General features: G+C 43.4%; 2 protein-coding genes across 2 annotated transcripts in view; both read left to right on the forward strand.

Annotated features, from left to right (window-relative positions):
• Positions 1 to 18834: 18834 nt before the first annotated feature.
• Positions 18835 to 110126, forward strand: LOC147881732 (uncharacterized). Its single transcript, XM_087402011.1, has 14 exons — positions 18835 to 19265; positions 45430 to 45516; positions 56795 to 56872; positions 57116 to 57259; positions 72375 to 72452; positions 86732 to 86809; positions 87124 to 87177; positions 87354 to 87457; positions 87603 to 87681; positions 87903 to 87974; positions 92698 to 92790; positions 108948 to 109196; positions 109329 to 109406; positions 109523 to 110126. The coding sequence occupies exons 1-14, from the start codon at positions 19122 to 19124 to the stop codon at positions 109952 to 109954; spliced, it is 1770 nt and encodes a 589-aa protein (XP_087258137.1). The 5' UTR covers positions 18835 to 19121; the 3' UTR covers positions 109955 to 110126.
• Positions 110127 to 143962: 33836 nt separating this feature from the next.
• LOC147881733 (Ribosomal L29 family protein) overlaps positions 143963 to 144179 on the forward strand; it is a 5999-nt gene continuing 5782 nt past the window's right edge. The window contains exon 1 of the mRNA XM_087401848.1: positions 143963 to 144103. Within this exon, the coding sequence (XP_087257974.1) occupies positions 144059 to 144103 (45 nt within the window). The 5' untranslated portion in view covers positions 143963 to 144058. The remainder of the gene's footprint in view (positions 144104 to 144179) is intronic.

Here is a 144179-nt window from a genome sequence, read left to right on the forward strand (position 1 = left end):
AGAAGATCTCATCATTGGTCTCTCTTATCTTCTCAACAACCCAATCCTTCACTGCCTCCATAGCTGTATCCTCAACATAATTACATGCGAAGAAGAAGTTTAAGCAATCACAAATTGTTTCTTTATAATTTCTCTGAGAGGCTCTTATTGTTCTCTCAGCATCCGCATCAAATCGCCCATGACGAGAGCTGCGATAACGCAGGTTACTTAAGAAGTCTAATAGATCTTGTCATGCTTTTATCATACGTCTTAGAAGTCTTTCACTGTCTGCTATCTTGAGAGTCTCCTCCCTCTTTGCGTGCCTTTGTGTAGCAAATTCCTCTCTCTCCATGTGTGTCAAAGGAGAACCTTGTCGAATTCTGGCCTCTCTCTGTGCTCCTTGTTCAGCAATCCATTCTTTGAGATTGTTAATTCCGAACTCCACGTCTTCAACAATGCCAAGGACATCCATGGGTAGGGAGATGATAAAGAAAGGGAGATGGACTACGATGCAAGAAAGAAGAGAGTGTCTACGGAAGAACTAGGATAGAAGAATACTTGGTTATCAGGATGGATGAAAGAAGACTCTGAGAGTGTTTGCGGAAGGACTAGGATAGAAGAATACAAGAAGAATACAAGTTAATGAGAAGCACTAGGATGGATGAAAGAAGAGAGTGTTTGTGGAAGAACTAGGATAGAAGAATAATTGGTTATCACGATGGATGAAAGAAAACTCTGAGAGTGTTTGCGGAAGGACTAGGATAGAAGAATACAAGTTACTCAGAAGGACTAGGATGTAAGAAATAAGAGAGTGTTTGTGGAAGGACTAGGATGGAAGAATACAAGTGCACTAAGGCACGATGTGTTCACTACGATAAGGATAAGGGTTGGAATAAAGTGAGTGGCACGATGTGTTCACTATGATAAGGGTTGGAATAAAGCGAGTGGAGATTGAATGCTCTACTTTAAGTGAGTGGAGATGATAAGGATAAGGGTTGGAATAAAGTGAGAGAAGCATTGCAAATGCTCTACTTTAAGTGAGTGGAGACTGTCCAACTGAATAAAATTCTCATCACACAAGGATTTATTTCCAAATAATCACATCATCACACATTCATATCATAAAATTGTGTGCATGAAGAAATATATTACAAATATTACATCATCACATATTCATATCAAAATTCTCATCACACAAGGATTAATTTCCAAATAATCACATCATCACACATTCATATCATAAAATTGTGTGCATGAAATAAATATATTACAAATATTACATCATCACATATTCATATCAAAATTCTCATCACACAAGGATTTATTTCCAAATAATCACATCATCACACATTCATATCATAAAATTGTGCGCATAAAGAAATTATATAAATATCATGATTATGCCACTTAAGTAATAAGTCACAAATTGGTGTATAATCAACAAAAACTACAAACACAACATCATACATGCATCACAACTCTTGTGATGCTTCTAGTAGAGACTGTGGCAACTCTTCGGATGCTTCCAATGGAGGCTGTGGTGCTGTAGATGTACACTCAGTCTCTACTTCTTCTGTAGTATGTAGTACTTTCGGAGTAGACTCAGTATCCTCTTCCTTAAATGCAAGCGGAGGCGGTGGCAACTCTTCTGATGCTTCCAGTGGAGGTTGTGGTGCTGTAGGTGTACATTGGGTCTCTACTTCTTCTGTAGTGTGCAGTGCTTTCATAGTAGACTCAGTCTCCTCTTCCTTAAAGGGAAGCTCTGGTATTGCTTCAGTTGCACGTTGTATTCTAATGGCAGCAATTAGGTCTCGAATGATTTCAGCCCTAAACAATTGTATATCCTCCTCTAAATATTTGAGCTCCAAAGAGTCTTTCGATGAGATCTGTGGCTTAAGTGAGAAAATTTCTTTGAAAATCAACATGCAGTTGTAGGCAACTCTCCACCCACAACTATGCCCATCTTCCTGCTCTACTACTAAATGCTTTTGGAAGTCTACCGAGTCTTTGTACTGTCCTGTTTCTCTGATAGCAGATACCAACTTCTCAATCGACCTGCTCATCGTGACATATTAAAAAAAGTTAGTGTATCTATCACATAAGGTACATAATATAGAAGTAACAATAGATTAATAGAGTACTTACATTTGCACTGAGCCATGAAAGCCTGCAATCGAGTTAACAAACCAACAATAGTTGTCTTCAAGGTTCCAAACCACCAGACTCCAATGTTCCCTACATGAATAATTAAGAACCATTATTATTTAACACAATGTTGCTAGTATAAGATGAAAATAAAGGTTGCCATGATACTTGCATCTCATGATATGCCATAAATAGGACTCGCACGCCATGTAAATGTAAAGGCTGTAATAATTTACAAACATCGGCTATTGTCTTTCTGCTATCGCTAAGTATAGGAGAAAGGAGGGAATCCAACATATACACACGATTTTGTACGACTCTACCAAATCGTGAGATAACTATACTGCACCAACAAATAAATGAATATTAGCTTATTAGATTTAATCAAAATAAATGAATATTAGCTTATTAGCTTATTAGATTCAATCAAAATATTGAATTATCAAGTAGAGAAAAAGTTTATATCAAACCTGAGAATGGCCATCATAACGTTGTTATTGACCTCATTTGAAGCTCTAGAGAGAATTGAAATCTCCTCTCCCCCAAATTCAAGATACTGAGGTCTATGTTGAATCATAACCCTAACATTAAAAGAGCTTCTCAATTCTTTTAATGAAGCCATGTTTGTAGAGTTGAGGTCATCTATCCTCTTTGACTCTTTGATGGCATTCATTTCGCAATCAATGATTGCTCGAATGGTACATGTTATAAATGCATAGAGATGCAAATCCGTATATGTTGATAGTGTGGTGTCATTTTGCATCTCAAAAATTTGACCAAGTACCAAAAAGCAATTGTAGCCCACCCTCCATCCACAATTATAGATGTGGCTATTATCTTGATGTGATACCTGACATGTTATATACTCTATTTGTTGTGCCAAGTCACATTGCGGCATTACTATGTCGATAGCATCTACTAATTTTCGAGCTGATCGCATATTAGACTGGTGGGATCACGATTCTAACACGTATTAACTAAGGCGATGGGTTAGACGGCGATCAAAAGTTAGGTCGTGGGGACAGAGGTAGTCAATAGAGCAAGCGAGAAAAAGCGAGCAGGCCCAATGAAGCGACCGAGTTTTTTTACAATTCCTCCGATGAGAACAAATTTGAAACTAAACTTACTATAGCAAGATGTTGTCATTATAAGCATACCAATAATCAGACTTACAATCCACCCTATCTTTCACTTGAAGAACATAAACTAATTACCAAACTCATAACATAGATGACTATTGAAATACCACCACCTGCAAAATGCACTACACCAAAACTTTCCAAATGTGTCCATGGTTCACCACAACAATTATCAGTCTATGAACAAAATGGTGTTTTAAACCATATTCTAATCCCCCTGACATTCATCATCAAGAAAGTAGTTGCGCGCACGTGGTATATCTAATTTGCACTCATCATATCTCTTCTCGGCTATCATGAATCTTGCCATTTTTTCTGCATAGCATGGTAACAAACTACAACAAAACATACATTTCAAAGGAAAGTAAGTCAAAGTGGAACAATGAAAATAATTTCCAATAAGAAGAACTTGCCATCCTTATGGGTTATATAAAAGACAATTCGCTACCAACAAAAAGCAGAAAAACTCAATTGCTAGATCAAGGCCTTACAAACACTATCCAAAGCATCAAAATTTGTACTTTCTCACTATCTACCATATTATAAAGATGCTAAATAACACTTTCAAAGTCCTCAATTTTAGCATTCAAAATATATAACAAAAATCCTCAGGGCCAGTAGCATACTACTCATCAAAGGGGTTTGTGACAGGTTCCACTCTCTCTCCTTCCCCCTCTCCATCATGCTTTGACCTGATCCGTTTTCTAGAATGATCTGCCACAAGTGGCTCAACAATGCTAGCCACAATACCATTGTTTGAATCAAATGAAAAACAAGGCCTGCCAATGGCCTAACAAGCACGCATAAGAGGGGCTATACCACAACCCATCTCTAGAACCAGCCCTCCAAGAACACAGAGAAGAGACATAATGCAACCTACAAAAAAACTACTCCTCTCTAGTCCACCTTGTGCTAGCTGAGAAGACATCGGCACGATTGTCCTTAAAGAGGGAGGTATGTGATGAGCCCAGACATCTTCACGTGGATCAATCAAAAGCTATTGGAAAAGTGGAAAGCTCTCCTCCCAAAAAACTGTTGGATTCTTCTTTGTTGTACGTATTAGAGCAAATACTGAAGATTGCATCTGAAAACCACATGGAGAAAAACATGTATAGTATATTGACTTCAACTATCAAGCATTATAGCATGAAAGATGGCAAACATAGCATGCATAGGACTTATCCTTCCAAACATATCATGCATAGGACTAACGAGGAGACATTTGTCAAAGACACTTTTATCATGGAATGCAAACATAGAATGCATGGAATGGTAGCTTACCTTAACACTTTTATCATGTTCTCTACAAAATCCATATGGAAACTTGTCATGAATGATCACACGTCTGACAACCTCCAAGCCCTGGACATATGCAAACCGTTCCATCCAACCATTACATTGTCCTGCAAGCAATTAATTTTATTAAAAACTAGTAGAATGGAAACACAAAATGTGAAATGTCAATTGTGGTATTGTGCCTTACCTGCCAAAGGACAGATGCATGCCAACCAACCACTATCAGACAAAGAAGCTGATGCAACTGCAAGCCCATGCCGCACATGGTCCTCGAGCAAGACATTCCAAGTAGGAGTGGATCCTCTCTCATCAAGTGGATAGCCAGATGGAAAATCGAGCAATATAAAATCTGAAGCCCACTTCACCTTCTTACACATCCTCTTGTAGTCCTGATCTCGACTAGCCACTGTAGTAAAAAACTCATGCAAAATAGCATACTTATCATTTCTTTTAGAGTTAGCAAAGTCTTTGCCCATTGCAATGTAATCTCCAACTGTACAAGCAAACAAAGGTGTGATGCCACATGCCAAGGAAATGTCAGGTGACTGTGATCGATGGAACATGTATTGCTTCACAAGTCCCGAGATTGATTCTCCACCTATATGCAAAAGCAAATCAATTACAAGTAAAACTAGTGTTAAAGGAACAACTACATATGCAGAACACAACAACACCCTTACCTGCACTCTCTATGTGATCCATTTCATGCCGCGTAGGACTAGATGGTCCCTCATCTAGAAAGAGAACAATCATAAACTTATTAATGCAATGTCAAAACAAATTGGAGACAACATCAACAAACAATCATATTGTATCTTCCTTACCTTTTTCTGTAGGATGTTCTTGTTTCTCTTTCTCTTTCTTATCTCTCCTTGAGCTTCCCTCCACTTTGTCCTTACTTGCCTCATTGGCTTTTTGTGAAGCATAAGTATTGTACAAGTCTCTTTCTTGCACCAGTACTTGTCCTTTAGGGAAATCTATCCACCAGGGACAATGTGTTAATTCTCATTGAGAGAGACAGTGCATGCCCGATGGATACATGCATGTAGCATGACCAATCTCCACCCAACTCTTACACAAATTTGGAATGTCAGAGATCCTTTTCTCTATTGCCAAGTGGGAGAGATATCTATCAACCAAGAAACAAAAAAAAATTGGATGTCCCAAACCATCAAAAGGTCAAGAAATCAAGTAGAAAAACCATCAATGATCATTGTAATTACATGAATCAATAGCACAAACATAGACAAATGAAAAATGAACCTTCAAATGAATTGACAACATACCTATAAACCACCCTATGGGCAGCCATGTCCAACTCAGATAGTCCATCTCCTTTTTTCCCACCCTTGCTCTCCATCTTTGTTTCCTTTGATCTTAGCACCACAAACATAAGTTTTCTCCCCTCCAGTTTTATATCCTCCATGTATTGCTGCAATGTGTAATCCTTAGGGGTATCCAAAGGCATGCCCATTGTTGTGATCGCCCTCAAATCTTCAAGCACTTTCAATGACTGTCTCTCCACCTTCTCCAAAAATCTCTCTCTACTAATCCACCTAAACAGTAAAAGTTGATGCAATTTTATAATAAAAAAATAAGAGTCATGCCATTGACAAGATCACATTTGTAGAATGTGCCACTTGAACTTTTCTACCTTTTTTTCCTGTCATCCTGAAAAGACAAAAAACAAGGCATTTTTCCAATCATAGTTCTCAAAACCTTTTCAATAAAAACCAAAACTAAAAACAAATACATGTATCTACCAATGCAATTAATTTCCAGTTTAGGGAACATTAACCCACTTGTGTCCTAAAAGAAAAAGGTTCATCTCCAATGCACATAATATATCAACTTGCAGTGGTATCTATACACTTGGATATATGGAATTGCAGTGGTAAATATGCACTTCTATGCCTACCCCTTACCCTCATGAAAAGACACCTTGAGATGCGAAAAAGGACAGCGCATTAAGGCGCTATCCTTTTTGGCATCTCAAGCTGTCTTTTCATGAAGGCTTTTCTACTCAATCCTCCATGTATCAATACTTTCTTTCATACTCACAAAAGGTTGCTTCGATCATTTCATCTTTTGTCTACAAGTATGCTTTGGTGTATAGGTCTAATGGTCTTTGGAATGCTATTGGACTCTTGGAGGGATAGGTCACATGGTCTTTTGAATGCTATGCAAGGAAGGGACAATTGGACTGCTCGAGGGACCAAAATAGGTAGCGCGTTGATGTGCTGCCTCTTTTACTACCCCCGACAGTCCAAGTTCCCCTCCCTTGCATCTGATTTGCACAACAACTCGCTCCTCAATCGAGTTGTTGTGTGAATCAAAAACTCACAAGAAAGAAAAATGATATTTTTAAATGGGGTGGAATCCAGCTCTTGCTGCACCATACCTTTTGACTCGTGGGGATAGGAAATGTTTGGGAACACAAATTTCACCGACTTTTGTTTGGTGATTTTTGGTGATTTTTGAGTTTTTATGCCAGCTTTGAGTGTTTGTGGATGCTATGCACTACCTAAACCACCTATACTAAACAAAAAAGAGCAAAAAACATCAACTTTGGGTGCATGAATGAAAGATTTCTACAAGTTGGGTTGTTGACCCTCAAGAACCATTTTGAAATTGAGCTTCCATCTCCATTTTTTAGTGTTTTTGTTGGGATTTTCTATCCCACACACCTTAGCAACCTTAAACTACCTTTCTATCACTTCAAAACACTAAGAAACATAAAAACAAGCTCCACAAGCTCATAAATGCTTTCCAATAGAAAATGACAGTTTTCATCTCTTTATCAGCCAAACTCACACTTCGTCACTCCTTCCTCTCCTACAACTCCACTAACAAGGCTCCAAGTTAAGCTTGAAGCAATGAGCAATGGGTAAATGATGAGAGAAGGCAAATGCAATGCAAAAGCATACCTTGAACTCCTCGGCAGTGCTGCCAAAGATGTGTAGTCTCAACGATGACTCACATGTCGTGGGGATCTTGAAGGAACGTTGATGGAGCCTCCACTCCAACCTACTCCTTGTGAGAAAAATGCAAGGCATGAGCCATCCACATGTGTCACTCAAGCAGCTCTCGGATTGTTGCAATGTGTTTCCACAAGAGAAAGAGGGAAGGGGAAGAAGGGAGAAGAGAGGGGAGAAGGGAAGAAGAGAGGGGAGAAGGGATGGAGAAGGAGCAGGGAAGGAGAGAGTAAAGGGGGATGGCGTGGCAATTACAAAGGCACTACAAGGGAAACAAGAGAACACCCAAAGACACTCTTGGAAGAGAAGATGGAGCTTCCAAACTTGTGCATACAATAATGAATACCAAAGTCAAACATTTGGCCTTTTATACAAGTCACCTTTTGAAGGGAGGGCCAACCCTTTTCCTTTTTGCGCTCTCCCTTTCTTTACATTCACAAGGCTCTTGGGCCCGTAGGGTGCCAAGGCATTTTCACTACCCTTTCCTTCTCTCTTCTACTGTTACCACTCTTTGTGTGTTGAAAATAGCTCTTGTGTTAACCATATAAGAGCGCTTGGAACAATCCTAGAATTAGGAGATGCTTCTACTAGGATGTTTGGGACAAGCCTAGCATTAGGAGGTGCTCCTAATCGGGTCCCAAATAGGGCTTGTATTAACCTTGCCCATCCAAGTCCTAAGCCATCTAAGGCTCAAAACCCATCTATGAGGCTCAAAACCTAGAGTGGCGAGGCCGATCTTGCACCATTTGTGGCTCAAACCCCGTAAAGCCTGTAACATCTTGAGCCATTTGTGGCTCAAACCTTGTAATCCTGTAATTATACTCCCTCCATGGCTATGACCGTTGAAGTAAATAATGAAGCCTAATCACCTCTAATCACTCATTACCATGCATTCTGTGACTGCAAAAGAGAGTCACACAAGTTTTGGTGGGTGCAAAACACCCTAATCTTCTATGTCATCCATATATATGCATGTGTTTGAGTATTGTACATAATCAGGGTAAAGGTATAGTGGCCTTTAACCCCCACACACAAAGAAAACCCTTAATGCTCAAAAAACTTTGCATTGGTATCAGAGCATGTTGAATTGGGCATAATGAGAGAGTCTATTTGTGCATTGAGAGGCGTGGCCTAAGTTTTGTAGTGTCTACATGCAATCAAGTGTTTTGTTGAAAATCTTTGCTAAGGTGAAGGCTAAATAGAAGTAGGTGATGCTGTAGTTGATGGGGAGTTAACATTGCATTTTATTGCTATATTTTCGTTTAGTGATGTCAACATAGGAAGATTATTGGGTTGTAATAATTTGATGAAGGAGGAGGATGATGTGACTTGTACATAATTATATCTAAAAGGAAAATATAGATAGGGCTAGGAAGATATTGCAATAGTTGGTGGTGGCATAGGTCTAAGGATAGTAGCCACTGCTATTTTTATTTTGTTGCATCAACATCAAATGATTATAGGATCAAGCTAGAAAAATAACAACCTTGTTCTAAGGTTTATTAGAAGTAATCAAGCAATGAGATGTCTTCTTAAATTGATGATCAAAGAAAAGAGATGAAGAAACCAAAGACAATGCCACAACAGAACAAAGTTGGGAACTTTGTAAAAATAGCTAGATCATAGATTATTTACAACCACCCCCACCTCTCTCTCTCTCTTCATTGCAAAAAATTTAAAAATTTCCCAATCCTTTCTTTTCTCAAGTAGAGATCCATCCATGTAAAAATTTGGGAAAGAATCTCAAGGATCAAGGTTGAAAGGATTAACTTCAAAGGTCAAAATCAAAAGCCTTGACTTTGGATGGCAAGATTGAGGTGCGAGCATACGTTCATATATCAAAAGAGGAGCGATTTGAATTCCAAGATGCTGCATTTTTCTTTCTAGATAAGGATTTTGCTTTATTGGTTTCAAAAAAACTCATTCCTGAGAGAGAAAGGTCCAATATAAAAAGGGAGGGAAGATCGAGGAAAGGAAAATAAATTCTCAAAGTAGATACGTATGAGGAATTTATGGATTTTGATGAAGCAGGTTATGATGACTATGGAATTCCTCATTCAAATTTCAAAACTGGAAAACCATGCTCTTAATTTAAAGACTCATAGGAGTCAATTAATGGTTCATTAAAAGCTCTAACTACTTTTTTCAAATTACTAGATTTTGAAGCTGTAACTCATGTTGAAATATTGCCAACTCTTCCCTTCGCATGACACCCTCAGCATCAACATCCCCTTCTTTTCCCTTTTTTTCCTTTTTTTCCTTTTTCCCTTCTTTCCCTCTTTACCTTTTTTGCCCTCTCTCTCTCTACCCCCCCATCTCTCACAAATTTTGACAACTCTATTCCCACAGCCATCGCCTTTCTACTCATAGCTTCCATACTGTCGCCATAGCTCCTATCCCCACAACTTGTCACCTTATGATATCCCCATGACCGTAGGGATACCAAAAACTATAAAAGGCCACCCTATCCCCCCCAAGTCATTACCTTAGCAAAAATAGAAAAACTCTGTCAAAATTTTGCCATATCTTCCTCAGCCCTCTGCCCCCTTCCAGCCTGCATTCCAGCCACCATTAATGTCCTCAACCTCATCCTCCTCCACCGACTCTCTTCTCATGCAAGTGCCTTCCTTTTTCCCCATGGATCTTGACAACAAATTCTTCGAATTCAAGACAGAACTCGGCCTCCACCCACCAAATCCACAGCCCATTGGAACCTATGAATCCTAAAGTACACCCTCACAGACAATCCAAATGCCCTCTGACATCCTGGCAGAGGAACTGCAAATAGAGGAGGAAATCTCGACACAACATGCCTCCCAGGATCCATTAGCACTGGCTGTGACCACCCCCTCAAAGACATCCAAGAAGCATACCCCAGCTACCAAATAGGGGGGGTACAAGATTATGAGGTTCGAGACGCACTCGTTGCTCATAGAAGCCTGGCTACAGCAAGTCAACAGCTGTGCAATCCACTCCAAATATGCCTATGAGGGTCATGATTATACCCTCCACTACCACAATGCAACCACATACCAATTCCTCAAGGAGCTAGAGGTACAAGACTTCCTAGCTCTAATAGGCATAGGCATTGTAGTGCATCGACCATACCTTGTGCAAACTTCCAACTTACTAAGATTCACTAAAAGGAGCATATACAACCTATTTGAATGCTCTTTGTATTTAAGTTGGGTTGTTAAAAGCCACAGCCATGGAGAATGGTGACGGATCCGATCATATGGGTTTTGAGCCGCAAATGGCTCAACACCAAGTTGGCCCAATGGGGTTTGAGCAACAAATGGCTCAACATTGACCTAGTCCTATGGGTTTTGAGCCTGAAATGGCTTAGGACAGCCTCGCGCCGAGATTATCCAAATTGGTAAGGATAACACAAGAGCCATTTCGATCCCGTATATGGATAACACAAGAGCCATTTGAAGACAAGAGGAGGTTGAGAGAATGCCTTGGCACCATATGGGCCCAAGTGGTTGTAACAAAAGAGAAACAAGAGAGAGTGGTATAAGGAAAAAGGTTGGCCCTCCCTTCAAAAGGTGACTTGTATAAAAGGCCAAATGGTTGGCTTTGGTCTTCATTGTTGTATGCACAAGTTTGGAATACAAGGTCCCTCTTCTCTTTCAAGAGTGTCTTTGGGTGTTCTCTTGTTTCCTTTGTAGTGCCTTTGTGTTTGGCACTCCATCCCCCTTCGGTCTTCCCTTCCCCTCTCCCTCTCCCTCTCCCTCTCCCTCTCCCTCCTTCTCCCATCTCCCCTTCTCCCTCCCTTCTCCCCTCTCCCTCAACTTCTTGGACCACCTCCACAAACCCAAAAAGACAAACTGAATAGACTTCTTCTACCAAGAAATCATAGGAGATGCTTTGTTTTGGCTAGAAGGTGATTCTAGTACAAGTAAATTGTTCTTGTCAGAGTTGGAAACCTTTGAAACATATGGTTGCAATACAAGCATTGCCCCAGCCCAAACTAGTGGTGGCCAAAAATCTAGAGGCACAAATTCAACTGTATGACAAGGGTTTGGGGTTTTCCAGGGTTGATGTAGATAGCCACTCACCAATGATGGAAAATATTGAGTCACTATAGGTAACCACACTCTTTTCTCTATGGTACTTTAAAGCTCTTGAGAGCAACACTTTTAAGCCCTTACATAACTTGGAAGTGCTTCCAATAAAATGTATGGGATTTTAAACACTTGAAAATGCTTTCCAACACACACACAAAATTTCTTTTAAGTGTTGGAAAGCACACTCAGGAAATAGAACCTCATGGAAACACATTGCAACAATCTGGGAGTTAGGCTCCATCGGCATTCCTTCAAGATCGCCATGACATGTGAGTCACCGTAGAGACTACACATCTTTGACGTTGTTGCCGGGGAGTTGAGGGTATGATTTTGCATTGCACTTGATTTCTCTCATCATTTACCCATTGCTCATTGTTTCAAGTTTAGCTTTTGGAGCTTTGATAGTGGAGTTGTAGGAGAGGAATGAGTGAAGAAGTGTGTGTTTGGATGGACTAGACCTAGAGAAGGAGGAAAATAGCTGCAAGGAGGATATGCTTCAGTGGTGGGTGTATTACTTGGAGTTGGCACAGACGGTGAATATTAATTTCCTTGGCTATTGTTTTTCCTACAGCAGGATGAAGAGGACCCCCAGCAAAATGAGGAGCTACTATGGGCATATAAGTCTTCATTTGCTTGTTGGAAAGCATTTTTGATCGTGTGAAGCTTGTTTTTTATGTTTTTTAGTGTTTTGAATTGATAGGCGTGATAGTAAACTCCAACAGAAACAACCAAAAATGAAGATTGAAGCTCAAATACAAAGTGGTTTTTGAGTTTTGACGGTCCCACACGTAGAAATCTCTCATTTGTGCACCAAAAGTTGTTGATTTTGGCTTTTTTTTGCTTAGTATATTAGTTTAGGTAGTGTATAGCACCCATAAACACTCAAAGTTGGAACAAAGACTCAAAAATCACCAGAAATCACCAAACAAAGGTCGACAAAATTCGTATTCTCAGACATCTCCTATCCCCACAAGTCATCAACTTAGCGCTATCCCCACGACCCGTCTCCTTAGCACTATCCCTATTGTCAAACATGCATTGACTCATCGGCTTAGCTCCTATCCCCATGACTTGACAACTATCTGCTATCTAACCCGTCGCCTTAATTAATACGTGTTAGAATCTGCTATCCCGCTAGTCTGACAGGCGTTGACCCATGGCCTTGAGCCTATGCCCATGACCCGTCTGCTTGTTGTCAACCCTATGACCATTGCCAGACTCACATCCCTCTGAGGCAGCTAACCCACCAACTATTGCTTTAAGTCTATCTCTACACCCATCGGCTTACAACTAACCCTCCGACTGTCGCCATATTCACATCCCATCGACCTAATCATCCTGTCGCCTATTGCTTTAGCACTGACCCCATGACCATGGGCATACCATCCTCACCCCAACCCATAGACATGTGTCAATAGTCTATCCCTACACTCGTTGCCATACGCCTATCCCTACACCTGTTGCCTTAGAGCTAAACCTACAACCGTGGGGATAGCTTTGGGAGCAAACTCACCAAAAATACATAACTTAATTTGAGGCAGAGTGTACCTCTACAAAGATATTATACATGCAATTAAGGTATGGAAGAAATTTGTCCAAGGAACTCGAGCCCGAGGACAATGTTGCGGACTACTCTCAACCCACTTTTTGCCATAGTTCGAGATTGCCTCCAATCGGGCTCCATTCCCAACTCTCACAATGTTAGGGCCTCGATGTGAGAACTCCTCTAGCTCCGACGAGACAAAGAGCTTGATCGAGGAAATGCAAGACCCCGCAGGCTTTTGAAGCCCCCTACACCAGCTTAGCTCCACCTAATTCTCTTGCCCCTTCTGTAGCCTCCAGGTTAAGAGGTACGATATCCAACATGTTTGGATGGTTGGGTCGAACGGATTCAACAGATATGGAGAGCCCTTTTTCTTGACTATAGAAAGGGGAGGCCAGCAACAACCAGCCCCTAAGCTACAGGTAGGGACTGAGGCCGCATTTGTGGACTCGGGACCCACAGTCTTTACATGGCACTGTGACTTGAAACACTTGGATGATGAAGGCCCATGGATGGGGACTTCGTAGGACAAAACCCTGGCCGAGGAAATGCATGAGACTTCCAAGGGGGAAACTCTTATGAACTTCCAACCTTTTAGGTGCCCCCGACATTCTTTAGTTACGTGGTCCCACAAGTTTAACATTATTGTCCAATGCAAGGAACCTCCGTGCAAATGCCTAGTGATGCTCCCATATTCCTCATTGACATAATTTCGGAATGGGCAGCCGCAATAGGCCACTACCTGGCAAACGGGTTGCCTTTGGACAAAGCCCTCAAGCAGGATAGAGCCCGCAAACTCATCAAGGACGCAGCACCATATCAACTAATTGCATGCCAACCATACCATATGGGCAAGGATGACATATGTGCAAACACAAATATATTGACGTGCTCAAAGAAGCCCACATTCCGAGATAGCAAGCAATCACTTCGTCGCCACTGACGTTATGGCTCATAAAGTGTTGCATACAGGCCTCTGGTGGCCAACTCTATTCAGAGATGCAGTTGAGTTTATCAAGTGATGTGATCCCTGCCAAATAGTGCAAATTCCACATAAGGTGGACATGATACCCCTAACAGGAATATTAACCAATCGGCCCTTTGAGAAATGGTCCATAGATTTTATTGGCCCAATAAGCCCAGTAGTTAAAGGAATAGGGGCCATACACATTATACTGGCCACTTATTATTTTACCAAATGGGTGGACCAAAGAGCCACAAGAAAAGCCAATGTGTGATCCATAACTAAGTTTTTATATGAACAAGTCATCACACGGTTTGAATGCGCCTTAGAATTGGTTAGTGATCAAGGAACTCATTTCCTCAATGAAACTATAGCAATCCTGACTAGCGAATTCATGACCATACATAGGAAGTCGATGCCATACTACCCCAGGGCAAATGGCCTAGCTAAGAGCTTGAACAAAACATGTTGCAAGATTATACTGCACCATTGAAGCCAGTCATACCAACTAGGAGCACAAGCTCATCGCAGCATTGTGGGTTGCAGACCGCCGCCGCCTTCCTTCCTTGTCACCTCGACATGAAGCTACTCGGGGAATTCCTCCAGGCCTACAACTCGAATACCAACATCGACATCCTCCACGATGCAGCATGCACCCCCCACTTCTACCACCTCAATGTAGACGTGGTGTGTGTTGCCTTCGGCCTCCCCGTCATTGCAAAGAAGTTCTACCAAAAGAAGAAACTGCACAAAGCCCTTGGCCAGATATGCAACTATGACCAAAAGAAGAGCAAGGGCCACATCCATTTCTCCAAAATCATGAAGCCGAAGTTGGAGAAATCGGCATGCGTGCTCATGGTGGCTGACCCAAGTCAAGCATATAGACCACCACCAATCAATTATGCCCAACATCTTGCAAGATTGGTAGCACCATATGTGACCAATTGGGTGGCCTACTTCTACACCCAAATGCGAGAGACCTCAAGACACATGGTGAGGTCCTAGTCAACCCCATGTTGTATATGTTGGTGCTTTACTACATGTTGGGGCAACAACCATTGATTGGATATGGGATGGCTGAGAAAGCAGCCATAGGACCTGTTCCAACAGAAGAAGAGGAGACAGTGGCCATATCCAAACTACCAAGAATAGATTCGAGCGCCACCCCCTCTAGCTATCCTGTTCAACCACCCTTGACAGCCAGCTGCGTGGCCAATACAAAGACCGCTAGGTGCAGGAATTCCTAAGAAGGCAGCACCATCTCAAGCATTCCGCTCCGCCCTTTAAGGGCAAGGCCACCACCCAGGACCCGATTTCCTTGGGGACCGCCCAACCCCAAAAGACTGCCTCCTTCATCACTAGATCCTCTTCGTCCCCATGGGCTGGGCTCACAGAAGCTCTCCAATTTTGCAACGCACCGCAGTACCAGACCTCGAGAGGCTACAACACCATGTTAGTAGAGCAACCCTCCCAAGCTGATCAGATGGAGCTCCAGATGTTGCTGGATGCGATGTCCCAGCTCCTACCGTAGGTGGTGTGAATTTTTTTGTAGAGGAGGCAAGAGCACGCCTCCCAGCTATCACCCTCTCTCCTTCGAGCACAACTTAGCACGTGTGACAGCCACGCACTTATGGTCACGGCATAAGCTACCGAGAAAACCGCCCGCCCTCGACAGAGCAGAGGAATATGGAGCCAAGGTTGAAGAGCTGGAAGTCTCCCTCGCCAAGCTCAAGGATGAGCTTTTTGTCGGTGAATCCCTAGTCCAAACCCTCATGGTCTAGTTGGATAAGGCAGACTCCTGCCTTCGTGCCACAGAGGAACGCAGGGCACAAGCCGATGAATGTCAAGCTAGGCACAAGAAGGGGTCTGACAGATAGGTCCAAACCCTCTAGGATCTCCTAGCACAGGAGCGCACCCTCACCGTCACCATGCAGGTAGAGAACGAGAGCCTGCGCACCTCTGGCCACCCAAAGGAATTGACATTGGAAGATAGGGAGCAACAAGAGTTCCAAATGTAACTGTAGGTCTCCGCACAACTCACCACTTACACTCTCGCCCCACGCACCATCCCCCAAACACTCCAAATGCACTTCGATGCACTCTGCACATAGAACCTAATCTTCCACATAGATCTCACCACCCCTCTTCTGCCCAATACACTCCAAACCATCCTCTGCCGTAATCTCACCGACCACCACTACCGCCCCCTCCTCGCCATGTCTTATTTCTCCCTCGACCTTTAGCCCACTAGTCTCTCCCTCCTCCCTCCTTCCAATCTTTAGACCCTCACTGCCCACCCCATCCTGCTAAACTTCCAGGTGTGGTGCCGAGTCATCACGGAGTCCGGTGGAGAGGTAGCTCGCAGCTAGGTCATGGTAGAGGACCCACTTGAGTGCACTAAACTATAACTTTATGTTCATTTACTGGAAGAAATCGAGGTTGTTTTGAATCCCCTTCGAACCCATCCCCCTCCCTCCCACCCCTTTCACAACCGCACACAATCCCTCCAATTTGCAAGCCCATGCACCTTGACCCTTGTCCCTTGTGAACCCTGTCTTGAAAGCATAACATTAATCCATCCGAAGCAAGCAACATAGTCATACCAAACCTTCGATGTACATAATTTGTAGAAGAGTTTGATTGAGTGAGAAGGCTCACCAATGTTTGCAATGGAAGGGGTAGCTCTAGACTCTACTTGAAATTGATATAGGATGTGTATGTTGGGGTCTCTCCTTCTCCAATGATGCCTCTTTTGTCATGTAGGGATAAGGCAACATTTGTCTTATGGAGCAAGGTCCAATAGTGGTGGAGTAGGAAGCAATTATTTGGTGTCTCGAGGGAGGAATAGTAGTGGAGGAGAGGGATTATGCATGTTTGAGGGTGAGATTGTGGGGAAGGAGAGTCCACTTGCACATGCATGGGGCCAATAAGTTGGCCCCAACTTATGCTTGATATCAAGGGGGTGAATGGAAAAATGTCCCATCAAGCTTATGGTGCTGAGTAGCACCAAATATGACTTCCAAAATGTGCTAAATATGTCCCCCCCAATTGAAACGAATTCAAAAATGTATTAATTAGTGAAAAAGGAAAGAGGGGAGGGGTAAAGACGAGAGTGATTAATAACAACATACCTCTATTTATGAGGGCCCCCCGCTCTCCCTCTTATTTATTATGAGGGCAAGATTTTAGAACCCTTTATTATACTTCTTTCACAACATCTTCATGCATCCCAAGTGTCTCTTTTAATATAGTTCTTCCCACTAGCCTACATGAAAGCGTTAGTCTCTTTGCATGAGTTTTTGAAGCCATCCCTTTTACTTCAGCTAAATTGGGCTACCACCTTGAAATTTTGAGATTAATGACCTTTAGAATATTATAAGTTATTGGAAAATTTTATTGTTATATTTATATGATCTACTTTACATTCTAAATGGGGGCTTAGTGACTGTGCCACCTTTTTGAAAGCAAGGCCGTAGTGGTGACTTCAATATAAATACCTCTCAAAGAACACCACAATCAACAAATCTACAAACCATGATGGACTACTTTCGCTTCAACTTACAATTCAAAGAACCAACAACTTACGGCTCTCATTTAGATCAATGATGGAGCAACCGTGACAACCCCAACAAACAAGCAGGTACCTCATTCACGTATATTGGACAAACCATTCCATTGCATACATTTGCACATAATAACACGTACACTTATAGTAACGTTCCAAAAGATAGGGCCTTGATCCCCACTTTGTTTAATTGGCTCTTATGATGAAAATTTGGCCCAATTCTCACGATCTCGATGACGCTCGTCCGATTTGTCGTGGCTGTCCTCCACCATCAATCAACATTCACTCCTTGGGACCAAGTGATGAGAACACAGTTTATGATGGGACTTTAGCCAAATTCTCGTGATTGATGCCACCTGTCCAATTTGCCATGGCCCTCCTTTACCGTCGATGAGCATTCTGCCCTTTGTCATCACTTGGACCTCACTGGGCTGAACGCATGGACCCGGCATGTGTCAAGTAAGGCCAGATGATGGATATACTCCTCGGGACCAAGTGATGAGAACAGTGTTGATGATGGTTGGTCAAAATTATTGCAATTGATGCGACGCACCCGATCTGCAGTGGCCCTCGTTTACCGCCCTCGATCAGCATTCGCCGCTTTGTCATGACTTGGACCTCAGGGAGAACGCATGGGTGCGACAACGCATGGATATGACAAATGTCAAGTGTCACGTGAAGGTGAGGGAGGTGATGGATACATGAAATGGATATACATAAATGATGGATGTGGGGAGTCGCGACTCTCCCGCCCATGGAAACCAAAACCAAAAGCCAAGACAAATCCAACCGAAAGAGAAGGGAACTTCACCTGTTTGTCTATCGCCCTTCACCCGAACTTCGCCTGATTTCCATCCAAAATTTGCCCCAAGCGCGCAATTCTGTCTCAGGAACAGCCCAAATATAGCTGCTATCGCGTCGTTTCGAATCCGAACGCATTGTGCTGGGCAGACATCCATTGCGATTTCGAGTAACGTCCTGATGAGAGGAAGCGCGTGAGACGTTGTAGTTTTGAGACCGGCACTATCGCATTTCCTCTGGAAACGACCGAGCAGCGTCCCGAATTCCAATCGTCATTGGTTTGCATGCACCAGCGCCGATCGGCTATCCGGATTCTGTCGTCGGTCAGAAAGCAACGATCTTTCTACAAGCACTAGCGACGCAACGACTTGGAATGGTACGATTCAACTGCCGCTCTCCGCCTCATTGTGGGTTTGGTATGCATTGTATCATACTACAGGGCTTTCAGAGTCATGCCAAAAGTGAAGGGTCGTCGATATACCACTCTCCTCACAATATCATATTTACAATGAGCTGGGTTTAAAGGACAGGCAGTGAGAGCTTCAAGATAGGATAAATTCTATCCACTTGGATGAAAGTACAGGAAACAACGCCATAGAAGGACTCAGCAGCGAATTGAAGCTGGAAAAGCGTAGCTTTATGAAATGGGTCAGAAAGACATGGACAGGAGTGGTATATCGGAGGTGATCAGAGGAAAGCTCTATTTTGCCGTTTTGCACAGGCCGGAGGATCTCAAAGCATCGTGGCTACCGGGGCCAGCCATTTGCTTTAGCATTGACAATGAACTGGTGCGCTTCTAGACTCGACTGCTTTTGCTCACTAAGCTTAATCTTTTGTTCCTGAGAGGAACTTTCATTTGCCTGTTTGTGTTCCGCCTTTGGCTGGTTTTAGTATGATGGGTTTTGAAATGTTGAGCATGCTTCCAGCGTTGGGAACATGACTGAGAGCTTCGTGAACCCACTTTTAAGGGCTATGAACGTTAGCCTTAACGAAACTTTCAAAGCTTGCGTATCTTCTTTTCGTTTGCTATTTTAAAGCTTGAAACTAGAAATCTGGCTACGAGTTAAGGGAAGAAAGGAAAAAAGCTTACTAGCACTTTCTGAGATTCACAGCTTCTATGAACCAAAACAGTACATGGACGTCACGCAAGAAGTGCCCACCGGAGTGCTCACTCTATCTATCCACTTATGTCAAATTGAAATCGAATCATGAAATTACAAAGTATCTTGTGGGGGTGCGGCGACTTAAGGTGGAATGCTAAATACCACAAGGCATTCTCAAGGAAGATACGGTGTTCAACATTCACTTGTTCCCAAATGTATGGTCTGGTTGGCACGAAGAGTTGAAGTAATGAGAGGCCAGAAGGCTTCATTTCCTTCCTTCCAAGAGAAAACTGTAAGCACAATGCCATGCAAAAAGATTGCTAGTACACATTGATGAAGCTCATACAACTTAGGGACGTGTGGCATGGGGAAGCCTCATCTTGCTTAGCGCTTAGTCATTGTAGTCGTTCTAAGGCCTCAGGCAATAGAAATCCCCTATGTGTGGTCAACATGGATAGCATAACACATTGTTTGGCAGAGACACATTGCCCCTATGATGACGAGTGCAAAGCGCTTAGGCAATGCTGGCGCTTTGAGACCAACCCAGGACACCCCACTTAGAATCAGACTTGGAAAGAGTATCGATGTTTAGTGCGATGGAAGAAACGACACCTTCTTGCCTGCCATGAACAAAAGCTTTTATGTGTACTTTACAGTAGTAATTCCAACAAATATTGGATGAAGCTGTTGGAGAAGAAATCACCATGTCCTCTCAAGGACCCCAGCCTCTAGAAAGCTTACGTGGATACATCTATGATGTTCCTAACCAATCCAATGCCCGACCCCGCCCCACCACATCCTCACTCTTCACCAAAAGCCACATGAAGGATGGTAAAGCCAAGGATCAGGATGGCCTCAAGCAAAACTCCTAACCCACGGCTGGGAGGTCCTCGCTCCAATCCTAGCCAAGCTGTTCAATGAAGCTTTTGCACAAGCCTTCCAAGCTCTTGGACCACAAACACCATCATAACCATTCACAAGGCAGGGGATCCCATCAACTATTGGACTATCATGGTTGGCCATCTAATGACCAAGGTATATGGGTCTACTCTTGAGATACACATTAGCAAGCAAGTTGAGAGCACGGTGTTGCACACGATGGGACATGCAAGTTTTAGATGGGTCGCTCACACTAGACCACATCAGATTTTGGAAATAGAGAGTTTACTTCTATGAGGGCCATGACATAAAGGTCACCTTGGGTAAAACCAAGGTTATGAGCTTCAACATTAACGAGGCTCGGCTCCAATGGGGAGGCCTTCACACTTGTAGAGGAGCCAGTGGTGATATTTAGGTCTTATGTATAGTTGGGCTGCAGTTCCATAGGTCTCGAGTTTACCATGAAACCGGCAGCATAGGCACAATTGATCAGAGGACATGCCTCCTTGTAAGACTAGATACTATATCCAAGCACATTTCTAGAATGTGAGCACGACGCCATTGATCTTTGATTGCCTTGTTTGACCGATGACTATATACAAGCACTTTTTGGGCGGTCATTCTTAATGTTGGGAATGAGTGGGAGAGAAGAGATGCATCATGACAAGAGTTGAGAGCACAAGAAGAATCCCCAAGTGTGTTCTATTGATTGTGAGAGAGAAGCCTCTCATTTATAGAGTGGGAGAGAGGGTGTCCTAGGTCATAGGCACCTCTCCTACATCAAAGGCAATCAGCCCTACACCATAGGGACTTCCTAAATCATTGGCACCTCCTAGAGGGCGCCTTCTACTGCATCATCACTTGTGTCATGGTTCTAGATAGTACTAAGTGTACTTTAGTAGTAAGTACTAAGTCTTAGTACTAAGTGTGCTTCACTACACACACACACACTTTTTTTTTTAGTGAAAACTTTTGATTGATTATAACACACTTTTTTTTTTGGGTGAAATCTTTGATTGATTATATTATATGAGTAGCAATCTCAAAAAAAGGTGCTACAATTACATCAACTGAAAATTTCAGTATATGCCAAAAAGACCTCATGATCTATGCAGCGGGTCTGCAAGCAATCAAAGAAAGATTGCTGCAGAGAACGCCTAAAAAAGCCAAACAGAGAGAAAGTAGGATCACCAAAGACTTTACAATTCCTATATGTCCATAAAGTCCATAGTGCCCAATAGCGAACCCAAACAAAGAAAAGATGAAACTCCGGTCTGGATGGATGAAACCCAAATAGCTAGAAGAACTTCCCAAACGGAACAGATGGGAATCTCGCTCGCAGGTGCTGTCGAAGCAGATCAAAAAACTCGTGAGAGCACGGACAATGCCAAAACAAGTGAGGCACAGTCTCCGAAGAAGCAGAACATCTATGGAAAAGTGCAGGAGCAATGTGTCGATGAGCTAATAGCTGTCCAGATGGAAACACTCCCAAAAGAACTCGCCAAAAGAAAACATGTTGCCGAAGCGGCACTTTATAGGCCCAAAGTTGCTGTAATCTTTTCCTCCACTTGGTTAGGCGATGCATTCGCCAAACAGAATCACACGAGAAGAGGACCCTGGAGAAGTCAAAGTTCAATCTTCCAGTCGGTCCTGGAGTTCCAAAGGAGGAATCAGAACAAAGGGTGAAAGCATAGAAGTAATTTGTCGCCACAAAGGATGATAATGAGAGCCCAATCCATATGTAGTGGCTGCTGGAGAAAAGGGGAGCACAGTATCAGCATCATCTATAACATCAGCAACTGAGGTGATGCCTTTAAACGAGACAAAGTAGGAACGTCGAGGTTCCTATAAAGCCAAGGGAGGCTGAAAGACTTTCGACCAGTGAATGCTTTCAGCTCTCAAAGAATTCCCAAGCAAAGATTGCCGTCCATTCCATTCCAGATGAGAAAGAACATGCTTCCAGTCAAGAAGTAAGCGGGAGACAAAAGGGCATCCAGGCAAAGTGCCATCAGTGCAGCCAAAAAAGAAATCCCAGTGATCGAGTCGCCAATGACCAAACGCAGAAATACTGATATGAGTGACCAGAGTCCTAATCATAAGAGCCCAAGGCTGATCACCTTGCAGAAATTGCAGCAACATTTCCCCCTGTGGGCAAGAATATGCACATGAATATCCGTGATGTTCAATCCACCATGCATCTTGGGAGAACAAATGTGATGCATCGAAAGCAGCCTGAGACTTTTTCTGCCATGTTTGGATCGCCAGAAGAGTTCCATAAAGACAGACATGAAAGATGTAAGATCTGCCTTAGTGAACATGATCAATGGCAAGTAAAATTGAATATATGCCATAAGGATGGACTGCACTATTCGAAGACGAACGTGCAAAGGCCAGGTTGCCAGTTTCCAATACTCAAGCTTTTTCCGAAGCTTAGCCAAAACCCAATCAGTTTGTTGTCGGCGAGTGAGTTCCAACCCCAAAGCGTAACCAAGATGACGAACAAACTGAGTGGGTGGAATGATATCCCCGGGCCATCATAGACTATGCCAGTCTTTGGAATGCAAAGGGAGCAGCTTAGACTTCTGAAAATTAACATGAAGACCAGCTGCCAAACCATAAATAGAGAGGGCCTGCATCAAGGCACCAAGATCATGGGGCGTATTCTTCGGGGTAAAGAAAGAATCATCAGCATAAGCTTGAGCAACCATGCTGCGATTAGCATCCAATTCCAAGCCATGATGTGATCCTGTAGCCACAAGATGATCAATATATTGCAGCATAGGATGAGTAGCAATGGCATACAGTAAAGCATTGAGAGGGCATCCTTGGCGGACCGAACAACGAAGAGTCCACTCATCAGAGATATCCCCAAAGATAAGGCAAGCCGCATTGCTATCTCTGTAAAGCCAGTAAATAACCTGCTGCATTTTTTGTCCAAACCCCAAAGCTCGCATAGTTTGCGAGATGAAATCCCATTGAACTGTGTCAAAGGCTTTTGCAATATCTACCTGCAAGAGTAGAACATCCTGCTGCGTGTATTTGGCATATTCAATCCCAATATAAGCATTGGCAATGTTATCTGTGATATGGCGACGTGGAACAAAGCCATATTGGGAGGGATGCAACCCATCATGCAAATAACCTTTAATTCGATCAACCACCATTTTGGCAATGATCTTGTAAATGACTGGCATGAGCATGATTGGCCTCTAGTCACCCAGTGAATCACATAGCTGCTTTTTTGGAATCAGCTTGAGAAGACCCTTTTTCCATGACAAAGGCATGTGCTGATTTTGCCATGCTGTATTTACCATGTGCAGCAAGGTGAATTTAAGAAGATCCCAGAATGCAAGAAAAAATTCAACAGTGAGACCATCCCATCCTGGAGATTTCCATCCGCCACAGGATCTCAGTGCATCAGACAATTCCCTTTCAGTGAAGGGATGTTCAAGTTCCAAAGCCTGAGCATCAGACAGAATTGGATGAATATGTTGCAAAAGAAGCTGACCTGCAGACACGACCCGCGGAGAAAGAGTATCCAGATGCCCAAAATGAGTGGAGAAGTGCTGCACGCATAAATCAGCAAGCTCTGAACGAGATGTTGACCAAGAACCATCAGGCATCCGGATCCGACAGATATTGGCAGCCTGTCTTTGTAGTGTAAACTCTTAAAAAATTGCTTGGAAGAACAGCCTTATCCAAAAATGCCCGTTGTCTGGATCGAGTTTCCCATTTAGCAAGCTTTCTGCGATCATTAGATTGAAGAGAGAATTGAGCCTGACATAAGAGCATGCTTTCCTCTGAAGACAAAGGGCGAAGATGAGCAAGCTCAGTCAAACTCTGACATGTAAATTTGGCATGTGCTACATTCTCCCTTGTGGCTTGCATATAAGATTTGCCATAATCTCGAATAACTGCTTGCATCCGAGCAACAAAAGCTTGCCAGACATAATCCAAACCAATGCGTATTTGGTGAGAGAGAGGCTGAATAGCGTCAGAGACCAAGGCTTTAAAGTCAGCATGCTCCAGATAACTATTATTAATCAGCAAAAGCCTTCGGGAAGGCAATCTGTCAGTGGGAAATTCATGTAAGGAATGTTGGAAAGGTCACCTCCCCATCTGTAAGCCCCCAAATGAGGAGAGCGTGGGGGAGGGAGACCTAGGGCAGGATGTGCCCCAAAAGAAGAGAGGCGGGTACCTGGGTGATCTGCAGGAGCATAAGGCAGAGCAGAGGACAGCAGTAGGGACCCAAGAGAAGAGACCACGGATGACGTCAGCAACAGTACGGAATAGTACAGAGCTGAGGCGCACATGTGGCAGATGAGGAGAACAAGGAAAACATGCGCTGACATGGCAGGTCAGGAGCGCAGGTGTACGGGGCTGCATGGGGCCTGGTAGAGCAGCAAATGGGGCTGCCAGTGGGCAGTGGCATGCCTTATATTGGCTGGGCCCCTGCCTTGATTGGAGGGCCAAAAGCCCCAGAAGTGTGGGCCAAAGGGCCCTAGTTTTGTGAGCCCTTAAAGGGCTGTTTTGGGGCAGACTGGTCGTCCCAAACAGACCAGCCAGTGGGCCCATTTAGGGCTGGCTGGTCGGTTATTTCAAGGGGCCCTTGGGGCCTATAAAAGCAGAGGCCACAGGCCTCATTTCACATCCAGCAAGTCAGCAAACAGAGGAGCAGCAGAAGCCTGATCTTTGGGCCTACATCCAGGAGGCAAAGCAGGGCCAGAGTTGCTGCAGACTGAGCTCACTTGGAGCTGAACCTAGGCTGTCTACTAGGGCAGCAAGGTGCTGAGATCTTTGGACGGAAAGTCTACTTACGCTCGAGGTGGAGCATGCGGGCTCGAGTCTAGAGATAGCCAATAGATAGGAGAAAGACCTTGTGGTAAGATCAGAGGACCACACCATTGGTGGGACTTTGGATCTATCTCTCTTGTATTGTGTCCATAGTTTTGGACGGAAATATATATTTTGGTGGTTTCTCTATCTGGCTGGTTCATTGTCTATTGATGAGTTTGCACACCTATTTTATGCACATAAGTAAAGAAGTTTGTGATTCCACACCCACACCGCACACTGTGTGAGCTCTTGGGCATTACTATAAGTCTTCCGCTGTGTGTACCCTCTGTTGGGTCATTTCTAACATGGTATCAGAGCCCAAGTAGGAGGCTCACAGGTGTGGGATCCTGAAGGCAGGGACCTTGCTGAAGGACGACCCTGATTTAGAAGCTCTAGGGAATCGACTTCCACGACTGGAGGATTGTGCCCTTGCGAGAAGGAGGGTGACTCAGGTTCAGTCAGGTGCGTTTAAAGTTTGCAGTCCAGGTGATCTGGAGATGTACTTTTGTTGCAGACCTTGCCAAAGGAAGGACGGGTTGAAACTGACCCTCAGAGCATGGTGGCTGGAAGACTCCAGGTTGTTCACTCATTATGAGGGGGACAACTGGAAGATCGTGGAGGCTAGGTTGCTCGAATTCGAAGGCAGGAATGTGACGGAAGGGGGTGGTGCTAGGAGGTGCTATTAGAGATGGACATGTGTACCAGGATGGTGTGCGGAAGCGGAACCGGACCTGGTGGAGTAGGAGCCACTAGATGAAAAGCAAGGAAAAGATTTCGACATCGAAAAGTTCCAGAGGACTACGACCAGGGAGTTATTGGAGCATCTTCATCGACGTGTTGGCATTGGGCCTGGATGTGTCGGTGAGAGGGGGTGTTGGAAAGGTCACCTCCCCATCTGTAAGCCCCCAAATGTGGAGAGCATGGGGGAGGGAGACCTATGGCAGGATGTGCCCCAAAAGAAGAGAGGCGGGTACCTGGGTGATCTGCAGGAGCATAAGGCGGAGCAGAGGACAGCAGTAGGGACCCAAGAGAAGAGACCACGGATGACATCAGCAACAGTACGGAATAGTACAGAGCTGAGGCGCACATGTGGCAGATGAGGAGAACAAGGAAAACATGCGCTGACATGGCAGGTCAGGAGCGCAGGTGTACGGGGCTGCATGGGGCCTGGTAGAGCAGCAAATGGGGCTGCCAGTGGGCAGTGGCATGCCTTATATAGGCTGGGCCCCTGCCTTGATTGGAGGGCCAAAAGCCCCAGAAGTGTGGGCCAAAGGGCCCTAGTTTTGTGAGCCCTTAAAGGGCTGTTTTGGGGCAGACTGGTCGGCCCAAACAGACCAGCCAGTCGGCCCATTTAGGGCTGGCTGGTCGGTTATTTCAAGGGGCCCTTGGGGCCTATAAAAGGAGAGGCCACAGGCCTCATTTCACATCCAGCAAGTCAGCAAACAGAGGAGCAGCAGAAGCCTGATCTTTGGGCCTACATCCAGGAGGCAAAGCAGGGCCAGAGTTGCTGCAGACTGAGCTCACTTGGAGCTGAGCCTAGGCTGTCTACTAGGGCAGCAAGGTGCTGAGATCTTTGGACGGAAAGTCTACTTACGCTCGAGGTGGAGCACGCGGGCTCGAGTCTAGAGATAGCCAACAGATAGGAGAAAGACCTTGTGGTAAGATCAGAGGACCACACCATTGGTAGGACTCTGGATCTATCTCTCTTGTATTGTGTCCATAGTTTTGGACGGAAATATATATTTTGGTGGTGTCTCTATCTAGCTTGTTCATTGTCTATTGATGAGTTTGCACACCTATTTTATGCACATAAGTAAAGAAGTTTGTGATTCCACACCCACACCGCACACTGTGTGAGCTCCTAGGCATTACTATAAGTCTTCCACTGCGTGTACCCTCTGTTGGGTCATTTCTAACAAGGAAAGCCTCAACCAAAGAGGAGCATGATCCGAATGTGTGAAAGCATGATCAACCCAAATTTGACAAGTAAAGGCATCACAATGTTGTGGATCAATCTGATACCATCTATCCAAGCGTGCCCGATAAGAAGATTGAGCATTATGCTGAAAGGTATAACCCGGAAGCATGGGCTGTAATTCCTTCCAGAGATCAACGAGGCGCAACTGAAGCAAAAAATCAGACCATGCCTATGTTTCAGAAGCCAACATATGAGTGTGGCCTGAGGTGTTGTCACCCCATTGAGGGGCATTATTAAAGTCACCACAAATGAAGGCATGTTGTCGCCATGGATAAGTATGCATGGCAGCCTAGATCAAAGCTCTATCAGGAGAAGACTGGGGGGCATAAACCGATGCAAATTCACAAATTTCCCCTTGAACAAGGCATTGAACAATAATCCATCTACCATGGCGATCATTGAGAGCCACAACAGGTTGAAGGTCGTGCTTTACCAAAAAAGCCACACCAAAAAAGGAGTGCTCTCCAGCATAGAAGATATCATAACCAGCAAAATGGCCTATTTGACCAGCATACATATGCTGATTATGCTCTTGCAAAGCAATTATATCAGGCTGCAATTGCCTGATATACATCCAGACCAGTTTCCATTTGCGACCATCACACATTTCCTGTACATTGAGAGTAACACACCCTGGAATTGAAATCAAATCCAAGAAATTAGGTCTTGCGCTCGACGGCATTCTGTGTTACAATAGAAATGGGTCGAATTCATAGATCCTTTCGAGGGGACTGAAAATCTTCTTCAGATGATCAAGCATATTTACAGTTATGGGACAGGTATGTACAACAACTAACGGGCTGTCTACGTTTGCATTTCCACCTCAATGTCCGGGCCTGTGCCCTGGGATGAAGCATCAGCTTGAGGAGAGGACAAAAGTGCAGCAACTTCTTCTTCAGGAAACAAGGTCCGTTTTGCAGTCACAGCAGCCCAGGTCAAGCCAACACCAGAGTTTTCAGCAGGTGTTTTCCCATGAGAGGATGCACCACTCCAAGTCCGAGAAGGCAAAGGTCGCCTGGGGGAGATCACTTTGCGAGGAGTTTGCCATCCATCAGTCAAAAAAATTTCCCCCTTTCCTTGAGGTGGAGAGGACAAAGGCACAGGAAAAGAAGCATTACCATGTGAGACAGCCGGGGCTTTGCCTTTGTCTTGAACAGAGAAAAACTGTTTGACCCCTTTGTTTTTGACCACAGAAGAGGCATTTGCATTCTTATTCAAAGGCTGAACCATTTTAGCTTGCACTTGCATCCGTGGAGCTCGCGAAGGGCATTGTGAAGCCATGTGTCCAAATTGCTTGCATTCAAAGCAAGCACTTGCAAACAGCCCCCACTTGAGCTTGTAAAAGGCACTCCCCATGGAAACATTATTCACAGTAACCGAGTATGAAGCTGGAGTAGGATGATCTGTATCCCACAAAATGCAGAAGCGATTCGAATTTTCATTGGGTCGCGGTGGACATACCACCTTACCGAGGGAAGCTGCAATTTTAGGTAGAAGAGAAGACAAGCATTGAGAAAAATCCACAACTTCTACCCAAACAGGGCAACGATGCCGAATCAATGTCTGATAATCCTGGGTGGGAGACCAGGGTAGAACATGGACCATCTGCTGGCCATAGAAAAGAGGAGAGTGCTCCAGCAAAACCTGACGGTGCTCCTCATCAGCCATGATGATCTCAAAAAAGCCCCTCGCTGCATAATGAACTTTTTTGACATAAGAACCACCCAGGGTTCGAGTCAACCAATTCCCAACATCTGCAGCAGCAGGCATCCGTCCTGGGAAGAAAATTATAATGGCATGCTTTGCATACTCCTTAACTGGATCAAATATATCATCCACTTCCACCATAATGCCAGTGGTGGGAAGTGGATCTTTCCAACCTTTACGGGTGTCTTCAAACCCTTCATGCATAACCTCATAAACAAGCTGAGCCTCAGCACAGTCATGAAGGGAATCATCTGAATCCATCACCTGTTTTTGTTTCTTGTTGGAAATCGACTTGTCTTTGTGAAAGGTTTTCTCATAGGAATAATCCGCCATTCGAGTTAAGGAAAAAACTTGGAAGTAGCAACGCTTTACAAGGAGGAAAGCACAGCAGGTACAAAACTGTATGGTTTTTTCCTGGTTGTACGGACAAAATCGTACGGATTTTTAATAGTACGATTTTTTTTTTCTGACAGGCAAACTGTATGGACTTCCTCGACTGTACGGACAAAACTGTACAAACTGTACGGAATTTTATGATTGTACGAACAAAATCGTATGGGTTTTTTTTCCCCTGACAAGCAAACTGTACGGACTTCCCCGACTGTATGGACAAAATCGTACGGGTTTTATGATTGTACGGACAAAATCGTACGGGTTTTTGACAGTAATTTTTTTTTTCCTGACAAGCAAACTGTATGGACTTCCCCGACTGTATGGACTGTACGGATTTTTCCGACTGTACAGACAAAATCGTATGGATTTTTGACAGTACGATTTTTTTTCCCGAATTTTTTGACAGAGCGTATGGATAGAAAACGAACGTCAAAAGGAACCTCGAGGGTGTCAAACTGAGGGAGAATTAAGTAGCTGTAGCGTGGGAGCACGAGGGCTAGCACGGAATCTCACTCTCTCTCCATTACCAACGCTCACACACCTCTCTCACACACTGTACACACCTCTCTCTCTCACACCAATTATAACACACACACACACACACACACATTTAAAAAAAAAGTGAAATCTTATATTTTTGTGTGAGAAACCTCAAAAGAGGTAAAAACCCACCAATAAGTACAAGGAAAAAATTTACAAGTAAAGCCTCGGAGCAAAAGTCATGAGGCAGCCAAGTAAAAAGTTACATATCAAGCTGGAGGAGGATCAAACATAGCATCCTCCAGCTTCAAATTATTGCTCTGTAAAAATTGATGGAGTGACCACACCATCAATAAAAACAAGCTATTTTTTGCCCTTGTGATTCTTCTTGATATAGGATGGTACCCGAAATTTCTGAATCACAAGGTCAAAAAACTGTTGTAACATGGGATGAAAAGATTCCAGTAAAAAAGGCACTTCCGCATCCCGAACAAAAGAAGACTCTGGCACATGCATTAGAGGCAAAGGAGCTAGATCAACATCTGTATCCTTCGATGAAAGAGTTGCATCTGATAAAGCAGGACTCAGCATTTCAGCTTCACTTCGAGGATCAACGTGAGAAAGAGCATGTGCAGCATCCTGTATGATCTCCTCTGCAAGGGGCACATCCATATCTAGAGGAGGAGGCTGATGATGCTCGGATCCTGAACTTCTTCAGAAAGAAAAAGATTAATCTGTGATTTTTCTACCTTCCTCCAGTAATGCTTCGGAGCAGTAAAAGAAGGCTTATCCAGTAAAGCCTTAGCAGATACCGGAGGAGAAGGAAGAGTAAACTTTACAGTTGAAGAAGGAGCAGGAGGAGTGGTCATGGAAGCCGAAGGGCAAGCACGTGCAAAATGACCAACCTGCCGGCACCGATAACATGCTGTAGGAAAAGAGGCAAAATGCAGCCTGATGCGCATCGGATGAGCAAATCCCAAATCAAGATCCAGAGTAGAGGGCACGGGCTGCATCATATCCCATAAAATACAAAGGTAATAGCTCCTCCTCCTCCTCCATCCTATTGTGTCCTGGAGCTGACTCAAAAACATAGAAATCTGTGACTCGCCGCTTTGTCTGGTCAGCCTTTGTATCTTGTGGTTTGATCGCCTCCTACTGCTCTCTAATACGTTGTAGCAAGGTCTCCTTGTGTCGACGCATCTCAAGCAGATAGAGCCCAATGCAGACTTGGTCATGGAAGTTGATCAATCGTGATAGTGGGTCGAAGCCACTCCCATTCTTGTAGAGACAGTGGTATCGTCCTCAAATCTCGTAGTGGGTTGGGCAGACGCACAGAGAGTGCTCCTCTGTCTCAATCACTCCCAGTGTGCATAGCATGCAGATCCGCTGCTCTACCGGTATTTGTGCTGCTCTCCTTGTCTCAATCCTAAGCTAATGGGATGAAACCTTTCATATGCCCAATAGCGATCCTCAATGCGTGTGAGACTCCTTTGTCCTTGAGATACTGGGGGTTTGATGATGAATCCCTCCTCTGAGATGCTCAAGAAGTGGTCGCGGTAGAACGGGGTGTTGATGGGGAGCTCCTAATCTCCCCCCAAGTCCGAGGTGTGGAGTAGGAGGAGATCTAGCTGTATGATACAGTTAATCTGATCTTGTGGAATGGACTCGAGGGGTGCATCCATATTGTACTAAAAGGGAGGAAGCCTATCCATCTGAATCCCGTGTTCAGCAAACCATGTGTATATACGTGCATATCATGTGTCCGCCCCATGCTCAACTAATATTTTGGATGACTCCAGGGCCAGCCTCGGTAGTCTCCAATGGGGTAGGTCCCAAACTCTATGAATGAATGTCACTGCCTTGAAGATGGCATCAGTCTGTAGTTGTGTCAAGATGGCGAGCTCTGCATGTACTATCTCATGAGGGACAGAGAGCTTGCTCCGAATCATCCTAGATCCCATAGTCACATGTAGCTGCTCAAATCCTCCACTGTGGTATCGGTAGATCACAACCCCAGAAGGGTGTTGCATACATGGCAGTCGGTTGCACTAGCGTATCGAAGAGCCAGCACTTCGTCGGTGAATCTTGAAAGTGTGCCTGGAAAGCACTGTCTCTCCAATCATGCCAAAGCACCCCGTCCCCGTGTGAGTCGTGCATGGGCTGCATGTGTCATAGTGAAAAGGGGTCCTGGGAAGACTGCTCCCAAATATGTGTAGGACTGCACTATCTCCACTGGTTCATCTCGATAGGTGAAACTGAGTCGACGAAGCATTGCGTGTGAGGTCTTGAAGACCATAACCTTGGTCTTCCCAAGGTTGACTGATAGGTCTCTCTCTGTGCAAAACACCTCTAGGGCCTCTAGATGTCTTTGCAGCCCCTTCGCTGAGGGTGAGATAAGGGCTATGTCATCAGCGTATAGCAATATTTGTATCATGAGATTGGCCAGTGGTGATCCTTCGCCTCCTAGGCAAGGAAGTGATCTCATCAATGTAAAGCCCAAAAAGGTCGGTGAGAGGGGGCAGCCCTACTTCACTCCGATCGTACTCTTGGCCCAATCCGCCGGGGGTACGAACTCTGCCTCTGACTGACTCATATAGGCTCATCACTCCCCATATGAGTATCTTTGGGATTTGCAGCTCCTGTAGTCTCCTGATCATGCGGGAGTCCTGGGACAGTAAGCCTTCCGAAAGTCTACAAAGCATGTGTAGACCTTCTAGTGTCTAGATCTCTCCTCCTCAATGATAGCCCTTAGAGTGAAGATGTGATCTAGGGTAGAATGATGTCTCTGGAATCCTGCCTATCCTAGTACCCACTACCCTCGAGCCTCTGTATGACTGCTGAGCTCCCTCTCTAAAACTGGTCCATAAATCTTGGCCAAAGTGTGGCCAATCATGAGGGTATGGTAGTTGCTAGTCTCCATAGGGTCCTTGGCTTTGTGTATGGGCACAATAGTGGTGGTGCTTCAAGCAAGTGGGAAGCCGTGACAGCCCGAGAGAGAGAGAGAGAGAGAGAGAGAGAGAGAGAGAGAGAGAGAGAGAAAGAAAGAAAGAAAGAAAGTGTATTATTGTCCACTAAAGGCCAAAATGGGCCCATGGGAAAGAGAGAGAGAGAGAGAAAGAAATTTTATTAAAGTCTTCAGGAGACCGTGAAGGTCTATGAGACTAAAGTTAACTAGTACAATGAGCATAACGGTGGCGATCTCAAAACGGTCCGGCCAACCGTTTCTTCAAAAAAGTTATGAAGGACGGTGTGTCTAGTCCTGGTGCAAAAAATGTGTATCTATCTCCAGATGATACAAAAAATGGCACAAAAAAATGGAGCAGAAGGGGGGAGATACAAATATATATATATATATATATATATATATGCATGTTGTGATTGTCAGAGGCCAATCATAGAGGGCCTGTCAAATGGGAGGTCGAAAAAACCCTGTGATGGATGATTGGCCTCTGACGTCACGCTGCCTAGTCGAGCTCGGTCGTCGGGGGCGGCGGGAGGCCCTATGTTGAAGAACGAGAGCGACGGTGACCTTGGTAGGGCGTGCTGAGAGCATAGAAGGGATGTCATGGACGCAGATGTGTGAGTCTGTCCGCTGGCATAGCTGTCGTGGCTCTGGCTCTCGCCCACGTCCGCGTCGTCGGTTAGACTGAGGAGAGGTATCCTGTGACTGGAAGAAATCAGTGATGGGTCGCTGAGTGTCCTCACGCTGTGTGGGCTGCGCATGCTGTCGTGCTGGGAGAGATGCATCTCGGTGGCGGGTCATCTCATGTAAGAAAGCGGCTAGGCACCGCTGGTCCGGGAACTACAGCATGCGTGTGAGGGGGCCAAATCCGTCGCGGAATAGGCAGTGGTACCAGCCTCGGATGGCATAATAGATAGGGCATCTGAAAGCAAAGTGCTCCTCCGACTCGATCTCCTGCAGGTCGCAAAGTGGGCAGATGCGGCCCTCTCGTGGGATACCCTCTGCGCGTCCACTCTCGATCCGTAAATCGGTGTGACAAAACCCTAAACTGGTCGAGTGAAATCCGAAGCGCATGCGGTAGATGAATCTGTGTATAGCCCGGGGGCGTGATGAAACCCTCCTGTGAGATTTGGAGGCAGTGTCGGCGATAGCAATCGAGCTTCACAGGAAGCTCGGGATGAAGAAACCAAGTCCTCCAGGTGTGAAGCTGGAGCAGGTCCTCTCGGATGATCTGGTTGACCTCCTGGTCAGTGGAGGAGAAAGGGGATGGTGGAGCGTCGAGGCTATACTGAAAAGGAGAAAACCGGTCCATGTCGAGGCCCAGTCGGGTGAACCAACTGGAAAGGCATCTATACCAACATCGCTGGTCCCCATCAGCGGATAAGGCCATAGAGGAGGATAGGGCTAGCCAGGGTAGGCGGAAGCGACCGTCGGAAGAGGAGCTGAAGTCCCTGACCCTGTGTAGATAAGTGTGTAGATAAGTGATAGCCTGGAAGGCCGCATCAAGCTGTACTGGTGAGGTGCCGAATTATGCTAAGATGATCTGATGAGGTACCGATGGTTTGCTGCGGATCATCCGAGCAAACATCAGTATCTGTAGGCGCTCGACGCGTGCCCACTCTGTGTTTGAAAGGTCGGCCCCCTACCATGGGCTGCCGTACATGCCTGTTGGGCGGACCAAGGAATCAAAAAGAAGAGACTTGGTCCGCGGGTCGAGAGAGAGAGAGAGAGAGAGAGAGAATAGTCTGGCCACACCCCCTAACAAAAAAATTTATTTTGTAGTTAAGTGCCAGTAACCTCAAGTACAACGAAAAAATAATAGAGCATCAAGAGCACCTAACTTACAGCCCGAGAGATGAGTTTGGAGCTTGGGCGAGAGAGAGAGAGAGAGAGAGAGAGAGAGAGAGTTTATTAAAGTCTACGAAAGACCGATGGGTCTATGTGAGGGGAGAGAGAGAGAGAGAGAGAGAGAGAGAGAGAGAGAGAGAGAGAGATTTATTAACGTCTACTGAAGGCCCAAAACGACTATGAGACCAAGGAACTAAAAACTAAATACAACATGAATTATAAACCTCCCATGCGGGAACGAGGGTGTCTAGCACACCTCCCAAAAACTAGTAATGATGAGTTGAAATGAAAACTAGGATAGCATCTACATGAACAAGACAGAGCTTTGAGTGTCGGAGGAGCCCTATCATCTAGTGTTATGTCCTATGTCAGTCATACATCAATAGGCAGCCACATCATTAATGCAGGGCAGGGTCTGCATAAGCATCAGCAGCATCTGCCACGTCACCTAGTAGGTGCCACGACAACAGCACAATGTCAGCGGTTCCACGTGGCAGTCAGAGGTTCCAACAGCCAGATGCCAAGTCGGATCAGTCGAGCACGGGGAGGGATTATTAGGTCGGTGGAACTACCATCCTGGTTGGCCATTTGTAGAGGGGCCCAAGGGGGCCTATAAAAGGCATCCTGGTTGGCCTCATTTCTCATCCCATCTTTAGTGTAGTTTTGGGGCTTCACCACCTTAGTCAGTAGCCAGGGGTCAGCCACGAATAGGGCAAGACATGAGCAATAGATAGGCTTCCTTCCCGCCCTCCTCTTCAGGTCATCTTCAGGACCTGGCTCAATCCATACAGCAACAGTTAGGGCTCTGCATCAAAGCAGTCCCCTCCTTCCATCAGCACTCAGTTCAGCAGTGAGGGTTTAGTCCCTCCATACAATATTTTCCATTACTCTTTGTATTGAGGATGAGGCCTTTCAATTATTCACGTAGTATTCAGCCCTCTTAGACTCTCACACTCACTCCACACTTCCACGTGTGTTTTGAGCCCATTATTCTATCAGTTCAGGTAGTAGTGAGTAAGCGAGAGATTGAGTTAGGCTTTCTCCCTGTTACATTGGTATCAGAGCTTCAGATTTTATTTCCTGAGATAGGGAGGTGCAGGGACAGCCCCACTGTTTTATGGTATACACAAGATCCGGAAGGACACCAAGAGTACTAATGGCACGTCCAACACTGGTAGGGAGGCAGGAGCCCGCCTCACAACAACAGAACCCAGCTGGAGAGGCCCCGATGTTGCTATGATGGCCATGATGCAGAACATGAGCAGATGCAGCAACAATAGTCCGAGCATCTCCTTACCTGCATGATTCGGCTCCAAGAGATGTGGGTGAGCAGGTTGCTAGAGAGAGCAAGAGAGCAGCTCGTAAGGCGAAAGAAGAATGCAATTGGGAGGCTCTGGAAGCCAAGGATCTCCGAGATCGAGAGGCCCAGGAAGCCAAGGAACGCAAAGATCGTTTGAGCAGGTCACCAGAGACCAAGAGGCTCAGGAAGCCAAGGAGCTCAGACATCGCGAGGCCCAAGAAGCTAAGGAGCTCAGAGAGACCGAGGCTTAAGAGGCCAGGGAGCTTAGAGAGTGCACCGCTTGGGAGGAAAAGGAAGAGCGGGACCAGCCACTTCTCATTCTCTACTCCAACCACATGGAGATGAGTCGCACAACCTGTTAAAGCTTCTTTTCTGAAGGTTCATAAGACCAAACCTTTACTGTTGACTTCATGGCTCAATCAATTCGAAAGATATTATTCACTTGTGCCTACGCATGACAATGAGAGGTGCAAATGCACCTCACAGGCAAGGTGGTCGCCTGGTGGCTTGCCGCTTAAGTGGCATAAGGACCACTATGATGCAGACGAGGAGACAACACTTTATGGGAGGATGGATTCGGCGAAAACTCTAAACACGGTCCCTGCCACTGAGTACACCTGGACAGACTTCAAAGTCGATTCTATGAGCTGCACCAGGGGAACACCAAGACGGTGAATCATTACTCAGGTGTTCATACAATTGCAACCAGAGGAACGCCAAAAGCTGAGCAAGTTTCTCCATAGGCTGCGTACAAACATCCAGTGGTATGTTGGTAGTTTCAGGCCACGGGAATATGAGAGTGCATACAAGCTTGCTCAGAATTTCAAACTCATACACAAGGATCAAAGATCCAAGTATATCAATAGTAAGAAGTCCCACGATTCCACACCGGGTAATGGTGGGAATGGGCAACAGATTAAGAACTAGATGACAAAAGATAGCAACGGATATGGCGGGTACTTGGATGCAGCGACCTGAGCAATCTATGCCAAAGAGAACCAATGCTTCCGTTGTTATGTGCAGGGCCACATCAAGCAGAATTGAACGCACTTCCAGAAGCTTCAAGCAGAAGGGGCCATGTTAAGTGGTTCACCCACAGCTTCAACTCCTACGGGGACAACATCGGTGGTCATCAAGGAGCTTGAAGATCAGCAAAAGGGAGAGTCTCATACGTTTCCCACAATGTTCTAGTTCTATGGACAGATTGGTGGTCAGAAGGTTCTCATCCTGGCAGATTCAAGGAGCTCTTAGGACATCATTTCCACTAAAACAGCTAATCAGGCTCAGTTGACTCTTACGCCGACAAATACCATTGCCTAAGTGGTGTATTTCAAGGACAGCGAGTGGAGAGCAATATGGAAGTCACCTCAGCCATTCTCAAGATCTCATAGTGGGTGGATAGTCGGCCACTTTGGGCCGCACCTACTCAGGCAGCAGATATCATCTTGGGGACACGATGGTGGCACCAGTTTGAAGTTCAACCTGATTATCAGAACGAGAGCTTGGATATCAAGATCCCGAGCTATGGGTCCAAATTCATTTCTTGCCTTAGAGGTGTTTTGCCTCGACCTTTGATTTCAGTAGTTCAGAGGGCTCAAGTCAGGACCCCCCAGCAGGCCATAGTACTTCAGCAGGACTAGGATGTTGCCCTCACGGTGAGTCTTCCTCCATCCCTATCACCACCAGTACACATAGAGGAGAATCGCATTCAACATCTTCCTGGGTCGTTACCCCATAGGCAAGTATCCTTACCAGTTAGCGAAAGAGTTTGGGATTCAGTTCCACCAGATCAGGATTCGCGAGCTAGGTATAAAATTCCATACAGATCAATATTCATGAGCTAGGTATACCATAGTCAGCCACCTCCTTCAGCATATTGGGAGGCCCTCTCCATATCCTAGTTCAAGTTTTAGCAGAAGGTGATGTAACAGGAATCCTCAACCCGTGGCTGTTGAAAATGGGGAGAGGGTGAGAGACACATGATTGGAGACAAGAGCTGAGGCACAATAGCTGATGTTGATAGTTCGTTGAATCATAGCAAGCACATGGCCTCATTTATACGCTGGGCAAGCCTTATCTTCCCACACTGATACCTCATAGATGAGGTCACACACAAGAGAATCTAGATCCTATAATCTAGGGGAGGAATCACACCTACCACATGAGGTGGCACAAGTTGCCTCAAGACTCTTCACACTCACACAACTGTAGGACATGGCCTAGGACTCTAGGACCACACACACTAGGACCACACACACTAGGACTCCGATTCCAACAAACCCCCCTTCGGAGCTAGGGTGAGAAACTATGACATCATCCAGACTGTGCATTCGAGGCAATCTCAGAGGCTAACAACTGAGCATAATTCAGAGGTTGAACCAAGCACTCTCATGGCTTAGGTGTCAACGTGATCAGAGACTCAAATCTGAGCATGGATGCATGACCAACTCATAGGTCTAGGGAGTACACCAACATCCTGGGGAACTCGGCCAGGCCTGATAAAGGAAAGACATAACAACCCCCCTGTCTCCTAACTGGGTACATGGAAATAAGTGGAGCCTTTTATAGGACAAGGCACACAAAAAATGACAAATTATTACATCATTTTAGGGGGACTACCCAAGGCAGAGTACCTAACACACATGACTTTAGAAAGCCCACTCTTCATCTATCACCTCATGGAGGGATAGACCAGAAATAGCAGCAGTGCAGGCTTGTTCCTCAGGTCCAGAAGGTGTAGCTTCATCGTCTTCGTCCTCGCTCTGCTCTGCAACCAGATTGGCATATTCTTTGGCTTGTACCTTTGCCATTTTCTTGAAGCAACGATCCTCTGGATGGCCAAGTTTCTGACAGTAATTACATTTAAGAGGTTTTCCGTTCTTCTTGGGCTTATTCTTGAGAAAGAATGCTTTGCCAGATTCGAAGGAAGATTTTGCTTTCTCTGTAAGCCTACGGTCCTCATCAATGAGATGAGCTACCATATCCTTAAAGCTCATATTGCGGCTGACTCTTAGGACAGCAAGGATCTCATTGTACTTGGAAATGTCTTCAATACTGGAGAGAAGTACAGCAACTTGATCATCATCTTCAACAATGGCTCGGATGGCAGATAATTGTTGGAGAATTGACCCAAGATTGCTCAAGTGTTCATTGAGGGTTTCAGTTTCCTTCATCTTGAGCTTGAAGAGTTTTTGTTTGAGAAATACTTTGGAATTATTGATCTTATTTCCAAACAAATTCTCTAACTATTCCCAAAAGTCGTTTGCTGTCTTATCAAAATCCACATGGTGGATAAGGTTGTCAGCTAAAGCTAGGCCAATGATAGCCATTGCTTTATCATTTTGGTTCTCCCACCAACTGATTCTAGCATTATCACCTTGGGGTTTTGGCTCCTTGCCATTGGTGATATTCCATATGCCTTCTCGCATAAGAAGAAGCTGGAGTTTTGTCTGCCAAGTTGGGAAATTGCTCCCTGAGAATTTCTCGATGAACGAGGAGTTTTTTATGCTATCCATTGATGGGAAGGTCTTAGCTGTTATTACAGCCAGTGTCTAAATCCCTTACAATGTTTACTTAGATTTCAAAAAAGGCCCAAATTTTACGTGGTAGAAGCTTCAATTATGCCAAAGGAAGACACAGAACAGAAAAGCCCTAAATTTTAGGGTTAGGGTTGCTGCAAAATTAGGGTTTGCAGAAAATTGGGGCTTTTCTAAATTTCTGACAGAAGAGTTCTCGTTCAACGGTTGGGAACCCTCACATCATGAAAACACCCAAAAAATTCGAGAAGTTGAGCATAAATTGTAAAGGGGCAAAAATTAGGGTTTTGGGTAGGAAATTGGTCACGAACAGGACCTGTGTCAGTCAAAATGACGACTGAATTGCTGCAGCATTATCTTCATATGTTGGTGAAGAGGAATCAATTGGAGATCTTCAGAATGGCGAGCACGCTTCCGTTGCATTGACGTGCGAGTCGATGACCACGGCCCTCAAGTCATCAATCGTCGGTCGCCGGTACATACGAGACGCCGCCAATTCATCGCCTTGTTACAAGACCGGAGCTGTCGTAGGTCTAGCTACGTGGGCGTACGGGCACTGAGCAGGCTCGAGAAGGTAGAAGCTCCGCAGGATGGCGGGCAGAATGGCACAAGCGCGCGTGGGTTCGGACCCCACAGCCAGCACCATGGAAAATAGCGGAGAGGCGGCAGTAGCAATGGGCAAGGCGTGAGCAGATTTGCGAGGGAGGCCGACTCAGATCTGGTGGTGCATGCAATGTAAGTAGAGGCAGCAGAAGAGTGGCGCAGGTGTGGCATCGAAAGATGGGCAGGACGCTTCCTCCATGACGGGCACTTCCCCTTTGCATTCGCTCCCCTTCATACGCAGCTATGGAAGGTAGGTGTGCAGCTCCTCGTTGATGATGCTTATCACCTCAAGAAGAGGATGACATCACGAGTAGCTACAAGAGGAGCTTACGAGGAGAGGAATGGGCAGGTTGCTTCAAGTTGGCTCTGATACCAACTGTTGAAAATGGGGAGAGGGTGAGAGACACATGATTGGAGACAAGAGCTGAGGCACAATAGCTGATGTTGATAGTTCGTTGAATCATAGCAAGTACATGGTCTCATTTATAGGCTGGGAAAGCCTTATCTTCCCACACTGATACCTCATAGATGAGGTCACACACAAGAGAATCTAGATCCTATAATCTAGGGGAGGAATCACATCTACCACATGAGGTGGCACAAGTTGCCTCAAGGCTCTTCACACTCACACAATCGTAGGACATGGCCTAGGACTCTAGGACCACACACACTAGGACTCCGATTCCAACAACGTGGCATGTTGGACTACCACGTTGATAGCCACGTCAGCAGTCCACACAACCAGCCACATCAACAAGCTGCGTTAGCGGATGCAAGTCCACGGTGGTAGCCACGTTAGTAGGCAACCACCATCAATGCTGTGGGCAGTTGTAACATGCAACGGTGAATGATCGTGTAATGCACAGCAAGACTTAAACCTTTGTGCGAGGCGTATGCGTATGCACCATAAGATATAGAGAGACGCCTGAGACGAGGGGTCACTTTGAACATAGCCCACCGGGTTGAGAGATTGAGGAGACCACGTCCCCCTCCTCCACCACAGCATGAGACAGCTCAACAGATGTAGATCCGGGATATTTTCACTGCTCATAGACGAGCCACCACAGTGTTGGGTTTCGGATTCTGAGTTCCAACTCCAGTCTTGGCCTACTTTTGATAGCACATGATATATTTTGTACTGATTTTGCTTGAGCTATTGAGCTTTTTTATATTTCAGCATAGTACTCAGCAAGGGCACGCCCTTTGCTCCAGCTCTTTGTGGCTTGTATGAGTTCTTTTCCCTTTTGGTGTGTTTTGCACTTTGTCCCATAGGCCCGCGAGGCCTTCTGCGGACATTAATATATCTTTCTTTCTTTCTTTGGGCAGTTTTGAGTATCTTCTCATCTCCTACGTATTGAGATAGGAAGGGTAGAGCACACTCCAAGTGAGAGACGAATATGCACCTTATGTGATATGCCGAAGATTGAGATAGAGAACCACTTTGCATTCATATGCCCTATGTAATATGAGATCCATGGAGGGTACCATTGTCTATTCAGCAACAGTTTTGGCCTACTCAGAGATTTCTTGTCCCATCTTGATGAGCGATTTTTTGGTATTTCCTTCTCAAGTCCCAACGACATAGAGTTTGGCTCTTGTGAGTGCAGAGGAGAGCATAAGAGGGCCTGTTGGAGGACGACCACACACTTAAGGAGGGCCCATAGCAACTCCATTATTTAGACGACTATGGTGGATATGTACGATGATATCACTGACTATGTCTACACAGTTTTCTAGCATGAGTTAGGATGCTCGCTTAGTAGCTCCACCCTTTTGCTCATTGTATCAGGTTTTCTTTTAGTCTCATAGACCCCATCGGTCTTTAGCAGACCTTAATAAACTTTCTTTCTTTCTTTCTTTCTCTTTCTTCCGCTGCTCAGCTCTTGTAGGTGTTCGTACCCCTCCACTCATCCCTCTCTTTGTACAGTCTCCATACCCTCGTCTAGACTTCGTAATTTGCCTTAGTTGGGCTGAGCCCTTTGGCCTAACTCAGGGATTAATTCCCAGCAAACATGCAAACTAGGAAGGACAGATGCATTGACTTGGAGCGTTCTAGTGGATTTGTTTTTTGGCCTTGGAAGCAAATACTCCAACTTAGCCATCACTTCAGCCCCTACAGCAGGCCCATTCAAGAAGGCATACATGAGACAATATGACATGCACATGAGAATTGCAGATTGCAAGAGTAGCATTTTCAGCTACAGCAAGAAAGTAAAGAATTCAAAGTCCTAACTTGCAGCAAGGGAGTGGAAAGCTCAAGAAATGGCAAGTACTAATTAAACAAGAATTTAATGCAAAATTCCTCCTCCTTCACATCTCGTTTCTAATGGCAAGGAAATGATTGTTACATGAAGTCAATGAAGATCTTGGAGATTATGAGCAGTGAAGTCAATACAAGAAGCATTCTTAGGTTTTGAAGCCCATCTTGATCAAGGGCACGTGGTGACCTTACTCAAGGTCCAATGACATAGGGATAAACTCCTTTGCGTACAGAGGCGAGACCAAGAGTGATCACAAACTTCTTTCACTTAGGAACCTAGACAAGAGGATCCAGAGGGCACGACAAGATAGACCCGTCCTTGCACTCACCCACACACGAGGACCGGAGATATCTCCTCCTTACTCTTTGACTTGGGGAGATAGACAACCGGAGTGACGACGGGGCTCGTCAGACAATGAGCTACCTCTCGGAGACCATAGAGGAGGAGAGAGGGGTCCAGATAGGGTGAACACATTGAGCACCAGCAGCGTCCTATCGATAACTTTCTTTCTTGATGATGTTAGCCATGACTAGAGCCATTGTAGGCTGAGATGATTGTTGGAAAGGTCAAGTCCCCATCTGTAAGCCCCCAAATGAAGAGAGCATGGGGGAGGGAGATCTAGGGCAAGCAGAGGGAAGCAACAGGGACCTGAGAGAAAGGTGCAGATATGGCGTGATGTGTGAGCAGGAGTACGGCCTACAACAAGGCCTGCAGGTGGCGCAATGATGGCGGGGCATGCAGCAGCGCATGTCAGGCTGGTTGGGCTCGTTATAGCCAGCGAACCAGGCTTGCTGGGCAAAAGGGCTAGGCCCTGCATGAAAGAATGGGACAGGAGGCCCTGGTTTTATAGCCCCACAGGCTGATGGGAGGAAGGAGTAGGTTGACCAGGCTGGTTGGTGTCACATGGCCCAGCACACAGCCCCCAAATATGGGGGGCCAGCCAGTCAGTTGGCACATACAACAAGGGGGCTGGGCCCCCACTTATATGCAAAAGTACAGGTCGGCCAGCAGGGGGTCGGTATCCTCTTGCTGGGTCGGTTGGTTTGAGGGCTCCCTTGCCGTATAAAAGGAGGGGCCATAGGCCCCATTTTCATCATCCAGCAGCCAGCATATTTTTGGGAGTAGTAGGAGCAGCAGGAGACACACTCAGGCCTACATCCAGGAGGCAGAGAAGTCCCATTGCTGTAGACTGAGCTCATCTAGGGCTGGAACTTAGGTTGTCTTCTAGGGCAGCAAGGTGCTGAGGTCTTTGGACCGAGAGTCTACGCTCGAGGTGGAGCATGCGGGCTCAGTGATCTAGAGATATCCGGTAGATAGTAGAAGTACCTAGTGGTAAGATCAGAGGACCACATCCTGGTGGGACTCTCGATTTATCTTTTGTATTGTGTCCATAGCTTTGGGCAGAAATATATTGTTTTGGTGGTTTCTATATCTGGCTGGATCATTGTCTATTTACTAGTCTGCACATCTATTTGAAGCACATAAGGTTAAGAAGTTTGTGATTCACACAGTGTGAGCTCGTGGGCTAGTCTGAGATGTGGGCTGACGGGGAGTCAGAGACCTTTGTGAAGGTAAAGAAAGAAAAGAAAGAAAGTTATATTAACGTCTTCGGGAGGCCTCATGGGCCTATGAGACAAAGTACAATAAACAAAATAGCTCATACAAGCCACCATGGGCTGAAGCAAAGGGCTCGCTAAGGCCCTTGCTGAGTGCTAAACTAAGCTAATGATCTCAAAAACTCAAAAACATACTCTCAGAGCTCTCAGGAGACTCTAGTGGGTAGTGCGAAAGCTCCAATGACATATCCAAGAGTCGTGGTATCTCTCCGATAGGTTTTCAATATAATGTTTTCTAACCTAAATTTGTGACATGCCACCCCTCACTTGCCTCCTTTTCACCTCTCACCCGTGCCTCCTTCCTCATCACCTGAGTCTCTCCACACTTCTCCTACACTTCATACCACATTTCTAGCTTGTAAGACAAGGGATTCCAATGCCAAATCGAGAAAATAAATTATGTTTACCTCTAATCTCAAAAGTTATAATGATTTGGACTTTTATGGGAGTTTTCTCCTCGCAAACACATTCAAACATTCCTAAATTTTATTTAATTTTTTGGAGTGCTCCTCTCAAATACAAATACTTCTCAGACTATGGCCAGTATCTGGGCAGATACTATACACACTTTGATGGCCATTTGGGTGAACATACAAGGAACCACACTTACGCATTTACATACTCAAAGAGGTGAATATGGGTTCAAGTAGTGGGGTGAATGCCAATTTTAAGTGTTATCAAGGGTGACACCTCGGGTTGGTCGGTCTCCTCTAAGTAAGGTGGTGAGTGGCAGAATCTCTATCGTGCATGCTCTGATCCTCCTCTGTCTGCCCACTGATCCAGTCTGCTCTCATGTCAGCTATCTCCTCATCCTCTACTCCAAGTCTGTCCCGACATAAAGAGACTGGTGGGATCCTGGATATTCATTAAACTCTCTCTCTCTCTCTCTCTCTCTCTCTCTGTGCATGCATGATCCCCTTCTCATTTCTTACTTTATTACAGTTTCAGCGAGCTTTCAATGCATAAAACTCTTTGTGGCATCTATGAGAAGAAGCTCTAGTTTCCAGCGTGTTGTGGTAAAAGAGGCTTGTGGAGGGATAAGATCTTATACTTAATATCATGTAGACTCGCATGAGATGGCTCCTATGATGAATTATAGATTTGCATGTTTCTCTAGTCCATTTACCTGCTGAGGTTACTCCCGCTTGTTTGTTTTGTGCTTGCTTTTCACTGTGTTTTTCAGCAGACTAGCTTGTGTGCTTTTTTACTTTTGGGTGTAGGTCTTTTTTTCCTCAATTTCCAACGTTTTATTTCATGCTACACAATTCTAAAGACGCATGCTTTATTTTTTCTGTTAATTCTGGTCAACAAAGGGTATGCAAAACGTGATTTGTTAGGGAATATATTCCCCGGTACTTAACAGGAAAACAGAATTCAACTAGTTGTGAAGAAAAGGGTGAAAAGGAAGAGGGCGAGTGCATGATTAAACCAAGGGGGCCTTTGATTGCAGGTTTATGAACCTTTTTATGCTGATTTTGGACCACTCAACCTCGCTTGTACCTATCATTTTTGCATGAAGCTTGCTGGTCTACTACAGGTAAGTTTCTTTTTCTTTGCTGTCAAGATTCTCACTTTGTGTCCTATCATCCTTAAGGTTTTTCCTTCATGCACGTGGAGGGAGTATGTCTACTTTTATTGCAGAATTTTACAGAGAAAAACAATAATATATTCATTCGAAACGACACGGTACCAAGGTACGACTTAACAGCAAAGGTGGGAGAGTAACCTCCATCCTAGACCTCCACCAAAAACCCAAAAAAAAACCGGGGCGGAGAGAAGCTCTCAATCTACAATCTCTAAACTAACGAAAACCGACAAAAACCTGCTTTTGATAGAAAGAAGAGTAGCATGGAGCGTTGCCCTGAACCATGCTAGGGGACCTGGCTTTTCCAAGCAAACGTGCTCATCTCCAGCTCCAGAACAGAACTCGAGGGAGCAACAAGGGGTGCTCAAACCGTCAAAGCCATTTGAAGGAGAAAATACCAAAAAAGTCACGGTAAAAGGGCACCACCAAATAACAAACCGAGGGGGCAAGGTCTTATTGTCTGCAGCCATGAACTAACCGTTGAGTTGATGTCGAAGAGCTTGCAAACCCTGATCAAAAGAGAGACTGCCAAAAAATCTCAACAATGTGGGAAGGCTCAAGGACGGAAAACAGTTCGCCATATGCAGCTACTGTTTGATATGCCATTGGATGGACAGCAGGATTCCTTGCATTCATAAATCCTTGGCAGCTGTTCTTTGTGCCATGGATGATCAACATGTTGAACGCAGGCAATAGAAGCATGTTGCCCACGATTCATTTGATCGATTTGCCAAGAGGCATTCGGAGTCAAGCAATCTCCGAATGCCTTCCAATGTGTTGACGGGGATGGCAATGCCCTCCAGTGTGGCAGCCCAAGGGTTGATTAGAAAAAGGGCACTTGCCGACGAACAAGAGCTACGAGGAGAAGAGGGGTGGGGGGGGGCTTGAGCAAGACTCAGCAGTGTCCTTGCTTGAAGAAAGCTGCGAAAGGCTAGGGCTCGGGGCTGCAGAAGGCTTGTTATCACATGCGTTCTTCTTTTGTTAGCAAGAGAATATGTTGATTTACATGCAATCTACCCATCCTATACCCTTCCTAGAACCTACATGTGTTAAGTGCTTATCTTTATTATATAAGTTGGCCAATATAGTTTACATCTTCCACGTGGTTTGTAGGGTAATCCACAAATTCCCTTTATCAATCATGCCGGTAACAATACAAATAATCGTGTCATGACATGCCTTCTTGCTTAGGAGCAGATGACCTCATTTGTACATCCTTACAATAAGTCTGTACAATCTTTGCATATTCTCTGAGAACTTCTTCATCGAACCACTGCCATCTTCTATTGGATATCCTTTAAGCTTTATCAAATACTGTATCTGTTCACGTCGTCAGGACTCTAGTGGTATGAACCTCATGGAACAAAATAAGTAGCTCAACCCCATCTTCAAAAACTGGCTCTTCTTCAACTAATGTCTTTGGTAGTGTACTATGGAACTGCTTCCAAGTACTAACATGCGATCCATTTCGAATCTTCCAACTAGATGGTAATGGCAATATTTTATCTCATGTCCCTCTAGATGTATAACCTCAACAATCTAGAAAGGTCCCTAATACTTTACCAGCAAGCTTCATAAAAATTGTATTTCCTTTTCTTGACTTAATTCTCCTCTTTGCCGATATTCAAAAGGACCCAATCTCCGATTTGATATTGTACATCTCGTCTTTTGTTGTTGGCTGCTTTCTTATAAGTCTCTTGTGTTGAGATTTTATGGGGTCCCTTTTTGTAGGTCCCACATGTTAGGAGCCACGTTCTGAGAGCTTTTGTTGCCTTGGGAGCCTCATCCCCTAAAATGGATCCGGGGTGTTGAAGTCTCCTCTCATCAAGCCCTTATATACCTACCCACTTGTATGTGGGATAAAGCCCTTGTGGACATTGCCACACATCCTTTCGAGGGTGTGGTTCCTTTTAGCCTTTCCCCTTTTCAACACTTGCATCTCATGCACTCTCACGATTGCACATATTTCAACATCCTTCCTCAATCATGAATCGGGTTCTACCTTGCTGTCAACTTCGTTCTCACATCCTCCCTTTTGCGTTACGTGGGCTCCAATTTTGTCATTGGCTACATGCTATGGCTTATGCTTGCATACGGTCTATATATATATATTCAAACCATGTGGCTTCTTGGTCCTTTAGCTTCAACCACGGTGGATCTTCTTCTTTGGTTGCATGCTGGCATGTGTTTGAGTTTACGCTTGCTCTTGCATGGGGAACAACCTTCTTTGGAGGACTTGGGTTTCACACTTAACTATGTGCGAATTACTCCTTAGGAATAGGCCTTGAAAGGCCACGTGCCTTCCCTTTGAGTGTCCATCCACACGGCCACATGTCCATGGGTCATGCATGTGTCTGGCTATTTGTGGCTATGTTTGGTATAGTCCTTGCATTAGTCTGTGTCAACTGCATGTCCTATTCGCCTCTACTTGCTTGGCTGGTCATTTAGTCCAATCCATTTGCATCTGTCAGGCTTATTGCAGCCATTTTGTGTGTCAGTCTGCTAGTTGCTTTTACAATCTTCCTTCTATTGGTTGTGTTTGTCGCTTGTTGTGTTAGTCTTCTGCTGTGCGTGTCAGTTGTCCGTTCGTGCCAGTCTTGTGCTTTGCTTGTGTTAGTCATCTGCCAACAGTTCGTGCCAGTCTTGTGCTTTGCTTGTGTTAGTCGTCTGCCAGCACGTCAATCTCTAGGAACCTTTCTAGCCTAGAATGTTATCCATGTGCTGCAGAGATTCCTTTGTGCTGCGGCAGACTTTGCCCACGGGCTCTAGAATGTTGTCCATGTGTGGTGCGTGATTTCAAGGCAACTCCCAGATTTTGTCTAGCTGCCACGTGGAGACCATGCTGCCACCCACACATCTTCTCATGGACAGTTAGGGATCTTGGAGCTCTGATACCATGTTGAGACTTTACATGGTCCCCTTTTGTAGGTGCTACATGTTAGGATCCGCTTTCTGAGCGAGCCCCATCTCTGTCATATAGGCACTTGTTAAAATGGATCTAGGATATTGAGGGTCTCCTCTTGTCAAGGCATTATTGCCTTCTACATTGGGCTACCCACTTGTATGTGGGATTAAGCCCTTGTGGACATCGCCACATGTCCTTTCAACGGCGAGGTTAATTTTAGCCCCTCCCCTTTTTAAAACTTGCAACTCATGCACTCTCATGATTGCACATATTTCAACATCTTGTGCCTTGTGGATATGAATCTTAACTTGTGTGAGAATTTGTTCCACATCTGTAGCAAACTGATTAGCTGCCAAAATCTTATCTCCTTTAGTATGATTGGTGTAGTGTGTTCTGAGCCATAGATGATCTCAATGGAGCCTTACGGGTAGCCGAATGTGTGGAATTGTGAAAGGCAAACTCAAGGATAGGCAAGTCATCTATTTTTGGTTGGTAGGTAGTGAGAAATCAAACCTTAGTTTCTAGGTTCTCGAGGTCCGCACAAACCTTGCCAAAATCAACTCTGGAATCTAGGATCATTATAGGAGGTAATGGACTTGGGAAGTCCATTTAAATAGGCAAGTATTGTTCCCATTTAAAAGGGTAATCATGGACAAAAGAGCATAACAATTGAATAACTGCCTGATTAGCATTCTCATTTTGTCATCTATTTTTGGTTGGTAAGTAGTGAGAAATCGAAGCTTAGTTTCTAGGTTCTCGAAGTCCGCACAAACCTTGCCAAAATCGACTTTAGAATCTAGGATCATTATAGGAGGTAATGGACTTGGGAAGTCCATTTAAATGGTAGTACCTACATCAGTATTACCCTTCCTATAGGAATGAAAGAACCTTCTATTAATGCTGTAAAAAATTCAACCATACAAGTCAACTCTCCGTGAGGCGCTGACCATGGGAAACAAAATGACCACCCAACTCCTCAAAGGTGAGAGGTTTGGCAACGAAGCTCTTGAAACTCTGTGGTAGCATCCCAAGTACCATCAAGGCCAACTGGCTTGAGTCTACCTTTTTTTTTTTGGCAAAGAAAGGAAACTTCTATTAATGCTTGAAAGACTTCATACAAACTAGCAGCCCCGAAGGTGCTGAGTATGGAAAAAACCGGAAAAGGCTGAAAGAAAAAACCGGCTTGTTCCAGAGAAACCCAACTCACTGCCTAGGGGATCTCTGGTACTCCAAGCCTTGTAGAATCGAGCACGCCTCTCGATAGTCGCTCTAGAGCCTGGAGTCCCACGCTCCCAGGTGGAGGGTAGAGTGTAACTGATATCCTGCCAGATGGTGACCAGGGTAGCTGAGGGTGGAACCTGATGCTCATCCATCTCGAGACTGCAATGAGCCACCAAAATGTTCCATGCAGTGATACTGGCTACCATCTCCCAAACGTTGTCCTCCGGAGGAGAAGGGGGAGCTAGGCTATCAGGAGGGGCTATCTCATGGAGCGCTATCCTCTGAATGCTTTGACCTTGTATTCGGTAGGCTGGGGAGATCTCTTCAATCTGGAACGCGTGTCCTCCCTCAATCAACCATGCCACCATCCCCTAGGTGTAGCGCCTGTGAATACTCTATATACGGGTCATGATCCTGAGGGCTCCCATCCAGATCTTGGCTGCTCTACGACAGCTCCAAAGGCAATGCGGGATCGTCTCCAGGAAACCAGCAGAGCAACAATGGCACTGCCCCTCCACTTGCATCTACTCCAACCACGGTCCGATGGGCAAGCCTCCATGGGTGCGCTGAGAAGTAGGAATCTGACCCTGTATCCGGTAGGCTGGGGAGATCTCATCAATCTGGAACGCGTGTCCTCCCTCAGTCAACCAGGCCACCATCCCCTAGGTGTAGCCTCTGTGAATACTCTATATATGGGTCATGATCTTGAGGGCTCCCATCTAGATCCTCGCTGCTCTACGACAGCTCCAAAGGTAGTGTGGGATCGTCTCCAGGAAACCAGCAGAGCAACAAGCAGTGCCCCTCCACTCGCATCTACTCCAACCACGATGCGATGGGCAAGCCTTTGTGGGCGCGCTAAGAAGTAGGATATCTTCCTCGGCTGCAAACTGGACCATAACCGCGTCCAAAACCTGGAACGGACATCCCGGGGCACTCTCTGGGTCACCCAATGTTGCTCCCCCTTGAGGGGTTCGACCTTGAAGAGTCCATTTGAAGCCTCTTGCCAATCTGTGTGGTGTAAGGAAAGAAGGGTGCCTCGTCCATCTGCTTGGCAAGGCCGCCCCTGGAGGGCTAGAACCACTCTACCAGATCCCAATGGACCTCCCTCAAGGGTCTACCCTCCCACAACCAGAGGTGCCATCTGGGGGCATCCTGCTTTGAGATACTGGGAGGGTCAATGTGCCACTCCTTCCCCAAACGTCCCACCACTCTGATCAACTGCCAGTGAATCCCATCAAGACCCCCATCCATCTCAGGGTCTCTCTTAGTGAGCGGATGAAGTAGGCCTCCAGGTCCTACATGAAAGAAGCCGGGCTGTGTGCTGCCTCGCTACATCATCATCCTCAAGGGGACACTAGTCCGAGAAAACTGCCCCAACCAAATGTTGTCCCTTCCACCAGGACTCAGGGATGGCTAGGTCAATCTCTCTCATCCGCTGCCCTGCCCCTCGCAGATGTACTATGGTGCCAAGCCTCGCCTCTGCCTCCATGGGTAATTTGTTCCATCTGCCAAAAGACCCGGCCGGACCATTGTCCCACTGTGCCCAACCAATGTGAGTCCGCTGTCTGAGCATATGCCCCTCCTGATCTCGGATTTCTGGGTCCAAATTGCTTCAAGAAAAGGCAAAAGAGCAAGATGATCATCATGCCAACTTGGTTGCAGAAGACCAAGTACCAGAAGAGGCACCTGTAGAGATCGGTTGGACTTGCTCTTTGCAATATTGCAGTGGAGAGGGGATCGGTTTACTCCTTGCGTGTTGGGTGTCACACTCTTTGCTCTGAGAGGGGATGTTGGAGAAATCATAGTCAAAGAGTGTGTTCTAGTATGTACTACAAACTAGTTTAATGAGTCTTTGTGTGAGAGAGTGCCATGTGGCATATTGGGAGTTATCCCATATACACTCTATACGAGTGTTGAACTTTCACTTGTCACATCAATCAACTCAGTGGAGCTTTTGGTCGTGTAAGTGATTTCGTTTTGGTTCTTGCCTTTCTTTCCATTTCATTTCATTTCCAGTTCAAGTTATGCTTTCTTCCCTCTAGCTCCCTTGTCTCCTTTCCTCCTTCCAGTTCCTTCACTCACACACACACTCATCCCCTTGGGGTCCCTTGCATTCTTTGGATGTGTCAACACTTTGATGGCCCAAACATCATGGGCATTGGCCCCATACCGTTGGGTAAGAGGTCATTGGAAATTCACCCTTTACTGGAGTTTTACCATTAAGGGATTTTCTAATGTGCCTGGCAAGGGCAGCAAAGGCCCTACAACAAAGCCTTACATAGGCTTGCTGTCGGCCAGCTAGGGTCAGCCATATGGACCTGCTCTTGGGCGGTTTTCTTGGTCTGCTACAAGGGGTAGGTGCAGCAGGGCAAGTCGGCCTCCCTGGTTGGTTTTTTTGGCCTTGGACCTGTGCTATAAAAGGCCCCTCCTACCCCCCCATTTACTCATTCACTATAGCACTGAAGTCAACCAAAGATAGTGCCTCTTGGAGTCCACTGAGGCGAGATATCAGCAGAGTTTTGCCTCACCCTTGAGAAGCTTGTTTTGTGCTCACACTGAGCCTCTTTTACTCACAGTTTGGGGAAGAATATACTCTCAGCTTCTCTCCCTCTTTTGCTGCCTATCTAGATCTAAAACTGTGAGTGTTTCATCAAGTTTTTGTGAGTGTACTTGGTCAGAGAGAGGTGTGAGTGATTCTATCCTCCTATTTCTAACATGGTATTAGAGCAAGGTTTCCAGCTCTAGAAGGAAGGAGTTCCTCGGCAAGAAGGCGACTTCAATTTACACTCAGGTTTGCTGCGTGGTCTATTTATCTACTGCAAGTCTATTTTCAGATCTGCTGTGTGTTATTACAGCAAAGATGGAGTAGAGAGAAGCATCCATAGCCTCTTCAACCATTGCTCGTCCTTCCTTCTCTTCTCATCTTCATCTTTTATTGCTGCGTGGTCTATTTATCTACTGCAAGTCTATTTTCAGATCTGCTGTGTGTTATTACAGCAAAGATGGAGCAGAGAGAAGCATCCATAGCCTCTTCAACCATTGCTCGTCCTTCCTCCTCTTCTCATCTTCATCTTTTATCCCGAACTTTGGCGAGTCTGGGAAGCTGGATGGGACTAACCATCCCATATGGAAGGTGAAGATCTGGAGCCATCTCGTGGCTCGAAAACTGTGGAAGCTCATGACGGGCATTGACGAAAGGCGGAGGTTCCACTGGACATCAAGGGAAGATTACTGATGCCGGTAGATGTGGATGACCTTAGAGCGTGGGAAGATAAGGATGTCCAAGCCCTAGCCATGTTGATAGGGGACAACGGCAGACAGAGTGATTCCACATATTTAGATGTTGGAGACGTCTGTAGAGGCATGGGCCATACTGAAGGATCTGTATGAGACAAATAATACGTCTTGGATCCTCACTCTCTAGCATTAGTTATACAATTTGGATATGAGTAAGGGAGACAACGTACATGACCACCTGACGAAGATGAAGGTGGTGTGGGACCATCTTGCTTCAGTTGGTCAGAAGGTAGACTCAAGTTGTTAGAAATTGACCAACAGAGGGTACGCACAGTGGAAGATTGATAGAATTTCCCACGAGCTCACACAATGTGGTGTGGGGTGTGGAATCAAAAACTTCTTAAAGTTATGTGCTTAGGATAGATGTGAAGACTCATCAATAGACAATGAACCAGCCAGATATAGAAGACAACAAAATAATATATTTCCATCCAAATCTATGGACACAATACAAAAGAGATGGTAACGTAGGCTAGCGTAGCTTGATAGGCTATAGCGTTAGCAAGCTGCTAGGCATAGGCTAGGCGTTGCATGCAGCCTTGTAGGTCGAAGCAAGCTTGCAAGCGGCAAACACGCAAAGCATGGAGGTCAACTACAAGCGGGGAACACACAGAGCGGCGAATCGTGCCGATTAGATTAGGATTAGATAATTTGCCCCAAATCTTTACTTGCATGAAGGGAACGGCTTAGGGAACGTTCCCTAGTGACACGACCCCGCAGGATTCGACCCTATCACTGACCTAGAATCTCGTCCTCGATACAACCAGAATCATAGCGCAGGTGCCGCGATCCTCCTGACCACCCCTGAGCACGTGGGCTACAGCTCGACTCATCCATAGGCCCGTATCTAACCCAGGCGTCCCATACCACCTGAGCCCGTTCAGAGGACCTTCGATACACCACCTATGATCCGCCATGTAGATGGCCAGAGTCCCGGCCTGGGTCCAAGCCCCATCCATCAGTTGAGGAGTGCTCAACTGATCTACACAATAGCACTGGTCCTCCCTCTATATAGAAGGTAACCCGCTATAGATAGCATAATGCTATGAATAGCTCCCTCCATGTAAAGCAAGCACTATATATGAGTCAATCTATATATATAGCAATCTCGGCTAAAAATAGCCATCCAGCCCTATGCTATCCCATAACCCACGTTAACCTGCTATCCAACCTTAGGTACACCATGCACATGACATACTCCCCTTCCTCTAAGAACTCACTCTTGAGTTCACTAGAAAGGCCGAAAACTCTCTGTGAAGATGAGTCAATGCCAATAACTATACTCTGACTATCAATTTGAGTGTGCTATACTTTCCATGAGATTCAAATCAAAGAGAATCTAGGGCCAAAGCCACAATCTTTGATAACTAACCCAAGGAAAGTAAATCTCTCAATCTAAACAAGGTTACATATCGTCGAGTAGTCTCCTCGAGAAATCAAGTAACGCCTGAATCCACAGAGTTAATTTCGTTGACATATCCGTACACAAGCATGGTAAAATCCCTACCTGAAGGTAAATGATTCTATCAACCTTATCTATTGAGTATCCTTAAACTCAAAATATTAGGTTGAGATCGAGGAATCATTGTTCGAACAACCCCATCAATTGAACCCCTCGAGGCCAAATGACACGACCCGTAGGATCTGACCCTATCATTGACCTAGAATCTCGTCCTCGATACAACCAGAATCATAGCGCAGGTGCCTCGATCCTCCCGACCACCCGCGAGCACATGGGCTACAGCTCGACTCATCCATAGGCCCGTATCTAACCCAGGCGTCCCATACTACCTGAGCCCGTCCAGAGGACCTTCGATACACCACCTATGATCCGCCATGTAGATGGCCAGAGTCCCGGCCTGGGTCCAAGCCCCATCCATCAGTTGAGGAGTGCTCAACTGATCTACACAATAGCACTGGCCCTCCCTCTATATAGAAGGTAACCCCCTATAGATAGCATAATGCTATGAATAGCTCCCTCCATGTAAAGCAAGCACTATATATGAGTCAATCTATATATATAGCAATCTCAGCTAAAAATAGCCATCCAGCCCTATGCTATCCCGTAACCCACGTTAACCTGCTTTCCAACCCTAGGTACACCATGCACATGACACCTAGACAAGGGATATGGAACGTTCCATAGCCGTTCCGGAGGCCAGACGTTCCACAGACGTTCTCTTCAAGCTGAGTGAAGAGAACGCCGTTCCAACGTTCCATAGCTATGGAACGGCATTCCTTGGCAACTATGCATGATGACAGCCAAGATGTTGTCCATGTGGCAGGCCATTCCATCTCTGGTCGACCCCCCCGATGCACTCCTCATTTGGGGGCTCACAGATGGGGAGGTAACCATTCCAACATCCCCTCTCACCGACACATCCAGGCCCAATGCGAAGACGTCGATGGCGATGCTCCAGTAACTCCTTGGTCGTAGTCCTCTTGAACATTTTGATGTCGAAATCTTTTTGTGACTTTTCATCCAGAGGCTCCTGCTGCACCTTCTCTAGTTCCGCTTCCGCACACCATCTTGGTACACTAATCCATATCTGGTAGCACCTCCTGGCACCACCACCTTCGGTCACGTTCCCGCCTTCGAACTCGCGCAATCCAGCCACCACAATCTTCCAGTTGTTCCCCTAATAATGAGTGAACAACCTGGAGTCTTCCAGGCACCATGCTCTGAGGGTATGTTTGAACCCATTCTTCCTTTGGCAAGGTCCGCAACCAATGAATATTAATAACTTGGACACGAACTCTCACCGAGTTCTCAAGTAGGTACTCTTATGGCTTCGGTACACTTTGTCCATCACCTTCCAACAATCTGTGTTTGAGATTTGAAGAAGCACCCACACTTCCCCTTCTGCCTTTGAAGAAGGCTAATTCCTTCCAATCTCGCATTACCTGAGACAAATGAAGAGCAGAGTAGTCTCTCCACAGCATGCTATAAAGGCTCAAATGCTATCCAGTCTTGCAACTACATACCAAGGCCTTGCATGAAATCCTTAGATTCAAAATTTGTGTTTCATCACATAAGTGGTATGTGGTCTATTTTATTGCTTCTGGTAATCATGCTCTGTGCATGAATGTGCAGACAAATCTCCATCTCACGGATGAGGATTTACAGGCATTAAAAGTGACATTTTATGTTGTATGGATGTTAAATGCTACTTATATTCAAGCAATGGGAGGGAAGCAGTGTGCAAAAGGATACATTCAATATAGAATAACTGAAAGAAAAAACCAAACAATCAAATGAATTTTAAAAAGCTATAAAAGAGGCTTTTCATCAAACAAAGCAGGATAATAATCAGACAATCCTACAAACTGGGACAAGGTGGAGCAGATAAAGGCTCCATGGTCATGCATTTAAACCTAAAGGCAACATGGATATCTTCAAGTGATGGGAGGGAAGCAGTGTGCAAAAGGATTTATTCAATATAGCATAATTGACAAAATAAATCAACAACCATATGAAATAAACAAAAGTATAACAGAGGCTTTGACATGAAACAAAACATGATAATAATCCAGACAATCTCGGAAGACTGTGAAGCTGATGCAGGCTTCATGGTCTTAAAGGCGACATGCAAAAGCATTCATCACTTGAGCATAGGTTTTAATCTAGTAGGCAAATAAACTGAGAAACGGGTAGGTACATAATACATTATTCTGAATTCTTATGCGTTGGGAGCTCTTTTGCTTTAATGAGTCCGGGGCTTGAGATTTGATTTATCTTCAGAGGGGTACCTGCAATTGAAGAACCAGTATGTCTGATTGAGCTGATTGTGGTCTGTCATTAGTCAGGAAGGAGAGCTTCATGGACGCTGTGTTTGTTTTTGCTGCAGCTCTGATCCCAAGAAGAAGCCCAATGCAGCAGTTTTGGTGTGTGTTTTTACCCCTTAAATAGTAGTACATAGCAGTTTTCAGTTGCTGTAAAAAGCTGAGTGCCAGAAATAAATGAACTCATGGAGCCCTGACAATTCCAAATAAAAGCAGTTTGAATTATGAACAAACAGAATTTAGAGGATTCTGTCAATTTTGATGTCTAGGAATCCATTTACTGCTCTATTATAAACAAAAGTACTTCCAATATCAAGTGAATATTCTGCCGGCTGTCTTTTGCAGCTTGGTGCTTATTTGGTACTTTTTGAAAGTTGGGATGCAGAGGCAGCATATACTCCTTTATCAGAGTTCGAACCATTTCTTCCATTTCGTGATCCGACTTGTGGAATTTCAACATACCATCTCTCGCCTCTTGATTGCATTCGGGTACTGTATACTCATGGGTTTGCATTTTGTTGTTTTGATTTGCAGTTTAAAAGAATGCCTTTTATACTCAATGCAGGCTAGATTTTGAGTGGCCGTATGTTGTCCTTCTTGATAGGCTACTGTAAAATCTGGGAAATTTAAAGTTTATGTCTAACCTCAGTGGGTCACTCCTTTGCAATTTTCTTAAAAGTTTACTCTTTGAGGTCTCTCATATGAATGTGTTCCTGTGCCATTTTGCAGAATAGCTGGAATAATCACATTATAGCCAATTCGCTCACCCTTTTTTTTAAAGGGGGGGGGGGGGGGGGGGGTTGTGTGTCTTGATGCTTAGTAGCATCTGTCTTCCCCCTGAGAGTGACCCTAGCTGCTTTTATCTGGTCAATGCCTGTCTATAGAACTCTAACAGTAGCGCTTAGGACTTGTGAGATATCTGTTGTATATTAACATAAGAGAGGTTCCTAGGCAAGGGGAAAAAATGATTATAAAAGGAGAAAAAGAAGGAAAAGGCACAGGAGATTTCAGAGCATTATCTGTCAAGTTTTTGGTCTCATTTTTGGGGGATCAGTATGGCCAAGAAAGTCCCTTACTTTCTTTGGTTAACTATTCATACCATATAGGTATCTTGGGGTTGTCTTCTCCGGACCCATCTTCACTATACCCTCGATGCAGGCCCGCTTGGGCAGGGATACGCTTCATTGGCCAGACTAGAGAGGTAGTGCTTCCGCTCACACTTTTAGGATCCATGGACCAAGGGGCTTCTTTTTGACTCCTTGGTCCGCCCAGCAGGGATGTATGGCAGCCCTTGTTGGGGGCCAGACTTGTCGGATATAGAGTGGGCTTGTGTGGAGCGGCTACAGGTTCTCATGCTATCGTGGATGATTCGCAGTAAGCCATCCGTTCCTCACCAGATCATTCAGGCTGAGTTTGGGTCATCCCCATTACAGCTAGATGCTGCATTTCAAGTCATCATGTATTTGTACTGAGTCAAGGGGTACGTGGATTACACTTATGGGTGCAACATACTACCTTGGCTAACATTGTCCTCCTCTATGGCACTTTCGGTAGGAGGGGACCGGAGATGTTGGTATGCACGCATAGAGAGATGGTTTGAGCGACTAGGGCTCCACATGGATAGACTCCCTCCCTTCCAGTACAATATGGATGCTTTGTTTTCGCCCTTCCTGTCACACGAGGTCAACCAGGTAATCCTTGAGGATCTCTTACAACTACACACATTCCGGAGCTGGTTGGGACCGAGCGAACTCCTAGTGAAGCTCAGCTTCTACAGAGATCACTGCTTGCATATCACAGAGGAGAGTTTCATTGACCCACCAGGCTACACGTAGATCCACTTACCCCATTCACTAAGGATCTCTATTGGGCAGTTCCGGGTCTCTTCACATAGACTTCATATCGAGAGCGGCAGAGCAGAGGGCCTACGCAGGGAGAGGCGCATATGCATATTATGTGACACCCTGGAGATTGAGACGGAGAAGCACTTCATCTTCAGGTGCCGTGTTTACTATGAGATCCGAGGGCGTTTCTATTGCGTCTTCAAAGATAGCTCTGGGGTTTTGTCCCGATTCCTCTTCTATCTAGTCCAGAGATGTTTGGCAGGCTTCAGAGGAATCTAGCAAGTACTGTTTGTGGAGTTGCCTTATTGCCAGGGTGGTTTGGACATAAGTTTTCGTATTATTCTTTTACATCACATGTGAATCCTTCACTCTGATGTGAGTAGTAGCTCTTTGGGGTAGAGGGTTAGGGCCCTTGCTCTACATGAGTCAAAGGCAGGTGACCATGCCTTTTTCATATATAGGGGCATTATGGATGTGGCCCTCCAGATTGGAGCACCATGGATCCTCAGGATTTGTTCTTACTTCATTTGGATCAGGACCCACTGCCTTCATCACAGGCAGGCTCAGCTTGGGAGGTAGTTTCCGGCGGATATGGTGTTCGAATATGTGCTCAAGTCATTGGTGGACAGGTATCCAGTGCTGCTGATATATTGGCTTTGATTTGGGCTGATCTCATTTTTATTATCCTGAGTCAGTGGGAGAAATGCATTGGGACCTCAGCACAGCCACTTGGGAGAGATTGATGATATTCATGAGGACCTGGGATTGTTCCTTGTTTTTCATGTTACTTCACTTGGGATGAGGTGACATTATTGTAGAGGCCAGGGATAGAGTTCACTCTCCCACCTCTGGGTTAATTTGTTTTGAATGGAATAAATTACTTCTTACTTTAAAAGGCAAAAAGAAGGGAAAGCATGATGCTGTGTTCAGTTTTTGAGAATAAAAATATTTGAAGGCTTCACTCATTTGGGAGAAGGTTCCATTGAACATCGTTGAACAATAAGGAGGCCGTTAAGAAGAGTTGCACTTTCTAAATGATTTTAGGATTGAGCCAAAGTTTATGGGGTTGTTTCCTGCATTGGTGATACAGTAATCGTTATGCTATCAGATTACCAGGGTATGACAGGTTTGCAACTACTTTGAGTATGGATTGTTACAGTTTTTTTGAAAGACTACCAAATGGGAAGTAGAAGCATGGTGGAGTAGTTGCTTGCTGAATACACAAGGTCAAGGTTTGAGAAGCACATCCCTTGCTCAAGCTGATGGACATCTGATAGGGAAAGAGTTGAGAGCTACATAGACATAGTGGGATAACCTGGTGATCTCTTGGAGTACGGAGTAGTTACAAATCTTTTTGAGCATATCAGGAATTTATTGGTCCCAAGATGGTCTTGGATTATGCTCATGTGATTGCCCAGGATTAGTGTGAGATGTGGCAAACATGAGTTGTTGAGGATGCCACTCAAGTGTCATAGGCCAATGTTTCAGTTGAGTACTTTTTCCAGAGACGGAACTTTCAGCTGAGTACTTAATTGTAGTAAGATATAGTATTTTGACAGGGGGTGGATATGACAATTCCTGTACGAGTACATAGATGTGGGTGTCTTAAGAGTGGTAGAGAGTCAAAGTAGTCGGATAACGAGGCCCCTCATGGAGGGAATTGACAAAGACAGCACTGCATGTATCTCACTAAAGCTTATGGGTCATTTCATGGCCGCCCACTGACCCCCTCTATGGGGAGCTAGTGAATCTACCCTAATAGATTTATAGTGTTTCTTTGAAACATTATGGCAACACAGAATGAGCAGATGATCATACTTGTTTGATGACGGGCTCTCACAATACTTCCTTGATCCCCACAATGGCACACATGGTTTGAATTTCTCATTATTAAGGCATTTGGACGGGTAGAAGCATGATTGGATGGATAGGTTTTCGCCATGTCAACATTTCTTTCTCAATTGCGGAAAGTGCATATCGTTGTCTTTGGTCTTGCACTCAGCCTAGACTCATTTGAAGAGGGATTTATATATATTTTATTCTTCACGGAGTGTGGTCTTTGGCATAAATAACTAGCCAGCACTAGACTATAGAATAGGGTGCTATGTTCCTAGATAGAATTTCTAGAGGTTGAGCTGCTTTGTAATATTTGGGCCTGAGGATTTATTTCTTAAGTTCTGAAGCTGGGCATACCTTTCTTCTGAGGCAGCACAATCTCTATATAGTGAGCCACTAACTACTAGTATGATCCATCAAAGCTTTGTGTGAAGCGGATGAGAAATATAGACCAGCCATGGCAAACATTATCTTTGTTTTCCCAATATGTCAAACACGGAAAATACTTGGTCCCAGCAACTTGTGGGCCAAAGGTGTGGGAAGCCAAAACAGGATTTTCCTGGCTGCAGAAATTTTGTTCAGATATGTTAAAGCAACCTAAGGAAGTAGGTCCTTGTCAGCTAACAACTATTTGAGGGGTTAATATTGCCGCCACATTGTGGTAGAGAGAGGATCAAATTTTCAGGTTCTCAAATGTAATTACCACAATTGTGAGCCATTCGAGAATACTCTGACTTTGACAGCATTGCTAAGTCCTCTTGAGAATGAAGTAACTACCGATTTGGGTTCCTTCTTGGTATACAAAGTAATAATGATCTTGCTTCTTAAACCTCACATAATCTTCAAATGTCGAAAGATCAATTTTTCATTTGAATGCACTTTTATTTTGCTCATTGGCACTATTGTGTTCTTTGAAGGTCTTCTTGTAGATGAGGTTAGTATGGTGTAGTGCTCGTACCTTCTCTATCCATGATATAGCTAGGTCCTTGTTGAGGCAAAGGTAGTCAGCTATATCGTGTATGATTCTTGACCGAGGAATCTGTCACGAGGGCATGAGTTTTTGAACTTCAATGTGGGCAGGACCCTGGAAAAGGCCATGGGATGTGGTTGTGCAAAGTTTCCCCTAGGGATGAGTGCCTTGGGGGTGAATTTGTGGGTTGGTCCAAAGAGGAGGCAAAGGACCTTTAGAAATTCAAGTTGGGCCAGTAGTTGGGTCTTAAGAGTGTCCTACTAGAGGGGGCATGGGGGGCAACTGAAATGTATGTGCCACGTGGCACCTACTAAAAACCTCAAAGATTATGTGCATGGTTCACGGGCTAAGGGGAAGCACTTGGAAAAATCGTGTTGCCAACAGGAAGAAGATAATAGGAAAAATCGTGTGGCGCCAACAGGAAGAAGATATATGGGTTTTGTACGGCAAATTGGCCATGGACGGGGAAAAAAGGCGGACAAATTCACGTACGGGATCCACGCCGAGGGCCGTATGCTGCATTTCGGACTGTGTGGGTTAGTCTACTTTCCATACGGGAGGCCTTGAGATAGCTTTCTGCATTGTGGATTGTTCGTATGATGAACAACCAGTGCTAAAGAGGCTCGTGGGCTGACAGGTCCATAGGTAGAGGGACTGGCTGCTCACAAGGCCAAGCTTACAAGCCACAAACCGCTCTGGAAGGGGGTGGTTACATTTAATCGTCTCTCTCTCTCTCTCTTATCATTTAGCACTCAGCAAGGGCCTTAGTGTGCCCTTTGCTTCAGCCCACAGTGGCTTGTATGGGTTACATATATCTTGTATCTTGTCTCATAGACCTGCGAGGTCTCCTGAAGACGTTAATACAACTTTCTCTCTCTCTCTCTCTCTCTCTCTCTCTTTCTCTCTCTTCCGTGGTCATTGCTGTGGTATGGGCAGGTTATGCTGATCTACAAGCAGGATAATGCACCATTGAGACTGGGTTGCACAAGCTCATGTATGAGCTAAGTTGGATGCCCCCGGATTGACTAGGAGAAATTGGTTGCTTCCTCTTGATCTGCTCTTTGGTTGTGAGCTGTCTTGGAGAGACTTTGTTGATAGGGTGGTTTACAGTGGAATGCTTCCATTTCGAGTGCAAGTTTCCGAGATTGCAGGCTGATCATTTAGTCCAATTTGCAAGGTTCTCCAATTAATAAAGAATTACTAAAAGGGGCGAGGTTTGGGGCCAATCCGTGTCCTTGTTCTTGAGCAGGAGCACTCTAGCTCCCAATTGGTGTGGCTTTTTTCTGAGTATTTTAATGTGAAAGCCTTTGCTGGTTAGTAGTCTATCACTGCCCTCTTGTTGGCCTTGAGGCTGGTTTCAGAATCTCTAAAGTATAGGGAGAGAATGGTGTTGCCTCAAGGGGAAAGTTAAAGGTGGGGTAGATTAGTTGAGGTGAAGATGGTGGACCTGAAGTAGAAGGGGGGCATGGGTGTATGTGTGGTTTTGGGAAATGGCAGAGGTTGAGGTGGGGCTAGAAGTAGGACGATCCTCCAACTTGAGTCGTTTGAGTACAAATTTAAAAGTAGATACTGTGAGAGTGCAGAGGAAACTAAACAGAAAAGAGAGAGCACACACACAAGAACCAAACTGCACAAATGGAGATGGAGAGAGAGAGAGAGAGAGAGAGAGCACACACACAAGAATCAAACTGCAGAAATGGAGATGGAGAGAGAAGAAAGAAAGAAAGAAAGAAAGTGTATTATTGTCCACTAAAGGCCAAAATGGGCCCATGGGACATCAAGAACTCTGCGTACAAGATAGCACAAAATCAACGTGCCACAAAGAAGAGGCATCGTCGAATATCATCTAAGTGCTACGCAATACAATGCAAGTGAAAGTACATACTGTCAAATCCGAGCCTAAATACAAAGTAAGCTAGATGCAAGGAAACCGCCCCTGGGTGCAAAATGGGGGGATGAGTACAATATGTCAATGCAAAGATACAAGTCCATGTATCACGGAGTCTGAGAACCAAAATAATACTGGAAATCCTATCCATCGACTCTGCCTCCTGCTATGAGAGTACAAATCTGAGCAAAAGTGAGGTGAGCGGCTGGTGGGGCGAGATCTCCATGAGTAAGTCTCCTCCGAAAAGCTGCCATCATCCTGGATCGTCTGGAGATGAAGTGGCGAGTACGTCCCCTATGTAACAAGATCCTGCGGCGTCTACAAACCATCTCATATGTACATCCACAGGGTGGAGGCATGTGTCCTGTGTGAGCTCTGACCTCCTCGTGCTCCTCCTGATACCTGTCATCTGGTATAGCGTGTGTCTGAGCTCTATCGGGCTGGGCTCTATCACGCTCCGGTCTGTGCTGATGGTCTCTGAGGTAGTGTCGTCGAAGCATAGTGGCCTCCTTGACATAAAGAGCTAGGCAATGCTGATCCTCATAATCCATCACTCGTGAGAGAGGTCCAAAGCCATCCGTGAAGAGACAGTGGAATCTCCCTCTGATCTCATAATATAGCGGGCATCTGCAAATGAAGTGCTCCTCTGACTCCACCTCTCCCATGGTGCAACAAGGGCAGATCCTGGTCTCTCGGCCTGGACGCCGTCCATCCTCCATGCGTCGCATCCTACCAGCCTCTATCTCGAGCTGATGCGAAGAGACTCTAAGCTGGCCAAGGGCAATCCTCAGTGAGTGGGACATGTGGATACCTGTGTAGCCTAGTGGAATGACAAATCCATCCTCTGAGATCCGAAGGAAGTGGTCACGATATGTGGCCATCTTCGTCGGAAGCTGCGTGGGATAAATCCAAGTGCGGTACGTATGAAGCTGCAGCAAGTCTGCTCTCGTGACCTGACTAAGCTCGTGGCGAGTCAACTCGAGATGAGGGGCATCTATGCTGTATCGGAAGGGAGGCAGTCTATCCATGTCTAGTCCAAGAGATGTGAGCCACCTAGTGAGTCTGAAGGCCAAAATGTCTAGAGAGAGAGAGAGAGAGAGAGAGAGAGAGAGAGAGAGAGAGAGAGAGAGAGAGAGAGAAAGAAAGAAAGTGTATTATTGTCCACTAAAGGCCAAAATGGGCCCATGGGACATCCAGAACTCTGCATACAAGATAGCACAAAATCAACGTGCCACAAAGAAGAGGCATCGTCGAATATCATCTAAGTGCTATGCAATATAATGCAAGTGAAAGTACATAATGTCAAATCTGAGCCTAAATACAAAGTAAACTAGATGCAAGAAAACTGCCCCTGGGTGCAAAATGGGGGGATGAGTACAATATGCCAATGCAAAGATACAAGTCCAGGTGTCACGGAGTCTGAGAACCAAAATAATACTGGAAATCCTGTCCATCGACTCTGCCTCCTGCTATGAGAGTACAAATCTGAGCAAAGGTGAGGTGAGCGGCTGGTGGGGCGAGATCTCCATGAGTAAGTCTCCTCCGAAAAGCTGCCATCATCCTGGATCGTATGGAGATGAAGCGGCGAGTACGTCCCCTATGTAACAAGATCCTGCGGCGTCTACAAACCATCTCATATGTACATCCACAGGGTGGAGGCATGTGTCCTGTGTGAGCTCTGACCTCCTCATGCTCCTCCTGGTCTCTGTCCTCTAGTATAGCGTGTGCCTGAGCTCTATCAGGCTGGGCTCTATCACGCTCCGGTCTGTGCTGATGGTCTCTGAGGTAGTGTCGTTGAAGCATAGTGGCCTCCCTGACATAAAGAGCTAGGCAATGCTGATCCTCGTAGTCCATCACTCGTGAGAGAGGTCCAAAGCCATCTGTGAAGAGACAGTGGAATCTACCTCTGAGCTCATAATATAGCGGGCATCTGCAAATGAAGTGCTCCTCTGACTCCACCTCTCCCATGGTGCAACAAGGGCAGATCCTGGTCTCTCGACCTGGTCGCCGTCCATCCTCCATGCGTCGCATCCTACCAGCCTCTATCTCGAGCTGATGCGAAGAGACTCTAAGCTGGCCAAGGGCAATCCTCAGTGAGTGGGACATGTGGATACCTATATAGCCTGGTGGAATGACAAACCCATCCTGTGAGAGAGAGAGAGAGAGAGCACAAGAACCAAACTGCAGAAATGGAGATGGAGAGAGAGAGAGAGAGAGAGAGAGAGAGAGAGAGACTCAAAGGGATCTCAGGGAAAAACCCTCAACCATTGGGAAAAACCTCTACTTAGTACTAGATGAGATGAAAACAAGAGAGTGGGGGCCTATATATAGCCTCACCCCCTCCTCTAGTCGGCTGCTGTAAATGGCCGACCGTCTGCTCCTAAGGGCCGACTGAACAGCCATCAGGGGGCTGACCAGCAAGTGGTCCTCCCTGCTCCTGGCCCTGCTGTGCTCCCCTAGGAACCCAACCAAACAGGTCTGGTTCTATAGCCTAGGGGGTGGCCTCACAAGCCCCATGCTGCATATAAACAGGCCTGCAAGTGCCCTCAGCTGGCCTATCCAATGCGCAGCAAAGAGGCTGCAGTCGCGGCAATAAATAGGCTCATACGGGACCTGAACAGCCCGGAATCTGGACTGGACAGATCCGCACTGGTTTGCTCCTCTTTTGGCACATGCGCAAAGTCCTGGCACACCCCCCAAGCAGGTATATCTGCACTAGAGGTGGCTGGATCTCCTCCTATACTAACCTCACAAGGGGTGGGCACACCCACAACAATGGCCCTCACTCCTACCCTAACCATACTACATCAGGAGATGTTCAACTCCAACACCCCCTTGAGGCTCCTGGATGTAACATCATTGCTAGGGAGTTGGGTGCGCTAGAGCAACTAAAGGAATCCGTTGTGCGAACCTCCATCGCTGAAAATTGCCACATGTACTTTCGAGGAAGCCCCTCTTGGTACGAACCGTCTCAGCATGATCATTGGAAACCTGGTACTGCTGCTCCCAAACCGTAGGTGGTAGGCAAACCCCTTTGGTCTGGTATTGTACTAGTACAACAATCCAATTGATACTGCCATCGGTGCGAGGTCTGCTTTCCTGCATGGGTACTGTATCACATAATTGTACAACCCTCTCTAAAGCCCCCTCTCAGGTCCAAACTGGTAGACTGACCTCAAATCGATGAACCTCTGCGCTCCATAATTAATGGGCATCCAACTGCTGACTAGGATTAAACTGCGGTGGATGGATTCCCAATCATCTGACCCATCCGGATCTCCAGTAGCTCTTTAGACAATAGCTGCAACAAAACACATGGAAACACCCTCTAGGTTTGCCAAGTCATAACGTCAAAACAAATACATGCTGGTATACATAGTGCCACCTGAGTCAGCAGCAGGAACAACTCCTTGTGGCTCGAGGTCTTACCTGAAAGCCTGCCTCGAACAAAGACGACTCCACCACTGCGCCTGTCTAGCAGGACCCGTTGCCATACACAAGCAAGCAATCCTCCATGTGGAACAAGAATGCCTGCTGGCAGCTCATCCTGCTTCGTGATGCTAGAAGGTTGGAACAATCGAAGTGACGGCCAAAGAATCTACTTGTGTCTGCTCACCAGTCCTCTCACTTTCTTTTTGAAGGACACCGTTGTCAACATTGACCTTTTTGGCCACACCGGTGATAAGGAAAAAAAAGGAAAGACAATAAGGAATTATGCACTTCACCACGTCAGATAGCTGAGACTTCATAGGGATCAGCTGCAATGTGGGCTCGTAGATGATGAGCTTATGAACCAGGTACCAGAGCATGCGTCTTTGTATTAGGCACCGAGACAAACCCCCCACCAAAACTGACTGAACATGGATCACACAGACTCAAAGAGAGCCAAAAGACTACACAGCCCGAAACAGATAAACTTAGAACTGAACTTCCCCCCAAAACTCAGAGAACAGTCAGCCTCAGATTACTATGAACCCAGAGCCCACACTCCTAAGCTTCCATCATGAACAACAGCTCGTAACTCCCACAAAGCTGCAACAGCGCCACCAACAGTCCTTCTCTATCAGTATCCAAAAATCTCCCACGATCAAATCAGCATAAGATCACAACCATGTCAAAGAGGCTTCCAATTCCTTTAGGATAGCTTCTCTTCCCTCACAAAGTAGAAGATCAGTGATTGACGAACATCTGCAGCAAGCATCAATCTCATGTTCTTCCACGAAGAGTGCCCAGCTCCTTTAGGACAACCATCATCGATGAAGGTCACGCTCCATTGCCCTGAGCCTGCAATTTCTTCGTCCCTCTATCTCTTGCATACGGAATTCATAGAGTCTCTGTCGCTAAGATTACTCCATGCTGCATTGTAGCGCCACCAACAGTCCTTTAGATGATCTTCTGTGCATCAGGTCCTTTAGATGATCTTCTGTGCATCAGCTCACGTGCAAACGACGACCGTCCTGCCTGTGTGGTAGCCATGCTCAGCCAACTACAAACAGCTCGCTATCTCTGGAGATCTCCAATGCCAAGGTCTTCTCAGCGCACACAAGCTCACAAACTCCTTACGTGAAGATAACCAGCAGCGTCCGCAATAGCCCTTCTCTCCCATTCGATCTGAATTCACCACGTAGCTGTAACCCCGTAGCACCCTGAGCTTATCCTTTCCAAACTTGGAGTCCCTTTGTGCCAAGCATGCAGTCGGAAAAATCCCCCTCCCATCACGTATGTAGGCCTTCACTTGATGGGCGCTTAGCCTTTCGCTTTCATCTACTAGACTCCTAGTTACGTGCGTCGCTTCCTCTTTACTTCAGAAATTCTAGATTTCTCTACACGTGCTCGATTGCAATCCAGAAGCTCTACATTCCTTGCTACGTAGCCACCTTTGCATGAGCAGGATGCCTTCCCAATCAGTCCAGCCACCTCATCATGTAGGATTTACCACTCTTCCATTTAAAAAATGCAAATATCCCCCAAGGCACATTAAATGTACATTTTGGACCTTTGGTCACACAATTCCCACACACATTAGCATGCACATTAAGACTTGCATGTACTGCCATACACACACATGAAAAGCCCCTTGACATGGACACCAGAACATATCAAATTCCTGTAACATGCAAGTGCACATTGACTCAGGAAAATAAAATAAAAAAACCCTTCATGACTTGATTTTCATGACCCCAAAAACATTTCACTTGACCACACACTGGACACCCTTGCTTTGGAAGTCTAGTACAACCACATTGCATTTCATCATTTCCCATGAAGTCCCTGCAAAACATACTTTATTGTCTCAAAAAACTATACATTAGTCCATCATGCTTGTGAAAGAAAAATCCACAAATGCCAAAAGCCCATACCTACCCTAGATGTGTACAACTATGTGCCTACCCATAGCTATATACAGTGCTCAAAAACTTGATACAGGTTTTGTCCTATCACCGGTTACACGTACGCGACACCTTGAGTGCTTCTCTTTCTGCATCTAACATCTTCCTCCTTCCCTGCTGCTCAGCCGTCAGGGCCTTCGAGCGACTGTCCTGGGAACTCATAAATCTCTCCTCGTGGGTGAGCACCATGGGTACCAATTCCTCCCAGGTCAACATATTCATCCTTCCACTGGTTACCGCGGATAAGTCAAATGCAGAAGACAAGTGGGACAACAATGTTATGGCCATGTCCTCAGATGATATCTGCTTCCTTGCTTAGAGAATCTCTTGCTGAAGCTCCTAGAGTTATTGATGTGCTTTCGCATCGATGAAGAGTTTGTGGGATCCAACAACCTCATCTGAACTTCCAAAGAGAACCTCTTCATGGGAGAGGTTCTGTTGTACCAGGATGCCAAGTGCTCCCAGGTACTTTTGGCCACTGTCATGTGCTTTAAATGATTAATAACTTGACGAGTACAGTTTAGGAAAATGAAAGACCGTACCCTCGCATTGACACTGTCCCAGAGCTGAGACATGGTCTCTACCTCCTTCTGCTCCAGGATCCCTAGATTTGCTGCAAGATGATTAGGCGTGACAACCCCCACCAATATGAAGTCTGCTAAATCATATGACTGCAAGACAGACTCAGACAGGGTGGCCATGTCGAAGTGAAGGGAGAGTCGAACTGAGAAGAGAGAGTGGATGGGAAAGAAGGTAGAGAAGGGGATTGATGGAGAAAGAGAGGAGAGGGCTGGAGAAGATAATGAAGAGGTTTGATGCCATGGTACCTTCACACCTTCTCTGTCCCGTCTCTTGAAAACACCTCCTTTCGAAATCTGAAAACATCTTCAAACACCATGCACCTTCCTTGACACCTGAACTGTCCATGCCTCCGCACACTACTCTTCAGACACCTCTGAACAGCAGCCCAAAAACTCCATGCAGTTTTCTGGCTCCAAGCTCCCTCCATGTCTCGGGTCTCTAGCCAACCTTTGGCGCAAGGTACCATGTGAGAGTGCAGCGGAAACTGAACAGAAAAGAGAGAGCACACACACAAGAACCAAACTGCAGAAATGGAGAGAGAAAGAAAGATATACCGCGGATAAGTCAAATGCAGAAGACAAGTGGGACAACAATGTTATGGCCATGTCCTCAGATGATATCTGCTTCCTTGCTTAGAGAATCTCTTGCTGAAGCTCCTAGAGTTATTGATGTGCTTTCGCATCGATGAAGAGTTTGTGGGATCCAACAACCTCATCTGAACTTCCAAAGAGAACCTCTTCATGGGAGAGGTTCTGTTGTACCAGGATGCCAAGTGCTCCCAGGTACTTTTGGCCACCGTCATGTGCTTTAAATGATTAATAACTTGACGAGTACAGTTTAGGAAAATGAAAGACCGTACCCTCGCATTGACACGGTCCCAGAGCTGAGACATGGTCTCTACCTCCTTCTGCTCCAGGATCCCTAGATTTGCTGCAAGATGATTAGGCGTGACAACCCCCACCAATATGAAGTCTGCTAAATCATATGACTGCAAGACAGACTCAGACAGGGTGGCCATGTCGAAGTGAAGGGAGAGTCGAACTGAGAAGAGAGAGTGGATGGGAAAGAAGGTAGAGAAGGGGATTGATGGAGAAAGAGAGGAGAGGGCTGGAGAAGATAATGAAGAGGTTTGATGCCATGGTACCTTCACACCTTCTCTGTCCCGTCTCTTGAAAACACCTCCTTTCGAAATCTGAAAACATCTTCAAACACCATGCACCTTCCTTGACACCTGAACTGTCCATGCCTCCGCACACTACTCTTCAGACACCTCTGAACAGCAGCCCAAAAACTCCATGCAGTTTTCTGGCTCCAAGCTCCCTCCATGTCTCGGGTCTCTAGCCAACCTTTGGCGCAAGATACCATGTGAGAGTGCAGCGGAAACTGAACAGAAAAGAGAGAGCACACACACAAGAACCAAACTGCAGAAATGGAGAGAGAAAGAAAGATATATTAACATCCTCGGAAAGCCTCGCGGCCTATATAAAGCAAAGTTATCTCAAGGAAAAGCCTTCAACTACTGGGCAAAACCTCCATTAGATGAGATGAAAACAACACGAGAGGGGGGTCCTATATATAGCCTCACCCCCTCCCCTAGTCAGCTGCTGTAAATGGCATGCCACCTACTCGTAAGGGCCGACTGAACAGCCACCAGGGGGCCGACCAGCAGGTTGGTCCTCCCCTGCTCCTGGTGAACCCAACCAAACAGGTCAGGTTCTACAGCCTAGGGGGTGGCCTCATAAGGCCTAGCCTATATAATGTGCCTCCATGGGCTGCCATCGCTGCATATAAACAGGCCTGCAAGTGCCCTCAGCCTGGCCTTCCAATGCGCAGCAAAGAGGCTGCAATCATGGCAACAAATAGGCCCATATGAGCCCTGAACAGTCCCGAATCTGGGCTGGACAGATCCTCACTGGTCTGCTCCACTCCTGGTGCATGTGCAAGGCCCTGGCACACCCTCCAAGCAGGTAGATCTGCCCTAGAGGTGGCTGGATACAACACTAGGCCCTGGCAAACACACATGCCCAGGTAGGCTCCCAACCCTCCTCCTACACTAGCCTCACAAGGGGCAGGCTCATGCCTACCCTAACCATGGTACATCAAGAGATGCTGAACTCCAACAGATAGCTCATTTGCCCATTTCTTACTTTGTAGCTGCATGTAGTGGAGGTTGGTGAAATTGTTCTCCACTAACTTTTTTGAGTTCTCATCATCTGTGAGTGACATTGGGTTTTGAGACAAGCTATTTGAAATTTACACATCCCTTTTCTTTGTTTTCTACCATACAATAGTTCAATGAACAAGGGGATTGGAGGCTTTCAATCCCTCCCCTAATGAGAGGGAGAACCAAGTGGTGGGCAAGACATTTCTTTCCAGTTTTGTAGTTAGTATGTTGCGCTGCTTGCACATCTTTTGCAAGCTGGAAAGATCAGAATAACAAATTAGCTTGTTGTCATGACTGGTGTTCCCAACGTTTGGATGTGCTCTTTACAGGGCTGTAACTAGCATATACACAGCAGCCAGCCAAAAATCTAGGAAGCTACTTAAAAGAAGTTTTGGAACACTGCAGCAAGGTACTAGGACTAGCACACAAGCTAGCAGCACAAATACTCACTACAAAGTAAGTTTGTAATATATTTTTTGTACTGCTTGTAAGGGATCACTATCAGTTAACATTGATCACTATTAGTTAATAGTGATCGCCAGTCTCATAGATCCTGAAGGGTCTCAATCGGACTCTAATACAATCATATCATATCATATTATATCATATCATATCATATCATATCATACAAGCGGACTCTAATACAATCATATCATATCATCTCTGTCTCTGTCTGTCTGTCTGTCTCTCTCTCTCTCAATGTTAGTGCAGCATAATGGTGCAACTCTGCAAACTTAGTATGGAACTTGTGTATAAAATCTGTATGCCTAATCCTCAATATGGTAAATTCCTAAGGGTGCTCGCACCTGCTTCCTAGGATGCTGGAGTGGTGCTGAGAAACTGAGTTTTTGTGCATTGTATCCGTTCAACTTTACTGTGCTGTGCATTTATGCAGCCTTTTTCTGATCTTGGGTCTCATGCTTGACATAGGCGGTGGCAAAGGGGAAAAAACTTGGTTGGATTGATTTCCGTAATTTCAATGTAAAAGAATACGAATATTTTGAGCAGGTAAGTTGAGTTATCTTTACTTAGTTTTGGATTTCAGGAATTAGGCATTTCATTCATGGAAACTGATGTTGAAAGCAGGGTACGTCATTATCTTGATGTCACCAGTAGCTTGCATGTTCTAAAAGAAAATCAAAGTTTTACTTGCAGAGTCATGCATCAGATTTTGCTGTGCTGACTTGGAATCTTGATCCAGAGATTTGTTTTTACTTTTGCACAATAACATATATCAAGCCTGACCACCAATGTGTGCATCTTTCTAGCACAGCAACAAAGATTTTGTCAATTTCAAAAATGTTCCTAGTCCATTTTAAGGCTTATAACTGCAAAACATTATAAATTGGTGAAATTGTTCTACAATAAGTAAACTCTTGGGTTGCATGAAAGTCAGCTTGTGGCACCAAAATGTCTGCTCGCTGCATGGCCTTGATTTAAGTTATCCTCTAGAAAGGTTGGACATGATTTTTTGGTGGGTGGACATGGTGCATAGGAAAGGGGGATTGGCATTGTCCCTTTGTTGTGGAGGGCTCGAGGGGTGACTTTGAGATGACAATACCCTGGTATTAGGAAAAATCTAGTCATCAGATATAGCTGCTTCCGTTGGATCTTGCTTTTGATTCTTGAATGATTAGTCTTGCATGTGCATGAAAAAAAGAACAAAACTTATATACACCGAGCATGCCTAAGGTTGGCAAGATGGTCTTGGTAGTAGCACTGAGGGTTGTCTAGGATTCATGATCATGGCTATATGCTCGGTTTTGGCCTTGCATTTTGCCACATGGTAGCTTCGATCTTGATTAACCATTGCATTAGTGGGTAATCTATTATTGTCTGCCGATAATCCATCATGTGATGCCATTAACCTACCTTGGATTCTCGTGAGATCCTCATTTAAGGCATGGACTTTGGTGACTATCACATTGGATTCTGTATTAACCATCTTCACTTTCTTTCCCTAAACTGCATGTGGTAGTGGTGTGCCCTTGAGTTGGTCCCAGCTTGGAGTTATATAAAGGCCATCATATCTTGGTAATGGTGTTGCCCTTCCCAGCTTGGAGTTGTACAAAAGGACCATGATATGATGTGGTAATGTTGTACCAGCGTATTGAGGGTTGTGTGCAAGCAGTGAATTTGACCCAATTCCCCTTGCGTCATTTCTACTTTCTGCCTTCATGTGCTGTTGGCTTGTGATCTAACACAAAGTCCATTCTAAATGACTTTGTTTACAAGGTCCAATATCGTTCTTTGTAGCAAGTTTCGTGTGTTTGCCTTGCTTACTCTCTCTCTCTCTCTCTCTCTCTATATATATATATATATATATATATATATATATATATAAATATATATAAAAAATATATATATCACTTTTTTTTTTGGGTGAAAACTTTGATTGCTTTATATTACAAGGTAGCCATAACATACACTTTCTTTTTTTTTATAGTGAAATCTTATATTTTTGTGTGGGAAACCTCAAAAGAGGTAAAACCCACCAATAAGTACAAGGAAAAAATTTACAAGTAAAACCTCAGAGCAAAAGTCATGAGGCAGCTAAGTAAAAAGTTACATATCAAGCTGGAGGAGGATCAAACACAGCATCCTCCAGCTTCAAATTGTTGTTCTGTAAAAACTGATGCAGTGATGAAACCACACCAATAAAAACAAGCTGTTTTTTGCCCTTGTGATTCTTCTTGATATAGGCTGGTACCCGAAATTTCTGAATCACAAGGTCAAAAACCTGTTGTGACATGGGATGAAAAGATTTCAGTAAAAAAGGTACTTCTGCATCCCGGACAAAAGAAAACTCTGGCATAGGCATCAAAGGTAGAGAGGCTAAATCAACATCTGTATCTTCCGACGAAAAAGTTGCATCTGATAAAGCAGGACTGAGTAAAAGCAGGGGCAACATCCTGCGAAAGAGCATGCATATCATCCTGTAAAATCCCCTCTGCAAGGGGTACATCCATATCGTGAGTAGGAGGCTGATGGTGCTCAACAGGGGTGCAATCCTGAGCTTCTTCAGCAAGAGGAAGATTTGCCTGTGATTTATCTACCTTCCTCCAATAGTGCTTCGGAGCAGTAGAAGGCTTCTCCAAAGAAGCCATAGCAGAAACCGGAGGAGAAGGGAGAGTAACCTTGACAGTTGAAGAAGGAGCAGGAGGAATGGGCTTGGATGTAGAAGGGCAATCACGTTAATAAGGAAAAAAAAGGAAAGACAACGAGGAATTATGTCCTTCACCACGTCAGATAGGTGAGACTTCATAGGAATCAGTTGCAATGTGGGCTCGTAGATGATGAGCTTATGAACCAAGTTCCAGAGCATGTGTCTTTGTATTAGGCACCGAGACAAACCCCCACAAAAATTGACTGAACATGGATCACACGGACTCAAAGAGAGCCAAAGGACTACACAGCCTGAAACAAATAAACTTAGAACTGAACTTCCCCTCAAAACTCAGAGAACAGTTAGCCTCAGAATACTATGAACCCACAGCCCACACTCCTAAGCTTCCATCAAGGACAATAGCACGTAACTCTCCCCAAAGCTGCAGTCAACGACCCAAGAGTGAAAGGGACTGGCAAATCAGGTTGCATCAACCATCTCTGCATTACAGACCAACTTCTAGTGTATGTATTCTTCTCTTGCCCACAGAGTACTCCACGCTCATACTTCACGTCGCCAACAGTCCTTCAAATGATTTAAACCAGCCCATACATTCCTCGTATCAGCTCACGTGCAAACGACAATGGTCATGCCTGTAAGGTAGCCTTGCTCAGCCAACTACGAACAGATCGCTATCTCTGGAGATCTTTAGCGCCAAGGTCTCCTCAGCATCACCGGGCACTTGCTTGGGCAAAACCTCCCTGCTGTCAGCCTTGAAGCAAATGTGTACCCCGAATAACAGTCAGCCCATGCTCTTAGATTTCATGGAGGTCACGGACTCAATCGCCCAAGATCCTCTCCTTCAACCGCACTATCAACACACAGCCAAAATTCTACAGGACTTCAGTAAGTGCCACTTACACCATTGAGCTCATCATCAAGCACCTAGTGTTCATTTGTGCCAAGCATGCAGTCGGAAATCCCCATCCGATCACGTACGTAGGCCTTTTTTTGATGGGCGCTTAGCCTCTCGCTTTCATCTACGAGACCCCTAGTTACGTGCGTCGCTTCCTCTTTACTTCAAAAATTCTAGGTTTCTCTACACGTGATCGGTCGCAATCCAGAAGCTCTACATTCCTTGCTACGTAGCCACCTTTGCATGAGCAGGATGCCTTCCCAATCAGTCCAGCCACCTCAGCCTAATTTGCCACCTCATCAGTGACATTTTACCACTCCCATTTAAAAAATGCAAATATCCCCCCAAGGCACATTAAATGCACATTTGGACCTTTAGTCACACAATTCCCACACACATTAGCATGCACATTAAGACTTGCATGTACCCTCGTACACACACATGAAAAGCCCCTTGACATGGACACTAGAACATATCAAATTCTTGTAACATGCAAGTGCACATTGACTCAGGAAAATAAAATAAAAAACCCTTCATGACTTGATTTTCATGACCCCAAAAACATTTCACTTGACCACACACTGGACACCCTTGCTCTGGAAGTCTGGTAGAACCACATTGCATTTCATCATTTCCCATGAAGTCCCTGCAAAACATACTTTATTGTCTCAAAAAACTATACATTAGTCCATCATGCTTGTGAAAGAAAAATCCACAAATGCCTAAAGCCCACACCTACCCTAGATGTGTACAACTATGTGCCTACCCACAGCTATATACAGTGCTCAAAAACTTGATACATGTTTTGTCCTATCAACGTGCACAATGACCAACCTGTCGGCACCGATAACAAGCAGTGGGAAAAGATACAAAATGCAGCCTGATGCGCATCGGATGGGCAAATCCCAAATCAAGATCCAGAGTAGATGGCACAGGCTGCGTCATATCCCACAAAACGCAAAGGCGAACATCACGAGAAGCTTGCAAGAACTTTTGTCTCGGAACATGAAGATGCCTTCCCAAAAAAGTTGCAAGATTTGGAAGATGCTGAAGAAGAGGCACAGGCAGCGCTTTGAGAGTAATCCAAACCGGACAGTGAGTCAGAAGGGTAGCAGAAGGATCGAAAAGTGGATCCCAAGGCATCACATAAGCGAAGAAACCAGCCCCAGGAACACCAGCATGACTGACTAGCTGCTCCACCACATCAGTCGAAGAAACGTGGGCATAATTAAATCCTTTGCCCAGAAAGACAAAGGATGAAATACAATCCGGACCCATTGCAGTTGCAGCCAAACGACGAAGTTGAGCGGCAGAAAGAACCCTGCCCATAAAGTAGAGGCAGACTCCAAACTGCTGAGCCTGTCGAAGATCTGAAACCAGAAGGGTAGAATCCAAAGAGCAAACAAACGGGGAACCTGATGAAGGAACATCTGTGACAAAGGTTGAGCATAACTGACGCAGAAGATCCAGCTGCAGGGAAGAAGAAGGGCCATCTGTGAGATCAAGCTTTGCCGATTTGAAAGAGGATGAGGAAGGCAAAGCACCGCGCTTCTTTCGAATGAAGACTCGAGCAGGAGGAACAGAGGAAGCATAAAAAACAAAAGATGTTTCGAGAGCCTATACGGGCTGTACGGGCGGGGAAATCTGTACGAATTTCGCAGGTACGGATGAAGCAGGTACTGGTGTTTGCACCACGTTTGCCTGGACGGAGGGTTGTACGAAGGGCTGAACCGAAGGCTGTGTAGATAATTGCAGGGGTTGGGGGGTTGTACGGACTGTACGGAATTCTGTATAGCTGACGTGAGCTGTACGGATGGCGATGAAGGCTACAAGGTGGAAGACGAGGGTTGTGCGGGCAAATCGAGGAAGGGAATAGAGGGAGATGGAGGGTCGACCAGGGCTGTGGGGGCTCCAGAGCTCTCCATTCTCCACACATCTCCACACACCCAAAATAGTCACACACACACCTTTTTTTTTTTTTTTTTGGGGTTAAACTAAGAACATTTTATTATGAAACATCCATTTTACAACAGGGCAGTGCTCGAACACACACACACACACACACACACACACACATACTCTTTTTTTTTTGGGGTGAGAAATTGAGTTGCTTTATATTACAAAATCATCATCCCAAAATAGGATGATGAGGAATACATTAAGAGAAAACCTCAATATAAGACATATATACATCATGAGCTATGCACTTTGTCTGCACACACACTTTTTTTTTTGTGGGAAGAAATAAGAACCCAGACGTTCTTATTTTCTCTCCTTCAAAGGCATTTCATATGTGGCGGATGTACTTCAGGATGATGGCACAATTTTATCATTTTCTATGGTTGCTAGCAAATACGGCTTGGGAGCTCATTATCGTCCTTTATGGCATAGGATTTCAGCAATGCTTCAACCGTACTTGCCGGTACCTCGTTTGGAACTTCAGAATCGGCTTGAGGATTGGATTTTACGCTCTTCTTCCTCATACGCCCGTTCTTTGAAGCTCTCACATATCACAGTGTCATCTCTGTATAAAGTGTTATTACCTCCGCCTTGGATTTCTCACAGAGCAAATACTGTTTGGCATATGGATCGCCCAATGAAGTGGTGGAGAAAAAGGCTGCGTCTCTTTTGGCATTACAAAGTCCCTCTTCGGCAACAGCTTTTCCTATGGCGAGTTCTCCTTGGCATTTTTCCATCCGGCCAGTTACTCGCACACAGACATATTGCTCCAGCTGTTTGTCACAGATGCCAGCACTCTACTGAATCTGTGCTTCACATTTTTTGGTTCTGTCCACATACTTGTCTGCACACACACACACACACACACACACACACACCCCTATTAAAAAAAAGTGAAAACTTGAGTGCTTTATATTACAAGATAGCTATCCAGAAAAAAACAGGTAAGTTGAAATAGTACATCAAGCGAAAATGTCCATGTAGGACAAATATACATCCTGATCTATGCAGTGAGTTTGCAAACAATCGAAGAGCGATTGCTGCAAAGAACGACGGAAGAAAACAAAAGTAGAAAAGACTAGATCACCAAAGACTCCATGATTCCTAGCTTTCCATTTCTCTTGACTCCACACTCTTTCACATGCCTTCCACACGCTTGGCATGTGGCCTCTCTTATATTATTGGAACACATGGACATGAGCCCACCTCTTTATATGACTCACTCTTCCTATTTTCTAAAAACCCCATAATATCCCGTACACAAATAACTCTCACTCCATACCAAGGTATTTATCATTCATATACATGGTATTTACAATGATCCATTCCACTCATCCTCTCAATCCCATACAATATCTTAGAAAATAGAAATAAGTTAGAGCCGCTAGGCTATCACTTGATATTCAAACTCTTATCAAACATAGAGAAAAACAATACCAATGCCAAATAGAAAAAATATCAATTTTTGGCGTCACATCTTTCCCCCCTCAACAGATCCTCTCTAGTGATAGAGAGGGTTTGCTGGCCCTCAAGGTGGTCGAGCATAGAAGAATTTAAGGCGATACTCATTGGTGCGTCCGGGTATCACCATGCCGTCAACATCCTGAAGCTGATAGGTTCCATTGGTGAACTTCTTCTTGACTTGATATGGTCCTTCCCATTGGCAAATAAACTTTTTGTCCAGCCACTTGTCCAGATGGCTATCAAATCTCATGACCAAATCTTCTTCTGCAATATCTTTCTTCTTGCATAATTTGGTGTCAAAACGGGCCTGTAATCTGCATTCATCCAAGGCTTCTAGCTGTACCAAGCGTTGAGCATAGGCATCCTCTTGTCCTCCTATTCTTGCAACAGCAGTGCGAAGACTATGTATCTCCAATTCAATGGGCAAAATGGCTTCTATTCCATACACTAGTTGGAATGGTGTAAACCTAATAGCTAGCTTGTGTGTGGTTCTGTAAGCCCATAAAACTTTTGCCAAGTGCCTATCCCAATGCCTTTTCTTGGTGTCTACAAGCTTTCCCATTGAATTGCACAACAATCCATTTGTTTTCTCAGCCAAGCCATTACATTGGGGATAGTATGGCGTGGATATGCTATGATTTATCTTTAGCTTATGCACCACATCTTCAATTAGTTCATTTCTAAAAGAGGTTCTTCCATCAGTGAGAATTTCCAAAGGACATCCAAAGCGTGAACAAATTTGATTAAAGAGAAATTTTGTAACTGTGCTTGCCTTGCTATTGACTGTGGCCTTGGCCTCTGCCCACCAGGTCGCATAATCTGTGGCTACCAATAAATAATGCTTGCCCTGAGATGCGTGAGGGAGTGGTCCCACAAAAGTCCAACCCCCACCTCTCAAATGGTCCATATGTTGGAATAGGCTTCAAGGGTTCAGGAATCAATTGTTGCCTTTTGAACTTTTGAAATACTTTACAACTTCGACACCATTCATATACATCCTTATGGAAGCGTGGCCAAAAGTAACCTGCATTAAGAATTCTCCTACTTGTGCTTGCTGAAGCAAAATGACTAGAGCATTCATGACACATTTCTAGGATTCTCCTAGTCTGCATAGGATGGACCACCCGATGGAGCACCTTATCTTTTTCCAATTTATAAAGAATGTCATCAACAATAGTATAGGGAAAAGCCTTCCTTACCAATCTCTGCTTCTGTTGTGGAGTTAACTTTCGAGGAAACATGCCTTCTTCCACATACTGCTGAACATCTTGCAGTTGTGGCCATCCAATGTCCACCAAAGAAACCACCCCCTAGTCTTGTACTACAATGGCTTGAGTAGCTAACTCATCTGCCCTTTGATTTTCTTTTCTGTTTATATGAACAAACTTGCAAAAATCAAACTGACTACATAATGCCATAGCCTTTTGATTAAGCTCCTTCAAATGAGGACTTCTTGTCTTGTAATGCCCTTGCATTTGCTTTACAATAAGCTGAGAATCTCCTCTTACTTCCAATTCTTTAACTTGACTTTGAAGACAACTCTCCAAACCAAGAATCAAAGCATTATACTTAACTGCATTGTTAGTTGTGATATTTGGAAGCTCTTATCCTTTAGCCCATACTTCTTGACCTTTAGAATTTATCAAGACCATCCCCCCGGCTCCTTGTTGGCGTGAAGGACTAAAAGCCCCATCAAAATACAAGACAAAAGCTGTTGGTGGTGTATCCCTTTCATCTTTAATGTTCTCCTTACATTTATTTTCTTCTCCTAGATCCTCCCGTCCTGTGAGCAAATATGCCATAGTGGACCTAGTGGTATTTTTAGTGACAAAAGAGAGAGAGAACTCTTGAAGCTTTGACAACCATTTTGCAAATCTTCCCCCAGGATTAGGCTTGCGAACTAGATATGCTAATACAAACTGAGAGATAAGGAAGAAAAATGGTCAAGGTAATAAATAGGAGCGAAACTTTCTGACTGAAAACACCAAAGAGAGAGCTTGGTGTTCCATTTCTTCATACCTTGTTTCCACCTCTGTAAGTTGTCGGCTGGCATAATAGACGGGTTGCATTTTACTTGCCTCTCTTTTTTGTAGCAATACAGCACCAACTAAATGCAAAGATACACTTGGATTTACATAAAAGTCTTGAGACTAATCAGGGAGCTTCAATATTGGATCCTTACTCATGGCCTTCTTAAGTTGCTGAAAAAACTCTTGTTGCTCCACACTCCATTGGAAAGAAACTCCTTTTCTTTGGTCAACCCAAAAGGCATCACTCTGTAAGCAAAAACTCCCCAAGGTGTGACAAATGATGTTTTCTTTTGATCTTCCTCCCAAATACGAATTTGAAAGTACCTAGAATACCCATCACATACAGAATACATCTCTTGCCCTGCTACTTGGTCTAGTATTTCATCTTGGAATGGCAAAGGAAAATGATCTCTCTTAGTGCATGCACTCAAATGACGAAAGTCCACATAAACCCGCCACTTATTTCCTTTCTTTGGAGTGACAACTACAGGAGATATCCATTCTGAATCATCAACATGAAAGATGAATCCCGCCTCAAGTAGTTGTGTTACCTCTTTCTTTAGTGCCTCAGCTTGGATCACCCCCAATCGCCTTAAGCGTTGCACAACTGGCTTGCTTTCTGGCTTCAACTCAATCTTGTGCTCCACGAGAGAGACTGGTCGAACTTGTGAATAGCTTGTTGCAAAGAGATATGGAAAATCATCTAACATATCCAAGTACTGGAGCTTCTACCTGAAAGAGAATCACCAAGAAGCTCTTCATTGCGTTGGCGTGGTTTAGTGTGCTCCACATCCTCCACATGAAGTGTCTCTACAGAATCTTCTTGTACCACCACCTTGTTTCCTCCTGACTCATCCCGATCAGCACCAAGACAAAGACCAAAGGCCACTCCTTCCACCTCACCCTCTGAGCTGGTCTCCTCGGAGCTACGCCCTGTCTCTTCTTCATCGGTTAAGTCAGAGCTTGAACTCTCTGATGTTGAAGACTCTTCCTTGACAACTTCCTTTTTGCGGCTTCTGATGTTGTAGCGCACCTTCTTATCATTTCCTTGCAAAATCAATTCTCCAGTATCCCACTTTTGAATAGCCTTCACCTTGCGTAGCCAGGGCCTTCCCAAAATCAATGGATAGGCACGTGCATCTGGCTTGGTAGGATCACCTGAAAAGTAGTCGGCACAGAAATTCCACATACATTCACTTCTAGATTCTTTACAACTCCCAAGGTCTTTACCCTAGTGTTGTCAGTCAATTTGATGCGATAAGGAGAGATAGTACTAGAGTATTTTAAATCAGCATCTATGATGGTCTTCTCACTCATGACATTAATGCCTATGTTGGGGCTAGCATATGCAAAGTATACACAACAAGATGTACTCTTACTGCAAGTAGACATTGCCAAAGCTTTTGATATTGTACAATGGGATTTTATCTCGCAGACCATGCAAATCCTTAGAATCAGGGCATCGAATGCAACATGTTATCTATTGGCTCTATAGTGAGAGTAAAGCAACATGCATTATATTTGGAGATATTTTTTGATAAGTGGACTTTGTATCATTTAGTGAGACATGGATGTCCTCTTAGTGCTCTGCTTAATGCAATAGCTACTCATCCAATGCCAATCTAGGAAGAAAATCACGGGCAATTGGGCAAGTTCAGAGTAAATGTAGGACTGTCTCCCTCGGATGTGAACAAGATGGACAATGCAAGGAAGCTATGCACCTGATAGCCAAAAAAGAACCCACCGGTAAAGCACCAACCAAACACCACCATATGAAAAGCTTATGTCTAAGTGAGAGCTTAGTATTCCAAATATGGCCAAGACAAAGCTTCCACCAAGTAAGAGGTTTGTCAAGATGCCAAATCAAAAGGCCCCGCACTTGAATCCATGGCTGAGGTAAAAGAAGATGATAAGCTTTCTTACCAGTGAGATCTACAAAGGAGAAAGTAGAATAACCCAGAATGTCTCGATCAAATCTCCAATCCATAAGAGAATGGTCAGCAAATAAACAGAGAACAGGCTGAAAGGGAAGTAGCATCGTAGTGAGTATAGGCCTGCGATACATGCCCAAAAAAAATTATTTTTTGGCTTGTGGAAAAGAAAGAGTAAAACCCCCATCATCCACCACCATCCACCGTGGAAATACCTAATCGATGTAGAAAATAAAGCCTTTCTAGGTTGAAGATGGGCTGACGAGGGATCAAAGACATGGCTCCAATGAATACTCTGCGAACGGAGTGTATTTCCAGGATTTGGAGGACGCCCTGGCCAATGCAGATGTTCCAGAAGGAGCTGCCAATCATGGAGCAGGCGAGTAGAAAAAGGACAACCGGGAATGGAACCATGTAGATGACTGAAAATAACATTAGATAAAGCCGGAATCCACTGTCCAAAAGCATCATAACGAATTGAAGCAAACAAGCAGCAGAAGTACCCATTGCTGGCACTGCTCAAGAAAAGTAAGCAAAACACACACACACTCACTTTTTTTTTGGGGGGGCGAAATCCATTTGTTTTAATATTACAAGTAGAACATCGACTCGCCAACAACTTCAACATGGGGCCACAATTTACGCATGCGAGTTCGACATCTGAAAACCCTTCCATCTTATTGCAGACACATAGAACTTAGTTGAATGTGTGCTACTTGAGATTTGTCTACATATATGTTCCTCAAAGGCTTTGGGAGAATTTCTTTTCACCTCAACCTGATAAGTGTCTCATGAAACCCCTTAACTTTTGGAATTCATCAATTTCCTTCAGCTTAAGGACTTTCTCCCTATAGTTTGCTATGTACTGTATGTACTGGACTAAGGTGTTTTTACCCATAGTGCAATTGTCCCAAGTTTCCCACGCTCTTTCTAATTCATTTTCCAATAAAAACTCTTTTAAGAAGGCTTGTTCCAAACTTAGCCCAATACCTAGGAATTCTATCATTTTCTCTAAGGCTAATCCACCATTTATAGGCCTTGTTTCCAAGGGAAAGACTTGCTTCCACTACATGATTTTTAGGAGGGGTATTCCTGAGTTGATGGAAGTCTTGCCACTTTTGCAAGAATGCATTAATCGCATCTTTATTGCGCTCTTTTTCTTCCCCATTGAAAATTGGTAGTTTTAAGTCCTTAAGAATGTTAGAGATTTCTCTAAGTCAAGAGGTGCTCTTTGCAATGTTGTGGAACTGCATAGATGGCCTCATTTACGCACCAATCAACAATCTCAACCTTATAGACAATTGAAAAATCGCTACACACACGTTTACAAAAATTCCAATCTATGATACTTCAATTCTATTAAAGAGAGACTTTTTTTTTCTGGCAAAATAGATAGAGTGGGTGGTCTTATTTTTTGGGGCTGACCAAGAGAGACATTGTGATGCTTTTGTGTGTGTGTGTGTGTGTGTGTGTGGTGTGTGTGTGTGAGAGAGAGAGAGCGGGCCTCTGCTGTTCACCCTTGCCAAAGCTCCCTTATAGTCGCCCTTTCTAACCGTACAATTGTACGGCCGCCGTACGGTTTTCGTACGGCAGTACGACCACCTACGCTAAGGTTGGCTTACCTCTGCGCAGCTTTGAACGTAGCTCCCGCCTCTCTGCATCGCCGTACGTTTCCCTTCAGCTTACATTCCGTACGTCCGTACAGCTCCGCTTGTGTCTCCGTACAGTTTTTGCTCTTTCCCGTACAGCCACGTCTGTACAGTCTGCCCTTTCCCGTACAGCCCCGTCCGTACAGCTCTGCTCATTTTTCCGTACAGTCTACCCTTTTCGTGCAATCTGCTCTTTCCCGTACAGCCCTGACCGTACCTTCGTACAGCCTGGTTTTGTCCGTACAAACCAGTTCTTTTCCGTACAGTCTCGAGTTCTCACTCTTGTGCTTCTCTGTACCCTCCTGTGACTCGCTTGTTTCTGATTCTCTACTTCTCCGTACAGTCCCTCTTGCCTTGTCGTCTTTCGATCATGGCTTCAGGTTCGGATGTTAGTACATATGCTCGCAAAGAAAGAATTGCAGAAGCTAAGCGCCGCTCTTCACAGCCTGCAGCACAAGATGATGAGCTTACTATGGAAGCTCAATATGTGTTTGATACCCTCAAGGATGACTTTCAGCAGTCACGACAGGAATGGGGCAAACCAGTTCGAGAGGTCACGTACAAATTGAAATTGCCCTCCCTCGTGAATCCTCTCAGGAAATTATCTCAAACCGCGGTTATAATTTTCTTTCCAGGAAGAATCCCAGCAGCAAGTGATGTCGCACAGTGGATTAAGTCCATCCTTGGAGGATGCTTTGTAGAGGGAGTATATTTTGCATCTAGAGGCTTTTATGAGGTGCATTTATCGGATGCTTTATGCAAGCAGAGGTTACTTGAGCTTTCTCCCCTCTTTTACGGGAAGCAGATGGTTCATGCTATGCCTTGGTCCCCAAATAAGGATTATCAAAGTCTCATACGACATCATTGTCCTGTATGGGTTGAGGTTGTTAACTTCCCAGACTATATGCATGAAGAATTGCCTGGCTCCATTTTGCATCTTTTCCCACTGCATGTTATCGGTGCCGACAGGTTGGTCATTTTGCACGTGCTTGCCCTTCTACATCTAGGCCCATTCCTCCTGCTCCTTCTTCAGCTGCCAAGGTTACTCTCCCTTCTCCTTCGGTTTCTGCTATGGCTTCTTTGGCGAAGCCCTCTACTGCTCCGAAGCACTACTGGAGGAAGGTTGATAAATCATAGGCAAATCTTTCTCTTGCTGAAGAAGCTCAGGATTGCACCCTTGTTGAGCACCATCAATTTCCTTCTACTCAGGATATGGATGTACCCCTTGCAGAGGGCATTTTACAGGATGATATGCATGTTCTCTCTCAGGATGCTGCCTCTGCTCTTACTCAGATTGATCCTCAGGATGAAGCTCAAATGGTAAACCCTGCTTTATCAGATGCAGCTTTTTCATCGGACGATACGGATGTTGATTTAGCTTCTCTGCCTCTGATGCCTGTGCCAGAGTTTTCTTCTGTTCGGGATGCAGAAGTAGCTTTTTTACTGGAATCTTTTCATCCCATGTTACAAAGGGTTTTTGACCCTCTGATTCAAAAATTTCGGGTACCAGCCTATATCAAGAAGAATCACAAGGGCAAAAAACAGCTTGTTTTTATTGATGAAACCACAAAGGGTCTATGAGATTGGAAAGGAACCAAATACAATGAAACCTAAGGGTGGGGCCACTCAAATAGACACCCTTACCCAAGGCTGATGCCTATGACGAGAAATAAAAGTAGTACATCGTGCTATCGCTGTGACAGAAACCCACAAAGGGGGAACAAACACTAGAGAGAATCCTTGGTCGTCTGTCAATCTGTCACTCGTGCCTGAGTGGATGGACCTGTGTATGCTGTCTATGGGACCAACACGATTGACCAGTAAAGGTGGGCATACCATACATCCCTGCTGGGTGGATGAATGAGTCAAAGAAAATACTTGGTTCTAGGATCCAAAAAATGTGAGTGGTAGCACCAGCGCTCAAGTCTGGCTAGTGCGGCATGTTCCCTGCTCAATGTTTTGCTAAAGGCTGTATAACAATGTTTTGCTGAAGGCAGTGAATATCTAAACCACAAACGGAACCACAAAATCACAACCTAAAACTTCAGCTCTAAGGGTAGGAGGAATTAAAAATCTCCTTAGGCATCTCCTAGGAGGCTATGAGTTTGAAGTTGTTTCTATTTTCTTTGTTTGAAACTCCCACATGTTTTGATTAGCCACCTTGTCAAGTTGCAATCTGTGTTGTGCTTCTTTTTTTTGCTCATTGATAATATTTCAAATATATTTTTGCAGGTTGAGAATGGAGATCTGAATTGGATTGTCCCCAACAAAATCGTTGCTTTTAGTGGACCAGGAGCAAGGCGGACAGAGGTGATTCTGGGAAACTTGAATGAGCCCCTACAAGCTTTGGCCATTTAATATGGAACCTGAATTTTACTTGAAGTGTTAACTTGTTGAAGCGTAAGAAAACTGTGTTTAGTTTTATATTTGCATTAAACTTAAGCTCTTTTGAAGGGTCTGATATTTCCCAGAAAACCTAGGTGGCGGGTGCACATTTCAAAGGAACTCAAATCCATTGTGTACACATTCTCAAAGACATATAGAACTCTGTAGGCTAAGTAGGCATTGTATCTTGAATCATCACTCATGGAGACCTTTTGTCTTGCTTTGGCGTGGCCTTGCAGGTGTGTGGATACAGAACTTTAGTTCCCGAGGATTATGTGGGATACTTCAAGCAGGTTGAAACTCCATACCAGTCAATGCAACATTTTAGAGACAATGCTTTAGGCTTAAAAGCAAGTTGGACTGTTCTTATTTTGGAACAGCATGAAGGTTTTGAAATTTTGGGAAAAACAGCCTTAGGTTTGTATTTTTGACTCTCCAATCTGACACTTGGATGATTTGCTTACTACAGTCGGGGATCACCACTGTGATACGGCTAAATAAAAGACTCTATGACAAGCGCCGGTTCACAGATCATGGACTTTCTCACTATGATTTGTATTTTCCTGATGGCAGGTAGTAGCCTTTATGATTTTGACTTGCCAATTTTATGTTGATGCCCATGTTCATGATTCTTTGGTGTATCCTGCTCTTATCATTTTTGATACTCCTTATGTTGAAGAAATATCTTAATTTAGCATTTGCATTCTCAATATTTCAGCTGTCCTCCAGAACGGATAGTTCAGCGCTTTTTAGAGATTGTGGAGGACAGTCCAGGTGCACTGGCTGTCCATTGTAAGGTGTGTTGGCACTTATTTCTGTGCAGAATAATTTGTTGTATTTACAGCACAGGGCTAGGCATTTGTAAAGGGGTGTCTTAGGTCAGTGATGAAGCCCAAAAGTCCTTTCATTGTATTACTGTATTTCTTGAGTATAACGGCTTATAAGGTGAGATTATGCTTTCTCTTTTGAGCTAGAGGATGTTTCTTATGTGTATGAACCTGTGCTATCAAGGGACCAGGCAGGTTTAGGAAGGACTGGTGTGTTGATCGGTTGCTACCTAATGAAACACTTCCGCTTTACTGCCAATGAGGTCTGTTTCTCTGCCTTTGTGAAATAATTCTTTTCTATGTTTATTACTTTGAAATTCAGATGTTAAAATTTGGCGTACAAAGTAGCCAGCTGTTAAATGGTCATTTAGTTCACAAATTACTGAAATTATTCGTAAATGTACATGACCTAATGAAGGTCTTTCTGCAGAAAATAGATATATGGCTGGGTTGTCAAGGTCATTAGCATCGAAACACAGTACACTGTACATCCCATTCTTTTTAGTTTATGCCTGTAGAAACAAATATGAGGGTTTGATTGGAATGCACAGACTCTGATACACTGGAATGTTTCTCTCCTTGTATCCTGCCTTAGCACCACAACAGAACTGGATAATTTGGATTGTTTTGCAAGCCTTCTCTGTATTTCTGCCTGAACTCATCTTTTATCCACCTATTTGTTTTGGTCCACAATGGCTCATTAACCTATGCTTTTTCATAGGCTAATCTTTTCACAGAATAGCATTATCTTTTTAACTGATGGGTAAGAGCCATCTATTTTTAGGTTGGAAAATTTTGATTAATTTACTGGCATGTAGGAAGAGGGGGTTATACATTAATCTCTCAAAAGGACAAAGTTTCCCCTTATCGGAGATTTAATGGGACATACTTCTCCCATAGCATTGAAAATAATGTTTTCACTGGATATGCTGTTGATCAAAGCGGTTGGCCAAAAGGAATCCCGATAATTGCCTGGACAAGCCGTAATCGTTGGGCTAGAGTCAACATTGGCATTGGTTGACTTCTGAAAAAAACTCAAAAACTAGAGGAGGAAGCCGTTGGCATGCACGCATCATGGCTTGCTAAGGGCTCCTCTCTTGTGCAAGTGAAGCCAAACAAGAAGGGGGTTCCAAGAGGGAGAGGAGGTTGATTTGATGCTAACTCCTCATGCATGGAAGGCCTGAGTGAAATCAGTACCACGGTGTTGGAGGGTGTGAAAGTGCAGACCTCAGAAGCAGAACAATATGTAAATGCATCTCAAGAGGAACAAAAGGTGTGCCAAGAGTCATATGCCCACAAGGTAAGGGAACTGTTCTTTAGAGAGCTCAGATGATGAAATATGCAGACTGCCCTCTTTCGATGAACTTACAGAGTTCCTCGAGTTTGAGTGTGACCTACCGTCTAGTGCATATGATGCTCAGCTTTTGGGAAGGGGTTTCTTCTTGCTTCGATGTGTTTCCTAAATGGCGCACAATATGCTGGTAGGTGTTTTCAGGAGTGTTAGTGCTGGTTTTCTCTTGGAATCCATTCGAAGAGAGTTAAAGACTTTACAAAACATGGTGGAGCAGGGAAGGAGAATCCGTTTAATTTTCTAGAGATGCCTATAAAGTGGGAATGAATAGAGTACCCGAGGTGAGTGGGCTTAGCCAACCACGATCTTAGGAAGGTGATGATAAGGTCAAGGAATTTGAGGGGCTGCTTGATGCATTAGATTCATTATCAAGTCCAAGGTGAAAATCGTATTGATGCAAGAGATCTCAACTGTGATGAGGATGATTTTTTTTGGGGGGAAAGCACAAACTCAACAGGCTTCCAGTGCTATTCATTGCCCTGCTAGGGGTAAAGGTGGATGGCAGTGCTGGTGAAGGACTCTTACGTGGCAAATTTACTAGACAAGGTTGATGCTGGCAATTTTATTGCGGTGGAGGTTCATCTTCCAATATTTGGCTTCAAGGTTTCCTCTGTGTATGCTCATTATAAATCTCTAGAAAGGGGTGCCTAATGGATGAGGCTACTCTATGTGGTGGAAGAGAACTTTGATGATCTTTCTCTCTACCCTATTGGTAGATGTGGAGGAAGGTTTGATGGTATCGGAAATTGAGGGGATTGAAGAGTCAAGAGTTTGTAGCAGTCTGTTGTGGTTTTAGGAGGGCAACTGTTGAAATATGGGCCAACCCCCTTGTGGTTTGATTGGTGGAAATTGGCAATGGGTAGAAAATGGGCCTTTGGTGGTTTTAAGACACGTGTAGTGGAGCTTGCTTGGTCTCATAAGTAATATTGGGGTCTAGTGACACTTGAACATACATGTAGGGGTAGACCCCACCCCCTCCCCCCCCTCTTCTCGCTGGTTTTTTGGGAGCGGGAGTTTGAGAGGGCTTATTACCCAAGTGCAACTACCCCTCTCACTTCTTTTTTGAGGCGACCAAGAGGAAAATTCGAAGAGGGGAGATAGTTCGGATTCAAGACAAGAATGGTTGTGTGGTGACAGAGTGAGATTGTGGGTTTTGAAATTTGAAGAGGGGGGGCGGCCTAACATGACTTTGAGAAGAAGGGAATGGCTGACACTATTAGTCGGAAAAGAAATCAGGACTAGAGGCTAGAGGCTAAGCATGGCGACGCTCGAGGGCCATAGAGGAAAGGAGAGCGTGAGGGCGAAGCGTTATCATGGGAGGGGAAAAGGAATTAGAAGGGGAGGGAATGAAGAGGGAGACTATGACACAAGGGGAAAGGGAGAAGGGGAAGAGAAGCATGTACATGATGGGAGGAGGAATGTAAAGATGGAGACATTAAGGGAAGAGGACCATGCTTTATTTTGAAAGGAATAGCCTTCTCCTTTTATAGCCAAGAGAGGGGCTCTCTCCCAATAAATGCATCCTCCCACATGTATGGTGTGTGTGGAAAAGTCTCCCATGTAGGCTAGGTGGTTACGCACTCTCAATTGTGTGTGACAACCCTTTGCCTCATTTTTCCACATAAATCATGCCCCATATCTCAAGTCTATAATACTCCCTTGGTCTCTCCCCAATTTTATAATATGTTCAAACCTCTAGGAGGACAAGTGGAGGGTTGGCACAAGGAATCTTGCCACCTCATCCTACTTTCCCCATTATTGAACTTGCTCTCTTGGACCTTCTATACCTCCCCCACATGAGCCTATCCTATATGGAGGGAATAACCCAATATAATATCCATCTCCACCTATTTTATATTACTTCTGCCATGGACTTTGAGCCATATCTCACTAAATGCAGCCTAGGTGGAGGGGTGGCACATGGAGGAGCCATGCCACCTTACATTTTATAATATTACTACCATGGATTATGTACATCACACCTTATGGGTCCTCTTACGTGGAAGGGTGGCACATGGTCATGCCCTGCCACCTCAACCCTGGGCCCTATGCACACCATATTTTATTATACTATTGCCACACATACAAACACACACACATATTAATGCCTTTTTCCTTAGACAAATTTATCCATAACAACACACACGGATACTTTCACGCTCTGTAAGAGATGGGAAAATGGTCAGCCTTCCCCAAGCTAGAAGCTGACACAGAAAAATAGATCTCAAAATAAAATAGGGAGAACAATCACCCTTCTATTTGCTCGAGAAGGGAACATGATCTTTTCCTCTCCCTCCAAGATGAACCTCACAGGTCTGATCCAATGTTGAAATGTGGCAGCTACACAAGCTCAAGAAGCATGGGGAGAACGAGACAAATCAGATTGTCATACAAACGTATCAATTCTTAAACCTAAACTTAAAACTAAATAGGGTTGTCTTAAGACCATAAGGACTATTCATACTTACCTGCCATAGAATTTTCTATATCCTATTCATTGCTCCACATATACAAGATATGCTCATCCTGTCATACATGGAACTTGACCAACCAATGACTTGTACATTAGCAATTTGTTTCCCAGAACACATTAGCTAAACTGGCAGCCTTGATTCCCTTGATAATGATGGTGAGACGGTGATTAGTAATGATTGACTATCCACTTTGTTTGTTTGTTTTTTTGGGGGGGTTGTTCCCCCCATTGATGATTTATTCTTTCTTCTTTCATGTGCTATATCTAATTCATGTTTCTGCATGGAGTTGATCGTTATGCCTGATAAATGAACTTTCGTGCATAGCAAGAATAGATAAGATTAAGTTTTTAAACAAAGCAGAAAGACACACAAACAATAAGAATTCAATTGAGCATTCACAGAATTTGGTTATGCCTGATCAGATGAATGCACTTAAAACTAGTGTTACCCTAGTATCTAAACTATGAAATCGTTTCTTTGTAGAAACCTTCAAAATGATATGTTTGATCCTGAATATTTATATAGGCTCTCCGAAAAGAGAAATGACTGGCTTTATGTGCTGTTTAGATTGCACTCGGTGCCTTTTGCTCCCTAGTGCTTCATATCTCATTCAAGCTTGCAAGGGTTACCGATTCATTATAAGTTTCTGAAAAAGAATTCACTTGCAATGGCCTTGCAACATTTCTGCAATTTTGGCATGCTTTCGGATCACTGCTTTCATCGTGCTTGTACTTTGAAAATGTAAGCTATAGGCTACCTGCACATAGTAAGATGAACACACTTAAAGCATTCACAGAATTTCACAGAATTTGTGTATGCCTGATCAAATGAATGCACTTAAAGCTAGTGTTATCCTAGTATCTAAACTATGAAATCGTTTCTTTGTAGAGACCTTCAAAATGATATGCTTGATTCTGAATATTTATATAGGCTCTCCAAAAAGAGAAATGACTGGCTTTATGTGCTGTTTAGATTGCACTCCATGGCTTTTTGTTCCCTAGTGCTTCATATCTCATTCAAGCTTGCAAGGGTCACCAATTCATTATAAGTTTCTGAAAAAGAATTCACTTGCAATGGCCTTGCAACATTTCTGCAATTTGGGCATGCTTTTGGATCACTGTTTTCAATATTTTGACTCGTGCGTGTACTTTGAAAATGTAGGCTATAGGCTACCTGCGCATAGTAAGACCTGGTAGTGTGATTGGACCCCAGCAGCATTTCTTACGAGATATGCAATCTCGTATGTGGAAAGCAGTAAGTGCCTTCATCCTCGAGTTTTTTATCGAGTTGAGAACTTTATGGTTGAACAGCTCTCTCTCTCTCTCTCTCACACACACACACACATTTTTTTGGTGAAACCACTTTATAATAAGAAAAACTTTTTACAATGAGAATAGCCTGGAAAACAAACTATTCTGAAAAATCAAAAGAAGTTGGAAAACACCTCTAAAAAAGATACATCTAAGTCATTCTCATGACAAGCGCGCGCACACAAACACACACTTTTTTTTTGGGCGAAACTATGAACATCATATTATGAAACAATCATTTTACAAAAGGGCAGGACTCCAGAAAAGAGCCAATGCCCTATCCATCTGAAACAGTAAAAGAAAAACTCAATGCAAGAGACATCCAGATCCTCCTCACACATTTTTTTAAAAGTGAAAACTTTTGATTGATTATATTACAAGAGTAGCGACCTCAAAACGAGGCAGCCAAAATTACATCAGCTGAAAATCTCAGTGTATGCTAGATATACATCATGATCTATGCAGCACGTCTGCAAGCAATTAAAGAAGGATTGTTGCAGAGAACGCTTAAATACTCCCCTAGATGCACACCTGCACCTTAGAGCAAGCCCTTGATCACATTTATCGCAACAGAATAGTCACTTGAAAAAAGAGGCGCTAGAAAATACATCAACTGAAGATCTCAGTATAAGCCAAATATACATCCTAATCTATTTAGCGAGTCTACAAGCAATCAAAGAAAGATTGCTGCAGAGAACGCTTAAAGAAAGCAAACAAAGAAAAAATGGGATCACTAAAGACTTTACAATTGCGGTCTGTCCATAAAGTCCAAAGTGCCCAATAGCGAGCCCCAATGCCAATGATAGCTTGTTGAGATAGTGGCTGAACTGCATCTTTAACCAATGCCTTGTATGCTTCATGCTCCAAATAACTATTGTTTACAAGGAGCAATCTTCTGTGCACAAGCTTGTCATTAGGTATCTCATGAAGGCAAATCCTCAACCACAAAGGGGCATAATTAGAATGTGTGAAAGTGTAATCCACCCGTAAATTGACAGTGAGAAAATCATAGTGTTGAGGATCAACCCTATACCATCCATCCAATCGTGCAGCAGACTGAGCTTTGTCTTGAAATGTATAACCAGGAAGCGTAGGCTCTGATTCTTTCCACAGATCAATAAGCGGGAGCTGAGTCAATAAATTAGCCCAATATTGAAGCTCAGAGGCTAACATATGAGTGTGGTCTGAAGTATTGTCACCTGGTTGAGGAGCATTGTTAAAATCTCCACAAATGAAGGCATGTTGCTTCCAAGGATAATTTTGCATATCAGCCCAAATTAAACCTCTGCTGCGAGAAGATTGTGACGCATAGACCGATGCAAATTCAAGACTTCCCCTTGTATAAGACATTGGATGATAAAAAATCTGGCTCGACTATCATTTATTTATTTTTCCAAAAAAGAGACTTCTATTAAGTAAGAAAGAAACCCGCTAAAGCAAGCTGTGTGTGGAAATACACCATGCTAAGCATGTAATAAAAAACACCTCAGAGGAATGAGGTAGAAAGAAACCAAGGCTGAGGCTGAAAATGCCATCTCAACCCTGTAGAAGTCTCAGCAAAGAAGGGAGAGTCTCTCCAATCTCTGAGAAAAGTAACTCTCTTGGAGGAGGCTGCTCGAGATGATCCCTGCATGGTCGCCCAAATGGCCATCAGAGTGTGAATCGTATCTGTCCAAGTACTGGCCAAGATCTGAGACTATCATTTAGAGCAACCACGGGCTGTAACTCATGTTTCACCAGGAAAACCACACCTGACAAAGAATGTTCTCCTACATAGAAAATATCATAACCAAAAGAATGCCCATGATGACCAGCATACATGTGATGATTATGCTCTTGCAATGCAACTATGTCAGGCTGCAATTGATTCAGGTATCCCCAAACCAGCTTCCATTTCCTGGGATTACATAGACCCTGTACATTGAGAGTAAGACACTCTATGTATGAGTCTATATTTACAAAGTATTTACGTGTGAGAACCCAAAAGATCAAGATTGCATTTCAACCTCAGGATCTCGTCCCTGACCTTGAGATGAAACTAATGTCTTTGGAGAAAATAAAAGAGCAGCCACTTCCTCTTCAGGAAAGAGAGTACGGCTTGCTGTCACTGCAGCCCAAGTAATTCCAATGCCTGAATTTTCTTGTGGAGTGTTCCCACTCGATGAAGAGCCATTCCAAGTACGTGAAGGAAGAGGTCTCCTTGTTGTCATAAATTTTTTTGGACTCTGCCAAGCTTCCTGCAAAATTTTTTCCTTTGCTTTCAATTGAGAAGTTAAAGGCATCGAGGCATAAACATTAGCATTTGACACAGCAGGAGCTTTCCCCTTTTCTAGAGCTGCATTTGCTGGTTTATTAGACTTATTATTAGCTTGAGAGGAGGCAGGAGTATCCTTGGGATGCATATCAGCAGGCATAGCATCTGGAGGCATTTTGTGCAAGATCAGAGGGCATTGTAAAGCCATGTGCCCAAACTTCTTGCACTCAAAGCAGGCTCTTGCAAATAATCCCCATTTGAACTTCTAAAATGCACTGCCCATTGCAACATTATTAACCGTAACAGAACATGAATCTGGAGTTGGATTACTTGTATCCCACAAGATGCAAAATCTATTCGAGTTGTCATTTGGCCATGGTGGACACACCACCTTTCCCAAAGAGGCTGCAATTTTGGCAACAAGGAGGCAAGACATTGAGGGAAGTCCACAACTTCCACCCATACAGGACAACGATGCAAGCTTGATAATCCCTGGTAGGCGACCAAGGGAGAACATGTACACATCTGCTGTCCATAAAAGAGAGGGGAGTGCTCAAGAAGCTTCTGCTTGTGCTGTTCGTCCTCCATAATCACCTCAAAGAAGCCCCTGGCTGCATAATGCACTTTGCGAACAAAACAGGCCCCCAAAGTGCATGTTAGCCAATTTCCAACGTCCTTTGCAATTGGCATCCTTTCTAGAAAGAAGATAATAACTTCATGTTTGGCGTATTCACGCACCGGGTCCAAAATGTCCTCTATTTCCACCATATTCCTACAGTGGGAGCATGATCTTTCCAATCCTTGCCTGTATCATCAAAGCCCTCATTCATCACATCATAAACTAACTGAGCCTCCAAAGAAACATGCCCAGGGTCATCTTGACCCAAATCCTGCTTGTGTCTTTTATTCATGTATGTCTTCGTCGTAGTCATCGAGTACTTGAAAAAAGTATTTGGAGATAGAAGAAAGAAACAGAGCTTGAACAGGAAGAAAATGAAGGCAGGCTGAAAGAGGGTATAGAATAGGAGTGAACAGAAAAGAAAAAAGGGGGGCTGATATATATGAGCAGCAAATAGGAAAAGGAGTTACAAAGGGCTGATATGTACGACCAAAGGCAAGGTAGGAGAGAAGAAGAAAGAAACGACTAGTAGCAAAGCCCGGGAGAGAGAGTGAAAAAGAAATGACATCAGCAATTCATGCGCTAGCTGATGCCGTATAGGCTATATAGCATGTACGGAACTGTACAGACCTGTTCCGTACAGGTACGGACAGCAAAGAAACTGCAAAAAATCCGTGAATGGAGACAAACGATGCAAACGGGGCCTGGCAAGGGCTTCCAGATGGGCGGGAAACCCTAGGCGGGCAGGCTGCTGCAAATGGATGCCATAGATGAGCTCCTCACTCCCCCCCTCCTTCCCCCCACACACACACACCCCTCTTTCATTCTCTCTCTCTCACACACACACACACTTTCTTTAGTGAAATCATATATCTCTGTGTGGGAAACCCCAAAAGAGGTGAAAACCCACCATTAAGTACATAAGTAAAAAGATTACAAGTGAACCCCATTGTGTGAAGGCATATCCAAGCCAGATGAAACTGTATCCACAATAGGCAAGGCATCATGGGGCGAAGCCTCAGTAGTAGGCATAACCACAAAATGCATGACTGCTTCACTATTGTCATCCTTAGAGTCCCCAGTAGTAGCAGGAGTGTGAGCAATAGTTGTATGAACATCCATGACAGGCATGTCCCTAGTAATAGCAAGAGGCAAAGACTTGTCAACCCGACGCCACTATTGCTTAACCAACTGCTTGGTAGAAAGAGAAACCGATCTTGGGACAGGAGTAGCCAAAACTGCAGCCGAAGTAGAGACAGGATGTTAAAGATCCAAAGTGCAGTGGCGAGCAAAATGACCTAAATTGACATCTGTAACCATTTGGGAAAGAGGCAAATCGTAGATGGACCCGATAAGGAGAGGAAAATCCCAAATCAAGATCCAGAAAAGTAGGAACTGGTTTATGCATCTCCCAAAGAATACATAACCAGACATCTCTGAAAGAAGAAAAATAACTCTCTGGGGGAACATACAAAACTCTGCCCAACAAAGCTGCAATAGTATTTACATGAGGAAAAAGGGGAATTGGAAGCGATTTCAAGGTAATCCAGACTGGACAGAATGAAAGGAACTCCATCTCAGGGTCAAACCGAGAATTCCAAGGCAATACGTATGCGAATAATCCAGGAGTTGAAAAGGCGCCTTTGAGAAGAAAAGATAGAAGCACATCTATTGAAGCACACTGAGCATCATAAAAACCTTTGCCAAGAAAGATGAAGCGGGAAATAGCGTTGGCATCACCAGTAACGTCACGAACCCAAACTCGAAGTTGGTTTTCTGTCAGAATTCTGCCCATGGAATGTATACAAAGACCTTGTTGCTGCACTTCTCGCAAAGAAGAAAGAAGCAGTTCACGAGGTAGAGTACGATGGGCGAATTCTGAACATCAGAGGATGAATTTCGAACGGCAGATGGCGCATCTTGAAATGCAGAGGGAAAATTCTGAACAGCAGAGGACGAAGTTTGAATGGTAGAGGGCGAATTCAGAAACGTAGAAGGTGAATTCCGAAACATAGATGACGAAAGACAAATAGAAGCAGCACAAAGAGACTGCAGATCGTCAAGCTGGACTGCAAAGGAAGGATACAAGGAGCAAGATGCTTTTGGATCTTTTTCTTGAGAGAAGAGGGGGACAGCTGATTTACGTTTGGAAACAAAAGCAGCAACAAGGGAGGCTTGAAAACGTAGGGGAGGCTTGAAAATGAAAAAACGAGGGAGGTGCTCCATCTCCAGAAGCCTCCATCTCACCACGCACGCGCACGCGCACACACACACTTTTTTTTGGGGGTGAAATCTTTGATTGATTATATTATATGAGTAGCAACCTCAAAAAAAGGTGCTACAATTACATCAACTGAAAATTTCAGTATATGCCAAAAAGACATCATGATCTATGCAGCGGGTCTGCAAGCAATCAAAGAAAGATTGCTGCAGAGAACGCGCAAAAAAGCCAAACAAAGAGAAAGTAGGATCACCAAAGACTTTACAATTCCTATATGTCCATAAAGTCCATAGTGCCCAGTAGCGAACCCAAACGAAGAAAAGATGAAACTCCGGTCTGGATGGATGAAACCCAAATAGCCAGAAGAACTTTCCAAACGGAACAGATGGGAATCTCGCTCGCAGGTGCTGTCGAAGCAGATAAAAAAACTCATGAGAGCACAGACAATGCCAAAACAAGTGAGGCACAGTCTCTGAAGAAGCAGAACATCTATGGCAAAGTGCAGGAGCAATGTGTCGATGAGCTAATAGCTGTCCAGATGGAAACACTCCCAAAAGAACTCGCCAAAAGAAAACCTGTTGCCGAAGCGGTACTTTATAGGCCCAAAGTTGCTGTAATCTTTTCCTCCACCACTTGGCTGGGTGATGCATTCACCAAATAGAATCACCTCTCTCTGAAACCCAAGGTTGAGGCAAAAGGATCTTATATAATGCAGGTACAGTAATCTGAGATAGCCTCAAAGGACGAGAAGAGGACCTTGGAGAAGTCAAAGTCCAATCTTCCAGTCGGTCCTGGAGTTCCAAAGGAGGAATCGGAACAAAGGGCGAAAGCATAGAAGTAATTTGTCGCCACAAAGGACGATAATGAGAGCCCAATCCATATGTAGTGGTTGCTAGAGAAAAGGGGAGCACAGTACCAGTGTCATCTATAACATCAGCAACCGGGGTGATGCCTTTAAACGAGTCCTAATCATAAGAGCCCAACGCTGACCACCTTGCAGAAATTGCAGCAACATTTTCCCCCTGTGGGCAAGAATATGCACATGAATATCCGTGATGTTCAATCCACCATGCATCTTGGGAGAACAAATGTGATGCATCGAAAGCAGCCGGAGACTTTTTCTGCCATGTTTGGATCGCCAGAAGAGTTCCATAAAGACAGACATGAAAGATGTAAGATCTGCCTTAGTGAACATGATCAATGGCAAGTAAAATTGAATATATGCCACAAGGATGGACTGCACTATTTGAAGACGAATGTGCAAAGCCTAGGTTGTCAGTTTCCAATACTCAAGCTTTTTCCGAAGCTTAGCCAACACCCAATGAGTTTGTTGTCGGCGAGTGAGTTCCCACCCCAAAGGGTAACCAAGATGACGAACAAACTGAGTGAGTGGAATGATATCCCCGGGCCATAATAGACTATGCCAGTCTTTGGAATGCAAAGGGAGCAGCTTAGAGTTCTGAAAATTAACATGAAGACCAGCTGCCAAACCATAAATAGAGAGGGCCTGCATCAAGGCACCAAGATCATGGGGCGTATTCTTCGGGGTAAAGAAAGAATCATCAGCATAAGCTTGAGCAACCATGCTGCGATTAGCATCCAATTCCAAGCCATGAAGTGATCTTGTAGCCACAAGATGATCAATATATTGCAGCATAGGATGAGTAGCAATGGCATACAGTAAAGCACTGAGAGGGCATCCCTCGCGGACCGAACAACGAAGAGTCCACTCAACAGAGATATCCCCAGAGATAACGCAAGCCGCATTGCTATCTCTGTAAAGCCAGTAAATAACCTGCTGCATTTTTTGTCCAAACCCCAAAGCTCGCATAGTTTGCGAGATGAAATCCCATTGAACTGTGTCAAAGGCTTTTGCAATATCTACCTGCAAGAGTAGAACATCCTGCTGCGTGTATTTGGCATATTCAATCCCAATATAAGCATTGGCAATGTTATCTGTGATATGGCGACGTGGAACAAAGCCATGTTGGGAGGGATGCAACCCATCATGCAAATAACCTTTAATCCGATCAACCGCCATTTTGGCAATGATCTTGTAAATGACTGGCATGAGCATGATTGGCCGCCAATCACCCAGTGAATCACATAGCTGCTTTTTTGGAATCAGCTTGAGAAGACCCTTTTTCCATGAGAAAGGCATATGCTGATTTTGCCATGCTGTATTTACCATTTGCAGCAAGGTGAATTTAAGAAGATCCCAGAATGCAAGAAAAAATTCAACAGTGAGACCATCCCATCTTGGAGATTTCCATCTGCCACAGGATCTCAGTGCATCAGACAATTCCCTTTCAGTGAAGGGATGTTCAAGTTCCAAAGCCTGAGCATCAGACAGAATTGGATGAATATGCTGCAAAAGAAGCTGACGTGCAGACACGACCTGAGGAGAAAGAGTGTCTAGATGCCCAAAATGAGTGGAGAAGTGCTGCACACATAAATCAGCAAGCTCTGAACGAGATGTTGACCAACAACCATTAGGCACCCGGATCGGACAGATATTGGCAGCCTGTCTTTTGTAGTGTAAACTCTTAAAAAATTGCTTGGAAGAACAGCCTTTATTAAAAAATGCCCGTTGTCTGGATCGAGTTTCCCATTTAGCAAGCTTTCTGCGATCATTAGATTGAAGAGAGAATTGAGCCTGACATAAGAGCATGCTTTCCTCTGAAGACAAAGGGCGAAGATGAGCAAGCTCAGTCAAACTCTGACATGTAAATTTGGCATGTGCTACAGTCTCCCTTGTGGCTTGCATATAGGATTTGCCATAATCTCGAATAACTGCTTGCATCCGAGCAACAAAAGCTTACCAGGCATAATCCAAACCAATGCGTATTTGAAGAGAGGCTGAATAGCATCAGAAACCAAGGCTTGCTCCAGATAAGTATTATTAATCAGCAAAAGCCTTCGGTAAAGTAAAATCTTTATATTTCTGTGTGGGAAACCTCAAAAGAGGTAAAAACCCACCAATAAGTATAAGGAAAAAGTTTTTACAAGTAAAACCTTAGAGCAAAAGTCATGAGGTAGCCAAGTAAAAAGTGACATATCAAGCTGGAGGAGGATCAAACACGGCATCCTCCAGCTTCAAATTGTTGCTCTGTAAAAACTGAGGTAGTGATGAGACCACACCATTAATAAAAACAAGCTGTTTTTTGCCCTTGTGATTCTTCTTGATATAGGCTGGTACCCGAAATTTTTGAATCAGAGGGTCAAAAACCTGTTGTAACATGGGATGAAAAGATTCCAGTAAAAAAGGTACTTCTGCATCCCGAACAGAAGAAAACTCTGCCACAGGCATCAAAGGGAGAGAAGCTAAATCAACATCTGTATCTTCTGATGAAAAAGCTACATCTGATAAAGCAGGGTTTAGCATTTGAGCTTCATCCTGAGGATCAATCTGAGTAAGAGCAGAGGTAGCATCTTGAGAGAGAGCATGCATATCATCCTGGATTACTCTCAAAGCGCTACCTGTGCCTCTTCTTCAGCATCTTCCAACTCTTGCAGCTATTTTGGGAAGACCTCTTCATGTTCCGAGATAGGAGTTCTTGCAAGCCTCTCGTGATGTTCGTCTTTGCATTTTATGGGATATGACGCAGCCCGTGCCATCTACTCTGGATCTTGATTTGGGATTTGCCCATGCGATGCACATCAGGCTCCATTTTGCATCTTTTCCCAGTGCATGTTATTGGTGCCGACAGGTTGGTCATTTTGCACGTGCTTGCCCTTCTACATCCAGGCCCATTCCTCTTGCTCCTTCTTCAGCTGTCAAGGTTACTCTCCCTTCTTCTCCGGTTTCTCCTATGGCTGCTTTGGCGAAGCCCTCTATTGCTCCGAAGCACTACTGGAGGAAGGTTGATAAATCACAGGCAAATCTTCCTCTTGCTGAAGAAGCTCAGGATTGCACCCTTGTTGAGTACCATCAGTTTCCTTCTACTCAGGATATGGATTCACACACACCACACACACACACACACTTTTTTTTAAAAAATAGTAAATCTTTATATTTCTATGTGGGAAACCTCAAAAGAGGTAAAAACCCACCAATAAGTACAAGGAAAAAGTTTTTACAAGTAAAACCTCAGAGCAAAAGTCATGAGGTAGCCAAGTAAAAAGTTACATATCAAGCTGGAGGAGAATCAAACACGGCATCCTCCAGCTTCAAATTGTTGCTCTGTAAAAACTGATGCAGTGATGAAACCACACCATCAATAAAAACAACATGGTTTTTGCCCTTGTGATTCTTTTTGATATAGGCTAGTACCCGAAATTTTTGAATCAGAGGGTCAAAAACCTGTTGTAACATGGGATGAAAAGATTCCAATAAAAAGGGTACTTTTGCATCCCTGACAGAAGAAGACTCTGCCACAGGCATCAAAGGCAAAGAAGCTAAATCAACATCAATGTCTTCCGATGAAAAAGCTGCATCTAATGAAGTGGGGTTCAGCATTTGAGCTTCATTTGGAAGATCAATCTGAGTAAGAGCAGGGGCAGTATCCTGAGAGAGAGCATGCATATCATCCTGTAAATTGCCCTCTGTAGGAGGTACATCCATATCCTGAGTAGAAGGAAGCTGATGGTGCTCAACAAGGGTGCAATCCTGAGCTTCTTCAGCAAGAGGAAGATTTGCCTGTGATTTATTAACCTTCCTCCAGTAGTGCTTTGGAGCAGTAGAGGGCTTCACCAAAGAAACCATAGTAGAAACTGGAGGAGAAGGGAGAGTAACCTTGACGGCTGAAGAAGGAGCAGGTGGTATAGGCCTGGATAGAGAAGGGCAAGCACGTGCAAAATGACCAATCTGTCGGCACCGATAACATGCAGTGGGAAAAGATGCAAAATGGAGCCTGATGCGCATCGGATGAGCAAATCCCAAATCAAGATCCAAAGTAGATGGCACGGGCTGCGTCATATCCCACAGAATGCCAAGGTCGTGGAGGGGGACTGTACAGATGGAAACAGAGAGGAAGACAGGGCTGGCTGTGCGGAGGAGGAGATGTCCATCGTTGTCGTCCTCTCACACACACACACACACACACACACACACACACACACACAAAGCACACGCCTATACACACACACTTTTTTTTTTGTTGGTGAAATCATTGATCGATTATATTATATGAGTAGCAGCCTCAAAGAAAGGTTCTACAATTACATCAACTGAAAATTTCAGTATATGCCAAAAAGACCTCATGATCTATGCAGCGGGTCTGCAAGCAATCAAAGAAAGATTGCTGCAGAGAACGCCTAAAAAAGCCAAACAGAGAGAAAGTAGGATCACCAAAGACTTTACAATTCCTATATGTCCATAAAGTCCATAGTGCCCAGTAGCGAACCCAAACGAAGAAAAGATGAAACTCCGGTCTGAATGGATGAAACCCAAATAGCCAGAAGAACTTCCCAAACGGAACAGATGGGAATCTCGCTCGCAGGTGCTGTCGAAGCAGATCAAAAAACTCACAAGAGCACGGATAATGCCAAAACAAGTGAGGCACAGTCTCCGAAGAAGCAGAACACCTATGGCAAAGTGTAGGAGCAATGTGTGGATGAGCTAATAGCTGTCCAGATGGAAACACTCCCAAAAGAACTCGCCAAAAGAAAACATGTTGCCGAAGCGGTACTTTATAGGCCCAAAGTTGTTGTAATCTTTTCCTCCACCACTTGGTTGGGCGATGCATTCGCCAAACAGAATCACCTCTCTCTGAAACCCAAGGTTGAGGCAAAAGGATTTTATACAATGCAGGTACAGTAATCTGAGATAGCCTCAAAGGACGAGAAGAGGACCCTGGAGAAGTCAAAGTCCAATCTTCTAGTCGGTCCTGGTGTTCCAAAGGAGGAATTGGAACAAAGGGCGAAAGCATAGAAGTAATTTGTCACCACAAAGGACGATAATGAGAGCCCAATCCATATGTAGTGGCTGCTAGAGAAAAGGGGAGCACAGTACCAGCATCATCTATAACATCAGTAACCAATGAATCCCCGAAAGAAAGAGTCATTAGCATAAGCTTGAGCAACCATGCTGCGATTAGCATCCAATTCCAAGCCATGAAGTGATCCTGTAGCCACAAGATGATCAATATGTTGCAGCATATGCCTATACACACACACACACTTTTTTTTTTGGTAATATCCAGTGCAGTATATTTATATGCTCATAAATTTACATGATGGGAGGTCCCCGAAATGGAGAGTATCCCAAAGATCAGAAACATAAAAAGAAAAGCTCTATGCAAGAAGCATCCATTTCACCCTCATGGAAGGCATCATATAAGGATTGCCGCAATGAGGCTCGGAAAGATTCATATGACTTGTGAATCTGCCGACCCAAGTATGCCAAACTATGCTCACTCCAGATTGTCCAAAGAAAGGAAGCTTAAAAAATCACGAGTATGGGAGCAATGCCAAAGGAGGTGAGGCACAGACTCCTGGGGAGCCAAACATCTGCGACACAGTAGACATGGGCCGCCTTGATGTACCTGCATGCCACTAAGATGGCCTTCCGCAGAGATCACTTTCTCCATCTCAATAAGAATGGTTTCATTAAGCCACCAAGAAACTTGTAGATTCATCTATCACATGCAATACGGATAGCCATGGTCCAGCTTCAGACATCAAGAATCCAAGGCTACTCGACGCCACCGTGAGGTGAGATTATGCACCCTATGTGACATGTAGGAGGTGGAGACAGAGGAGTATGTACTCATGAGATGCCCTCGGTGCTATGAGATACGTGGGAGATACCACTGCCTCTTTGGGCATGGGTTTCAGGATGTGTGATTGGACATTGACTATTGAGATAGAGATGCACCACTCTTTTTATGCTAAAGGTACGACTCCGACACACTCATGTGGCCAACACACAGCTAGGACCACAGGCAGCAATGGATCACAGACTTCTTCTTACATGGGATGAGGCTTGATGAGCCCACACTCAGCCACCACCATATAGAACCTAACATCTTGAGCTAGCTCGTCCTACATTCCAGACGTGCATGAGGACATCTATTGGCACATCAAGCAGATGCCCTATTCAAGGTGCTCTACTTGCAGCCTCATCGAGACAAGCCATCTCATGGCGCTGAGGGTTAGGACACATGCTTATAGAGCAGGCTAGAGGCCGGTAGATACATATCTCAAACATGTGTCAGAGGCACTGGGACACTAGTTGTATCGTCACTAGGCTCATTCACATCTTCAATCCCTCATGATAGTCCCAGTACAGAGTGTTTTTGCTCCTTGTCATACCACTTCTTGGTAGAATCCAATATTCCTTTCCTACAAGTGAGACACAGGGGGCAGCAATTGCATATTTCAGACATCTTTAAAGATATTAGAGCCCAAAAGATCCTAGACATTGATCAGGGCTAGAGTACCAACAACATTACATATTATACCTCAGATACTTCAATTGTTTCATTTATGTATTTTTGGGGATGTAGTAGACAACTCGAGCTTCCGACATGGGTTGTATTTCATAATGTATTCGGAATTTGATCTCGTTGGCCTTTTTGGTCTTCCGCAAACCTTAATAACCGTCTCTTTCTTTCTTTCTTTCTCCTCTCAGCCTCTCTGCTCCTTTGTGCTGAGGTCTTGCTCTCCATTGCTCTCCGCTTAGGCCTCCTTGCTTGCTCAGCCTCTTCACTCCTCTCCTCACTTCAGCCTCTCTGCTCCTCTTCGCTCAGGCTTCTCTCTCTCAGCCTCTTTGCTCATCTTTGCTCAGGCCTCTCCGCTCCTCTTCGCTCTTCGCTTAGCTTCTTTGTTCATCATCTTTCCGCTTAGCCCTATCCTCTTTGCTCCTCTCCGCTTATCTTCCTCCTTCCAGCCTTGATGTAAAATATGCCCCCCTCCTTTCCCCTCTTCCCCCAGTCCCCCCCAGCCCTTAAGTCCCCATAGCTCTTTAGCCCGTCCTTTCTGCAAAGCTTTGGGAGGAACCCCCACCTAGGTCAGGAGGGAAGAGGCACAACATGCACCTTGGACAACATCAGCAAGAACAATGATATACGAGGAAGAGCTATGCACTGGCAGCCCTAACACCCTTGCTCGTTTTCCAAAGAAATGCTATGCGATTCATCAAACTCCAATAGAACTCAAGGGCTTATAGTTGCAAAATGCAGGAGGAAGAGAATTGTCTACCACAGCTTGAGGTACAAGAGCTCAAGACAATAATGGAGCAAAAATTTGACAAGATGGAAAAATTGAAAGGAGGCAGTAGTGAAAGAAAAGGGTAGGTAGAATTGGGGAGAGAAGGAGAAAGCTGAAGGAGCAATAGACCTCCTAACAGCTAAGATTAACATTAGTACGTAGATGAAGTCAATAAAAGCAGGGATGATAGTAGAAGTGGACACAAAAGTTAACGAAGATGACATCAATAGAGAGAGCAGAGAGAATAAGGTGAGAACCAATAATGCTTTTCTACTTACAATCAGGGGATTATCAGATGGATTGGGTTTTTAAAAAAAGCAAAAAGCAAGTTTGAAACGAGAGGTGATGAACCCAGCAATTCCATAGGAAGAATATCCAACAATGATTGGGATGAGGAAGGCATATGCTTTATCAAGTAGAAGGGAGCACATTCAATTTAGACTGAACAAAGAGAAATACAATTCAAGACACCTAAAAAGGAAATTCAACACACAAACACATTCATCATATTCATTTAAATTCAAGCTTTCAATCTACTTTTTCTCAAGTTCGGATAGGTTTTGAAATGTATACAAGGATAGGGACAAATAATATATGTTGTTGCAAAAAGGACCCAAGAGTGGGGGAGCACAGGACAAAAAGCAGGTCCTATGAGGCCTAAAAGGATGGACAAGGGGGCGCCTCTTTAAAACAAGGGCCCACAAGATTAAAAAAGGCACCAAAAGCACCAGATTTTAAAGAAAGCCTAAAAATCTTGGCTTTTATGTAGAAGTAGCTTTTAGAAAGCAGGCCGTAGCTTTTTGCTAGGCCTAGTCTATAAAAGAAAGGCCCCAAGCTTCCCAGATTCATTCAAGAGTTGTACTTGGCTGCATGCTCTTCTCAGAGCCAGTTGTACAAAGTATTTTCTATAGCAATAAAGACCTTCAGGGGGGTCCAGCCCTTATTTCTGGGCCCTAGTGTTGCGCGTGCTGGGCTCCTCCTTTTCTCCCTCTATTCTACCACGAAGAATCTTGGAGATAATTGCTGCAATTCTGATTTTCAGATTTCAGTTTGTGTTCTCCAGTTTCTATTTGGAAGTTCTTGTGAAATATTGCAAAAATATTGCATGGAAGTGTTTTCTATTTGTGACATCTAGATATGTGCCCAAGCTTGATCTCTGTGTGAGCTGCTAGGTAGCACCTGTGCAGCCCTCTAGCAAGCTACCCCTGCACATCCTATGCAGATATGTATGAATCTGTTGACTACTTCTCTGTGCCATCACTTCTAAGCTCAAGTGCCGGTGCCTGAGCTAGTTCTATGCGTTCAACAGCTACATAGCTGTCTGTGCAGCCTCTTTAGCATTCAACAATCTCTCTAAGAACCATCCCTGCATCTTGGGCTTCTGGCTGGCATGTGTTACTGAGCCATTGTGGCACTCTGATTTTTCAATGGGGTTTGGATGGAACAGCTGCACTTTGCACTGTTCTATTGTTCTTTGCTTGGCTTTAGTTTCACTCATGTTGATAAGCCACTGTAAATCTTTGTTCGATAGTACATATAACCTCTCACCACTTGAACTAAAGTTTTGGTGCACACTAGACAGGTGTTCGCAGGTAATGTTTGCTCTCTGTTATCTCTTTTGGATTAGACCTAGCCTCAATTGGAGCTTCCTCCATCTTTTGTGGATGTGGTCCTAATGTTTGCTCTCTGCTACCTCTTTTGGAGGAGACCTAGCCTCAATAGGGGCTTACTCCATCTTTTGTGGGACTGCAAATCCTTGTGAACTCTACAGATTGTGGCATGAGTTTTTTTTGGGGGCTGGGATTTACTTTTCAGATTCCTAATCTCTTTCAGGTTAATGTTGTATATTTCTTTACACTAGGGAGGGTCGCCTTTACAAGCCTCTTAATGATTGTAACATGTATAATACTCTGTGAGGGATGTTGGCATCTTAGCCAATTCCTGAGTTGTATGTATTTTTGCTTGGTGCTATGAAACAAGCTTGACTTGGCTTTGTGAGACTCTCCATTGGATATAAGTTCTTAGTCTGACGATAGGAGGCAGGCTTGGGAGATAGTTTCCTTGTATTCTGAAAGTCATATATTCTCTCTTTAAAAACTAAAAAAGGGTGGGAGACATATTAATATTTCAAATAGGTAGCTTCTGGTCCCTGGATGAGAGGAATGGATGAGCCCTGCAAGTGGAAGAGGTCGGCAAGGGAGGGACACTCCTTGGAACATACCAGGATATGTAGGGCCTACTTGTGGCCCTGTCGCTGCCCCACAAATACCACATCTAGACATGGCTCCAGAAAATTCCATATCCCATATGATGCAGGGTGCACAATGGCTAATCATATCCCCTCTTGTTCATAGTGCATGCATTTGTCTATCTTATCCGTTTTTCATTGCTGCAGCTAGAGTATCCAATAATACAATTTTTTGTGAGCATTGGAGGGCCAAATCCTGTGCTGTTCTCTTACTCTATATACATCTCACATGTTGGGCAGAGTTCTGCCGTTTGTGTTTATTTGGATCAGTTAGTATATGCAACAAAGTGTGGCATGGGCTGTAGCTTTCCACAAAAAGTTAAGGCATCATAAGAATGAGATTGTGCATGACAAGAAAGAGATTGGTCCTGCATAATTTTAGGAATTTGAAAAGAGACAGCCTTCAGAATTTTGTGGAAATGGAAATGTCTTTTCACAATATGCAACTATAACTCATTACAAAGAAAGGAACAACCCCCCCCCTTCTCTCTCTCTCTCTCTCTCTCTCTCTCTCTCTCTCTCCCCTCTTCCTTTCCTTTTCTTTTTTTAATTTCTTTTGTGATTTTGATGCATTGTTTGACAAGAGGAAGTTGTATTGGCATATCTAGGGTGACGCCCTACGGCGTCAAAGGTCTGACATCCATCGAAACAGTAGGCATTCTATTTCTCCCTCCATTCAAGACCGTCAACCTGCAATTGCTGAGTCCTGTTCCAGTCTTGCATCCCCACTTGCAGCATTGTCACTGACAGGAGTACATGGGTGGGCTCCAGCAAAAGGAAATCTGGTGGGTTTTAGAGGTCACTCCATGAGTCCAGCTGTCAAAAGAGTCAACACACGAGACAACGATAACTTGAACGTGAGTCCAAGTTTGAATATATTGCATCCATTGCAATGGCTTCTCCATTCTTGTTCATTTGATCACAGAAACATTGACTTTAGGGGTATCTTCATGGGAAACTTAGTAATTTGTGATCACCAACTAATGCAGAATTTAAGAAGAGATATTTCCTCACATCCGGCAATGGCTAGCAATCTCTCGTTAAAACAAACACAAATGCAAAACGAGGTAATGAAAGTCTTCAAAATCAAAATATTTCCCTAATTTTAGTTTTGACAATTCAGATTTTAAAAGCTGGGCTGGTTGATAACTTTAGGCTTCTGTCTTCTTATGTATATCCCCAGCTTGAGGAGGTTAGTAGTGGATATAAATCTCGCTATTCACAGGAAGGTGTACAGACTCGTTCCAGTGTCTCTCAACAGTCATCTTTTGCTACTTTTTCGAGAGGGTCAAGTGGTCCCTCTATGTCAATGGATTCTTTCTCAATTCAAAGCAAACGACCACAATCTGGCAATGAGCCTTCTATGAAGTGTCCATATAATCTACGGTCTCGATCCTTGATGCGACCAAATGCTGATAATGCTGGAATAATGAGAAATGTCACTAAAGATGTAAAGCTTCAAACTGCGGAAGGTATCTGCACTCAGAGGACTCTAAATGCAGCTGGGCAGCCAAGGAAAGTTATAGTGCCAGTGGGTCAAATGGGAACCAAAGATCCTTCTCCTGGTCGGCGAAGGTCTAGTTCCCCTCTAAGAACGGCAAGTAATCAAGGATAACTGAACATCTATCACTTGGCATAGGCTGCCAGTATCACAGGCTCTGTGCATCATGGCTGGAGGGTCAGTCAAGAAGGCTTGTTGCACTTTTTTGATTCTAAGTCTCTTTTGATAAGAGATGCAGTCAAAGTTGTGGATGGTGATGTAGTCTTACTGTGAATGAATGCTTTCCACCTGCAACAATGCTGTGCTGCTAGTTCGAAATTCAAAATGCAAAAAGATGCAGCAGAACTACCTCGTCATTCTGCAAGGGGTCCTGTCACCTGTGCACTGATCTCTTTAACATGTAAACAGAAGAATTTCTTAATGTGATTGATGGATATGAAAATTTTGTGAGCTTGGCTAGTGATCCTTGCTCCTGTCTACTCTCTCAGCGTGCAGCATCTATGCAGAGCTGTTTTGAAACGAAATTGTATATTACACAATCTGAGTGTAGTCACTCAACATGGCCCGGTCGACATTTTGACATGTGGCATACTCTGGAAATTCTTTCGAGTCCTGCAGTGGTCCTCCTGCAGGACATCTCCTTTTTATATAGTAACTAGTTTGGTGCAGATACTAGTTCGACTAACAGTTTATCATGAAAAAACCCTGAAATTCTTGATGTGAAATATTAAAGTGGAGTCTGCTTCTCTCATGTATACTCACTTCATTAGCCTTTTATGATTTGTGTGCCAATCATAACATGGACACCAGAACGTTTTTGGTCAATAACAAGGTATTATAAGAGGTATGCCTGTCAATCGCAAAATAACTAAATATTGTAGTTTAAATCAAACCCATGCAGCCAGTTGATATCATAAGTTGTAATTGACGATACCTGCTAATTGTAGTGCTACAATACTGCGACATTGGTCTCTTGAGATGATATATGGCAGATGTGGTCTATGGTTGGGAGTCTTCCCTTGACGGGATATTTATTTGGGCTTACAGATGGCAGGTGGAATAAACATAACGTTTGAAATTGCAATTTACACCAAGGAGGTGGTTTGCGGGAACTTTAAAAGCTCAATGATAAGACATATTAGATTGAGCATTGATTGAGCATTGAGCAGTTGTCATTCAAATATGAAAGCGAACTTAAAACCTTACATGAAAGAAATACCATAATGTATTAAATAAAACTAAGGTACAAATGAAGCGAATACATTAATCACAGTTATTTTGAAGCATGCATTATCTCAAAAGGCGCGTCTCCCCGTCCCCCTACTGCCGTGTCCCCCTTGCCCCACCGTCTCCCTCCTCTCTGCCCTGCCCTCCGACTGCCCCTCCTGTCCTCCCTCAGCCCCGCCTGTCCTACCCTCAGCCCCACCTGTCCTCTCTGCCCCCCCTGCCTCTCCTCCCTCACCCCCACCTGTCCTTTCTGCTCCCCGACCCCCTCTCAGCCTCCCCCACCTACTAACCTACACCCTGCCTCAGCCCTCCCCAACTGCTAACACCCCTCCCCTCCTCTCCTTTTGTGTGCCTCGCCCCCTCTCCCCAAAAAAAAAAAAAAAAACCCCAAAGTCCTCTCCCTGCAGTCTCACCTCTAAACCCTAACCTCTCTCGACCTCTCCCTCAGCCTTCTCCCTCTCCTATCTGACCCTCTTGTATCAGTCTCCTTTCAGCCTTGTATTTTGATTAGTGAGCTGTGTCTGTGTTTGACTCGGCCTCCCACCCTTTGTTGATGAATGGATAGCCATTCAGCCAATCCTCGACCGCTCTCTCTAGCTGCGAGAACCGTTACATTTCCAAAATGCAAGTTGCAGCAGCTCAAATAGGATGTGGAGCTTTTTCGTGCACATTCATGGGTCCCACTCTTCCAAATCATTGGCCAAGGATTTTGGATGCTTGCGGCCTTACTTGAAGACCTCGCTCCCCACCTTTCAGATGTTTGATTACTGGGACAAGGCTTCTTTTAGGTGGCTTTCAATGCTCTTGAGGCCACGAGCATAGTGCTCAAGTCTAACTTGTTGGTACTTGATTCTAGGAGAATTTTCTTTTCACCATTCACATTGGGTTTCGATCTTGTTAAAGAGGATAGACAAACTACTTCTCTTTTTATCAGATTTCCAGGTCTTCCACAAGTTTATCATCGACTTGTTGCTCTTGTTGGAGCTAGTTTTTACAAAGACCCTCTCAGTTTTTGCCTTCCGCAGGGGAGACAATCAGGTCTGTTGGGGTTCCTAGAGTTATGATCATTGTTTCTGACCCTAAAATCGCAAATGACCACGTTATGCTTCATTGTCTGGATGTCTTATGTTTCGGTAGAGTTGGGATTCCGGGTAGGTAGGACCAGTAAAGGATTTGCAGACCTTTGGGCATTTTGCTAGAGATTGCCCAAAGAAGAGGAAAAGACCCAAGAGGTACTTCTTCGGCACCTCCCTTGCACGTCCAACACCAGCAGCATGTCCCACTCGTCTAGCACTAGTAGCACGTCCAACACCTGTTGCTCCCCATTGGGTTGTGGTTAGAGTTGTTGCTCCTACACCACCTTTAGATCAACAAGGCTCTTCTCTTGTCTTGGAATTCACTTCGGGTGGGACGATTGGTCTTTCAGTTTAGTTTGCAGATAGTGTTGCCCTTGATCCATCTCGGATTGCAGCCAAGGATGCTCCAGTGTGGCCTTGGACGAGGCCGGTGATGTTTTTCCTTCAGATTCTACTCTAGATTTTTCGTATTCCATCCAAGAAGCCTCCTCTACCTCGGTTTTCCAATCTTCATCATGATGGTAGTACTCTTATCCAGTATAGTAACTTTATCATATTATTGCTACCACTAGGAGACATGAGATTCTCAGATGGGAGATGGGACTCTGACGAAGTTAACAACCCTACAGAGGGAAGAGTTGGAAAGGCCTACAAATGCTTGGATTTAGGAGCACCTTATTACACCAAAGGTCCACCATCAGTTTTTGTTAGAACTGAGAGTAACACCTTTTATGCATGGGAGCTCTTTTGGATTCGAATGGAGGTATGTCAATACACAAATTTTCTCTACTCTTAGGCCAAGACATGGTAGAGCAAGTGTTTCTCAGCCTATTGACTCCGATAGAGTTTTATAAATACTTTTGAAAGTCGCCTTGCGTATAGTTACTACATATTATTTTTTACCTCTTCTTTTTCAGTAAATCATGATACAAATGCCATAGATGATGTGAGACACAGAGTAACCTAGTATTGGTGAAACCAGATAGGAGAGTCTCACTTGATGTATATTTTATCAATTTGGAATTCAGAACTACACTTCTCACTCTTCACAAGGGCAGTTGCTTGAGTCTGGATGGGTTGACATGTTCGTTTTCTACTGCTTTATGGAACATGATTGGGGACCATGTTACCTCAGTCCGTCAAGGCGTTTGGGACTTTGGTGCTATGCTTGATTCACTTATAGGGGGTCTCATTCATCTTATCACAAAGCGAGGTTGCAGAACTTTGATTTCCCAATGCAGGTCCATCACTCTTTTGGAAACATTTTATAAGATATAGGCCAAAGAGATGAGCATGTATTATAGCCCGTTCTACTAGATCTTATTCATGATACGTAGATGGGTTTCGTGTATATTAGAAGCATTTTTTATAATATCTTCTCTTTTTAGGAGGCATCACATTGGGCTACGTAGACTGGCCAATGCCTTGTCATTCTACTCTTGGATTTCAAGAAAGCTTTTCACAAAGTAGATTGGGTTTTTTTGGACTCTGAGCGTACTCTACTACGCTTAGGATTTTTAAATGCTTGTGATCAAAGGGATTTCCTTCTCATACAGGTCAGTTCTTATCAGAAGAGGAAGGGGAGAGAGATTTCAGATTTCTAGATCAATTCGCTAGGGATGTCCTCTTTCCCCAATTCTTATATGTATTTTTGTTGAAGCAATTTGCATATTTTAAGATTTGAGGAAGACATTATAGGCTGAGACTTCCCTTGAGACGTGATGAGGAGCTCTTGGATAGTGAGCTAGCTAATGATAATGCTATTTTTTTAATGCCACTCCATATCATTTTCTCTTTCAAGGCTACGTTGGATTTATTTTACTCCACAATAGTAGGTGCACATACTAATTGGAATAAATCCAATGGCTTTTGAATCAGTGATCAAGACACTTTAGTCTACGAGCTGATTTTGATTTTATTTTGACTTAGAGGGTTGTTGTTATCAGATACTTGGATTGTTAGGTTAGTGTGGGTTGCCCCTGTCTTGGAGAGTATCAAGAGGAAACCTTTTCTAGGGCCCAACCAAACTTGACCTTGCTTCTAGAGTGGTGGTGGTTAACCAAGTACTACTAGCCATGGCATGGCTTGTATGCTCTTGTTGGCGCTATTCTAGGGATTGTATCACTCAGCTCAAAAGGCCGAAAAGGGATATTCTTTAGAGTCAACTAGATGGTTCGGCAGACACCAAAGCCAGGGTGGCTTGGAAGGCCTACAACGTGGGAAGGCGGCCTCAATATAATAGATCCAGACTTGTAGAGAAGAGCACTATTATGCAAGGTGGTAGTCAGAGGACTTTTGCAAGGATAGGTATCTTAGAAGGCTTTTTTTATTTGATGCATACAATCGTGTTCTCCTTCTGCATGTGGAGGTACGTCCTGCTGACCTCAGCCATCTCAAGGATCCCTCCTCCCCTTTTATGGATGCCATCTTGGAAGCTTGGGCTAGCCTTCAGGAGAACTCTTCGAAAGTTCCCCCTTTCACATAGGAAAAATTGCTAGATGGCATGTTATGTGAAATGACAATACACTTGATGACCATGGCAAACTTCTTGGTAGTCTTTATTATATGCAGTGATCTAGATGGGAGAGAGCTCCTGCTGCCTTTGTGGATTCGTGGGAGGATTTCAAAAACCTTTTTGATGATCGGAGACGCTAAAATTAGTCAGTCACCTTAGATAAAATGCAAGGAGAAATCAATATTGATGCAGCCATACTCTTGGATTGGGTTCTTCTATGTGACATGCCTCACTCTCGATCTACTTGGCTTGGGGCCTTTACATGAGTAGGGATCCAACTTCAGGTCATAGGACTAAGAGGATCAAAGAGGGATGCCTTAGTCTTCGATGTCTGTGCTGAGGGGTAGGTTATCTAGGCCTATAGATGATATACTTATACATATTCCATTTTCATCTTGTCATGGATGTAGGTCATGTGTAGTAGTGCTTTTTGGATTTAGGATGGTGTTTAGACCCTAACCTAGATCACATTTTCTTGGGTTCATGGAGGATTGGCTCTATGGAGGTGTCCTAATAAATTATGGGACCCCAGGATTGGGAATGCATGGATGTACAACACCATAAGAAGAGCTTCCCTTCTTTCAATACATGGTCAATAATGCCAAGAAGTGAGCCTTAGAGGCTTGAAGCCCACCAAAGCTCCTCATCAGATTTCTATTGATTTGCAAAAATCCTTTTGGAAGAGGCTCTGGAAATCCCTCAAGGAATCGGAAAATCACAATTTTCTTTTGGCTTTCTATTTATCAAGGAAATACAATGATCAAGCATAGGTTTGTGTTTGGGGTAGACTCTACTTTCATTCGTTGCCTATCTATTGTGGTGCCTATTGAACATTGCCTATGGGACTTCAGACATGTGACGATCATTTGGAAGGAGATTGCTAGTTTATTCACCCTCCTTTCTTCATGACCTAGGGCTTGATAGCTTAGCTTTCTCTTTCAGAGACTTGGGTGTTTTATGAGAGACATAACTGTCCTTAGGCAATTTGATTCGATGACATTTGGTTGAGTCATGCACTTTGGATGACATTCGTGTCTCTCCCTACAGACCTGCACGTGCCTCTCTAGATATGTCATGGGAGATTCTGGTGAGCACATCAACATGGGACATTTGGAGTTTTAGATGCACAAAAGCCTTAGATGGTTCCCAAGTCCCCCTACACATTGGCGAGTATTTGAATAGACATAGTATACACCTTGGTGGCCATTCAGGAGAGCATGTAGGGGCATGCTCGGGAAATTCTCTACCAAGAGGATTGTATTGCTTAGGGAGTGGAGTAGCTCCCCATTCTTTTTAGAATGCTCTGTAGTGTTGACATGGCACTTTCAGCCTCAACCTTAGATTTTTTAATCCTACTAGGGTGTTGGCTTTCTCCTTCCTAGCATGTACTTCTTCCTTAAGCTTGCTCTTGGAGTTTCTTCATACTTAGTAGAAGTCTTTTCTTTGGAAAAGAAAGAAAAGGCAAACAAGTGTCTCACATTTGAAAGAGTGCTAAAAGCCTTCTAGGAGGCTCCTAGAAGGATATATTTCACATCTAAATTTGGTTCTCCTTGGCATCCATTGTCCTTCATTTGAAGCTTATAAGATGATTCTATTAATTAAGTTAGAGAGGATGTGATGCATCATGCATGTTAAATGATGTTAAAGCCATGGAGTTGGCTTCTTGGTGGATATCAAAGAGTCCTTGAATATTCGATGCTAGTTTAGTCAATTGATTAGACCATTACACTCTTACAATATGGAATTTTGAGATGCTCGGGATTTCTAAGATATCCAACTATACTCTAACATTGTCCTACTGTCAAAATTAGTGTATCCTCGATGCACCAAATTCAAAGAACAAAAGTACTTCATCCTTTTATAGGGTGACCTATATGCTATTAGAAATGGCGTTCTAGAAAATCCATTCTCTTTTTTTAGATCATGCCATTATTTTGATCATCACAAATTAAGGAGGCATGGAAATGATATGCAAAACCAGTGAACTACAATGGAGCAACATAGAGTACATGAAACCTACAATGCAAGACTTTCTAATCGATACTTCTCTCAAATCAACCAAGTAAAAATATTAAGGAACCCCTCCTTCCAAACCTCAAATTTCCAGAATTCATTGTGCAAATTAAAATTTCTCTTAAGCCCAAAATATAATGGGATATATGTAAATTTTCAAAATGTTGTTACCATAATATATCCATACATGTATGTATATATGTGCAAAGTAGGCTATTTTCTTGTTGATATAGGCTATTATACTTGTGTTTTTGAATGTCAATAAGCTAACATGTTCAATGCTTTTATTTCATGTGAGTTATGTTTTATCTGTGAATGCAAGATAGAAGTTTAACATAGAGTAATGCTACTTCGTTTACCATAATATTATCCATACATGTATGCATGTAAATCAAAATAGGCTATTGTGATATAGGCTACTATATTTGTGTTTTTAAATGCCAATAACTTTATGCGTTTTAATGCTTTGTTTCACCTGACTTATGTTTTATCTGTGAATGCAATATATAACTTTTGCATAGAGTAATGCTACTTTGGTTATCATAGAGCATGAGTGTAGGCTCATGATTACATCATGAAGAAGCACCAAAAGCATCTTGTTTCCTTTGCCACTATTGACAAAGCTAGGCATTCACCTCACTTGTGGATGTGGCAACCACCTTTTGCTTCTTACTAGTTGAACTCCCCCACATATAATGGAACAATCACCTATACTGGTGGCCATATTTCGCACCCAAACGAGCATCGACATAGGCATATATAAGTACTTCATTCCCACCATAATGATATAAATAACTCCATGCATGATCACTAAGTAACACCAAATCTGTTTTGCATCTTTCCAATGTTGCTCAGTCTGATTCATGCAAAACTACCATAAGGCTCTCACTCCATAGAGAATATTAGGACAAATGCTTAGTGCAATTAGCAATAGAGCCAATAAGGCCATTAAATGGAAATGTTTATGTTTCTCTTGACTTTGCATCTCTATAAGTCCTTAGTGAGAACAAGATCTAATTTTATTTCAAGGGGGATCAACATGATATTGCAAGCTAGCATATAGAAATTATAAAGATGCCTTGAAGATATTTGTATAAGCGTAGTATATAAACTTTATTGACTTATTCTTCACATTTTAATACCCAAAAACTAGCATTGTTCCCCTAAAGAAACTACTTTTAAACACATAACCAAACTTTGTTTAACATGCACTATCATGGTTGCTTTACAAGCGCCACTCTCTATTCTTCTTCTTTTCACACTATCAATGAGGTATTAAGCCAACACAATTCTCTATAATGTGTTATTCATGTATAAGTTGCTATCAGCGTGTGCCATAGTAAATCCTTCCTCTTTGAGAAGGCTATCCATTTTAATGAACTAGGCATACAAAGCTTGCTTAAGGCCATACAATGATATCAAGTTGAAAAACCTTCTAAGGTGCATTAGCATCTTCGAACTCTTTGGCTAAACCATGTAAATCTCCTCCCGCAAGTCTCCATACAAAAACACAATTTACATAACCACATGATTCACTACATCGTTCTCCTACATGCTTCTAAAGACAATAAAACTCATATACTGATAATCTTAAATATTTGGGAGAAGGCCTCATTGTTGTTGATCCTCTTTGCCTGATATTAATCCCGATGTTTTATGAGGGTACCATATGGATTATGATTATTTTTTAACACAAACTTGCAAGTAATGTGTCATCAATCCTTTGATCCCAAGTATTGGTTTTCAAATCAGTCATGCATTGGATTCTTCCAACAATTCGCCTTATACCCTTGCATTGCTTCTAGTTACTAAGTTGTTTTTCCTTCTTCACTTAATTTATGGATGAGACATTATAAATATATTTTCTACATCTCCTCACCTTGATCCTATACGATTTCCTTATGTTCCTCTTGAGGATCGTCACCTCTTAATGTGATTATAATCTTGTCCATGTTCTAATTTATGGGTTATTATCTTGATACCTTCATCCAAATGAGGCAATTCTATCATCTCTACTTGAACCATTATCTCATAAAAAAGTTTAGCGTCGCTTAATCTTGTATCTGACCCAAATTTCTCATCATCAAAGATTACATTGTTGGTTGATAATTACTTGCTTTTGCATCGGATCCCATAATTTGTATGTGTGACTTTATAATGGATATCCAAAAAAATTGCATTTTGTACTTTGCAGTTAAGCTTGGTTCGTTACTCCTTTGAAATGTGGACATGATAGCCATGACACCCAAAATTTCACATGTAGCTAGTGTCAGGTTTTTCTTGACCATGTGTCTTCTAGAGTACATTCTAGCAATTTTGATATACGTTTGACTTTGTATCTTGTCTTGAGCCAACATTCTTCTTGCAATAGTATGTAAGGGTCTAAATTTAACATCTTGACACACCATTGTACAAGGTGTGTATGGCATTGTACTTGTCTCTTGATTTCCTCTTTCTTGCAATATGTTTGGAATTCATCACTGAAGTATTCACCACCATTGTTTAACTTGAGAACTTTACGTGTTTTCTCAACATCTTATGTACACTACATTTTAATCTTCGAACATTCCAAAGTGTCACCTTAGTTTTTGATGAAATGCACTACAGTGTGACTTGTCTTGTCATCAATAGATGGAATGGAATACGATTAACCCCCATAAATTTGTTTATATGATATTATAACCCTCATCATGCTCTCAATTATAGAAGTGCATATTTGTATAGATATCCTGGACTTGTGGTGTGGTTGCTTCCCTTCCTCAATAACTAATGATGTTACACACATTAGCTTGAAAATATCTGAAGGAATCAACTCGAGCATCATTTATTTTGCCCTTCAATCCTTATTTGTGAAAGATCATTTAATTTCCTTCCTCATTTCTGTGGCCTTGCAAACACCTAGTTTTGCCTTGTTTGTAATCCCAATACTATTTTTTGATCATGCATCAAATTTATGTGTCATAGATTGGCATATACTAGTCTAGTATACCACAACTTAGTATTGTGAATTCATTGATACTAACAACAATGCTCCCTTTATACCAAATGCATTTGCCATCACATATAAAATTTCCCTTTTAAGGTCCTTTGACTAGGACATAACTTAATGCTTCATTAGCGGTAATGGATGCGTACCTTTTAATTAGAAGGTTAGTACCCATGTTAGTCAACCATGCTCCAAACAACAAAATTATGTACAATTTTGGTGCATAAACACTCCTAGCACATTTTTTGAGATGATCATCCACATTTAGCTCCCTTTTAGCTCCAGCTAGAACAATTGTCACATTTCGGCATTCCTTGTAATTTCTAAATCATTCCTTGATGGATGACATGGTTTGGAGTAGCACTTGAGTCATTGATTACACTCTTGGTTTGATTGTGTTCCCAATTTAATGTTATCATTTTTCAAGCATTTAGTTTATGATTGCACATGATCACAACATAGCTTTTCGACTTCTCTTCATTGGCATTTTAATTGTAACTTGCAATGTTTTGATTTGCACTTTCTTCTCAAGATTTGATAGTTTGTTACAACATTCAAACTTAAAATGGCCTATATATGTATATGTAATTTTTTTTATTTTTTTATTTTTTATTTATATGATCTTAGAGTAGTGATATTTCTACTTTTGGCACACTAGCTTATTACCAAATCTTTTGGCTATGCCTTCGATTACATAGCAAAACTAGATCCATGTTGAGAGTATAAATCCATGACACTACATCCATGCTATATGCTTGTAAGCCCAAATCAGTCCTCATGATTTAATTCTTGGAAAGAGAATAACTTGGGAAGAAGTTCCTCATTGTTAGTCATCAATATAGAAACATAGTCTATTACGGCCCCTACACAATCATGCACATGTTCCTTCTCTAGTATTGTACTTTAGCCTAACTAGTTAATGAAGAATATGCAAGGGTTCAACCTTAACCCTCTTCTCAAAGTTTTGTGGCCCCTACACAAACATAATCTTCATCTGATGAACATGTTCCTTCTCTAGTATTGTACTTTAGCCTAACTAGTTAATGAAGAATATGCAAGGGTTCAACCTTAACCCTCTTCTCAACTTTTGTTTTGATCTATATTAGAAGAAGTGCTGGGCTTGACTTTGGATTACATCCTCATGGGTTATCTCATTCAAATTTGTCCCAATCATCCCTAAAGCCTTGTAAGGAAGGCTTTCGCCTTTAGAAGTACTTACAATGGTCACTTTGTAAAAAATCATATAAATTGCGAGCAATCACACATTTAAGATACATGGATACATGTGTGCATATGAACGTACATATTTATAAAAATAAATAAATAGCATGCACACGTATGCACGCGCGCACGAGAGAGAGAGAGAGAGAGAGAGAGAGAGAGAGAGAGAGAGAGAGAGAGAGCTTGTTAAACTACACGGCGCAGTGGAATAGAAACTGAACAAAGAATAGAGAGTACACAACAAACTGGGGAGGAACAAACTTTTCCTTCAATACTGATGTAGTACAGATGATGGCTCCGTCCACCTGTGCGCTCCCACAGTGGAGCTTAGATGGCGATCTAGATAGATACTAGGTAAAGAGCTACTAGCTGGAAGATCTGATTTGATCTGATCTGAACTGATCTGATACAATGGAATGGGGAGGTCGCCTCTTTATAGCTATGAGGGCGGTAGTCGAACCAACGTAGTCAGTGAAGTCGACCAGTTGACCTAGTTGGTGGAGCCGACCAGTCAACCTAGTCGGTGGAACCGACTAGTCGTCCATGGAATATTCAAGGAATATTTCCTATACCATCGCCTCGAGGGCTCCCGCCCCTGAACCCCCGCTAGGGGGCCGTTGGCCCCCCTGGGACCCCCCAATTAGGGGCCAGCTAGCCCCCAAGCCCCAGGAAGAATAAGGGGCTCCCACACAATCACCTTTCTACCATCAATAGTCTCATTAATAGACCTCATCAGGATCCATCCAGTGTCCTCGACTCACACATGGCTTCTCCTCATATGGGGGCCTTACAACTTGAGCACCTTGGACCATTGGTGGTTACCAAGAGGGTGGGACATTGAGCATATCTAACAGTGCTTGTATAGACTCTCTTTAGCCATATAGATGGATGATATATCATATTGATAGGGCTTTCCTAGAAGCAAGTCCCCACAATCCATTTCATTCGCATCAAGTAAAGCTTTATCTTGAAAAGTTGAGATAGCAAAACTTACCCAACATTGCATTGTTCATCCACTGTCATACCCTTTGTTAGCCATCCAAGAGCATATGGATGAGGATGATCATGTGTTGGGAGTCCCAAATTCTTTACCAAAGTGGATGAGATCAAGTTCTTTTGACTTCCATTGTCAAAGATGATTGATGCTCACCAATGTTTGCTTGACTTGTCCTCTAGTGAGGAACAATGCTTCCCTTGAGTCTGATGGAAGATTAGAGGGAGGAGCAGATCCATGGCCATGAAAAGACCAAGGCATGAGTTGTATCTGAGTATTTAATTGACCTTGAGATGGAACAATTACTTCAATTGTCACATTTGCATGAAAATGATGCTTTGCCTTGCTTTCATTACCCGAGTGTCTTGGCTTCTTATAGTGCATACAAAACTTCTTTTCTCCTTGCTTTGCGATACTCCTCAATCGGTGGTAACCACTTCCTGGAATGACTCTAGTTGAAGAAGAGTTTTTTGATATATTTTCTCAGTTCTTGGAAGAGCTTGATGAATGAGACTTGGAGGAATGGCCAAACTTAGAGTCTAACTACCTTTCTACCCTTTCTGCTCTCAAATAAGATTCAATCCAAAGTCTTTGGAGAGAATAAATTTACTTCTCATTAAATGTGAGGATGGAGACCCCCCACGTACTTGATGGTAAGGCTCTCCTCAAATTCTCCCACCCTTATTTTCAAAAGAAATTTGTAAAATCTCCCATGGTATTGCTAAACTGAGTCGCCCAACTTTTGTTTAAAAATTGCCATTGGTAGCCCAGCTTCTATTTGTACCCCAAAGGCACAAACTTCTTGTTTATAGCTTGAACCATTTCCTCCCATGTGTTGATGGGAGGATGAATACCTATTTTAATCTTACTTTAAACATGATCCCACCATTGGGTCGCTCCCTTGGTGATCTTAACGGAAGGAATGTACATTTTATTTACTGCTGTAAAAAAAGGTTGAGACGTGAATTAGAGAGAGAGCTTATTCACCCATTGATCTAAGTTCTTGGAATTCAAAAAACAATAAAATGAATGATGTCCAAGGCTGTACCAAACCTTGAAGCAATTTTCCAAGCTACTTCCTTGAGAAGTGAAGTGTGAACCTCCAAGATGAGATGATCCTCCTTTTAGTGAAGAGTTGTCTCCTCCATGTAGAGTAAATCCACTACCTTTTTTGAGAATGTGAACTCCACCATTTCTCGATCCAATGGTGGAGAAATTGGAGCGAGGATTCAATTGGCACTCCAATCTCTCTTTGTTTGAAGTGCCAACTGAATCCTTGCTAATCCCTCTTTGTTTTGAGTTTCCAAAGAGTGAGCCAATTGATCCATTTTTCGACCCATCTCCTTCTTGAGGCTAGAGACTTTGTTGTTGAAGAGGGATATGCCCATCTTCAACTTGAGCTTGCATGGATACTTGAGCAGCCTTGATTTCCTTGATTTCCTTGATTTCAAGATGCATCTTGAACACTTCTAAGCTCTTGGGGTTCGTTTGATGATACAAAACGCCTCGAGGGGATAATCAAGGAGAAAGAGTAGGCTGAAGAGGAGTAGGACACTATTTTTGCAGCATGAGAGAAAGGGACCTAGGAGACCTCCCTCCCTAGCTAGGCTCTGATACCAAATTATGTAACTCTATTTTCCCTCACCTCTGTTAGACTCCAAATCAGCTAAATTCCACTCAACATTCAAGAATGAACTCAAAACAAGAGCTTCATTGCATGAAGAATGAGCAACTACAAGGCAAAGAGCCTAAAGGACAAGTAAGGAGTCTATCAAGAGGAGAACCTCCGTAAAAATGAGTAGGATTTCGAAACCAATCAATTAGTTACTGCTACACAAATCCCAAAACTCGAATTCATATGGAAGAGCTCAAGCTCCCCTTTGTAGGTTGAAGCTGGCCTTAAACCTTCCATTAGTGGTCGCCATCCTGGATTTCTTCCTAAAATTTAGGATCTGGTGCATACCTTGGTGCTCACTAGATTACAATATTTGGAATATCCTTGTATTCAAATTGTACTTCTATATGTGATCAACATTTCTTGCAAAGGGATCAAATAATTCCAACAATGCAATTTAGAGTAAATGCACCTCTAAGTAACGAACTTCCTTGGCATTCCTAAATTTTAAGAAATCAGCCCTGAAAAGGGGGAAGCTCTTAATGTTAGAAACATGTCATCCAATTGAGGTATCCTTTGTCAAGCATGTCCTCCATGTCTGTAACTAGTTGTATCCAAGTGGGCTTGACTGGATTCATCATGGTGTCCATGTCGCAAGGCCTCTAAGTGGGACCTATCATGTAGTCCTACATACACAAGGATTCTAGCCCTCAATGTTAGGAAAGATTCTTATGCAAAAATGGTATGCTTATTGAAAGATAAAACTACATTAAATCAAATTCTAGTTCATATACTTCAACAAAATATAGTTTATTATGCTATGATTTGTTCCCTTTTGCACAATTTAGGCTCAAAATGCCATAGCAACATGCCATAGCAACCTAAGGTATGCATGCAACAATCTAGTCCATACTAGTAGAGCTAAACATAGAGCAATGCTATGGAAAGTCAATATGATGGATTGCTTCTGTACTCAAATGGTCACTTGGGGATGTGACCCACATCATTATGGCTTACATATTTTTTCTTTTTCTCATGTGGCCATGGTTATTACTTGATCATCAATGGTATGATTCTTGTGTATAGTACTTCCCCTCTTAGAATACTTATCATCATGATGACTAGGTTTATCATCATTTGTGCCGCTAGTGTCCAAGTTATTCATGCCATCCTTGATGTCAACAAGTGTTGCTTCATGAGCATCATTGTAATGGTATTGAATTTCTTCATTTCTTTCTAGGTGGGATTTTTAAGGCAAAAAATGAACCATAAGATTGGATACTTGTCATTGGGACAAGGATCACATTTGGCTATCACCTACTTCATTCTCCCCACATATGTTTTAGCTTTTTCCTTAGTCCTCTGCTTTGATTTTATCAAGTTGAAGGACAAGCTCATCTTGTAATCTTTCTCTTTGAGATCTCCTTTGAAAAAATGTCTTCGTCGATTCTTGTTGGGATTGAGGTTGTTGGCCTCTACATCTTCATGTATCTCTACTTCATCGCAACTTTGATCCACCCTACTGCTAGTGGAGGGAGAGACCTTAGCAAGATGTTAAATTTTTGGAGGGCGCTAATGGTATAAGAAAGCTCTTGGATCTAGGTGGGTTCTAGCCTTCTTCTTGATCTTAAGTGCATAAATAGTGGTGTCAAGTTGTTGCCTTCGTGATGATGAAGATTATCATGAATCCAAATCTTAATTTTGACCTCTATGGACTAACAGATGGTAAAAAATGCAGAATTTATTGGTCAACATTGTAATTTTGATGTCTATGAACCAATAGATTGACCAACATCTATCATTTTGGACTTCATGTATTTCTAACTCTAGATGACTAATGGTCCAAAACGATGGCAATTAGCCTTTAAAATCTTCAACATTCACATGTAAAATCTATCTTTAGAAGTGGTTCAATTTGGTGCCCAAATGACCATCTGAGTCTTGAAAGAAGGGTCAAATTATGGAAATTTCAACAAAGGGCCCCTCCTTTTTAAAATTTTGGAAGAGTAGGTTAGGTTAACATTTGGTAAAGCTAACCTAACTTTGATTAAATAGTTATGGTCTAGTTTAAGTATTAGAGCTTGTTTTAGTTAACTACCTACCTATTGGGTTAGTTGTAGGATTGGTTAATGTTAGTTCTCAGGTAAGGTTAGTAGGAGGTGTATGAGGTTATGAGGGGGGGCGCCACCATCACTATCGACAATGGCTAGCAATGGCTAGCATGGCCATGAGGGAGTGCTATAAGTGAGGATGGGAGGGTGAATCGAGGATGGGGAGCAACAAATCTAAGCAAGGGATTTGGTTGAACAGGTAGGAGGGATGATGCACAAGCAGGGGGTGGCATCATAATTGAGGGGGAGTTACACAAGCAAAATAAGTAGCTACTATGAGCAGTCAAAACAAGGGGGTGGGAGGCAAGAATAAGGGGAAGGGGGAATGATATAGAGTAGGGTAGGAGGCAGGAATAGGGGGACAAGAGGTGGCATCAAGGGGCAGGAGTAATATAGGCATAGGGGGAAGGAGTAATGGGGTAGAATGGGAGGGCGCGAAGAAAGAACAGAAGCAAGAGGTGGGAATGAGGGATAGTGGCAAGAGGCAAGAATTGGGGGTTGGAGGCAAGCTCCAGGCAAGAATGGGGTGGGATGGGAAATGAGTCAAAATGGGGAGCAAGAGGCAGAAGTAGGGGGTAGGGGAATAGGAGGTAAGAATAGAGGGATGAGAGGAAAGAAAAGGGTGGAAGAGGTGATGGGGTATAATGGAGAAGTTGTGAAAACAAGCAAAGAAGGAGGCAGGAGGAAGGGGTGGGAGGCAAGGACAATAGGAATAGGGGCAGGTAGCAAGAACAAGAGGGCATGAGAAACTAGGTAGAGTAAGGGGCAGGAGATGGGAGAACAAGAATGGGAGGTGGGCAAGGTGCCAAAAAAGGGAGGGAGGAAACAAACAAGAAGGGAAAAGAAGAGAAGGAGCAGGGGGGGAAGAAGAAGGAGGGGGGGAGAGAATGGGGAAATTACTTCAAGATACCCCATTATGTGCTCCACATGTCTAAATCCATTTTGAAGATACTCTTTTCCTTCTTTTGTCTAGGCACAGCTTGCAACTAGAACTTAATAGCTCTTACTAGATGAGAGTACACAAATGTTTGTGGACTCTTATGTAACATTTCATAACTGTGGCCTCTCTTGGATTTTTTTTGTACTACGACATCTCCAACTACTACATCCCAACTTCTCGTAGATTGTTCCCCAATTATCCTTAAATGCTTCCTCAACCTTGTGCTTGGGCTTGGTACACTGCAACATAAAGTATGGGTCATCTTCGTCATTATCTCAAGAGTCAGTGACATCTGCAAAGTTATCCCCCTCTTCCAAACAATCATTGAGGTCATCAAAAGACTTCCCAAATTGTGGTGAGTCATCATTTGTCTCTCCATTGTTTGTCACGACATCTTCATGTAGAGAAAAAACTTGAACTGTGTCTCCCACCTCTTCACAGTTGTTATGTCCTCACAATTTTCATGATCCCCTGTGATGCACACGCTACATAAAAAGAAAGTTATCTTATTTTGAGCATATGATTGTTTGAAAAGCCCCAAATGTTGTGCAAACTACGAGTTCCTTTGATGGACTCACAGTCGTGTCTAGTTCTCCTTTGCACCTAATTCACTTTCATTTCATGGAGCACTCTACACATGACACTATTCCTGAGGCTTTGTTTACTATATGCTGATTGTGCCCCTATGGAGAGGTTGACTGTGAGCCATGTTACAGCATCATGGACATCATTGAGCTTTTCTTGAGGGAATGCTAGTTGGGTTTGAATAGAGCTCGCTTAATAATGGCACCACATCCATCATGTTGCCCCTTGCCATGGCTAGACCAAAGAAATTCCATGTCATGCTAGACCGATCATGGATCTAAACCTTGAGACAAAGTAGAATCCACGAGTTGATTTAGAATGAGAGAAAGCACCATCTGACCACACCCAATGTTATTTTATATTTTCTTGTACATGGGGATCATCATTTTTTAGCCATCCCCAATGCAATAGAAAAACATGTTGCACAAATAAGGTGTCATGTTTCCTATCATCCAAAATGTAGAAATGGTATGTGCATTACACTAATATGGACGCCAAGTCAGCAAGCAGATTGGCATCAAGCATACAAGGAACAAGCAAATGCCTATATGTGATATGCCCCTTGAATTGATATCTACTTATTATACCAGTGAGCACTTTGTATCTCATCTTGCTCTTAAAATGAGTAATTTTTGGCAAAATCTATGACAGAGACAATATTGTCGTGCCAAAAATTGACAAGGCACTTCCTGAACTATTAATCTTACCAACTGGCTGTGAAATTGTGAAGCATGTATTTTGGGATGGATTGAACCAAGTTCTCTACAAGCTCCCTCGGCTTAGTGCTCTTATACGACAGGAGCCATCTCTTTTTCTCCAATCCTTCAACATTAACATGTCCAAATCTCCTCCATTTTAGAGTAGCAAAGTTGTCTTCCCTCATTTCATTTGGACAGATATCATATTGCCTCTTCTTAATATTAGAATGTGCCACGAATGCATTCAATGTGGTGCCACTCAAGGTCTTCCTTTGGATAGACTATTGGCTCCCACAGAGACCTTAGGCTATAAAACTTGGCCTCCCTTGCAACACATGATGAGAATCCGGGTGGCCTACAGATTGCACATTCGTTTGCGAGACATGGGCATCTATCTCTATGGAGCAATGCTCTAACACGACTAAATCTCAAGTCATTCAAAGCTTGCCGGGCCAGGTCAAAGTCTGTGTGTTTTACAACAACATTCTTGTCTTGAGTTTCTTGACATACCAGGGCTTACAATGCTCAAAGCTCCTTTGCCTAATCAAAAGGTTAGGATTTTAATCCATAAACTTCAGATACAACTCTGTCTGCTCACCCACCACCCAACATGTGGAAAATAAAATTTCATCAAAACAAAAAATCAATCTAACGAAGCTAATCAAACTAATCAAGCTACCTTAAAGCAAAACAATTTTAGTACTAGGCTGGTTTAGGACAATCACACTACTATTTAAACTAATCAAACAAGTCCAAGCATGACCCAAACCAGCCCAAAAATTAATTAAACTAATTTAACTACTATGAAACACAACAATTTCAACCACTAGGCTAGTCATCAATTATTTCGGTTGCAAAATATAGTTCTATTTATTTTCTATTCAACCATGCTGGTTCAAGAGAATCGCATAAAACTCCTATTTGACCTAAACTAGCTCGATGATATATTCCATGATGTCCAACCACTGTGCTAGTTTAGGACAATCACATAAGTCTAAGCTATCTCAGTTACTAGTATATGACCCAAACGAGCCCAAAAATTAAACTTGAATAATTTAACTACCACGAAACATAGCAATTTCATCTAACCATTGGGCTGATCATCAATTATTTATGTTGTATGATACTTTTTTTTTTCAATCACGCTGGTTTAGGACAACCACATAACTCATGTTTGACCTGAGCTAACTTGGTGATATTTCCATAATGTTCCAATCATCGGGATGATTTAGGACAATCATATTAAGTCCACATCAACCTGGTTTAGAAATTAATTGGTATATTACCCAAACCAGCCCAGAAATAAAATTCCAGCAACAGTGCGTAGGTAGTACCAGTAGAGCTATTCGTAGCAATTGAGGAGATTTGCACAGAGGCAGTTCATGTACCTGCGGATGAACCTTGGATTATTGACAGTGGTGCATCACGCCACATGACCAGTCGTAAGGATTGGTATACCTCTCTACATCCGGTAGGGAATGACATCCTGGTAGCAGTCGGCAATGATGCAAAATGTCTAGCAAAAGGAAAATGTATGATTGCTCTTAAGTCAGATGGAGTTATAAAATAGTTGTCTGATGTTCTTTATGTGCCAGATATCAAGAGGAACTTGTTGTCCATTTTTGCGATCAGGGATTGGGAGCTCAAAGTTCAATTCGATAAGAATGGCGCACAGATTTTGGATCTTCAAGGGAAGGTCATTGGTAAAGGTACACAGTGCAACAACATCTACGAACTCTCAGCTTTCAGTGCTTGAGCCGATGTGAGCAACACTAAGCTGTGGCATGAGAGGTTTGGTCATCTAAACCTTAGTTCTTTAAAGGAGATGCATAAAAGTGGAATGATTGCAGACCTACCAGAAATTACAAATCTGCCCGATGTATGTGAAGCTTGCATGATGGGCAAGCAGCATCGGTAGCCCTTTCCTAAAGAGGCCAGCAGGGCAAAGGCTCCTCTAGAGCTCGTTCACATGGACCTTTGCGGAAAGATGGAGATGGAAGCTTTGGGTGGTTCCTACTACTTCATGATGCTGATCGACGACTATAGTAGAAGGATATGGATATACTTCCTAAAGACTAAAGATGAGGCTTTTAGTTAGTTCAAAGAATGGCATGTAATGGTCGAGAAAGAAACGGGGAGGAAGGTGAAGAAGTTGAGATCAGACAGAGGTGGAAAGTTCACATCAAGTGAATTCAAAAGTACTGTAGAAGTCACGGGATCAAGAGGCAGAAACCCCCGCCACATACATCACAGCAAAATGGAGTAGCAGAGCGCAAGATGCGTGTCATCTGCGAAATGGACAGGAGTATGATGAAAGGGAAAGATTTGCCAAAGACTTTCTGGGCTGAAGCATGTAACATGGTAGTTTACATTCTGAATCGTAGCTACACGAAGGCTGTGAACGGGGGATGACTCCACTGCAGGCCTTTTCTGGTAAGAAACCTTCAGCTGCACATTTCAAAGTTTTTGGATGTGACTATTTTGTGCATGTCCCTGATGCTAACAGGACCAAATGGGAACCGAAGAGCTGGAAGTGTATTTTCTTGGGCTATAGTGAAGAGGCGAAGGGTTACCGTCTCTATAATCCTGTTACCAAGAAGGTAATAGTAAGTCATGATGTGGTCTTCTCAGAACAGCCGCATCAATTGGAGGAGGATGCTTCCTTCCCAAACAACCAGGACCAGGATATCCATCTAGTACAACCGCCAACAGTAGATCGAACTCCCCCAATGGTGCTTGGGAGGATTCAAGATAAAGAAGAGGAAGAAGAGCCTATAGAACCACAACGGCAACGACCATTCCCGAAGTGGGTAAAGCAGCTTTTGGATGGCAGAGAACCTCCAGCCATTGAGGAGGAACCATCCAAACACCACCGGTCCAAGAGATTAGAGGAGCAAAGAAGGGCGCAGGAACACTTGGTCAACTACGCTTTGATGACAGAGGTGATCCGTGCTGAAGAACCCAAGTTTCTTGAAGAAGCACAGGGTGATGATAGGTGGATGGAGGCTATGCAGTTTGAGTATGGCTCCATAATGAAGAACAACACTTGGGACCTTGTGGATCGACCACCAAAACACAAGGTAATTGGCACCAAGTGGGTGTACAAGACCAAGTACAAGTCCGATGGCACGTTGGATAAGTACAAGGCTCAGATCATGGCAAAAGGATTCGTACAGGTACATGGTTTTGATTATCAGGATACTTTTGCTCCCACAGCTCTGTCTAACCACAATTTATACTGTTTTTGCTTTAGCAGCACTGGAAAGGTGGCTCGTGTTTCAGATGGATGCAAAATTCTCCTTTCTGAATGGAGATCTCAAGGAGGAGGTATACGTGGAACAACCACCAGGTTTTGTGATCCCCGGTTCAGAAGGTAAAGTCTATAAACTAAAGAAGGCACTTTATCGGCTGAAACAGGCCCCACGAGCGTGGTACTAGTGGATTGATGCCTACTTTCAGCAAAATGGGTTTAGGAGGAGCCCATCTGATGCAAATTTGTATATCTACAGAGAAGGAGACATGTGTATGATCTTCATCTCACAACTGAAGTATGCTGGAGAGATACTGAAGGCATTTGGCATGGCTAAGTGCAAGACAGTTGGCACCCCTATGGAGGTTGACGTGAAGGTCTCAAATGAGGATTCATCACCATTGGTGGATGAAGCGAAGTACAGAAGGCTTGTGGGCAGTTTGATTTACTTGTGCAACACAAGGCCGGACATCAGCTTTGCGACTGGTGTACTAAAAGCAGGTTTTCCAATAAGCCCCGGGAGAACCATTGGAGGGCAAGGATGCGAGTGCTGAAATACATCAAAGGCACACTTGATTATGGCATCACCTATACCAAGGGCAACATCTTGACCGGATTCTATGACTTGGATTGGGTAGGAGATGTGGACAACAGGAGATCAGTGACAGGTTACTATTTCTCACTTGGATCTGGAGTTGTGTCATGGGTAAGCAAGAAGCAACCTATAGTTGCTCTTTCTTCTACCGAGGCTGAGTACAAATCAGCATGTTTTGCTTCTGTAAGGCAGTGTGGTTGAGGAGGATTTTAGGGGACATGGGTGCAGTGCAAAACAAGCCTACACAGTTATCATGTGACAATCAGAGTTAAATGGCAATTGCAAAGAACCCTGTGTTCCATGCTCGCACAAAACACATTGAGATTCAATATCACTTTGTATGCGAGCTCATCATGGATGGAGAGGTCGACTTGGTGTACTGTCCTACTACAGAGAATGCTGTGGACATCTTCACGAAGGCTCTTAGAAGAGACTTGCTGGAGAGGCATCTTCATTGACTTAGCATTGGGCCGAAAAATTAAGTTCACTTACAAGTGGACATTGAGGGGGGGTGTTAGATATCAATGCTCCACTCTCGTGTATTTATGTGGGAACCAGCTAACTCTACTTGTAACCCCCCCATATGAGGAGAAGGCATTTGAGTAGCTAGGTTATTCGATAGGTCTTGGTTTGGACACCAGATGGGGGCCATGTGTGGCCTGATGGCTGGGCGGCTTCAAATACAGTTGGCACACTGCCTATTAGGCTACGTGCAAGTGCGGGAAGGCATCCCATGACTAACCGCACTGAGGGTAGACGGAGCATTTCCCGAGGCAGCCCACTCTTGGGTTGCGGGGCTTGTTTAGAGCCCCAGATAATCTCGGATGGGCCGAATGGTTCTATCGTGTGGTGGGTGGCCTATTTCAGGACCGACATCCAGTCGGCCATTTTGGGCCGACTAGGTCGGTCACCCAATTGGGTCTAACCGACTACGACTGGTGGCTATATAAGAGCAAGCTCGTGAAGCCCATTATCATCACTAGCTACAACAACCCTGATTCCTTAGCATCCAGCCTCTGTCCTCTACTATTTTTAGCATGCCATCGAAGCTTCTCACATAGGAGCGCACGGCTGGGAGGCAGCGCCATCTATTGTATAAGTCTTACAGTAATCAAATTTTTGATTCTCCATACTATCTGCTTTTCTCTCTTGCATACGAGATTCTGTTATCTGTTGAGCACAGACATTGTATTGTTTTCTTACAGTTTCTCCCTCCATAAATGTTGCAAAAGTGCCTTCCATTTAATTCACAAAAGTGATAGATCCAATCCTGATTTTATAGCCACTTTCATCCACTTAATATGCTACTAGAAAACAAAACATAGAACAAAGTAATTCTCATACAAAATCTTCATCTTTGCACACATCCACACATCAACACTCAGTACATGTTTAGGTCACATGTCTTCAGCAAGCCATTCTACTTCAGCCCACTCCTCATCATTCACATGCACTCCCATAGACCAATAATCATCAGCCCATGTTTAGGTCACATGTCTTCAGCAAGCCATTCTACTTCAGCCCATTCCTCGTCATTCACATGCACTCCCACAGACCAATAATCTCCATGAACTAGGGAAAGCCATTCTACTTCAGCCCACTCCTCATCATTCACATGCACTCCCACAAACCAATAATCTCCGTGAACTAGGGAAAGCATAATCTCAACATGAAAACCCTCAAGCAAGACACCAAGTACTTGTAGACCAAGCTCCAGAGATAATATCATTATTCACTTTAACTGCATTTGTAGAAACAACTGAAGTCTAGATTCCAGTGGGATTAGTAGGGTGTGGGCAGCTCGTATAGGTAGAGCATAAACATCAATGTCCAGAGCATATATCCATGACACAAAAACTCCAAATAAACTTCCACAAACTAACTGAGAGAAGACACTGAAATACACAAGAACCACGACTCAAAATACACAACACATTGATGTTTTCAAATCTGCATCATTGCCATTAACTCCTCTATGAATTCCATGGTAATATATCTCCCACAAAAACTCTCTCAAAAAAAAAACTCAGATACATGTATTATTCCAGCCATCTATCTCAGGTTGGCCAGGCGCCTATGCTTGGGCATCTCCCCTGCTTCGTATCAAGAATAAATCCTCTTGCACAAGAGCAGATACAATCTCTCTCTCTGCATATGCCTTCACCACTTTAGGACTACTAGTTAATGTCTTGGGCTCTTCTTGTAGACACGCTTTTGCATCTCCCTGAAGGCAATAATTCAAAATCTAAAACAAGATTTATGGGGCTGCTCTATCTTTCATGAGGGCTGCAAATTCCATTTTCTCCAAAAATCTTGTTGCATCTTCATAAGGCATCCCCAAAAATTTGAGAAAATCATGTGCCATCCTTCACAATTCTGCAACCTTTGTAGTCTATCTGTACTAGCTTCACTCACTTGTGAACTGAAGTGCACAACTCCTTCGTGGAGGCACCAAAACGTGGATGCACAAAAGTGATAGAGCTAATCCTACCTTTATAGCCACTCTCATACACTTAATATGCTACTAAAAAACAAAACACAGAGCAAAGTAATTCTCATATAAAGTCTTCATCTCTGCACACATCAACACTCACTACATCTTCAAGCCACATGTGTTCAGGAAGCCATTCTACTTCAGCCCACTCCTCATAATTCACATGCACTACCATAGACCAATAATCTCCATGAAACAGGGAAAGCATAATTTCAACATGAAAACCCTCAAACAAGACGCCAAGTACTTCTGGCCCAAGCTCCAAAAATAATATCATCATTCACTTTAACTACATCTGTAGAAACAAATGAAGTCTGGATTCCAATGGGATCAGTAGGGTGTGGTGGGCAGCTCATATAGGGAGAGCTTAATCACCAGTATCCAAAGCATCTATCCATGACACAAAAACTCCAGACAAACTTCCACAAACCGACTAAGAGAAGATACTAAAATACACAAGAACCATGACTCAAAATACACAACACATTGATGTTTTCAAAAATTCAAACGCATGTATTATTCCAGCCATCTATCTCGGGTTGGCAAGGCCTCTATGCTTGGGCATCTCCCACAAGCTATTGATAAAGTATCCAAAACAAGAAACCATCCACCAAGTCCTTCTTCTATCCAATCCCAAACCCACTTGATTCATGTTTTGCCATGCTGCACCATCTACATGATGATACAATGCAAAAGAGCTCCTCTGATTATGAAAGTGAACAAAAAGAAACATCCTCACACAATCATTCGAGTGTCAAGAGCATGAAGGCAAACAAGAGACGCACTTTCCTCTCCATTTTTACCACCCATCATCAACATCCTCTTTCTCACAAGCTAAGGCATTGAGTTTGAGTTTCCAGCAGCACTAGCATAGCATAATTGTTTGTGAGGTGTCCTTTGTGCTTCGCCAGCTCCTTCTTCATTGCATTGGGTTCCCCAACATTTTGTAATAATTGTGGTCTCTACAACTAGCACCCGACACCTGCCTAACCAAAGGCCTCTCTTCTCTTGTTCTCAAAGCAGTTGTTTTTCCGTCTGACACATTCAACCAGCTCATACTCTCACTTGCACCACCTCCGCTCATGTCTATCCTTCACACGATGATACTCCTTCACAGTTTCTCTCATGCTCATGGTGTATGCCCTCCATCAACTACTATACTCCCAACCCGCACAATCGTCAAGCCACACCAATTCCAGCAGCTCCCCCATCTCTCCTCTCTCCTTAACGAGATGATACCCACCATCGCAGCTTCTCTCTTGCTCAAAGAGCTCACAGAGCTCCTGCCTCTTCCAAGGTCCTCTAGCCCGTGTAGTAGCGATGCCCCCCTCGTAGAGATGCCACCCTCCAGTCAAGAATCTCACCGTTCAAGAACAGCTGATGACCCTTTGATCAAGATCCCAAAGCCGCCTTCATAGTTGCCCTCCCACGTACATGCCCAACTCGTCTTCCAGAAGCATGCAGAGAATGATTGTATTGCCACTTCATTCCACATGCTCTTCTAGATTTTCCACATCATCACATGCATTTTTACCACTCTCCCATCCTTTCAAAGCCATAGACCAAGGCCATTTAACCACACTTAATACCTTAGGTACTCTTTTCCACTCACAACTTCACATAGGGCAATTAATGCATAAATGCCCACACTTAATCACACGATCACATGACCTCAAATGCTCACGACTTATAACTCGGAAACCACTCATGGCAAGATATAAAACACAACATAGGACAACAATGAAAGACATATGTCATCCGACAACAAAAACACCGTCACATTGGATATCATGCTTTGGAGTGCCTAGTGCACCCACACCTCTCGCTCATCGTTTTCCACAAAAACCTTGCAAAAAAAACATTCATAAGCTCAAAGAGTTTTTTACATCAGAGTTGATCATTTTGATAAAATGGTGCTAACAAATCCCAAGATCAGCTATTTGACTATGTGCAAGGCTAAGTGCCTACCCACAAGCATGCAACGAGTGAAAAAACTATTTATATTTTTATTCACACACCGTTTTCATTCTTTCCTCGCCCCACAAACTGTTCCTTGTGCCTTGACCAAGCTTTTTAGCTTTCTTATCTTGCAGTCTTTATTTGTTTCTCTTGTAAGCCATGAGGGCCTGCATCTTGCCATTGACACCATGGAGACGATCAGCAAACTGCCATAGAGATGATCAGCGAATGCCACCAGAATAGAGACGAACTAGCTTGTGAGATGAGCAAAGAATAGAAGACAACTTAACCGAGTAAAGAAGATAATGCCAAAATAAAAGAATGAGGTCATGTTGAGCTACCTCTGCACAGGGCAGGTTGCAGGGTAGCAGGAGGAGAATGTACTTTGCAAGGTGGTAGGACAAGGATGCACTTTAATATTTGAAGATTTGCAGAGTGGCAGATAAAAAAACTCAAAAGTGCGTGGGGATATCAAAATTTTCAGCCGCCATGATTTCCCCCTCCGACGATACATGTTAAAATAATTGGATTGCCCTCAAGCAAGTGCAATGTGGCCCAAATTGCTTCAAAATACAAATAGGCCAAAGGACATGCTATTGCGGTTTGATGCTATATATTATGAAATGCAATGACCTTTGACATGCTTATGAGCCATATAGCAAGCAAGTGCATGAAAAAAGAACCAATACAAAATTGTAAATAGTGTTGAATTTATTAAAAGATCTTTGCACATGCACAAATTATAATTTTCAAATTGTTCCATTCTAGGATGAATCTAGATTCTAGATACCAATATCACCAACTATCAATGTTTTAAGACCACATGTAGTAGTCCCACTAGTTTGGATTCTAAATTTTCAATCCGTTTTAGTTTTCAACAAATCAAGAAAAAGTTATGGAGCATGTCCTCGAATTGGTGTGGAAAAATTTAGCACAACATTGGAGGCCCCTTAAACCATACCTAAGGCTCTCAATTAGGTGTGTCCTTGGGTTGAGGAGAAGCTCACGTAGTGTAGTTTTGAATGATTACTTGGTTCATGTATGTGGAGAACAAAATTTTGATGTTTTTTGAATTAATTGTTATATCCTATACTCTTTAGGATACATGCTTCACCTGCAACATAGCACTATAATGCTTTAACAGTCTCATTCCAAATCTTTATTCCATATTTTTTTGGTCTCATGTTCAAGATTGGAATGTGTACTACAACTTGAACACAAATTTTGTTGAATTTTGTTGAGCAGCAATGCATAAGTTATGGGTCAGCCAAGATACCTACAAACAAAAAATGGCCTGAAACTCACCAAAAATGGCTACACCAAAGCAAACATTGACCCGGCTTCCATAGACCTACAAGCAACAATTGGGCTATATACAATACTAGGATTAAAGAAAGGAATGATAGTCAAAATTTATGGAGGCAACATAGACATTCTTGATGGCTTAGTCAATGGTACTGATGGTACATTCCAACATTTGAGCACTAGGGACCACCAAACAATAGCTTGGATAGACTTTAGGATCAAAAACATGATATGAAAATCAATACATGTACGACGGAACCATATCACCAACGTGGACACTAGTAGAACAAATCACAAAAGAATTCCAAGCAAACAAAAATTCTATGAACTTGATCAAATGAAAACAATTTCTGATACAACTAGGCAATGTAAGAACAATACGCGGATCCCCACCAGGACTGTAATTCTTGAATACAAATTATTGTGGCATTTAAGAGACTTTTGTCATGAAGTATGTCTTGTAAGTGAGTTTAGTGCTCGTGTGTTGAGAGATTGTAATGTAGTTTGTCCAAATTTAGTTTTAGAGAAGTTCACTTGTTTTGGTATCCACATTCTTTCTTTTCTCAAGCATTCAAGTTCTTTAAGCACATTGTTGTTGACTTTGATGTGCTTTGATTCTAGTGGTTTTATGAGGAATAAATTTTAAGGGTCTCATATACGTGAAAGTGCATTGTAAGTAAGCCAATGTGCTTTGATGAAGGATGGGTCAAATGCCAAGGAATCCATTGATAATCCTTGTGAATGATGGATTGTTCTTATAGCTGCGGGTTGAATTGGAAATTGTGTGCATGAAATTGTGTTGAGGTGATTTTTCCCGATTTGAAATTCTCATGTGATTGGATATATTGGAGTCCAATTGGGAGGTATTTTGTAGTTGTAAAGATTCTTGTTGTTGAATCGTGCTTGTTTACCTATGTTGCTATTGCTAAAGAAGATCCAGACAATGTTTGTTTCCATTATTCGTTCGTAGTCTTTGAATATTCCGTCTACTCCATGGACCAATCCATCAGGTATGTCCAGGTTGCCTGAACAAATCTCAATTACCATTCCTAGTTTAAAAGGTAGAATGTTGTGTAGTCCAGCTCTGTTTTTTGGGTCCAGTGGGGTTACAATTTTTTTATTGCATGTTTTGTGTTTTTTGTCAATTGCTTGGAGGATATGTGGTGTTTCCGTAAGTAATTTGAACACCTCCTTGTTGTGGATGTCCTTTGCTACATTGGTGTAGAATAAATGGGGTATTTGTTCTTTGTGTGTTGGTTTGCGTAAGTATAGGTTGTTTATGTATGCTATGTCTTGAATGGTTTGTTGGCCTATTCTTATTTTATTTAGTACCTCTATGTATTTAGTGTTTGTTTATTTAGTATTTAGTGTTGCTTTAGCATTGCCTATTAGAAAAAGGTTATTCTCTTGTGTGGCTCGACTCTTTTTTTTAGCATGATATCTTCGAAAATTAGTCTTTGGTCGTTGTTTTACTCTCGTAATTTGTTGAAGTGTTCATAATTTGAGATTAGCTTGTATGATAATAAGGTTAAATTGTCTTCTTTGTTTTGTTGTTTTGTTGGCGGCATGTCAATTGCTATGTTATATGCATGAGGATTTTTAGCACTAGAATGGCTATTTGAAGTTGTACACCCATTGGAGGAAGGTGTTGGATTCATAGGAACATTAGGTAAAAGTTTGTTGAACTTTTCCTTATTTTTGATGATTGTTATTTTGTGTTGGTTGTATTTGTCATGCCATGTAGTGATTTTTTGGTAGAGTGTTGGCTCTACATTGTGATATGGGAGAAACAAAGTGCATAGTTTTCTATAGTACTCCTCAGGATCTTTGGTTTCACTGTAGTTATTGTAACGTATTATCCTATATTTTTTTCTTTTTATAGCATTTGTGGCAGTAATTGTGTACTCGCTTGCAAAAGATGCTAGGAAAATGTCATGAAGGTTCACCGAGTGCTTCAAATACTTTTTTATTATGTCATTAAAGAAAATGTTTGTATTGTTTGGATCTAGTTGTTGGAGTTGTTCTCTACGCTTTAGCAAGTACTTTAGCAAGTATGTACGTTTCTCCACAGGGTTTGTGTTGATATATTGGTATCATCTTGAGGATGTTGATAGCGACAATGACAAAGATAGATAAACTGCTTGTTGCGAACTTATATGTTGAGTATTTAAAATTGCATTTCCAACATGTCGAATACGCTCGTTTTGCTGGTGCACTTGAGCCGATGCTTTGTGCCATAGCTTCTCTTACTGCATTTGTTGTCTCCTTATCTATTTTTGTCATGTAGGAGGTACAATATGCTGCAGCTCCATGAGGGTTGAGTATGTATTGAACATTTGTGTTTGCACCCCATAGATTTGACGAAGTTGGGATAAAATTGTTAGTAAATATGACGTTTGGTTCCCTTTTTAAGAATAGAGTTGGTTGGGAAATAGATGCTTGAATACTTTATATGTGTTGTTCATGTGATAGTGAAAGACTTGCTAAGAAAGTTTGATAGTCCAAGGATAGTGTTGTGTCTTCCAATAAAAATGACCTAATGTTCTTTTTTTTTTTTTGGAGAATGGTATTGATAGATTGTTGTTCTAGTGGCATGAGTACTTTTGTGCTTTCCATTGGGGGACTTGGAAATCCAAATCTACATCTTTTGTTTCTCTTGTAGCATGTTTTTCTGTGTTTATGTGTTTGGATATCTTATTGGGAAGAATCAAATAAAGAAATATTTGTTGATATGTATTTATCTAAAAAATGTTCAATTTCTTCATTAGTTGATATTCAAAAAATTGGTGCATCATTTATCCAAAGAAGGCCATGGTCATGCTGGCTTCCCCTATTTTGGAATTTAGTAACAAAGAAGAAATCGTTCAATTTACCAAGAATGGTTTGATCTTTTTTCAATATTGACTTTAAAGCCTTGAATTTGTGAACATAATATTGAGCTGTTGTGATAGGCTTTGAACAAATGAAGTTTCTCAATTCAATTTTTGCATTTTGATGTTGAGACATTGATGAATTTGTATTGAGTTTTCATAGACAATCAATTAATCGCTCCCATAAATTTTCAGCTGCTAAGAGTGTGACAAAGAATGACGGTGGTCCCAATTGTCTTAACATAGCAAAAAGATTCTTCTTAAGTTGGTATTTGTAATCTGCAGATGTTCTTAGGTGATTGAAATCACGATACCCTATGTTTGACTGAAGAAGCTTCTCAATGTTTGTATCTATTAGTGCATCCTTTACTTGTAAATTCCTTCGCTTTATGCATGCAAACCCAAGAGGAAGATAGAATTTGTCTTATGAGAATTTTCATTGTCTTGAAGAATAGATTGTCGATTGATAGTGCAAATCACCTATCAAGATTTGTTTATTCCCAATGTGTAATACTTTGGTAGGAAGTACGTTCAGGAATATTGTATTGTCTAGGATTCCCAAAGAATAGCTTTGGAAAAGCTAGTTCCTCACAAAATTTAACTTTAAAGAGACTCAATGGAGAGCAGCCCTTTGAAGGAGCTACTGCAATTGTTTGGTTTTCAAAATCAACAACTTGTTGGCTTGTGTATATTCCATGAACTAAAGTATCTGGTTTTCTCCAAGTATGTCATTATTATCATTGTCATTAATGTCAGTTGATGTGTCTTGCTCTTGAATATTTTTGACATGGTCTTCCCAAAGAGCATTTATGCATACTTTGTTTTCTTTGTACAATGGTGTAGTCATCAATTCTTTCATTGCAAGCATTGAAAATGTTGGGTGGATAATGCCACTCATGTAGCTATGCTTGTATGAGCATTTTTGTTTGATTGCTATTGCAACAGTGTCATTCTAGTTTAAAAACCTCATCAATACTCGTTGCACTCTTCCAACATCTGCAAGTACATTGACAACACTTCCATGGGCTCCAAATTGACCTTCATATGTTAACTCACGTATTTGAGGAAATGGTATTCTAATAGAAACCAGTCTTGGCTCAATGTCATTAAGTATTTAAGTGTATTTCTCAACATGTGCCATTTTCATGTTTTTGGTGGATAGAGTTGGGATTTTAAGATTTCTAACAACTTTGTAGCATAGAGAACATAAGAAGTTATTAGTTCAATGAGAGTGTGCTATGTTTACTCCATTGCCTTGAAGAAAAACACTCATTTTCTCCTTTAATTTTCTAAGCTTCGCACGAAATGTCAATGTGCCACAACAAATGCATGGAAAACTTGGAGTGTCTTTGATTCTATTCATATATTGTTCCAAATGTGAAATTATTCTTCCATTTCTTTTCTGTTTGCAACTTTGTTGTCTTATATTTGTAGTTGAAGTTGCTAAGTTTTGTTTGTGAACAATAAAATCAGGTGCAAGTACAACTCTTCTCATCTTGTTAATTTTGTTCATAATAGCTTGCAAAGTGTAATTGTGTTAGAGACATTGCATATTAAATGTAGTGAAAATGTCTTTTGCAGGCAAAGTTGGATTTGCATGGACAAGTTCATGTAATAACATATCATCTTCTTTCTTCAATGTTGTGTACAAACGCTTTACTTGCAAACGAACCAATGGATTGATTGTGCAAGTGGCACTTGACTCATCTAAGAATAATGCTCTTGTGTCAATTTTCTTTGCTTTACCTATTGTTGTTTTTTTCGAGAGCTTTATCCCATCATAGCATACTAAAGTGAAGCTTGTTTCAAAAAGGTCATGGAAACGATTTATGATGTCCACTACTAATGCACGTGAGTACTGGACTATATTTTGAATGCTTTCAATTGTTAAGGCAACATCTTTAGGCATTATTGTAAGCATATTCCAAGGTGAATTTCTTGCGGAAAAACTTGACACAACATTCTCAAACAAGGTTGTGAGAAATTGTTGATATGTTAGAGAAGGGAAAAAATGTAGAAGACAAATTGATACATTTGTATTGGATGGATATTTGACCATGAAATCTACATTTCTACACAATCTTTTAATTTGTAGGAGATGTTTTAAGCCTATTCTAAGGCCATGTCATGATTTGTTTCACAAATAACGAAGCAATTTAAGATCAAAACATCTCAACTGTACTAATAGAATTGGATTACTTTGAAGAAATGCTTGATTGGAAATTTGTTTGAACAAAAGAAAATTACATCATGCATTTGCCTCAAATGCAATAACAAAGCCCAAATTGTTTATAGTAAAGCTTCCGCTAGGCTTAGAACTCCTAAGCTTGTCGCGTGTCATCATGAGGTCTTGTGCGTATAGCTCAACAAATGGAACACTCATGGAAAGCACAATGTCAACATATGGGCCACGAATGTGCACTGGTACTTGCTCACCACCATGACGAACAATATCTCCAGTAATGCACGGAACTTGTGCGACAGTTTGGGGGCCCTTGCAAGAGTAGCAATAAGGATGAAGAGGATCCCGGCTAACTCAAAATCCTCCGCATGCCTCACAAACATACTCGAGAAAATCAGCATTGATGTTGGTGAAGTGTAAAATCCCAAACACCTGCAATGAAATTATATAGGATTTGTTGTTAGGACCTTGTAAGGAAGATTTGCTACAAAAAAAACAACATAAATATTGGTCACTTGAGTCCCATATCCAAGTCATGCTATTTGAGCCATGAAAGCTTGTTTCAAGCTATCTTTGATTGAACCATCAGGCACATCAGCCAAAATGGTGAAATCGAAAACACAAATGGTTCCTTTTGCTTTAAGGAAGGACACATTCTTGAGCACGTAAGTTGAGTAAGGGTCCTACTAATCAACTTACTGCGGCTCTATCTTCATCCCGTGGTCCATCTGCAACTATGATTTGGTCCGCCATTCCTTCAATAACAATAGCAATTGTTCCCATCACATTGGATACTGAAAACTTCCCAAAGTTGATCATCTCGGTGGCCCAAGGAACATAAGTAGAAAGAGAGTGATCTGGGAGCAAACGAAGATTGCCCTCAAAAGATTCCCCTCTACATGCGGCCCATCGGCTCTGGAAAATTCTCCAGAAATGATTACATTACATGTGGACTTGCGCTGACGACAAGAAGACGGCCCTCTTTTCACAAATACCTCTTTAATTCTGAATCCGCACGCTTTGATACAAACGATCCATGCAGAATCTACATGCGCCGTCGGCCGTGGCAAATCCTCCAGGTAGGCTATATTGCATGTCGACTGCCGTTGTATAGAGAAGAATAGATGGATCATGGGAGAGGAACCTCTTGCACAATGTGATTGGAAAATAAAGACTGGTGCAGAGCAGAGGAGTGGCGAAGCTGATGGGACAGAAGCAGAGAAAAGTGATGTGGACCATATGGAAATGCACACCAGTCTAGTATTAATGCACCCAATACTCGCATGCCACGTGCAATAACAAAGTGAAACATTTATTGGGGGAAAAAAAAACGCGAATTACTGCTTGCTTTGCAGAAACCCAAGGGATGCTAAGGCTACCCGAAGGGCAAGCAAAAAACAGAGAGATGGAATGGAACACATAAAATGAGCCCAAGCTATGTGTAAAGTTTAAACACAACAATTCTATCTAAACATAAAAACAATTCTATGTAATCAAAACTTATCCACACAAACACAAAAAAAAACACACACACACACAACACACAAAAAAAAACACAGAGCAGGCCTTCGTGAGGCTGGCTATGGCGACCGCAGTGTTTAGCATTGGCTCTCTTGCCAAAGCTCTGGTAACCGTATCAGACCATCTCTTTTGCAATTTTCCTTTGTTTTCGCCTTCTTCATTGCCTCTCTGACCTTGCCTTC

This window comes from Dipteris shenzhenensis, chromosome 30 (genome assembly GCF_047967505.1).
Source record: "Dipteris shenzhenensis isolate YYH24624 ecotype China chromosome 30, Dip_SZ_1.0, whole genome shotgun sequence".
NCBI lineage: Eukaryota > Viridiplantae > Streptophyta > Polypodiopsida > Gleicheniales > Dipteridaceae > Dipteris > Dipteris shenzhenensis.

What these genes read in the sequence shown, in the direction of transcription:
- LOC147881732 (XM_087402011.1), top strand. Translation starts at nt 19,122, where the DNA reads ATGGGTCAGAAAGACATGGACAGGAGTGGTATATCGGAGGTGATCAGA. An exon ending in AATACGAATATTTTGAGCAG is followed by an intron (nt 72,453 to 86,731) that starts GTAAGTTGAGTT and finishes ATATTTTTGCAG; the next exon opens with GTTGAGAATGGAGATCTGAA. An exon ending in AATCTCGTATGTGGAAAGCA is followed by an intron (nt 92,791 to 108,947) that starts GTAAGTGCCTTC and finishes TGGCATATCTAG; the next exon opens with GGTGACGCCCTACGGCGTCA.